Here is a 140548-nt window from a genome sequence, read left to right on the forward strand (position 1 = left end):
TAAAGACAAGCAGAAGTGGATAAGCAGTCTTTCTCAGGGGTGCGTCTTGAAGGAGCTGACCATTGCAGAAGGTGATAAAGCTTGTGCATGGCAATGAAGGCACCACTCCCTGCTGGCTTATCTGTTGGGCCAGGTATGTCACACTAACTGAGAAGAAAGATGAAAAAAAAGAACCTGAGAAATGAGGGATGAAAGTCCATCACTAAGCTAAGGACTTTGAAGAAAAACTCCCAAAGAAACCTTTGATGGAGAATTCCCTGAGGGGAAAAACCTCTTTGAAAGAATCCCCCTATCTCCCCCAGGCCCGCTTGCTGTGAAGCTTCCTGGCTTTCTCCCATCCCCATAAGTGACTGGATGAGAGTTCCTGAGATCAACAGATCTACTATGAACCTCGCTGGACCCACGGTGGTAACTATCTCTCTCTTGCTCTCTACAAAGACTCCATGCTTTTATTTCCTATCTCTTTTCTATCGTCCATCTTCCCTTCCCCACATCCCTAAGTGACTAGCATTTGTAATGAACTGCTAACATTTGAACCATTGTGTCTTAATTTCACCATCAAGTATACATACATTAAAAGGATCTCTTCTCCTTCCTATAAAGTGGAGACACTCCTGAGTCACTGCTAAGATGAGAAAAAGTTACAGCCAGATTCTTGCAAAATGAGAGAAAAACAAAGAGAAAAATTACAGGAAATGAAAGGAAAACCTGTTGGACATGGGAAAAGCAAAGCTTTACATAGTACAGAATAAACAGAATGGAAAGCTGCAGCATCATGAAAGGGATTTCCTTTGCTGCAATCCATTGAGATGATTTGGTAATCTGGCACTGTGCACATCCTACTATACACCCCTGACCCTAGAATTAAAATGCAATTGAGCTTAATGACTCTAAGAGATGAACATAGAAATACAGGCTATCACAATGTCCCTGTCCCACACATTTTCTAGCCTTACTGCCTACCATCAATCTAATCTAATCTCCTTTTTATCATACTATGAGGACAGCCCTGAGTCCCATGCATGCCCAATCTCTCTTATGGAGCTCCAAAACCTAACTCAGCACATCCCTGTTTCACAGAGCTTCTCTTACTCCCATTGCCTCAAGTGCTAGGGAACTGCTAATCACTGCTCTGACTGCAGGAGCTGTGCTAAGCACCAGTCCTCACATAGTTTGTTCACTCGCTGATTAGTAGTTGCAAGATATTTCTCCCAGAGACTTTATGCAAGAAGACAACTTGACAAAGCCCACCCCAGGAGTCAAGTAGCCTGGGCCAGCCTCCCCACCAGCCAGTTCAGTGGCACCTGAAGTGGTGAGGACACCAGAAAGCACCTTCGGCCAAGCAAAAAGAAGACCTCAAGGTATGCACCTACACATAAGACCGTCTGCAAAGCCTAAAAATATATCATCCAGTAAGGATTAAGCATCCTTGTGCTTCACTGAGAGTGTGCTGAGGCAGAAATAGATCAAACACACCCACCTGAAGAGCGGTGTAAGCAAAACTAAAGGAAGAAGGAGAGTGAGTTCGCAAAATTATGGAGAATGGATCGTGAGCAGCTAATGTTCTTCACAAAGTGAAGAATAACACTAAACCTCAGATTCCTCCCTCCTGGTTGTTACTTCATGCCTGCTAAACTACACTGTCTTGTGGAACTCAAGTTTCACACTTATATCTGCCAACCTTTCTTGTTGCCTATTACCAGTGTGGCTCCACCTCTGTGTATTCAAGGCTAACACCAACCAAAGCTTCACAGTGCCAAGAACAGTCTTTCTCTCAGGGACAGGGGACAAGGGCTGACATTTCTTCCCCTTGCAGGAAACAGACCTTTCAAGATCCTCTTTTCCCACATGTCTAAAAGAGATGTAGCAGTCATACCTAGACTGCTGTTCACAGAGAATGCTGGCCATGGTGTCTAGCATGGGTTAGACTTGGGGGGAAGGAGAGAAGTGACACAGTGCACAGGAGAGAGCAACCAGCCAAGGGAGTGGCAGGGTGCTGGCAAACACTCATTCATAGTCTTGCTATGTCACAGCCACAGCACTGAGTGCAGCAGGGCCCTGGGCTCAGAGGAAGCAAGGAATCCTTGTTCCTGTGGCTCTGGGTTCCTACCTACTCAGCATCATGTGCTCAGCTCACTGACATAAGGTCCTTTTGGAAGATGAAATACATGGCCTTTTATGTAGCTCTGTCATTCCTACAGTAACACTGCCCTGCAGGACTCACTGCTCCCTGTCTGCCATTTCAAGAGCAAGACAGCATGTGAGATGATGCCTTTTCCATTTTAAGCACAGCTTAATGCCTAGATTCTTCTTCTGTGCATTTTATGAGAAAGTTTCCCTATTTTTCCCACTGACTCCTCACTGCACAGCCTATTCTGTCCTCCAGCCCACCATGTTTCTGTATTGTGTCATGCAGACTTCACCTATACAGTGAAGCCATTACTGCAAGAACTACTGCAGCTCTCATGTATATATCATCTCACCTTCACTTTTTTGGCACATTTCTTTGGCTGGCATTAACCAGCCTGCACTTCTTTACTGGCTTGTAAAAGCTAAAAAACTGGGAACAGGTGCATTTTTTTCCTCCAAGTATTCTTCAGATTGGAGCTATGCATGAAGACATGATGATAATGTAGCAATACAGGATAAGAGACAGGAATATAAAAGTGATACAAACAATCATGATTAGAGCCCAAGAAAAAGGTTAAGAATGCTAAGGGAACCTATACAAATCAAGAATGCTAGAAGCCTCACAGTACGTAAACAGCAGGCTAAATGCAATGAGAGAAGGATGCTGGCAAAGAGAAAGAGGACTTTGCATGTTTCTTACACTTAGAAGCTCAAGATGTACTCAAATTCTTGGCGAAACAGCTGGGAAATTTTAAAATGCATTTCGTCTCATGATTGACTTAGCTTGCAGCTTCTGCCACATAATGACTATTTCTTTGGGCCAAATGGTCTCCTCTTACAACAGGTCAGAGGACTCCAGTAAGTACCTACAGGAAATAGGGCTGGCAGCATGGGAGAGGGAATCCTGTCATCATGGCACTCCAGGCTGAGGAGAGCAGCCTTAGAACAGTAGAGGCTAGCGTGGTCTCCTCAATGCACAAGAGCTCATGGAGGGGACAGTCCTTCTACTGCTCCCTTCCTTTTCCAAACAGGAGCTAGACCTGACCCATGTGAGTACAATCTGTACGCCAGCATCCAAAACATTTGTAATCTTAATACAACACTCCTTCTATTTCAGTGTTTAGACATTTCACCCAGCCAAGAGGAAAACACCAAATGATCTTTGCAAGTTATTTAAAAATAAGCCATCTGTCAATCAGCTCATCACCATTCAATTCATCATAAAATTCTCCATTGTACATGAACAGGAAGAGCCACTTCCAGCAGCCCAGGCCACCTGTTTGCAGCCTTTGTTTTTTGAGGAGTGGTTGGTTCTGCTTTGTACACCTCATTTAAACCTGGCCTTTCTTGTCTGATGTCAAAATACAAAGGTGCTAGAGGAGGTCTATCATTGAAATGTTATTATAGAAACATTACTGGGAATTATGCCATGGTCAACTTTAACTTCCCCAATACCACTTGGGAAACAAATGCTTCTAATAATAAATTTGGGCCCAGCTAGCCATGGGTATGATAGCTGCCAGATTTCTTCAGCTGACGGTAGTCGCTGAGACAAGACACAGCCTCAACTTATTAAGTAGTGAAGACATTCAAAAAAGCTGGTAGTAAAAAATAGCATGGGCTGAGTACTCAGCAACTGTTTCCATTTACTTTAAACAGAGTAACAAACAGAAGTAGGTTAGTAATGACATCAACTTCAGTAGGGCAAACTTGGTCAAACTAAGGAATTTTAGTAGTGAATTTATCTGGACTGAAGAGCCAAAAGACTTGAAGGTGGAGGGAGCTTAGAAAATACCTAATTAAAGGTATAAAAACTGTCCTGTATATACATATACTGAAAGCAAGAGAAAAAAACCTTGGGAAGCACTCTAGGCCTGAGTTAAGTGGGGAAATAAAACAGCAGAGAAGTTCTTAGGAGTCACAGATTGCAAACAGTGCTGGGCAGCAAAGACAGCTGTGGTGTTGAGGTCAAGGTGTGTAGGATTAAGGCCAGATTTGCCAAAGTCAGTGAGATAGGTTATCAAACAGGCTATTGAAATAAACAATAAGTAAATCTTCAGCCATTTGCAAAAAAAAAAAAAGAGAACGTGCCTCAGAAAAGACACTATTTACTAAAGGTAGAGAAGCCCTGATGTAGTTGTACAAACTTTTGTTGTTTCCTTCGGGACATATATGATTTGGGCTCTCACACTCCAGCTCTGGAAAAGATGCAGAGAAGGGTTACATGGAGAACATCTTGTGAGAGGAGCTAAACAATGCTGGCATGAGAACAAAGCAGTACAGACTGGCTGTGAATGCAATGAATTCCTTGCCATAGCACAAACCTAGAAACTTGTTGATGCCCTTGCTTTGCTTTCTGCCTCTCTGTGGCACATTATCCTTTGTCTTTTTTTCTACAAGCCTCAAGTTTGTTGTAAAGCAATGAAAGAACTGGCACAGTGTGAATTGGTGATGTATAAAGGAAATACTTTATGGACATTTTTGAACAAAATCTCACCAAGCAAACCAGCTTGGCCATGGTTCAGACCTTCTTCTGGGGCAAAATCTCTCTTTCTGCTCTCTGTGTTCATTTTCATAAAGAGCTCCACCTCATTAAGACCCCTTTAGGTCTGGTTGCCATTGCCTTAAGTTTTGCTACAGAAAACACCCCTTGGTTCTTGGGAACATACTCGCGCTCTTCCTTTATGGGAGTTCCCCAAACTAGCCTGTGCTAGAGGCACTGGTGTACCTCTTGCCTTTTTCTGCTTTGTTGGATAAAGCCTACCTAAGCCTGCGAGCCAGGAGTCAGAGCCTAGGGCTAATTTCCTTTCTTGCACCTATCCTAACCCAAACAGTTGCCCTTCTGAGTACCTAAAACATCCACACGTCTGCTACATGTCATTGTCTATGGCTGTGGGATGACCAGATCTGATGACTGGTGATCTTTTCAGCCTGAGAACAATCATTCACATAGAGAGGCTGGAAATTAAAGAAATTCTAAGGACAGTCATAAGCAGGGTTCAGGTGATCCCCCTTGCGGAAGCCTATCTCATTTCCTATTAATTGGCATACCTGTGCTTTTGGTAGAAGGGGTTCAGGACAATTCTCCTTTTCTCTTCGTCTCTGTGGTATTTTTGTCCTTCTTCTCGATCTGTAATACAAGCAGAAAAATGAGGGTGATCCACTTGTGAAGGAAAACAAAGAGTATATATAATTGAGAGGCAATGTCCTCAGCCCAGACTCTCAGTGATGCTTAGGCAAACTGTGCTGTACAAGTACTTCTAGCCAGCCTTTAGCCCAGCTGAGGAGTCTCACTTTTTCAGTCAGCTCTTGCTGCACAAAGGCTGAAAGCACTGCCAGCAGTTTTCAAGCAGATAACACAGTCTCTTCGTCCTATGCTGACCTTAACACAGGCTTGAACTACACTCTACCATAACTAATGACACTGCAGAAATATTTAACCTTGACCCTCAACTAAAAGTGATTTAACCTTGACCCTCAACTAAAAGTGTGCTCTTTCAGCAGTGAAGGTGGACCCAGAACACTCAGAGCTGGATTCCGGTCTCCATGGAGCTGCCATTTGGAAAGCACAATGGGATTAGACCTGAGATCACTGTTGTATCATTAACAGTCATCTTCTTGAACTAACCGAATAAGATGCAGCCTGAAGCTCTCCTCCTCTGCAGCCAACTCTGCTATCAGGTTAGATTACATCTTCCTTAGGAGCTCTCTTGGAACCAGCTTCTCTACTGTATGTTTGGCTCCAGCACAGTGATGCCACTGAAGTTTTACAGTCTTACTGGAAAAATCAGTTGTTTGCTACTAGCTTTTCTTTAACTGGAAAACAGATTTAGAAAGCAGACATGTTTGTCTGGCTCAACATAATATGTAAGTGTACAGGCAAGAAGGTGAAAACTCAGTAGTATGAAACGTTCCCCACATAATGTGCATGATTTAAAGTCCTGTTGGATAAATCTATTTCTTGCCATAAAAGTATAGGTGATCCAAGTTAGAATACCCATAAAAACATTTATTTTTTTTTTAAGCTGGCTGGTTTTTACTGTGACCTAGCAGAAAAAAGGCTGCAAAATCATCTTTTCTTACAGAAGTGTGACCAGATTAAGTTATGTCCTGTTATGATACACTCTCCCTGGCACAGGGAGAGGTCTGCATCTATATTTCAGCTTTTGAGAGAGCCGTTGCTCTTGGTAAGAATACGTAGAAGTGTCTGTTATCCTGGGAGTGCACAAACAACTTTTGTTGAAATCAGTACCACCAAAAGCAGTTCCATCTCATTGCCTGTTTTAATAAATATTTTCTACATTCTTTTTTTCCCCAAGATTCTTTTCTCCCCCCCTTTTTTTTTTTTTTTTCCTTCTTCCCTATTTTAGAAATTGGGAGGCTCAGCTTTCCAAAAGGCCCATTCATAACTTTCTTGTGAACCTGAGCTGATTCTTGCCCTGCAGCTATGTGAAAAGCAGGGGAAAGCTAATTACAAAATTAAATCACCTGAGACAGCCTCATTTATGCCAGGTTAGCCAACTATTCCATAAGCTTGAGCAATTTGTGTAACTCATCTAGAAGTCTCTGTTCAAACCAACTCTTCTACAGATACAGATAACAGTTTTTCAAAATAATTCTATCTAAAGGAATAGTTCTGTTAAGGATTTCCCAATATACCACTTGGAAGGAACTCCTAAGAAGCAGCTCTGTATACTCACAACAAACATAAAGACAGTCTTGCGGGACAGTTGCCTGTAAATTTTGCTTGTAGTAACAAGCTGAATACAGAAGATACTTTATAAAGTGAACAGTTACCTTTAAGTGACAGAAAGGTTGACCTGAAATCAATGTAAGGGTTCATATGCTGTAGGTGGAAATAGAATTCTTTTGCAACTCTTCTGATCTTAAAATGTTGTGAGAAAGTGGAACAAATACAGAACTAGCCCAGTGCTGCTGCTGCTGACAAGCAATCGTGAACAATGTTTTGCAATAGAAAACAACAGATAAACTACAATAGAGAAATTTAAGGGAACAATATGAAACATTGATCCTGCATGCCAAAAGGTCTACTTAGTCAGAAAGAAGGCTCCTGTAATCTTTCCAGAAGAGGCAAACAGCATGAGATGTAAATAGTTGTGGCTACATGCACTCATCTCTTAGGAGAAGAAGAAATGATTCTTAAAGAAGTCACACCAGGAAGTAAAGATATATTTTTTGAAAGAACTCTCAAGACTTTACCTCTCCAGATGCAATTTCTTGCCTTTATTCTATCCAGCATTTCCAGTTTCCAGTTTTGTTTTCTAAGCTGATGTTATTCTTCCAAAAGGGACTGATCTGCTGCTGTGTCTAATTGTGAAGAGTCAGTGTGCATAGCAGGTAACTCAATCTGCCTTCTGAACAGGTTTTCTTCTATATAAAATGCCTGCCAAGGGAATGATTACTAAAACCCTCATACCAAACTATCACGTTAGCAGAATTTAACTGATATTTTTAGGGCTCTCTTAAAACATTTCAAGGCGCCTTTAAATGTTGCTTCAGCCAATGCAGGTAAGTCTTGCAATACACTGCTCTTTAAGGGGAAAGATTTAGCTTCCTAAGAACAACAACAACAAAAATGGACATTCATTTCACTATCCAACACATATGCACAACTGTACCTTGAGGAAAAACACCAAACTGCTGCCACATGGTGACACATATCTTGATTTTTCAGTTCTTTGAGACCAGTTGGCAAAGAAGGTGGTTTTAAAAAAAGAAAAAGTTGAAAAGTTTTCTTGACACTGCACAGGCTTTTTGGTTAAATATTTCTTCAACAGATGTTATTTGTTTCCTATGTTGATGCTATTCATAAGTAAGAATTTGAGCTAGTGCTTCAGTTCAGACACATCATGGTTCAGATCTATTTTCAGTTTTTGGTGTCCGTGGATTCTGTGAACAACTCTCAGATGACTCAGAAAGCCTTTCAGAGCTTAGGAACAGGAAGATCAAGGTACACTGCAGCTACGAAACTGGACCAGAGGATCAGTTTTGTTTTAAGCCAGTGTTCGGCCATCATTATCTAGTCCACCTTTTTGCTTGCTTTTCCTCATCTACAATTACAGTTGTATATTTTCCATCAAAGACAAGAGGCACTTTTCCTTCAGAATTCTATAAGAATTTTTGCTGTTTTACTCATTCCATTCCTCAGAAGTTCAGCAGACAGACTGTGGGGACTGCTTCTAGTATCTTGGCCTCTTCCCAGGAATTTTCTTACTATTTCTAGGAATACAAAGAGTCTTCTAGACATTGGCAGCACTCTTGAGGAGGAGATTCCAGGACTTTTTTTTATTTCTTGCACCACTAGAAATAAGAAAATCACAGATGAACCCCATCTTACCCCTTGAGTATCCCAATACATGGGCAAAAATGAAGCAAACATGCCTCAGGTTCTGTGGCAAACCCAGAAGTTTTTGAAACTGGAAGCCTGCACTTCCTTAGTTTGTTGAAATCAGCAAGCCAACATTTTTCACATTTCTATTCTGTGGAGAGCTTAGCAATTATGTTTTACTGTAGTTCGCAATTTAAACAAAATTGCTGATTTTCAAAGTCCTCTGCAATGTGAATTTACTGTTCTGTCTCCTTGTCTCTGTTTTGAGAAGGTGTCAGAATACCTTAGGAGAGACAGGTGGGTGAATATAGGTCTGAACAACCAGTGATTAATAACTGTCTGCAGATGTTATGGTTCATAGTTTGAAGAAGGAAAACTTATGGCATTCAAAAACATCTTTTAAAATTAAAGTGTAAAAAAAAACCACCACCAACAACAACAAAATGACAACGTATGTGGAGCTTTGCAAAAGTACATCTAGAATGGGATGGAATGGATCATAGAATGCAACTGCTTGGTTTGGAAAGAACTTTTAAGATCATCTAGTTCTAACCCTCTGCTATAGGCAGGGACTCCTGCCTGTAGACCAGGTTGCTCAAAGTCCCATCCAGCCTGACCTTGAATGCTTCCAGGGAGGGGGCATTCACAGTCTCACTTGGCAACCTGTTTCAGTGTCTCACCACTCACATAGTGAAGAATTTCTTCCTAATATTTAGTCTAAACCTGCCCTCTTTCAGTTTAAAACTATTTCCCCTTGTTCTGTCATTACACACCTTTCTAAAAAGTGCCTCCTCAGCTTTCCCGCAGGCTCCCTTCAGGTATTGGAAGGCCACTATAAGGTCCCTGCAGAGCCTTCTCTTCTGGAAGAGAAGCTCCAGCCATCTCTTCTGGAGAGAGCCCCAGCTCTCTCAGCTTGTCCTCATAGGGGAAGTGCTCCAGCACTCTGATCATCTCTGTGGTCCTCTTCTGCTCCAATAACTCCATGCCCTTCTTGTGTTGAGAGCCCCAGAACGGGATGCAGTACTCCAGGTGGGGTCTCATGAGAGCAGAGTAGTGGGGCAGAATCACCTCCCTTGACCTGTTGGTCACACTTCTCTTGATGAAATCCAGGAGACAGTTGGCCTTGTGTGCAGCAAGCACACATTGCTGGTTCATGTTGAATCTTCCATCAACCAACAGTCCTAAATCATTCTCCTCAGACCTGCTCTCAAGCCATTCTCCACCCAACCTGTATCTATGCTTGGGATTGCCCTGACTCAGATGCAGGACCTTGCACTTGGCCTTGTTGAACCCCCTGAGGTTGGCATAAACCCACCTCTCAAGCCTGTCCAGGTCCCTCTGGATGGCATCCCTTCACTCTAGCATGTCAACTGCACCACTCAGTTTCATGTCATCTGCAAACCTGCTGAGCGTGCACTCGATCCCACTTTCCACATCACCTACAAAGGTGTTAAGTAACACTGGTCCCAGCACCAGTCCGAGGAACACCACTCATCACCAGTTTCCACTTGGACATTGAGCCATTGACCACAGCTCTCTTAAGTGTGACCATCCAGCCAAATCCTTATCCAGCGAGTAGTTCATCCATCAGAGCCATTTCTCTCCAGTTTGATCCAGGTAGATGACATCAGTTGCTCTTCCTTTATCTACCGATGCTGTAACTCCATCACAAAAGACCACCAAGTTTGACGAGTAAGACTTGCCCTTGGTGAAGCCATGCTGGTTACCACATATCACCTCATCTTTATTTTCCATGTACCATGTATAGTATGACTACTGTTGTAGCTGGTTTTATCTTACCTCTTTATGACACCATTAGGGACTGATTCATTCAAATTGATGGAGATGTAGTATTTTTGACTGCTGATTAAATGAAGCAAAAGCATTTTCTGGCTCTTCTACCCCACAACTTCTGCCTCCCCAGACAGCAGGGGGAAAAAACCCTTTGAGTAGGAAATAATGGTATCTTTAGTCTCAAAGATAACAAAGAGACAGCCATACTGATTTAAGTGCTGGACAGAGTGCAGATCTGACCTTTCTGATGTTTTGTGGTCCAAAACAATTCTACTCCCACATCCGTGTTTAAATTCTATATTGCAAAATTTAAACAACTATTTTTCTTTTTATCAAAGAAAAAAAAAAGATAAAATGCTCTACAAATAAGTAAACACTCATTTGACTGGTATAATTTGAAGTCATGCCTGCTACAGAAGACCAGAAAATGGAACTGCCAGTAGAAATAGAGAAACAATTATTGGAGTCCAATTCATGGACATTTTTTTTTCTCATAGCTGATCAAGCAATTTTGATAGTTACTGGAGTTATTAATTCTTGCCTTCAGTTAAATGAATTCCTCATTGCAATTTGTAAAATGCAAAAGTTCCAAACATAATTATTAGAAACAATAGTATATTGGTAGAATTAGGAATGTTTTTGTCTTATTCCTCAGTTCCTTACAAACAAATCTTGATACTGTAGATTTCCTAATTTGTAATAACCACTGTAATCTTGTGGAAAAAAATTACAGGTAGATTTGCAGCACCTTGGTTCACAATTGTTTTTTTTTTTTTTTTTTTGTTAGCTTATATGAATGTAATTACTAAAAACAAACAAACAAACAAAAAAGACAAAAAAGAAAGAAAGAAACACAAGGAGGCAAGCTCTGCCTTCGAAGTTTTGCTAAAAAATGGACCTTGACTAATTATAATACTCATATAATACTTATAGGGATAGGTCACTTGGCATGCAGGCACAAGTGTGCATTGGGGTGGAAAGATAGCAAGTAGCAAGAGGGATTTAATCACTAAAACACTGAATCAGGAAATGACATGACTCAGATTTTAAAGAACTGTCACACCTTTGTAGAGATGTGTTCTTGAAGAGTCCTCGTAATTATTTTGTCACTCAGACAAAATCTTGTTCACTACCTGGGAAGGAAAACATCTAAATACGTCATGAATGTAAGTAGCTACAAAATCAGTCAAGATTACATTGTTTGAGTTACTTGGATTGCTTCAGTGTGAAGTTGCAGTACAACCAAAAACGCCTTAAGGAAGTTAAAGCTATCTGTTCTGTGCCACTTAACTCAGTTGGTTTCTGACACCAGTGACGAGAGCCCACCAAGTTTTAAATATAATCTCTACAACATTAGGGACTTTTAGGGTGATTCTTATTAGATGTTCCACAACTCCTCAGGAAAGGAGGAACTGCAATGAAATGAAAAAGCAGTTTTTTTCTAAAGCAGCATTTGTGCCCTGGCTAGCCAGCACAACTTCACAAACCATGTATTTCTGTTTAAACTTGGATATCCTTGTAAGATGCCCAGCAGATGACCAATCAACACTACTAGAGGGCCAACAAAGTTAAAAGTAACCACTTTTGTCCAGGACAAATGGACATTACATATTGAACTCAAGTTTATAGTACTGAGTAGTAACATTCTCACTCTACCCATGGAGTAGAAGCTATGAAGTTTCCACATTATAAGTGGCCATCTTCAAAAACAGTTACAGCTACCCAGAGAAACCCTAAGCTATTAATCTGCCTTACCCACTACCTCATGCACTAACTCTCTGTAATAAAACCACAATACCACAGTACACAATCATGCGACACAGTCAACAATACACACTCAAGGAACACACTATTCCCTCTCTTCCCTTCACAATGGCCATTCTTGATTTTAAATTAGATCTTTTGATTAAGGTGCGTCTGGTCTGCCGCAGATTTATTTATGGTAGAAGACAAAAAACAACAGAGAACACTGGTAGAGTACTTTATGCTAGTATTTCCACAAAGGAAAAGGTATATTCCCTTTCTCTGTGGTGCCAGTTTGTTCCTGTGATGTCTGTATTTACTCATAAATGAGCTTTCACCTACTCCTATCTAGAATTTCCCAGGTTGATATCCATTTGGTAGCCCATATCCATATCTCTCTCATATCCTATCACCGAACTCCCTAATTTCTGTTCTGATATAAGGCATGCCTATTCTCATACCTTCATTTCTTTCCTGAAGCATCTTAACCTTCATTATACTCTTTTATTCTCCCTATGAAAGGAACAACAGGCATCCAACAGGTTTCTCTCCCTCCCCAGTCATCCTTTCATGATCCATGAACCTGATTTCTTTGACTAACTGGAAAGAGATTGCCCTACTTGTCAGATGTAAGAAAGCCCCAAGAAAGGCATACTCTGTATGGAGTTCTCAGTTCTTTATCTGGTGTCTCAATTTGTCCAAAGTTGTTTTTTTTTTTTTTTTGTTTGTTTGTTTTTTTGTTTTTTTTTCTCCAGTCTTGAAATATCTTTGAAGGAAAACAAAAACTTTCAACAAAATTATTTCATTAAATATTTCATTTCATTGAAGGTGCCATCACAGATAAGACCTGTTGTTTCAACAACATTGTAGAACTTGGCCGTTTTCTTCAGTTACTTTCTTCAATGTAGCTGGAAACCATTATGCAGTTTTCCATAAATAGCTGCAACTTCTTCTTTCCTTGACTTTTGAAATTCTTGGTAATGACTCAACCTGTTATCATATTTGAGGACGATGCCAGCAGACACTTTTACACATTAAACAATCTCTGAAAGTCAGATGTGAACTACAAAAGAGGGGAAAAAAATCAACAAGGAAGTTTTGCTTTTGTTATATGGTGTAGAACCTATGAGCCTGATCTAAGCCACTGAAAGCCTCTTAAAATTATGAGCAGGCTAAGTGTTAGGCCATAAGAAGCGGAGCAAAATAAGAAGATACAAGTTGCAAAGCACAAAACCCTCAATACATTCTTAGAGAGTATCTCATCTGGGTTGAAAAATGGGAAGCTAGGGAACAATGAAGACCTGGACATGAATCACTGAAAAGCAATTTCTCTCAATGCAATGTCCTTGATGAATATGCTTTATAATAAAATGAAAACATCAGCATTTAACACAGTGTAATTGGTCATTGAGGGAGGGTATCTATATTAGTATTCTTATTCAGACTGGGAAAGCAGAAGCCACTAAAGCAGTGGCCAGTGCTCATGTCAGCAACCACGTGCAGACCATGAATAAGGATCCACCACAGAGTGCCATGAGGCAGAAATGTGTCTGTCAAATAGTGAAAGGAGTGAAAGGTATGTGGCTAAGGCACACCAATCATCCAGAGAGCAGCAAGGTGCTTTGCTAAATCCCATACAACAGAGAACATGGAGGAGCCCATGGAAGTAGATGCACCAGAAGACGAAGGAGAACTGATGGAAGTGGATCCACTTGCGACAGACAAGACCTGGCACTACCCTCAGCATGCTCTCCGTCACAACATAATGACAGTAGCATTGAAGGAGAACCAGTCCATCCCTATCTGCATCACAGACTCTGACCTCAACATTAACTCGGATACAACAAACAATATGGACTTTCTAAACCGGAATATGTTTTGGATCACTCAGCAATACACATATTGTTGATTATTGATGGCTGTATTAGCCCTTCTTTCTCTTTCCCCAGGCCTGGTGAGGAACTGGCATCTCTTCTTCATGGAGCCCTTGGTTAAGGGGAAGGCTAGTGTTGAGTGTTAGGAAAAGGTTCTTCACCAGAGGATGGTCAAGCCCTGGAACAGGCTCCCCAGGAATCAAGACTGCTGGCGTAAGGAGTATTTGGATAACGCTCTCAGAAATACAGTTTGAATGTTGGGTGTTCCTGTGTGGAGTCAGGAGTTGGACTGGATGATATTTGTGTGTCCATTCCAGTCCAGGATATCCCATGGTTCTATGGTTCTCTGCACAAATACACAAGTGCTACAACTGCAATTCTTAGCAAAGAAGACAAGGCTTCATTGCTAAAAGGACTTGGGGTTCTTCCAATCTTTAATTAAGACTCCAAGAAATAGCAATTCATCTAACTCCCTTTGACCTGAAAGGCAATTTTCACTGACACAGTATTTGAAAGGTTTTCACAAGCAAGGCTTGTACAGACTAACACCTTTGTGAGTCAGTGAGTTCAGCCTTGCGTTACTGGGCTCCTCAGTAAGCACTTCTTGCCAGAAATAAAACCAGACATATTACTATATCATGCTCTAGGTTTTCTTACTGGATAACATTTCTTGTTGACTTTATAACTATCTCTTACCTCTAATTTGTAGGCATTGTTTTAAAAATTTGGGGACGAAATTTTTTGAGCTAATGTTCAATAAAAGGGCAGTATGAAATTATGGCTTTTACTGTTCAAACAATTACCACATGCAAATTTGAGAAATATGATTAAGCATCACATAAGGAAATCTTCTAGAGCTGGACTATCCTTAGCTGCTGTTGTTGTCTCATTGTTGTTGTTTGTTTGTTTTCTGATTATTATCTTGCTGTTAAGTTTCTCATTGTTTTTTATAAAGCTTCATCAAGGTTAGCAGTGGTGGGAAATCTCCAAATGATCCCTTCCAGCTATAGATGTTACTCCTACAGTTTCCTATAACAACACTCAACATTTACAGTGAATGAAACATTGAAAACATGAAAATGAAACATGAAAAATTATATCCACGCAATATCCCCAAAGATACTTTGCCATTATGAAATATTTTGGGATAGCACTAAGACAATCTACATTGAGTAAGTCAGAAAGATTCCCAGCTTCTGGATCAGTGGCTTAAACATATTTCCTTTATCTGTAATATGTGATATCATATGAAAATTACCAAACACAGCATTACTCCTCCAAAAATGAAAGATCTTACCTTTATGAAACAAGCTGATTACAAAGCCAGTGACTGAGAAGGATATTTGTCCCTGCACAATTGTTCCAATCTATTGTTATTCTCACTGGTGTTCTTTCCAATTTGATCAGTATAACTCTCCCCACAACCCGAGTGGAAAAGAATGAATTTTTTTTTAATGCCATGCTCATTTCCTTACCTTCAGAATCTCAGCAAAGATTTTCACACCATGAAAGAGGACAGCTGGCCAGGACTTGGGTCTATTCAAACATTAGACTCTGTCTTGGCTAATTTAGTTAAAATAGCTATGTAGGTTGACAAATTGAAACTGATTTAACAATAGATAACAGACTGTATCAGATTTATCTATTTACAGTATGCTTAGGAAAGAGCACACAGAAGGTATTTGCACTAGTTAAAGTAAATTGAGTCAAAATGATGTGGTAGTCTTATCTTCCTCTTGGATTTTCATTCCTACATTGCTTAAGAGGGCCCATGATGCAGGATTTTAAACAGAAATGCAGATAAAACAATTATCTTCCTCTACTCAGATAACTCTTCTAATTAGAGTGCATGTGGTGGTCATCTGGAAAAGATGATGATGAGGTAGAATGAACAGACATAAAGAGCATAAAACCACTTATGTTCCAAGCTTGACGCTGCTTAGGAAGAGCTGCCTTTGTGTGATTTCATTAATCAAAATTATGTACTTGCTGTATCATGTTAGCCACACTGCAAGTGAAAATATTTAAATACATTTGCTTCAAATCTTGACACTTTCTGTTCTGCCTGGGTCAATAAATACTGAAAAATGGCAGAGATAGAAGGAAAAGGACAACTAAACGAGTTAAAGATGCCTAGGTTAAAGTAGTTTTACCTTTGAGATCTCACAGTATCTTAATGAATACATATGAGACAAAAATAAATGCATGGTCCTATGCAGTTTCTCTATCACACCTTATCACCAAACCATAGAATCATAGAATATCCTGAGTTGGAAGGGACCCACAAGGGTCATTGAGTCCAACACCTGGCTTCCACATAAGATCACTCAAAATTCAAACCCTATGTCTGGGAGCGTTGTTCAAACACTTCTTGAACTCCAACAGCTTGATGCTATGACCACCGCCCTGGGCAGTCTGTTCCAGATTCTGAACACCCTCTTGGGGAAGAACATTTTCCTATGCAGAAGGACACTGTGACAAAAAGTATCAGAAGATTTGCTGACATCCAAAAAGGTCACATCTACCTGTTTCCTTTGGTCAACTGCATGGGTAACCTTATCATAAAAGGAGATGAACTTTGTCAGATAGGACTTTGTCCTCCAGGATCCATATTGGCTGTGATCAATAATAGTATAGTCTTTCTGTAACTCCCAGAAACAATCCTCTCCAGATTTTTTCTAGGCACTGAAGTCAAAGTGACAGGCCTGTATTTACCAGGATCTTCTTTCCCTTCCTGAAAACTTGGGCAAAATTTGCCAGCTTCCAGTTGACTAGGACCTCTCCAGATTCGCAAAAGCACAGAAACATAATTGAGAAAGGTCTCATGATAATATCACCCAGTTCTTGGAGTACCCTAGGATAAATCTGATCAGGCCCCATGAACTTGTATGTATCTGGCAGGAGAAACAAATTCTACACAAGTTCAGAGTTGACTGGGAGTTTATTGTTACCGTAGTCACACTCCTACATCTCTGGGCTCTGGGGGTCCCAACATACATCGTTGGGTTGAAGGCAGAGGTGAAGAAGACATTCACTATTTCAGCTTTGTCTGTGTCTCTATTTGTGAGGTGACCATCCTCACCAATTAATGGATCAACAACATCTCTAATCCTCCTTTTGTTAATATGCTGTTAACATATTTTAAGAAGTCCTTTTTTTTGTCCCCCATGGTACTGTCCAGCTTCAACCGTAACTGAGCTTTGGCCACACAAATTTTCTCCCCACAGTGGAGAACAGTGCCTCTGTAGACCTTTCAGTTCACCCAGCCTTGCTTGCAGTGGCCATACACCATTTTTAATTTCCTAAGCTCTAGAAGAAGATGACCTTTATGTGAGGAAAGTCATCCATCTGCCTTGTATGACTTCTGACAATTTGGAATTGCCTGTTTCTGTACTCTTAAGAGGTGATACTTAAAAGTTATCAGTACCGATGGACTCCAATGACCTCAGAAGCAGTTCTCCTGTTGCTCTATATTGTGGTACAATCATATTTATGCAGCATATACCAACATACTAGGGTTAGTGCACACTAAGTACAAAACTGCTCAGGTAGGAAAGTAGAAAGCACAAAGTGAATTAAAGCAAGCTGAAGGAAAGAAGAAAATGATAGGAAGAGACACAGGAAAGGAAAGGAAGAAAAGGAGATGATAAAAGGAAGGAAGATATACATAAACTGAAGATAAATTAGAAGAATAAGGTAGATTTAAAGAGGAGAAAATGGCAAGGCACTCTAGAATTCCTCTGATTATAATACTCACTTCCCGAGTGGCTAGAAAAACAATAGAAATACTCATACGATTACCAGGAGCCAGAACTCAGTCTAAGTTACATTCTTAAGCAATTCACTTTTCACTTGTGAAAAATCTACCCAGGACACAGGTTGTTTTCTGCTGGCATTAGAAATAACATAGATATCTGTTGCTTTCTCTTCCCTTTGCAGCAGACTATGCAACATGGGCTCAGCAGGACGCTGTGTGACTTCAGGTTGCTTATGTGGTAGAGCATTACGTAGCAATGAAAGGTTCAAGATTAGGATATGTCTAAGAGCATATTTGCTCTGAGGGTCAGATCTGAATTCTGCTTACTAAAAGAGAAAAACTGAGCTCCATGTATCTGAAAACTCACAGACACAACTACAAACTGGTTGTAAAATAGTCACAGTTGAAGAGAAAAGCAGCCTCCTCTGACTCTCTCTCAATTTTTTCCTCTGATTTATACAAACATATGAAACAACTGTGAAAACTGGCCAAGAGATCTTATCCTTTCCTTGCTGGAAGCGATGATGGGACCTCAAGAAAATCATGTCATCCTTATTTAAAATCTTCCTACCCATGAAACTGTAGACTCACCTATCTTCCTAGCTGCCTTTCTAATTACTATTTATTTCTTTTCTTTCTTTTTTTTTTCTTTCTTTCTTTTTTTTTTTTTTTGTCCATAAGAAATTAAAATAATTGACATCTTTTAATGTACTTCTCAAAAAAACCCACCAACACTCAAAGCCCAAAACTAAGGGGTAATCTCAGTTCAGGTTAAGATAACAGTCAGGCAGTGTGAATTGGGCTGGCTGCAGTTTTTAAGCTTGTAGAGAAGACCAGAGTTGAGCAGATGATGTTCCATTCAGAATTGCTCTGTCTGTACTGTTATTTTAGCTGAATGTCAACATAAGCTCATCACCAGCTTTCTGGTATATAAATGTATCTTCAATCCTTTGGGCAACAATGAAAAGTGATAGAAAAGTGATAGATGACACAAATTTCACTTTGGTCAAGAGAAATAAGATATATTTTGCTTTTCACTGCTTAGGAAGATGTTATGCTACTCTGAGGCCACTAAGGAGATTCTGGAACTAATTCACCCAGTAATTACAACATTTTTAATGTCATAAATGTTGCCACTCATACAGAAAGGATGAGACATCAAGATTAGATTTTAAAAAGGATGGACAGGCACTGTGATTCTTTAATATCTTCAGTAAAATTCACTTTCATTCTTACAGTGATATGAGAGTGTCTGAACCATGGTTGGTAATTTGCAAGCCCTGCTTTGACATACATAGAGTACTCCAAAAAAATGTGAGCATTCTGATGATGTAACATCCATTTGCTCAGAATATGCCACCCAAATAAGTTTCTTACCTTTACATGGCTCAAAATGTGATCTCTCTATGGCTAGAAAGAACAGTCATTATCGCTCCTTGAGAATACAGAAATAAAGCTTTTTTTTTCCTTTTTTTTCCTTTTTTTTTTCTTTTTTTTTTTTTTTCCTTAGGAGAAATTATTATAAATTCTTTTCCTGATGCTGAAGAACAACTTAAAAGCACAAAAATGCACCCTGTTGCTAAGTCATGTAATACTGATATTTCTTTCTGAAGGCCAACTCACTCAATCAGATGACTGCACATGACCTTCAACTCCCTTGACAAAAGGAGTCTTTCATCACTGTGATTAAAGATCTAAAGTACAAGAATCTGAATCCCTTGGCAACAAGGCAGCAAATAGAGAGAAGCCTCCAAATTATTACGTATTTTAAACAAATCTTGTGACTCGAGCAGCATCTTCAAATGGGTGGATTGGGCAATGTCGCACCTCCTTATCTTTCATTTTGCTTTGCTGATAATCTCTGTGCCTAAGATAACATTTTACTTAACAAGCAATATCATTTGAAGAGAACTGTGTGAAAAGATGGTACCTTTACAGGACATTTGTGTAATGCATGGCAGTAGGAGGCCTCAGAGGACGCTCAGTTTCACATCCCTTTAATGTTCCACACTGAATAAAAGCAGAGCAGGAAGATAGGCTAATCCCCCAGAAAGCTTACTATCTAATGATCCACGCAGTTTTTGGGTACCCAGCTTGAAACACAACATGCTAGTTTTCTGAAGTCCCAGGGAGCAGTTGCTCTCAGCAAGAAGAACATCCTTCAAGACAAGACTAAGGAAGAAAACAAACTCTGTCTAAGACCTTGGGGCCAGCACCTCTGCTTGGCACTGTTTTTTAAAGGCATATGGTCTGCTATCAGGAAACTAAGCTGTTTTACTAGGGCCTAGCACACCGCAAATCCCCCAGATGTCAAAGATCACAGCATTAGCAAACCTTCTAAAAAATGTTCCTGTTTGTTCTTGTCTACATCAGAATGTAATGTGAAGCAGGGCCTACGTTCTCCAAAGGGTTCATTGTTCATTGCTTAATATTTTACAGTTAGTACAACTTGACTGATACGACTCAAGAAGATTCATTAAAAAAAAAAAAGAGGGATCAATTTCTTCTTAACTAAAGCACACCATTTACTGTAACAGCAGTAAGCAAGGACACAAAAAATACTAAAAAAAGAAAAAGCGGTGAGAATCCTGAAGTGCTTCTTTTAATTCATTTCAGCACTAAGCAGTGCGAGAATGTGCTGAAAGTTTGAGGAGAATGCTCTTTACCAAATTTGCACGACAAGGTGTAAGAATCAGACCATGCCACTCCAAATACACTTCCAAAATGCAACAGATAATTACCAACATTTCCCAGAGGCTAGGAAGTACATCAAATAATTTAAAGTTCTGAAATTCTACACAGTGCTTGGTATGGCTCTATTTTGGCAAAACTCCACCGAACTTGTTGAGGACTTTTGTTCAGTTGACTGCCAAGTTTAACACAAACACATCAGCTATGTTATCCCTCCCTTCTTCCAGTAAGGCTTGCTTCTCATTCGCAAAAGCAGGTTTGGATTTTACTCTCCCTGAGTGCTCCTGTGCTGAGTTTCAAACATACTGAAGACTTTGAATTGATTTATTATATTTATATCCTTTTTTAATTTCTTTTTATTTTTATTTTTTTTATTTTTTTTTTTTCCCCCTCATTTAGGACTCCAAGCTTATCTGAATTTGTGGTTCAAGGCTTGATTTTGATTTTGTTTCATTTTTAACTTGGCTATATGACACAGAAAACAGGCCAGCATTTCTTGTTTAAATATTTTGCTTCTAATTTCACTGAAGCCAACTTCTCAGTGTGCTTGATGGGTCTATTTTAACTTCAGATATCCTATGTACTCAGCCATTTACGCATTTTAATCGCTCACATTACAATGCCAACACCACACCGTTTGCAGCACAGGCCTAAAGATATGAAATGGCCATCCTCTGCTGTCAGCACTCCTTCACAATTGCTTAGCAAATGGGAAATTACAGAAGTGGAATTTATGTGAGGGTCTAAATTTCCAGAAATTCTTTGAAAAGCATTTTTAGCATACGTGCAGAACTTGATTTCATATACTCTAAGATAAGCATCCAAATGCAAAAAATGGTGGCCACAAGTAAAATAACTGCTGTATGTATTTAGCTAATGGGCTGATAATGAGTCATAGGTGTTCTTGAAAGTAACACAGGGGCAGCCCCAGTTTTCTTCTTTCTGCCAAAGCTGCTTCATTGCCACTTCTTATTAACACGATAACTAGTTGCTCTGACCTTTTGTTAAAAGGTCAAGTCGATCTTCAACACAAAATATAATTTCATTAGGCATAAGGTTAACAGGAAGAAATTATCTTATGGTTTCTCTTGATACAAGTAACCAATGTTTTGTAAATAAAATAAAGAAATTTGGAAAGTGGTGCTACTGGGGATTTTTTTTTTTTTTTTTTGAGCAATTTATGAACTTGCTTTTAAGCAACTTAAAATTAATTAAAAACGCCTTCGCACTGGTTAAAAGCCAATGACATCTCCTTAAATACATATCAATTTTCCTCTGAAAAAAAGTATTGGAGGAATTTAACGAGCCTTATACCTCCCAAGTTTATCAGCACACATTTCTGCCTATTTCACAAAAGAGATATGCAGTGAGCACTACTTCTCCGACACATTTGATCTGTCTCTCACTCTCCCTTTAGTTTTGGTATTCTTTCAAATGCTTTCATCTGAAAGGAACTGAGAACAGAATTGCGACAACAAGCTAGATGCTGTCTAATGTTTAGATTCATCAGAACTTGAGTTACAAGTGGAAAATATGTCCTACTTTCTATTTGTAGCTACATTTGTATATGTGGCACAGGATGTGTCTTCTGACAAATGTTTTTTTAACTATCCTAACAAGTTAACTGGCCTTTAGCAGGTAACAGTACAGGCACAGGTTAAGTCCCAGATGGCAGACATAAATGTTCCCCGGACAAAAAGAGGGCAAGAAAGATAAGCATGAAAGCAACTTCCTGCTTTCTACCCCTTCCTGCCACTGCAGTAAGGCTCAACTGCCTCATGTGAAAGAGGGAAGTGTTTTTCAGTCACTCCATTCTTCACAGAAAATAAAAGATGGATTGTTATGTTTGTGACTAAACTTATGACACTTAATGAGTGGAAGGCACCAGCAGAATACAGCACCTACCACAAAGACTTTCTGGCACCAGAATAAAGCGTTGTGGCAATAAAATACTACTGTCAGTTCTGTGTAGCTATATTAGTTTTGTTTGTATCATCACAGCACCAACAGACCCAAAACAGCGTAGATATTGAATAAAACACACACACAAAAAATACAAAGACTGAAGCACAGTACAGTACAGATGGAGTATCAAAATTAAATCTCTAGCTGATCTTAAGGACAGCTCTTCAATAAATCACGAGGAAGAAAAAATAGTGACAAAATTCAAATGAATTCTAAATAAATCCTGGGTATTCGTGTGTGTTGCAGAAGCAACAAGAATACTGCCTAGAAGGGATGAGAATGTCAGACACTCCTACAGATCTTCCCACAGAAAAGCAGTTGTGTGGAACAGAGAGCAGGAAAAGAGAAAAAGAAGAAAAGAATCAATAAATACATATGATGTAAAACAAAAATTTTCCAATGTCAAATTAATTGATTATAATTTGTCTTCTTTTTTAATGGAGTGTTTACACTCACAGAAGTAGCTTTGTGTAACAATTTTATCAGAAATGATTGAAGATTCACTCCCTGAAGACAAGCAGGGCTTGTATCTTGACAAATACAGCAAGTTTTGATTTGCACGCAATCTTCAAAGAAGGTTTGGCACACATATAACAAGGTCTTACAGTTTTCCTTGGAACTCTTGGTATAGCTGATGACTTATTTGATAAGTGTGTAAGTACTTTCACATGGTAACTTCAACAAAAATGTAAGTCCATGATTTCAGGAGTTTGCTGTATCACAGTGAATCAGAAACAACCCCGCCGTGCTCTGTGAGTTCCTCCTGGAACACACAGAGAAAACAGAAGTCAGAATCTGGGGCCCAGGTTCCAGCCTGAGTTGTAAAAGAGACAGATAACTACTACTCTCAATTGCATAAAAGAAAAGCTCAATATACAAACAAAATGGTCACCCTGAATTGTCACTAGAGACTGAACGGCACATATTTTAGCGCTGAAAAATTAAATAGAATGGATTGCCATAAGACCCTTGTGAAAAATTGCCCTCTGAATTTTATTTTATTTTTTTCAGGCCAGTCATCCATATTAATGTCATTTTTCTGCTGCTGAAACACAGAGTGGGGACACTGCTTTTATTGTGAATTTTTTTTTTTTCTGTTTCTGGCAAGCATCCCAGATCTTGTAATTTAATATTCCTGCCAAAAGCACTGGAAACATTTGAGATGATCCTCATGGGATTAAGGACAAACTGTGGATTACATTCTTGGCATTGGACTGCACTGGAAGCCTGCATTTTTCTTACTGTTCCTGAAAATTTGTGAACTAAACAAATCAGGCTGCAGCAGAATGAAGAACAACTAGATGCTGTTTTATTTCTGCTTCTCAGACCATCAGTTCATTATCAGAACATTAAACTACAAACTTAGATCCAAGGATCTAATGTACTCCTGCTCTTAATCTGGAGAATATGCTTAAGTTAAGTGGATGTGTTTACGCTCATTAACATTGTATGTACATTAACAGCATGAAAACATGCTGTGGTGTGGCTAAAGGCATGAATTTTATTTTTTTCCTGTACATTGAGAAATGCATACTTGGGCATGAATCCTACTCCTGTTTCAAAAACGTAGGGGATGAACAACATAAGGGCACCCAAAGTGATATCAAACCTCTAAAAACCTAAGCTGCTTTATCTGACAGTGGCCAATAATGGTACTTTGGGAAAGAGCACAAAAAAGCAGGGCAAGACTGACTCGTTCCCTAATACTCTAGTGAGGTAATTTGCTGTTCAAGGACAGCCATTGCCACAGGCTGGTGTTGCACCTGTGCATTTGAAAGCTTTTCCATTATTTTTTTTTCAGTTCCTTTATGATTCCACTTACACTCCCACCTGCAGTAATGCCCTGAGACACTCAGTCTCTTAGTTTGTTTCCACAGTGATCCATAAAAACAACTTCCTTTTATTTGATTTAAGCCTGCTGCCTGGGAATTTCAACTACAATACTGTGAGAAAATAATCCTTCCCCAACAATCCTCTGTGACATATGCTCAATATCAGGGCATCAGCACTAGAATCACTGTTTGTCCCAGCAGTGAGGCAGAGGCTGATTAAAAGCTACAGAGATACAGAGACAAATTAGATAAATAAGAAGTTTCACCTTTTGCAGATACTATACCCACAAATTGCAAGGAAAACTTTCAGAAAAATCGTACTGAATCTCAATGCTTTCTGAACATACCAAATAATAAAGCACTCTGAGATCCAGTAGATCTCCCTTGCATGATGAGCCCAGCGGTCTGCACTTTAAAAAAACAAACAAAGTTGTTCAAGCAGATAAATGACAGATGTTAGACTTCAGCACTTGCAGAATGGCCTGGAATTATGTAAGCTTGGACATTTTTCTAGATCCAAAATGTCAACCAAAGTTGTCAAATTTCTTGAATGCAAGACATAACTTGCTATCTGAGTTTGTGTAAATTGTCAAAAACTATACATGAAACTGTACAGCAAAACTTAAAACATGTCAAAGCAGAGAAAACTGCCTACCAATTTAAAAGCTGCTTATCTTTTACATAAGTGCAAATGAAATGGCTGAGATAAAGACAGTACATAAAACACTGTCTTCATATTAGCAAGAAACCAATCAATTTTAAAATTATAATAACTTAAGAACCTTGCTTATTTTCTATATTGTAAAATTTCCCCCTCAAGATAGGGATGTTTCCTAACACACCCATACTGTCATGGAGCCCAGGGTTATACAGTATATAATATTGTCATAATCCTCTGTGACCAAACTGCCCTGAAAAGGCAACAAAACTGAGTTAATGTGTTTTTAGGGAAATATCTACAGACTAATAGACTATTTCACTGATATAAATTTTTGGATTATCGAGCAACAATAAAAATAACTCAATTTTTTTTTACATCGGATGGTTCAGTTAATATTTCTTTGGAAATATTTATGGAATCCTATGCAAATTGTAGTATAGGTTAATATTGTTGCCAATTTCTTGTTGTAAATGTAATATCCTTTCTTTTCCTTCTTGTAGCTAAATACAAAATGAGAAATAAATGGATCACAATGAAAGAGGGTCACAATGATACCAGAATGAGGGAACTGAATGAATACTCAAGTAGTGCAATATGTCTATATATTCCACTTTCCCAAGCTCACAGAAGTAACCTTTTACATATTTAAAAACCTGACTGTAAAAATGCTGATGATGGATTGAAGCCCAATTTTTAATCACATTTTGGTAATGCGCAACTGAGCTTCATAACCCAAGTGACAGCCTATCTTTAAAAGCAGCAAAGACAGGTGGGGTCTCTATGCCCCATAATGTTCACATGGCCCCTGCTTTTAAAAATGAAAGCCATCCTCTTAAATCTTCCATTTATAGAAAGATGAAAACATAAGAACTTTTCCAAGGCTTCCTATTAAAAAAAAAAATTAAGGAAGAAATGCTTCTGGTATCTCACATTAATGGAAAATGAGGACAACTGTAAAAGAGCAAACATTTAAAACTTGTGGGAGAGGAAAATTTGTAGGTGTTTTCAACAAGAGTAGAAAACTGCTCTTCTCTGCAAAAGAAAGACTTGGGATAACAATCCTAAGAATTGTGCTTCCACACACACACACAAAAAGGCCCTTGGGGAAAAACAGTGATGAACATGTGATTATCTAGCTCGGGACTTTCAAGGCAGTTTTAAAGAACAGGGGAAGAAAGGCATCTGTGCTCTGGGTTTTATTACATTTAAAAAGGAATGAAACTGAAGAAGTACGCAGAAGGGGAAGATATTGTGGCTCTGAAAACCAGTATTGTCTGGGACATTTTGTTTCACTTAAAAGCTAAAAAAGACAATGAAGTCCCACAGCACTCATGACAAAACACGCTCTGGAAAGAAGACTGAGTTGTATAAATAGGCAAGAAAGGAAGTGTGATGCTGAGACGCTGAGGTGGTGCACCTAAACCTCATCAGAATTTCCAAGATCTTCTCATAAGGGATCATACAGAGTAAGCTGTTGGAAAACACTACTACAGCAAATGGTAATGGATTTCAGCATGCTAGCCTGCTCCACAAATCCACTTCAGTTCATGCAAGCCAAACCATACCTGGCAAAGTTCACCCAGAGTTCAGCCCACTTGGGAAAACTAACTTTTAAAACTTTACTGGTCTCCAAACAAACAGTCACCAGAAACTTCTATTCTGTCCTTTGCTGTCCACTGTCCTGCAAAGTACAACACTTACATTAATCTACAGGGGAGGCTCCTGCACTTCTTCACACTCAGTCCACAAAGTCCCTGCCCATAGACCTGCCTCTACACTCCCCAGCTTCATCTCTGGCTTGAATTTCTTGCTTTTGGTCATAATGCCAAGTCCACAGAGCTAGACTAACAAAAGAGAAAAAATTAAAAAGCTCTAGCAACAAAGGAAGTGAAAGCTGTGATTCAGCAGGTGGTGATTCCTCTTTGGTAAGACTAAAAACAGACACATGTTGATTGGCCTTTTAAGGTGCTCTTTCACAAACCACGCTCAAAAGTACACAAGAACAAAGCATTGTTCGTTCCTCGCCACTCTCTAAGTAAAGAATTTCTCCTTAACACCTAACCTAAATTTACCACCTTTTAGTTTTATGCCATTCCCCTTTTTAAAAGACTGAATGATTGTAGAATTCCCATTGCTTAGATAAAATGGTTTGGATAGTACAAATGTCTGTATGTGTTGGCAACTGGAATAACACAAGGCTCACTGGAATAGAACCAGTAGCACATGGATGTATATGCACGGTTTATTTACAATATCAAAACACAAACAGCAAAACCAATAGTTCAAGATCTTATGACTGCTATGCCTTCTTTAAATGGTTGCAAAGAAGTGTGGTAGGGATTCTTCCCCACACTTAAGTCCCCTGTAAAATCTTTAGTATGCAATTTTTTTTCCAGATGAGTACATTTATTTGTGTCCACTGCACCTTCTCTTCATTGCAGCTGTACGCTCTGAGAGGTACCATTTCCCTTTTGGTGCTTCTATCAGTCCAGCACATCCATAATGGGGTAATTCCAAAATAGGACACCTGATTACAAATGAGGTAGCGTGGCTCATTTGGATCATAGGTCCAGTCAACCCAGCTATTAGAATCAGACCCTGTATTACTGCAGTTTGCTGGGAAAGTTCTTGTGCCAGTGCAGAGGAAGAATGCAACAACAGAAATGAATAAGAAGAAGATGATGATGACTGCTGACTTTTGGATTTGTTACTTTTGCTTTTTCTTCTATTTTGTAATCTTTCTTTGATGAATTTAATGTTTGCATTCACGTAAATTCCAGAGCTGATAATGATTATCCAGTCAAACCTCTAGATAATGAAAATTTTCTTCCAAGCTGGAGATCATTGTTCCTAAATAGGTGACTTTTAGACCAGATGTTCTTCCTTCCTTCGTTTGCACTGTGACTTGCACTGCTAGAGCTGCTGCCATGGTAATTGACCCCAAGTCCTTAAGGTAATGAGCCCAAGCTATACAATCCCAATAGTTGAGAAGAGTTTGTATTGTACGCGATGTATCCAACTGTCTCTTCAATATCTCTGTGATTCCAGTATTGTCTGCTTCAAGTTCCACTCCAAATTTAGCAAATTCCTTGTCAAGTTTTCTCACATGATGGTCTACCAAATCATAAATTTAATTAGCCAGCTGTACTTTTTCATCTGCATCTTCCAAAGCCTTATAATAATTGTTTTTGATTGACATTGTTTGTTCTTTCCTCTATTCGGGTTTGTTTTTCTTTATGTTCATTAAAAAAAATCATTTATCTTCTGTTCAAGCTGATCCATTGCATTCTGCACATGCAGGTTCATCCTGTGCATTTCAGTGAACCTGTCATGAAGATTTATGGGCTGCTGCTTGATCGTGTCCAGATACAGCATGGCAGTGGCTGGGCTTCTCACTAACAGCAGCTCATCCCTTCCAGTATGGAAGGCTCAGACTCAAGGGTGAGCAATGTGTTCCTGGTGTATATTTTGCATGTGGTGACAGTGATCACCATAAAACAATTATCAGACTAGAACTGTCCATCTCCTGGTGAAGAGACACCTGAGGAAGTCCTGATAGCGTGGACAAGAACCTCACTGTGTTTTTAGATATTCAAGAGAGAGGAAACATCAATGATACTAAGAGGAGCTGAATTTTAAAGAAGTTCTACTGACCCTCTGAATTGCTGGGGAGATGATCTTCTAGCCGTAGAAAATGAAGGGACCTTGAATGAGCATTTAGAAGAGAGGTCTGTTAATATCATCAGTAAATGCAAACTGTGAAAGGCTGATGCAAAACCTTGAACACTGCAATAAACTGTACAAAAGGAATGTCAACAATTATTAGAAGTTACCGGTCTGAATATGATTTCGTCCAGTTAATTAGACATGAACTATGACATAGCTTTGACATAGCTTTCATCCTGCCACCATGCCTTGTGTTGGGAAATGTTTTGGACGCACAAGAAGATAACACTTCCGCAATCTTAACCCAAGCTTCTGGTGTTACTGCAGCCACAGAGATCAATTTTAGCATCTGCAACACTCTCCTTCCTCTTGCCTTTTCCTTTTATAATTCATCTCCAGAAATAGGCATCAGGCACTCCTCTTCTGGCAGCCTTTCAGCACACTTATTCTTCCCCATTTTCCAGACTTGGGGGGTAATGTTATTAATCACAGACTCTCCTGTGACTTCAGGAGGGGCAGAAGCTCCTGCTGGCTCTGGCATGTTTTCTCCTTACAGAGACAAACCAGATGGGAACTCCTATGACACTGTCTCTGTTATAGCTCTGTTACATTACTATCTTACTAAAAATACTTCAGCAGATGCAGAGCTAATTCATTCAGCAACCTAAGGTTTTGTTCACACTCTAGCAACTAAATAATAACTGGTAAACTATAAATCTGACAGTATCTTTTTGCTCACTGTTTCTCAGTGTTTTTCAGCCGGTGACCTTATCTGCATTTACCAAATGCACACTGAAAGCACAGATAAAAATGTAAGCTACTTTCCTAGGGTCCTATCACTGCAGTTGTTGAACCTCTTACATATGTGCAATATATACTACCCTTCTCGGTACTCTGTAAAGTGAGGTAAGACAAAATAATGTGATGAGGAACATTAATTCAAATGATGAAAAATAAACAATATTTTCTTTACTGGCCAGTGCAGTTTGGTTGTACATATACAAACAAGGCCATAAATAACCATTCTTGCATCTTTCTCACTTCTGCAGAAGGAAAGCGCATGGGATTTGCTTGAAGTTTCAACCTCAACCTGCTGTTACAGCAAAGGACCTCACAAAGGAGGACCTCACAAAGGAGGACCTCACAAAGGAGGACCTCACAGACTGCTAAGGATGAGAGGATTTGGCAAATAGGGGGAGCGTCCCATTTTCAGTCTGTCACTCCCCCTTACTTTCACCAGAAATTGCAGCCTAATCAAGTTCCAGCAACCAGCCTGAAAAATCCTGCTCAGTAAAAACGTCATGCTTTCAAGGTTCAGCAGCAAGTGAATGCTGACCACAATGTGGTAACAGCAATAGAAATTCTTGCTAGATGTAAGAAAAAAAAATACTCCTCATAATGTCATTGCAGTGCTGGGATAGAAGCCCAGGCACAACAGGAAACTCTCACACAAAAGCAAGAAAGGCTCTGAGCAGTCTCATCCAGATAGGGAGCCATGAGCCCCTGCGGCTGAACTAGAAACATCAAGTGGCCCTGCCCAGCCTGAATTACCGTATGGTATCAAAGTTTGTACTCAACTTCCAATACAAACATCAGTGAAATTCTCATAAGCATGAATGCATTTTATATTTCTTTTATTTTGGCATCAGCATTCTTTTTTTCTTTTTCTTTTTCTTTTTTTTTTTTTTTCTAATATAGTCATGTTTAAGAATCCCACTAAAAGAACAGAGCTTTACCACAGCATGAAGTGGACATTATGCACAATGGTTATCATGAAAATGTTTAAGTAAATCCACTGAAAGTAATTCAAGAAGAAAGTGAGGTATCACAGCCCTCTGTGGATAAAGAATGGTGCAAAGAGCTGCTTAGTGTGTCTGAACTAAGCAATCTTACCACAGCCCATGAGGTCGTAGTGTCCTCCCTCAGCCTCAGATCTCTACTGCAAAGTGCACTTCCTTCACTCCTGCTGCTAGTGATTCATGTCTCCTGGTTCATTCTGGAATCTTGAAAGGATCCTGTCCTCTACAGCTGGTGGCAGAAAAGATTTGAATCCAGAGGTCTCTTTTCCTTCTTACTTGCAGAGCTTCAGCAGCTTCACAGCATCCTCTGCTGCCAAAGAACAGAATCAAATTAAAAATGGCCTAAGCCTTTGAGTGAATGTTATCACTTTACACCCTTATTCAAACCCAAATTCAGACAATGAAGAGAAGCAGATAATGAAGCCCCAATTCATGTTAGGGACATCACAAAGGCAAGGGTGATCTCCTCTTGGATACTACTGGTGTAAAACACTCCTTAAATAACAGTAACTCAGTGTTACCAGGAATTGTCACATGCTATCATACAAATCTTACAGGATCAGGCCTTCAACACAGCTGTTACTTTTCTCAGGATAATTCTGATGTGGGCCCTCTGTCAAGAATATGCATAATTTATAAAATACTAGTAAATCTGCTTCTTGATTTGAAAGAAAACTCTCACAGCTCAGTTCAACACAGTACCCACAGTTGTCACTTACATGTTGGTTTGAGGAGAACTGTGGCTTTACTTGTTTGCTACAGCCTTTGGTCATTGTGGCTGTCCTTCATTGTACTGTCTCATGGTTGACGTAGCTCATTTCAGAGCAGCTGAGAAAAAGAGAAAATCAGTTTAATAGACACAGTGCCGATACTGGCAAAAAAATGAATGAATGAATGAATGAATGAATGAAAATCAAACTTGGAACTGTAAATTGGTGCTACTTATAGCCTTTCCACATCTGGCTCTATGATAACCATACCTCTTATCACTCTTATTATGCGGGACACACTGAAAACAGTATCTCCTATTTATTTCCATGGAAACTACAACAGATACAAGGAGCACAATAACAGTATTTGACAGAGAAAATTCTTGGATAGAAAACAGTGTTTTTCAACACTGGCACTACGATTAGCTGTGCATTTTCACCAGCAGTGAACAAGAATGCAGCATTTGTCAAAGTCTCCACTTGTGGAGGTGACCACTGTTGCTGTCACCAGTGCTGGAACATACTGCCCACTGCCTCACTGTGCTCACATTCATTGTTTTATCTCCAAAAATGTTCATCAAGTATCAGTGATGGTCAGTGAAGGTCAGTGGGGGCTTTTTTTCCAGGTGGAGGAATTCAATTCCACACCCTTGCTTCATCTGCACTCCTATGTCAGATGTCATTCTGTCAGACTGCCCCTCTGCTGCCATCTGTCGCACAGCAAAAACATGTAAGGGAATATTGGTGGGAAGGTTCAACCTCTGCTGCCATACCACCATCTGCCCCTGACAGCATGGGCTGACATAATGAAATAGGAGGCAATACTTTCAGAATGGCTCTTGTAGAAGAAAAAATAATAATAATCAACAAAACTGCACTTCAGCTTCAGTGATTGAAAGGAAAGTGTAAGCACCTATCCTCTGAGATCTCTGGGAAGCATTCTGACTGCTCTAAGCAACTTTTCCACAAGTTGGCCAGGCATTTACAAGACCAGCAGTGAGCATGAAAAGCAGCTATGCAGCACACAGACACATCTTCGCCATGCCTGAACCTGCTCAAGTCTTGACTCACATCACACCACAGATGCTCTGCGGTGACGATCCTACCACAGAGAAATGTTTTACGTGAGAGACAAGTTGGCTCCTGCCTTCATACCATGCCGACTGCCGCACATGACTAGTAACGTAGACATCGCAATTTGACCTCACAGAACTTTGAATCATTAAGGTTGGAAAAGATCTCTCAGATCACCTATTCCAGCTGTCGGCCTATCCCCACCATGCCCACTAACCGAGTCTCTCAGTGCCACATCTACACGGCTCTTGAACACCTCCAGGGACGGGGGGAGGGACTCCACCACCTCCCTGTGCTGTGCCCTGTTAGTCTGCAAAGAAACGTTTCCTCATGTCTTCCCCAACACGAGAGGAATCACCTCTCGTCCTATAAAGAATTCTAACGAGTGAAATAAGACACAGAAGAAACAAGAAAACGGTTGTGCTTTGGGAGTCATATTAAAAAAAAAAAAAGAAAAAAAGAAAAAAAGAGGACGTTATTGAGCTCTATCTGCTCCGCCCCGCCCCGCCCTGCCCTTTCTGCTGGGATCCCGCCCCACCGCGGTCGGTGGCAGAGCGCCGCTGGTGCCCGTCATGGCGGTAGCCGCGCAGCTGCTCCGCGGGGCCACCCGCGCCCCGCCCGCCCTGTGCGCCGCGTCCCGCCGTTGGCTGGGCTCCGCGCCGCCGGGGATCCCCGCGGTCCGAGGCGGGCGGCGCTGGGCTGTGGCGGCGGCGGGGGCGCTGGGCGGGCTGGGGCTAGGGCTGTGGCGGCGGCGGGCCTCCATGGCGGCGGCCGAGGAGGAAGAGGAGGAGGAGGAGGTGCGACGGCGATTCATGGCGCCGCCGGTGAGCGGGCTGCGGGAGCTGCGGCGGCGGCGGCGGGAGCTGGGGAGCCGCATGGAACTGCTCATCATGGAGACTCAGGCCGAGGTGTGCCGCGCTCTGGCGGCGCTGGACCCCGGCGCCTCTTTCGCCGTGGACACCTGGGAGAGGAAGGAAGGTGCGGGGCACGGGGCGGCCGGGGGCGGCGGGGCGCGGGGGGCTCCCGGCCCTCAGTGACCCGGTGCGGCGTTGGCAGGCGGAGGAGGCATCAGCTGCGTGCTACAGGACGGAGAGGTCTTCGAGAAGGCGGGCGTGAACGTGTCGGTGGTGTTCGGACAGCTGTCCGAGGAGGCGGCACGGCAGATGAGGAGCAGGGGGAAGACCCTGAAGGCCACCGAGGATGGTAAGGGGACCGCGAGGGGGGAGGGAGGGAAGAAGGGGTGCTCCGATATATTATTTCAGAGGAGATTCAGGCTGGATGTTAGGAGAAAGGTCTTCTCAGAAAGAGTGGTAAGGCACTGACACAGGTTGCCCATGGAGATGGTGGAGTGACGGTCCCTGGAGGTGTTCAAGAGCCGTATAGATGCGGCCCTGAGAGATGTTTTAGAGGGCACGGGTTGACAGTTGGACTAGATGATGTGAGAGGGCTTTTCCAACGTTAACAATTCTGTAATTATCCCTTTTTTGCGTTTTTAGGACAAATGTAGAAAAAGGCTTTTAATGAGACACGTAAAAAATACGTGGATGAGAAGCAAATTTCACACAGAGTAATTATTATTGTGAAATTCGCTTGTAGCCGAATGACAGCTTGAAAACTAAGGTAGATAGCAATGTTCCTTAAAGGGTAATAAATGAAGTTATTTGAAAAACTCTAGATTTTCTTTCTGTGCATCTTTTTACCTAGGAAAACTACCCTTCTGTGCCATGGGTGTAAGCTCCGTTATTCATCCAAAGAATCCTCATGTTCCATCCATGCACTTCAACTACAGATACTTTGAAATTGAGGAAGCCGACGGTAAGAACTAGAAGTCAGTGCAATACACTTGACGTGTACCGCTCTGTATGAAGGAATTGTGACGACATGGCTAGGCTAAGAGGTTAAGAACCAGAGGACTTTTTTTCCCAGCTGCGGCAAGAGCCTGTTGAGTAGCACCGCTTCCTAGAGTTTAATAGAAGAAAGGAATAATGATTTATTTTGTATTGTACAAATAGTTGTTCTTGATGAAGCACTAGCAATGTATTTCTGTTTGGAAGGTGGGCTTTTTGGTTTGTGTTCCTTTGTTGGTTTTTTTTTTTTTTTTGATGTTGTTGCTTGCCTCTCTCCTATAGGAACTAAACAGTGGTGGTTTGGTGGTGGAACGGACCTCACTCCGACTTACTTGAATGAAGAAGATGCTGTACATTTCCACAAGACTCTGAAAGAAGTTTGTGACAAGCATGATCGGAAGTTGTATCCCAAGTATAAGAAATGGTATGCGAGAGATGTACTCAGATTCCAAATTTTGTGAGAGCAAAAAGCAGCATTAGAAATTGCCAATTAAGTGTATTCTAAGAACAGTAGGTTCTCTTCTGCCTTCTGGTGTCACCAGGCCCTAGTGAAAATCAGCGGATACATACTCTGGGACAAAATGTAGTTTGAAGCAGTCTCTTATTTACAGAAGCCTGAGAGAGCTGAAGCTGAGATCTGTGAACTGAATAAAAAAATAAGCTGACTCTACAGATTTTGTAAGCCACAGACCTCATTAGGCATCTTAAATGTTCTTTTTATCCTCTGGTGTCAAACTAGGATGAGATTTTTGCCTCAGAGGCCTGTGGACTGTGGACTTGCACTTTTTCTGCTTACAGTGAACTCATGGTAAATGTGCATGTCTAAATTCCACTGAAGTTATTCTTCCTTCATCATGTCTTTCATTATCCTTCTTTCTTCCTTTTTTTTTTTTTTTTTTTTTTTTGCAGTGTTGTTAAAGGAGCTTCTCCTTAATGTAGAAGCTTCATGATTTTGGTGCTTAGTTTTGTTCCCAGTGATACGTTCACATAGTGTTCAACAGTGTATTCTCTAAAGATGCGAACTTTGGATGTTCTTCTTGAGCTGAGAGATGTAGTTGACAGGATCCTTCCCTGCTGTTCAGTGGGTGCTTGCTGCTCTGTCTCTGATAATCCTATCTGCTGCAACCTATGGTATCCAGAAAGGACGGTTAGCCTTTTGTCACCTACGAGGTCTTGTCTGAGGACTGGAGATAACGTGGGTGTTGTAGTTTGGGTGTGAACCACTTAGTCCAGGAGCACACCTTAACATTTTAAGATTACAGACTGTCTGATGGATTTTTTGCGTGCTGGTTCAGAATGCCTACCCTAATGGTCATGTTGTTTGCAGGATAAGGAGGCAAGCAACACCAGCAGCTGGAGAACAGAGAGATGGATGTCTGTTCTTACTCTGAGGGGCAGCTCAAAGGAGGACATTTGTCCATTGTGTCCAGTGGACAAAGGCGGTTTTCCCAATCCCAACATGAGCATTTGTTGTAAGCAGCAGCTGTGTAGGGGCATGTTGTTCTCATTGCTGGAGGACTGTGAATCTCCTCTGTGCTTCTACTCATTTGTATTGCCTTTTTTCCATCTTTTCTCAACCAGAAAAGGTCTTGTTACGTTTGCCACTTTGCCTTCCTGATCCAGCTTTAAAGCAGCCTTTTTTTCCAAACTCTTCCTGCTGCTATAAAATAAAAAAGCTGATCATCTCAGTGAGTGAAAAAAAAACAACTTAGGTTATCTATTTCCCTTCCTCTATGGCTGTGCCAATTATACTGCTTGTTAACAGTAACTGTGGATGGACACATGTATGGTGTGCTAGTCCTAAAGGAAGACAGGATTTCCTTCTTGTTGTTGGGTTCTGCTTCCCTTCCATTTCTGCCCCTAGGTGAAGACTTGCAGGACACAGTTGCCTAAGCAAGTTGGATGTGGATACAGTGAATCAGCTGACTTACAGTAATTGCATACCTATACCCTCCCAATGAATACAAAATGGATTAATTTTCTCCTCATTATAGGATAAGCTGCACATATTCATAAACTTGACAGTGAGCTGCAAATAGCCAGTCCTAGAATGACTCCATCTTCCAAACTTAAACTGTTATAAAGTTTTTTTTCAAGGAAGGCTGCCTCACTTTTTTTTTTTCCTTCCCTGTTATTCACAGTGGCCTTTTTATCCTGTCTTGGGTTTGCTGATTTTTTTTTTTTTTTTTTTTTAATTTTTATTTTTTAATTTTGATGCAGGAAGTCAATTTTCTCAAAGTAATAGCAAAAAGAATAAAGAGATTATTTTTAAGCTTACTGGTTTATTTCACATTTGTCTGAAAGTAGTACAAATAGTCTGGGATCTGTATATATTTCAGGGAATGAAATCTAGAAAGATCTGTTAGGGTGAGCTCCTCCTCATAGGTAAAGAATATGGATTAGATGACTGTTAGAGGACTACACATGAAAACGTATCTGTGGTCACTGACTGTTATACGTTCAGTGGCCACAGCTTTGCGATGCCCATTTAATCAGAGCTTTCAGTGATTGCATTCTGCATGGGGCTGTACAGTACTGCTTGTAACAGTCAGTGCAACAGTGAGGCACGTGGCACTGTAAGAACTGACTTCCCATCACTATTTCGCTAGTGCTGTCCTGTGCCAGGTAGCAGATAAGGGTTTTTTTTCGTGGGTCCTATTAATAAATGTCTGCTGCCCCATCTAGGTGTGATGACTACTTCTATATCAAGCACCGTGATGAGCGAAGAGGGATTGGAGGCATATTCTTTGATGACATGGACTCTCCTTCCAAGGAGGAAGTATTCCAGTTTGTACAGAGCTGTGCCAAAGCTGTAGTGCCTTCTTATGTTCCCATTGTAAAGAAGCACTGCCATGACTCCTACACACCAGAGGAGAAACTGTGGCAGCAGCTTCGGAGAGGACGGTGAGTATCAAAGGAGCAAAAGAATACACGGGAGGTGGATGAGACTGGTTAGAATAAAATGAGCTAGTTCTTCATGGTCACAGGGCTTATGAACTGAAGTGCGTTTTAGACCCTGTCATGGCATGGGGTAAGTTCACTTCAGAGTTGCAACATTTCTGTGTACAGAACAATTCTTGGTATTCAATGCTAGCTTGCTGGGGAGATGCTAGAAAAGGTACTAGCACACCCTCGTCTGTACCTCCTGCTCTCCCATGTTGCAACAGCATAAGCAACTCATACAAAATGCTGCTGTTTCTCTCAGATTCCTTTATAAAACAAGAGAAGCCACTGCATTTTTGTAACAAGCAAAGGGGTGCACATGTGCACAGTGTCCTGAATCCCACCTTTGGCAGACCAGTGGTATGCCCTGTCACATGAGGAGCATAAGGGTAAGGGAGTCGTGCTTACTATTCAGTAATGAAGCTAAGCCCCAGGAAGGCACCAAATTACTGTACCCAACAGTACTTTCAGTTACTTACATACATACTTAGTCTGATATTTTTTTTTTTTTCACTGAAATGAGTATGCCATCAACTCTTTGCAAAGGAACAAAAAGGGGTTTTGTTTTTCTGTTGTGGCAGAAAGTCACTGGAACTTAAAAGACTTTTGAGGATGTGCATTACAATGAAGGACCATTAATGCTGCAAAAGCTTAAGTTTATCAGTCAATACTCTTCTCTCTGTCCAGTCTGAGCATATGGAGAAATCATACATGTGCTCTGTGCAGAAATAGGAAGTATTTGCTTGCTGCCTTTTCTCCAAAGAAACCTGTAAACATGGCATGAAGATGGCATAAACATTGAAGTTTCAATCACAGGCTTGCAAAAGTGCCAAATAAGCACATCTGCTTAATTTGGTGGAACTGTTTATTGGGGCATTGGGCTTTCAGGATCCATTCTGTGAATGGAATTTGGCAAACCTGATAAGATTATAAGGGGAAGTAGCTGCTTCAAGCTGCATCCAGAACTAGCTCAGCCTGCTTATTGCGCTGAACCAGTCTGCAGATTATTGGGCTAGTCAAAGCTCTCTATTTCTGCAAATAGTAAGGGTTCCTCTCTTTCCATTTGTCTCTTAGGTACTAATACCTCCATACTGGTTGTTGAGGTAAACCCTGCAGAATTGTCACTGCTCTGTTTGTATGCTGAACAATTGGCTTCAAAGTGGGGTTCATTCTGACACTCAGTATGGTTGAAAACCTGTTTTTGTTTGATGTCTGCTATCTGAAGAAAGCAAAATCCACTTCTGATAATTGTTCTTTTGCTGCATCTTCGCTCCCCATAGATATGTGGAGTTCAACTTGGTTTATGACAGAGGTACAAAATTTGGCCTGTTAACACCAGGATCAAGAATTGAGAGCATTCTTATGTCTCTGCCACTGACTGCAAGGTAAGGGAATAGTTGTATGGAGTTACAGGTAGGCACTCTTCTTACTAAAACACTTCATAGGATTAAATCAATGGTCTGTTTTGGTGTCTAGTCTCTTAACACTGGTTGGTTCATGCCTGATACAAGAAGTGGCTAAATATATGTGGGTCCTTGTCTGTTCTGCTACGCTCACTCATTCACCAGTAATATATGGTTTAGTTACTTTTTTTAATGCTTACTTAGTGCCTCTTGATAGATTTCCCCTGCTTCCTCTCTGGGTGTTTTTGTAGTAGCTCTTTGAAAAGCACGTGAACTTCTGGCACTCTTGACAAGCCTGTGGCAAGGATTTTTACACTTAAATTGTGCGTTGTTTGAAAAAGTGCCTGTTTTCTACTTGCAGCCAATGATTGTTTGACTCCAGATTTTCTTCTTGTTTTCTCTGTAACAGCTCTTATTTCATAGACTTCTGTTGTTACTTATCTACCTTCTGAGCTGATAAGTGCCCTTTTTTAAAGGGCACTTTATATGATAGGTGTTCCACACTTTTCATCACATTTGCTACTTTTCTCTAGCCAGTTTTCTTTGTCCTTTCCGAGCTGGGGATAAGGATCAGACAGCAGAAGCTGTATATCCGAGATGCAGGTGTGCTGCTGGCTCATACAGTGGCATAAGGATGTTTTTGTTCATTATTATTAATCTTAATATGCTGCTTGCTAGTTTTGAGATGGCTTTTTCAGAGAACTGTTAATACACCACAATCTTACCTGGGCAATAAAAGTTAACTCAGTCTCTCAATGTGGGTATTTCTTCTCTGTGTACTATTTTAGAACAATGCCAAATTGCACCTAGCGATGTTTAGTTATTTGGCCTATAGCTTTGCATCCTTAGGAGAGGCAACTGCAGGCAGCAGGGCAGTCTGAATGCGTTTCCCCTTTCTCTGCAGGTGGGAATACATGAACACACCTCCAGAGAGCTCAAAGGAAGCTGAAATTCTAGAGGTTCTCCGCAATCCCAAAGACTGGGTGCACTGATGTGGATTGTGAAGAAGGTGGATTGCTTATACTGAGCCATTACAGAAGAAGAGGAAAGCCTGCAAGCCAGCTCCTCTGAACTGCTGCTGCATGGCGTCTTAGTATAGCTGTTTCTACTCTTACCTGGTGCCTTAATGATGATGCTGTAGTCTTGTTTTAACTTGCAAATATGTGACCTCTTTCTTTAAGAGTGATCAGCTGATGTTGTCATCCTTTGTTAATGTTGCCTTGTGAAGGACTGGTGATACCCTCCCAGGGCTAGTGTGCATGCTTATGAACTTCTTCAACTGATTTGTGTGTGATTGCAAAATGTTAAACCACTGTGAAGCGTTCCCCCAGTGGAATTAAAGCACTATCTGTGCCTAGATGGCACTGCTTACTTGAGAACAATGTTGGGAAATTCTAGAAATATTTTTAAGAATAAAGTGAATATTTGGTATGATTTTAAGTCTTTGAATTCACGTTCATGAACCTGTGAAAAAGACAGCACCATGTTTCATCTGGAGGTGGAGAACAGTGGAAACTGGGTTAGGGTCTCAGTGGTGCCTGCTGGGTGCAAGCGTTGGCTGTGTGCTTTAAAGAGAAGCTCTTGAGTGCTGCTCTCACTAGTTCTCTCTCACCTGCGATCAACCACACCAGCACTTCCTCTCTGCCCATTCCTTATCAGGAAGGACTGGGTTGGGCAGGAAGCTGCTCGGTGTGGCGCTGGGCTTCCTGCACAGACTTCCTGGCTGCTCTGATTGCCCTTTCTGCCTGCAGTGTGAACTTGGACTGAGTGCACCCTCAGTAAATTGCAGATAATGCCAAGTGGGAGGACGTGTCACTGCCTGAGAGGAGGATGGTTCCACTTGGATCAGGATAGGCTGGACAGAGGTGCTGAGGGCAGTTTTATATGCTGTACCAAGACCAAAGGCTAGGTGCTGTGCTTTGCTCACAACTGTGTAGTTGTGGCATTGAGGGATGGCAGTGATGGATTGACAATTGTACAGAGTGACCTTAGTGGTCTTTTTCAACCTTAATGATTCCTTCCGAGAAGGGAAAAGCAAAAAGGGGCTCTGCTGAAGAAAAAAGCCATTCCTACCTCCCCGTCGGGGAATCGAACCCCGGTCTCCCGCGTGACAGGCGGGGATACTCACCACTATACTAACGAGGAGTAGTTAGTGTAAGATTTTCCCTCCGGCACATCCTATGACGTCAGTGCTTCCCAGCCGTGAGTTAGCACAATGGGTTCCGTTGTAGTATTGACGCTAAACCGCCCCAGCTGCTATCCCGGCGCTGCGAGACTGACAGCCATTCTCACTGACAGCCGGAGGGCCGGCCCGGACCCGCTGCTTTTTCTCTCCCTTCTGCAAAGAAACACCTAACGCGGAGAGCACACAAAACTTCTCCGTAGCGGAACGCGTTCACGAGTGTTGCAGCCTTTCCTCAGTAATCAATGAAAACCAACAAAAACATTCTCACCATCAAAACATAGCTGGCCCGTACGGGGATCGAACCCGCGACCTTGGCGTTATTAGCACCACGCTCTAACCAACTGAGCTAACCGGCCGCGCTCTGTTGCAGCTTAATTGCGTCCAGACCTCACCCGTTCTTCCAATGCCACGTCGGAGGTACGCAAAGTACCAAAAAAATCTGATTTTCACCTCTCGCAGCTATGCGCGGCACAGCAGCATAGTCCCTTCACGATTACTCGTGCGGCGCTACAGCGCAGCGCCAAAATGCAGAGCCACCTCCCCGTCGGGGAATCGAACCCCGGTCTCCCGCGTGACAGGCGGGGATACTCACCACTATACTAACGAGGAACTGGGCGCGTACCATGTTGCCCGGTCAGCCCGCCAAAAAAAGCCCGCGAAAGCGCCCCGGTGTGTGAGGAGATTCTGCTAACCTGTGGGTACATAAATTGCCACTTTCTTTGTGCCGGTCTCCACGGGAAACCAGAATCCCTCCCAGCTGGAAAGCCAGATAGACTGCGTGTAAAACCAAAGCTCTACGAAAACAGACAGGAAATAGGTTGTAATCCCTTCCATCCTGTGGAAAAGTAGTTGTGAAGGATGATGCCGCTAAACTCCAGCCCTTAGCTTCATCAGCTGGCAGCATGAGTGGGTCCCTCACCTATCTTCTTTCCAACCAGTATCACTTAACATTAAAAGTGATAATGTAAATAACACAAAATAAAGATAGCAGCTGTACAGAGAAAGCATACAACTGTGTCATGAGAGCACAGCTGCTCGCTCAAAACCGAACAACTGCCATGAGGAATCACAGAATCATAGAATGGTCTGGGTTGAAAAAGACCACAATGATCATCTGGTTTCAACCCCCCTGCTGTGTGCAGGGTCGCCAACCAGCAGCCCAGGCTGCCCAGAGCCACATCCAGCCTGGCCTTGAATGCCTGCAGGGATGGGGCATCCACAGCCTCCTTGGGCAACCTGTTCAGTGCGTCACCACCTCTGTGTGAAAAACTTCCTCCTGATATCTTACCTAAACCTCCCTTGTCTCACTTTAAGACCATTTCCCATTGTCCTATCACTATAGGGCTGGCACAGGGCACTGCGGGCCTGCTGTATGCCCCATAATTTTCATATATATTCTACTTGGGTTAGGACTGAGCTGACATTAGGATCACAGAAAAAAGGGGGTGGGACACGCTGCACAATCCTGACTGGAACACTCAAGACTGGGAGAAGCAGCAGATCTTACATTGGTCTTTCAGTGAGGTTATTAACCCGCAGGTTTTACCAGACAATCAGGGTCACATGGAAGGGTTTTGGCCATGAAATACTGGTCGGGAAAGGCAGCAGGTTCCAGAGTTCCGACAGCTCCAGCAGCCCAGGAAGGCGCACGTCACAATCAGACATCTCACGAGCTGCCAAACGGCAGCTCGGCAACGCAGCTGCCGCACCTCCCGTCTGCGCTTTCACGGCAGCCAGAGAGCACAACAGACGTTCAGCTCCCTCCTCGTTAGTATAGTGGTGAGTATCCCCGCCTGTCACGCGGGAGACCGGGGTTCGATTCCCCGACGGGGAGGCAAAGGATGTATTTTGCTGCCCTTCGGCGCACAGCGCGTCCCGCCAGCGGCGGCGCTGGAGGCAGATGGCAGCATAGCGCCATACGGTGTGCGGCGGTGGCGCCGGGCACAAAGCGGCCGTGATCGTATAGTGGTCAGTACTCTGCGTTGTGGCCGCAGCAACCTCGGTTCGAATCCGAGTCACGGCAGGACAATTTTTTTTTTTTTTTTTTTATTTTATTTTATTTTTTTTTATTTGTAAGTATTTTACTGCCCAGCCAGCGGTAGGAAGAGGTACTGAGATGGCGGGGTCCGTTCGACTAGCTGGACGGGGCGCAGCTGGCGAGCCATAGGCCGGAAGCGCCCAGGGTGGTGATTTCTGGAAGGAAACGCGAGAGCTGGAAGGAAAAAAAAAAAAAAAACAAACGGAAAAGGTAGTGGCCCGTACGGGGATCGAACCCGCGACCTTGGCGTTATTAGCACCACGCTCTAACCAACTGAGCTAACCGGCCCGCCAAACGGCTGCGCCCCGCGCCTCCAAGCGGCGGCCTCGCACGGCGTGTGTGGCCCAGAGGCCGCGCGTTGCGGCGGGTTGCCGACGGCTCGGGGCCTCCTGAGGACTCGGTGGCATCAGAGAAGGGGCGGAGGCTCCGAGGGGTAACGGCGGCACGGCGCGGAGCCGCGCTGCATAGCGGGAGGCCAAAATGGCGCATCGTGCAGTAGTCGTGGCCGAGTGGTTAAGGCGATGGACTAGAAATCCATTGGGGTCCCCCCGCGCAGGTTCGAATCCTGCCGACTACGGAGCCGTTATTTTTCCACCCGGAGGCACCGCTGGGTATTTTTTTTTATTTATTTTTCTTTTCCGCAGCTCTCCTACAAACGTTTTCTCCCCGAAGTGGGAGAGTTCCGGACGGCCCACCCACAGCTCAGAGCAGGAAAAGCTTCTCAGCGCCATACCCCGCTTTTCGTCGCGCCGCTCCCGCGCACCCCTCCCCCACCCCACACTGCGGCCCATTTGGGCGGGGCGCGGCCCCCAGGACCGCAGCCTTCCCGGCGCCGTGGCTTAGCTGGTTAAAGCGCCTGTCTAGTAAACAGGAGATCCTGGGTTCGAATCCCAGCGGTGCCTGTGAGGGGAGCGACTTTTGTCGCCCAAGAGTTGAACGAGTGCAGCGGGGAAAACAGCTCACAGCCATCGCTCGTTGTGCTTCTCGCAGAGCGGCTGAGGTGCCTGCCCTGCCCTCACTGTGGGGGTGTTCCTCAAATCGCACCCTCGCCTTCCATTACCGTTCCAATGTTTTGGCTTCTGTTAATAAAAAAAAAGCTCGGACAGGGTTCCAAAAGCGAAACTGGCCCGTACGGGGATCGAACCCGCGACCTTGGCGTTATTAGCACCACGCTCTAACCAACTGAGCTAACCGGCCCCCTTGCTGCTACTTTACGCCACCTCTGATCCCGCTTCCCTCACCAGGTGCAGGCGTCTCTGCGACCACCGGTGTAGTCTCGCGAGCAGCACTTTGCCCATGACAGGAACAAAAGCGCAGGCATAACGCGTTTCCTCGGCAAAGCCTCCTCCCTGCTCTGCTCGCTATCCGCGCTGCGGAATAGTCGATTCTCTCCGCAGCCCCTCGCCCTTGGCCCCCGGTTTGGCAGTGCCCTCCCTGCCCTCCTCTGCCTTCTGCTCGTCCTCCGTGCCGGCGCGGACTCGAAGCCCCACAACCGAAAGGCCGCAAAGCAAGGAAAAAAAGAAAAAATAAAAAGCGAAAACTATTGTCAGGAGTGGGATTCGAACCCACGCCTCCAGGGGAGACTGCGACCTGAACGCAGCGCCTTAGACCGCTCGGCCATCCTGACATCCTGGTGATGGCCCCCAACCGGCCCACCTCGGCCCCGCGCTGCACCCAGCGCATGGATAATCAATGCAAAGGCAGAATATAGAATGGTTAGGGACAAAGATGGGGGAGATGAAAGCAGGGAAATTTTGCTAGCAATGAAAAGTAGTTGCCTAGAAACATCGCTCAGCAGCATATATTGGTTCTGATGCAAGAGACAGGATTTGAAACTCATCTCCAACTGAATAATAATAATAAAAAAGCATCGCTTAAGAAAGAATAGATCCATGTTAAATAAATCCGTGTTGTGAGAGGTAGCAGGATACATTTTTCACACAGAGGTGGTGACGCACTGAACAGGTTGCCCAAGGAGGCTGTGGATGCCCCATCCCTGGAGGCATTCAAGGCCAGGCTGGATGTGGCTCTGGGCAGCCTGGGCTGCTGGTTGGCGACCCTGCACATAGCAGGGGGGTTGAAACCAGATGATCATTGTGGTCCTTTTCAACCCAGGCCCCTCTATGATTCTATGGTATGAAAGGTTTGCACTGAGAAATCTTGCTTTACTTAGTATTTAGAAGAATGAAATAATCAGAAACTCAGGACACTTTCTGTTTCATAGGAACATAAGAGAAATCTACTCTGCTTGAATCAACATTTTGAGCATAGTAGAGAAACCGCATCTTCACTTAATATAAAAAGTCCTGAGAAGAACAAATGAATAAAGTATTCCTCTGCATCCTTCATTTTGTTACTGACAGATTCTAAAGTTGCTATCATCTTCCCTTACCATTATCCTCAAAAAGACTTTTCTTCCTGATTTCTTCAAGCCAACTCAGCTTGCTTTGTTTCTGATCTTTTCTCCCTTCCACTCATCTCTCTTGTTCTTGTTTCCTTTAGGACTGTGTTCTTCCTGTCTTGAAGAGGAAAGAAAGTTTTCTAACTAAAAAATGTACACAGGAATCCAAGAAATAAGCAAATATTTGCTTTTATTGTTTTCTTAAAAGTGTTTAAAATAGCTTAATTTATAACGATTTTATTAACTTTTGGATACACAATCTCATTTTTGTACTAAATTGCTAATGTTGGTAACCTTTCTTTTTCCTAGAAGTTACAAAATGTAGTTATTTATCTAAAATAAACAACCACCTTAGAACAGCATTCCTGTGTGCTGTTACCTGAAGGTATAACATCACTTTCCACTTCTATTGCAAAGGACAATTAGATGCCAAAGAGAGTTTTGAGGTCAGCCAGAGTGAGCTTTGAGGTTTCCCCTTTGCCTGCCAGCACCTGTTGGGCAAGACCTTTCTTCCTGGTCTGGAGTTGTACGATCTTTTCTTCTACTGTTCCTTCACAGACAAACCTGAAAATCCAAAGCCACATCGCATCAACTGCTAGGAAAAAATTGCTTACAGAATGCTGACAACTTTCTCTGTAAATGTCCAAAAGTTTGTCTCAAATATTAACAGCTTAGTATGTAATTGACAAAATATACCCACCCACAAAAACAACAGTTCTCCCTTACTGTAACTGAGGACTGGTAGGTGCCAGCCCTGATTTGGTCTTACACATAGATGTTACAACATTTCAAATAAAAGTCTGATGTAATTTAAGCCTCAACGTTGGTCATCTGAAGCAACAGTAATTTTATGATAAATTCCCATAATGGTGGTGTGATAACAGATGGCACCTTTTACACTAAAAGCATTATACACAAATCAGTGTCTCAGATTTCAGGTGCTTTCAACTGAATGCGTTTACAATAACTGAGCTATATTTCCCCACCTTAACATTATAGATGTTACAGTTTTTTCTATAGGCCAACCTTGCCACTTGTTAGAAGTGCTCTATATGTTACTTACAATAGACAGGTCCAGGCTTAAGGAGCATGGTGGCTACCTCTAGAATACTAATTTAAAAAAACATCAAGAAGTATCCTCAAATGCTTATTGCCACGAGATTCCCAACCATCCTACAATGCTTAGTTATAAGACTGTATGCTCCAAGACAGATCTGCTTATGGAAGAGCCAATGAGATGTGAGACTATTCCTGCCCCCAATACTGTTTGTTTTTGGTGGGGTGTGTTTGCTTGTTTTTTAAAGTTTAGCACCACAATTACTAAGACCAAAAAGTTTAACATTAAATAGCCAGAAGCAATGTGCACTCTCTCTCAGTGCTCAACTCACAGTCCCACTGAGTTTGTGCCCAGCCTCACATAAAGGAACAAGCCTCAAAGGAAGGTCTTGTTTCACAAGCTAAAGGCAGACATGACAGTACATGACTAACAGCTCCATCTACAGGTGCAGACCTGTGTATCACCACATCCTTCTGCTGCCCCACTCGGTAAATGCGGTCGCAGGCCTGTTCCTCGAGTGCAGGATTCCTGCAAGGAAAGGAACAACTCACATAAGCCCCTAGGCTGTGTTCAGGAATTACTAAAATACAGGTGTCTTTACACTGCTCTTTTTGTCTACCTCCAGAGCCTTCTGTTCTCTTCCTTTATAGAACTACAGCCTCCTCCCACATTACCTCAGCTTTACTAGCTTGATGACCAATATGCACCCAACACTATTTCCTTTGCAGGTGACCCAGTAACCGGGAAGGTTACTTTACTTCCTGGAGAAGTAACCTGCTGCAACTCCACACAAAATCAGCTGTCTGAATTAAACCTGTGTTCCATGCAGCCCCTCACTTCTGACCAACAGTTAACGCTGACAGGAAGCTGAGGAGCTGCTGAACAAAGAGTGAAGCAGGAAGGCAAATTCCTGAAAAAGGCTTTTGCTCAAGAACATTACATAAGAAATGGGTGGCACACAGAGGGAGTCGCTTCCTTATTGTAGAAATCTCCCCTAAATGCTACCCAATAGCTAGATTATGTACCAAAGCATGTTAGCCTGCTTTGGAGATTCCCACTTGCAAAAGGGTAGTTAAACAAACAAACAAAAAGATCAATAAAATGTGGTTCTGAATGATGAAAGACAGCATAAATATCAGGAGTTCATACTGCTTTCATAGCTCTGTAAAACCCAAGGCACGCTAGCTACGCTTACTGACAACGCTCAAGACAACCTTATTTATTTCAATACAAATTCCCTATGGGCTTTACTGTACTTTTATTTATTGCTGCTTGAAATTTAAGCTAGGGATTTTTGCCCAGCAGGACTGTACTTCATGGCTGTGTGCACTGGATAGACAAACCCAAGATAGAGTATTTTGGAGGAAAACTACAGCAAAACACTTTTCTACAACTAATCATTAGCCTTTACACTCAGCTGAACTATTCCTTCCTACTCAGCTGTATCAGAAGTCACAACACACATGGTGTGGAAGAAAGCAGCATGCCCTACATAATTCCTCATAGATGGAAATTTTATTTTTCTTTACCAATGCATGTCAAGGAGAAAGAGGTGGTTTCCTCCAGTCAAGTTCAAGCCAACACCTCCAGCCAGCAAAGAGACCAACATTACCTTCAAAGACCAAAACAGAGATAAGAGAAAATTAATGCTTTATATATGCCACATTAATTTGAAATAAAGACCATACCAAAGGATGTTTATCCTATTTATATGTATGTATTTATTATGTGTCTGGAAGCCTGCCAGATGTTACTTAATGAGACACAGAAAGCTGTAAGAGAAGAGACCAGAAGATAAGACTCTAAGAGAGACCAGCTTAACATTCCACATCTATTACACTGACAAATGTTTAAGGACTAGAGAAAGGACTGCAAAGTTCATCCTCTCTCCATGCCCCACTTAAATGACTGGCCTTTCTGATGACAGCCTGTTGCCAACAATGGCACCAATTAGCACCCGCTATGAATTAAGAATCAGAATTACTTAAAACACAAGCAACTGGACTGAAGTGGCCTGCCACTCATTTCACATTGCTTACACATAACCTAAAGTTTAGAAAAAGATGAGTAGCTGGGAGGAAAGGGAATACAAAAGATGATCAATTGAGAGAAGATTCTTGTACAGCAAAAGAACTGAATATGTTAAGTACAGAGCTATTTGTTATATATATGTATTGCTGAATTTCACAGTATGTTAAAACACTGATCTTGTTCAAGAACTTAGCTATTCATATAGCTTGTAGAAGTCGTCCTCTGTTTAAGTTCAAATCCAGAAGGAGAAAGATTGCTTTCCAGACAGCAGCTTGTTTAAGAAATCCAGAAAAGTAAACAAACTAATGCATCACTTACTCCCTTCCCAGTCATAGATCTGTCCTCAGAAGAGGCAGCCTCTCCTGCCTAAATTACAATGATGTCAGTGTTTAGATCAAAGTGTACCACTATGAATAATGAATTTGGATTCAGACTTCTTCGGATATTTATTTGGCAAGTTTCCTTTCCTTGGCAAAAACAGACTAGGAACTATTTTCATGAAGAGCCCAAACACTGTAGTTCACCAGCATTAAATATATATATATTATATATAGATAGATAGATATATATAGAGAGAGATATATAGAGATATATATATATAGATATATATAATATAAATATTTATTTATTTATTTATTTATATTTGAAAGTGAAAGAAATTACAGTGAGGTCACCTTATTCTGCAATCCCATCCCAATTCCAGTCTCTCTATTCTTGTACTGGGGTGAGATATGTTCTTCTTAATCTGTCTACATTCACAGTTTCAGCTGTTACCCTCTCTTCTCAAAATAGATTACAGCCTGGCACAAGGTACCTGCTGTGCTGCAGAACAGCAAGAAAATCTTACAGGTCCCTTGGCAAGCAGGGGATATAAAGAAAGAGATCTGTTCCAGTGCAGTGACATGAGTTGGAAACAACCAACCTGTCCAGAGTGGAGCTAACTGGCCTCATAGCTTATTCAATGCATCATTTCATTGGAAGATTTGGGCAGCCTTTGTACTAATTTCTAAGTCCTCAGTTCAGAACAGTTAACATCCAAAAGGAACTTTCCACAGCTGCTCCTGGTCATTATAAATTCTACATCTGTTTTTACAGCTACCCCTTTCCCTGTTGATCTTGGTACCTAGATATCCAAACGAAAGCAGTGCCAGCAAGTGAAATCATGAAGTCACCTCTTGTAATTGCTCATAACAATACCAGTAACTGCTTCCCTGCCATGATTTCATACCTGAGGCCCTTTGGGATTGTTATTGAACTCCTCTACCACATCCATTCTCTGTTTAGGATTAACAGAGCCATCCACCATTGAATACTTCAGCCCTAGTCTCTGGAGGTGCACAGCCACAACTTTCAGCATGCTTGTCCACTGAGACACGACAACACTGGAGAAAGAGAACAAGGAGTTTAGAACAGATCCTATGTGTAGTCTGAGAGCTTGGTTATTGCAGTGTCCCACCCAAGAGGACAGTGCACTATTCCCAATTGCAATCTGGGCACAAAGTCCCCTCTCAATTCAGAAACAGATTCACTATTATTAAGTGTAGTGCCACAACCTGCTGCACAGGGCTAATAACCAACATACTTAGTCAAAGTAACTCTATTTTCTCCACTGTTTTTGAATTTTACATTGCCAGCCATCAATCTCAAGTTGCAGCATTTTCCACAAAATGAATTAACAGCAAACACCAAATTCGATTTTCTCAGGGTCTTTCACTCCCCACATTTTTTTGTATTAAACACTTTGGAAGGCAGTCATTGTTCAGTAAGTTTTTTTGTTGGAGAACAAAAGTAACGCTGGTGTTCTCATTCTTTTGGTAGGAATATTCTTTTGAAGAGAGTTCGCACCCCCCAGGCCCTGTACATAACGACACAACTGTAACTACTTTCCAGCCACATATCTCTAAGTACATTCAACATTGTTTACCAAAAACAAGCACAAACCCCTGGAAGTAGGATTGGCGCTGAGGACAAACACTTCTCTGCATGATTAAGTTCTCAATTCTGTTTTAAGTAGAAAAGAGTCTGCTTGGGCCTCAAAGCTCAATATTCCTCACACACTCCCCTGCTACATTTACACTAATTTACTTCTTAACTTGTTCTCTTACGTTTTACTAGATTTTTCTCAATCAGCTTCCATATATTATGAAATGGCTTCACCATTTCACCATTCCTGGAATCTGTATTCAGTTGTTTTAAACTACGAACACTGTCAAAAGACACGCTTCTCTCAATCACTGAGACTTAATACAAGGGCACATTTACTGACCTTTTCTGAGACTCTGGGTGACTCTGAATAGTTTTCAGTTCAGCTAAGAGGTGAGATACCTGCAAGAAAAAAACTAAAATTGCTTGATATCATAACTCAAGTCACGCTTAGCTGTTCTTCGTGAAGCAGAAAGTGATCAAAACAACTCTTTAACTGTATCTTTTACCACGCTCTGACTTTCAAGATACATTCATAATTGTAAGTAAGAAATGGAGTCACACAAACATCTTTTACAAAGTCCAGCATTTCTGTGAGAAGTTATTGCAACCTCTCCTCTTGCTCTGCACAAGCACCATGCTCACATGTAACTATTTTCTAAACTGCTGGGAATCCAGTGCTCAGGATTTTCGCTGTTTCATCAGCATTGTCAGGTTCTCACAGTTTTATTAGAAGTATCCATCAAACTTCTGATTACACCTGAATTGTCAGCTTACCTTGACCTGCAACATGTGACAATTCATTAACAGTTTAAAAGGAAAAGTTCTGAAACCAAGCTTCTCAAGGGAGGCCAGAAGATCAGAATACCTTGGTGCTCTCCTTGGTGATTTCAAAGAGATCTGTATTAAAAGCTGTGCCATTGAGGTAGACTGTTGACTTTGAATCAGGAGTCTGGAGCTCAGACAAGGTCAAGGCACTAAGTTGTTCCTCAATGGAGAGAGAAAGGCCTTCACTGGTCAAATTAACTTGGTCCAGAGCCTGCAAGAAAAATGCAATATAATAAGAGATGTCAGCCAAGCCTGAGATCAAATTCAGTACTGATCTACAGTCTGTGCAATGCCTACTGAAGTCAGTGAGTTGGAAAGAAGCTATGTTAGACAATATGAATACAACACCATAAAGAAACATTACTGGGTCAGACCAACAGTCTCTTTATCCTCATATTCCAGCCTAAGCAGGATTTTGTAGGGCAAGTACATGAACTCAGCCATCTTCTGTGATCTGGTCTCAGAACCATCCCACATCACTCAAGATTTGTAGGATTCAAGATATTAGGGAATAAATCCCTGCTTGTTCTCTTAGTATCTGGATTTACTTTACAGCTTATTTATACTGCAGAGCATCAAACTTTGGAAAGATCAGCCTCCTTAATGCAAGGCAACTTCAGTCAAGGCGCTTACAGAACTCAATCACACACAAGCCACTGACACTTTTCAAGACTTGGTTAAGATCAAGACTTATCCTTTCCTTTGCCATTAAAAGTCTATTTATTTATTTGATGCAAATAAAGCCGTTTCCAGAGCCACAGCCTCCCCTCACAGGTCACGCTGGGGAACTCAGTAAGGTTTATGCACACCCTACTGAATGTGTCCATTCATAAAACCCTAGAGAAGTGAACCAGCAGTGTTAAAAAGTTCGTTAACTTACACAAACATTTGAGTAAACCCCTCCACACCGCCACTATTACAATACAACACAATTACCACTTTCAGTAAGGAGAGATGGCAGCAGCACTGACGGAGCCTCAACAGCATAGACAAGACATGGGCAGTACTTGAGACTTGGGAAGCACTTTGAGAGCTTGCTAGAAATTCCTTCTGACTGTACCCAAAATCTTGTGCAACTGCCAATAAGCAGAGAACAACAGGAGATCTTAGAGGCACTTCCAAGCACTGCCCAGCAAGCATTTTGAATCAGCACACAAACACGCATTTGATTTAACACAGGAACTCAATCTCCCTTAAAAACAAAACTAAAAACAAACAAACAAAAAAAAAAACAGGTGACAACAAATCAAAGCACTGCATTTCTTATACTGGCACCTCTTCTCTGAACAATTACACTTTTGTTTCAGAAGGGGAGCCAGGGAAGTTAAAAAAAATTTCACAGAGCTACAAAAGTAGGAACAGACCTTTGGAATACTGATTCAGTCAGTTTTCAGTCACTACCCATTACTACCAACAGACTTTGATAATTGTTTTGGTTTCCCTTGATTCATACCTTCTTTTATTACCCACAGCAAATGAACAGACTGGCAGATTTCTCAATACCTAAAAAGGACTTCTCTGAAAGCTAAGCAGGACGAGGCTTCATAAGGGCTTCAAACCCCAAACCAAATTCTTCATAAGAGCATGGAAGCAGCTAAGCATTTTTCCAAAGAATGTCTAAACCTTGATGCCCCACAGGGCCAGCTTTGTTCCTCATTAACTGTGCACTTAAGAGTTACTTCTGCAAATATTTGCATGGGAGGGCGTGCTCAAACCTTTCTCAAATGGGTTACTGCCAGCATGCTCTCTGCCTTCATTTTTCTGCTCTTGCCGCTTTAGGTAGGACTGTAGTGTTGACCTGGAAAAATAAGATAGAGACTGTAGAATTCACAGCAAGAAAAAAGGCAAGATGCACTTGAGCTAAACAAGCGAGCTGTCGATGCGTTAAGGAACGTTTCATTAATTATTTACTTTCTCATACTCTATTAATGTACTTTCCTGACGTGCGAGAGAGTTTTGTTTAACAAGATCAAAAAGAAAGATCCATTTTGGAAAGCATAAGGTTAGTAAGCCTGATTATCACAATACCCTGAAATAACAGGAGGCACGGCCCAATAGACAGTGTTCTTCATAAAAATACAAAAGGACATCTTTAAATATATAGTTACAAGGAAAGAAAACTTTACAATAGCACTGGTGAAAGAGACCCTGTGAGAACACAAGGTGCTGCTGGTTTGCTTTACAGCCACCTAGAGAGGCCAGCATAACTTCAGATCATGTAAGTATCACGAGGTACAGAAGACGAATCATCTCCTACACAGGTGCTGGGACATCACCATTTAAAAAGTACTGTCACAGTTCCAAGAGTTCCTCCATGGCAGGAGGGCTGGAATCAGATTTTCTTTTTCAATGAAAACTATTCTGCAATTCTATGCTTGACAAATAGTCAGAAAGGGGGAAAGAATAACCTGAGTTTGTCCAAAAGATTTTCTTATCTAAAATGGATTAACCATTCTAATTTTTCATATCAGTAGGAAACAAAAACACAACATACTTTATTTCTTTTCACGTTCATACCTGGATCTTGCAAAGAGAACATTGTATACAGACTGCTCCTCTGCTGAAAGTTTTAACTGATGCAACTGCATGCTACGCTGTGGCAAAGATACCTGAAGATACACAGCATCAGATATATATAACGCAGAAGATCTTATACAGCATCACAAAAACCAGTATCCCAGTATTTAACATAACATTCAATGTCTCTAATGAAAAAAACAGCTACCTATGAAGTCATTTATTTTAATTAATTATGATACAACACAGATAATTCTGAGTAACCTGGTTAACACTCAGGATGAAAATCTTTATTCCAAGTCATAACAAAAGGCTTGAGAACTAAGAATAGGCTGCTGTATAGCAGGGGGAATTAATTTATTGCACTACAAAAAGTAGTTTCTCAGCTTCCCATTTAGAATCAGACAGTAATCGAAACGATACCTTCTGAGGTTTTACAGACACACTGATAACCTATAACTCAGATTAACAGATTATCTATAAGGAATAATGGAGAAAGCCAATGCCCCAGTACACACCAAACCCATTTCACACTCTGCAGCTTTAACTCAGGGATTTGGCTCAAGAGATCTAGACAGCTCTCCATTACATGGATATCCACTTGCAATTGCTTAACACATTCTCTTCTGCACTTGATTTATAACTAGAAGGTTTCATTTTTCCATATATTTCTGCATTCTGGATAAGCAGACACCGCATCCCACAGGGGTTTATTCCTCTTCCTCAATAGAGTGCAGTAGACAGGAAAACCCACCCATTAGCAAATATGCATGTGAAGGGTTAACTGCTGCTGCAAGGAAAGTGATGAGATGATTGTCTAGGTCTTACCAAGGGCTTTCCAGTGGAATCCAGCTGGTCCTTAGTTCTCCGTAATAAGAGGCTCCTAGTTAAAAGGCTTAGCCTATCTCCTCCCTTCTTAGTGTTGTTATCTACCTGATATTTCCACACTTTGTATTCATCAAAAGGAGAGCAACGTAGGAACCTAAAACAGAAGATAAAGGAACTTCATTCCAAACGAAAAGATGCTCTTCAGTTACTCCTGAGTGACCAAAACAAAATTCCTTGTTATCCAAAGCAAACAATTTCTAATTCAGCAAGGAGCAATAAAACACTTTCAGTTCAATGACATCTATAACTTGTCTGGACCAGAAGAGGCAGAAAACTCCTTCACACACAACAAGGTGAAGAAGAAGGTGTCATTTGCGGATAGCAGAGGCTTTGCTCTGACAGTAGTGAAGGTGTGCTCAGAGTTTGATGATCCTCTAGATATTTCTTTCAACATCACTGAACTGATCGACAACACTGTGAGTCTGAGGACCATCAGTAGCACAGCAAAAGTGACATTCTGACTGCATGCCCATATCATCATCTTAGCCCACTATAACTCAAACAAAGCACGTCAAGAAGCACATCCACTTGCCAAAAAGCATACTCATTTGTTAATTCCAAATTATTATGAACAAGTATCACTGCACAAACATTATCATCATTAACATTGGTTTTGCAGATATTCTCCTTGAAAACGTAGGAAATCTTAAGTAATTTTCCCTTTGAGTTTCATACAAGCAGAATAGTTTCACACAGCAGTACCACACGGTCCGGTTCATTCACTGCCTCTGCCTCACTATCCCTGTTACCTCAGGGATCACTCCAACTATGAAACAACTTCAGCACTTTGTCAGTGAAGAATCACTGGAGCTGAAGTGCTATCCATGTGCCTCTCATGAGGTCACCTCACCTCAGAAGGGAGTACATGTCCAATAAGTTGTTCTGTATTGGTGTCCCAGTGACAGCCCATCTGGCAGTGGCTCTCAGCTTGCACACAGCTATGGAGGTTTGAACCTTTGGATTTTTAATAGTGTGAGCTTCATCCAATATAACTCGAGCCCAAGCTACTCTGAGGAGAGGGGAGCAGTGAGATGATCCACTCTGAAAGAGAAAAAAAACAAACAATTTTTAACACAGAGCAATAAAGCAATAACCTTACTAGAACCTCTAAAGAGCCACAAGCAAACATATTTCCAGCAACAAACGTTTTCTTTTTGATAGCAGTAATCTGAGCTCTGAGAGCCATGCAGATTATTTAAAACAATCATCACCTCTCCGATGCTTCCATGAAATTTTCTAATCTGAAGTATATGTGTTTGCTTACTCATGATGGCTATTTCTAGTATTTTCCTGTTGTTTGTTTGTTTTGTTTTTTAACTTTTTATCTCCCTTCCCAAGAGTGAATATCAGTAACATTTTGCTAGGCTGGGACAAAGGAACACATAACTATTCCACTAGGCATATATAAATAAAAGATTTTAAAACTTACAGGCTTATAAACACAGGATCTCCCCCTAAAGGAGAGCCACCTAAAGGCTTCAGAAAATTCAAAGGCTTGTTTGCTCTAAGACCTACATATGGATCTGCACACAGAGGTTGGAGGCAAAAACATCCAGCAAGGGACTTGCTCTCCACTGCATACCCACATTCAACTGGCATTCAACAATCACTTTATTTTCACAGCCTAGCAAATACACTGCTGTTTCCTCACGAATACGGAATGTAAGTTGCCTCCATGTCAGTTCAAACTGATTCAGAGCCTGAGCATGACAGGCTTCTGGTAGTTTAAAGGAGCACTAGCGCTTCCAACAGCAAATACCAAGCAGCAGATTCAGCATCCTTCATAGACTTGTCTCTAAGAGTACACGATTCATCACTGCACTCTTAAAATTACTCTTTAATATATTTCAGCTGTGCATTCTGTGGCACGACAGAACAGGTTTATTGCATTTTTTTTCACGTCATCTGTCTGCACCTCACAATACTTTCTCTCATGTCTTTGTTTTTATTTTGTAATCACAATAGTGTGCTTATGGAAAAAAGATTCTTGCCTACTGCTCATTGTAGCACTAGGTGTTCCCCGAAACAATAACAGCTTGCATCGCCTCAGAACAAAAAGATTTGGACAATCTTTTATCAACAGCATGGCTTCTCACCTCTACTTCATGGTCCTTAGCAGGGAATTCCCCCTCCTCTTTGCTTGTGGGAACCTCCTTAGATAGAAGGCTGTAGGTTGTGACAACAACATCATGTTCAGAGAGCCTGCATCAAGGAACAGTAAGAATTAGAAGCAAGAACAAACACAGAATTCATTTTGCAAAGCAGACAAAATGCATGCTCAGGGTTTAAGAATAATATGGTTCTACAAGAACTATATGCAATTGTACAGAAGACTGAACTTCACTGCAGGAATGACAAATGGTCTCCATTTTCTGGATATTGAATGCATATACAACAAACTAAACAAGGCAGTAAGAGTCAGATAGAATCCACACCACGTCAGATGAACGTTACTTAGAATGTGGTACACAGAAAAACTGCTCAGAATAGCCTGAAACGGTATAGAAAAGTTGCAGATGTACACATAAGGATGATAATGTAACTATAAAGCACAAGTATGGAAGAAACTGCTACTTACTCTCTGCAAGCAAGAGATGTGCATTAGAAGACACACACAGTTTTTGTTACCAGGAGTAATAATAGCCTACACCAGAACGACTTGGCATGGGTACAGGTCATAAAGGCTTTACTATATAAAATATGAGAGCAGACAGCAGCCTGACCCTCTGAACCCTAAACATTTCCATACTCAGATTCTTCCAACATTTTACTGCCACTGAATTTCAACTGATGAACACAGTCTCTTGTTAAAGGTGTATTTAACTTTTCTTGGTCATGCTTACAGTTTAGCACTTACACTTCTGCATGTTTATCTCGGTTTGGCCCATGGTACAAGTAGACCCTCAGTTTTCCAAAGCCCACACGTCTGTCAATTTCTTTCTTCCAGTGATGGATCAAGGATGCAGGACAAATGATCAAAGTGCTGCATGAAGGGATAACAGTACAATCTGCAGGAAAATATTGCAGGCAGGTTTTAGCATCTTCACATTACTCTACAAAAACAAATTTTTTGGATAGTCATGACAGTTAAGAAAATTGCTTTTTGTGATCAGTTTCTGAAGCAGATATCTCCACATCACGCTCCTGGGGACTGTCAGCTTCGGGAGGAAAAAAAATTCTACTTAGACATCAAAGTGTTCTTGTAACTCATTCAGAGTTCTGCTATAAATCTAGGCATTTGAATAAACAGTGAGATTAGAAGTCAGGAAATAAATCTCTTCTCAGAAAATGGCTTCAAATAAATACTTCTTTCTTGTTCTAAAAGACTGACCTCACCATTTTGAGCCACGTTAAAAAAAAAGAAACAAACAAACACATAAAAAACCCCTCAGTTGTTTGTTTTGACAAAGAAACTTTCAAAACACACACATAAAAAAAGCAGCCTAAGTAATTATATGAATATGGGGACAGTGACAGGTTGCTGACACAGAAACGATAACTCTTTTTAAAAACAAACAGCCAAACAGAAAACCCTCTGTAACTCCTGTATCTCTGTGAACAAAGAAATAATTTTATGAAGGGAAGGAAAAAAGATCAGTCACAGAGAGGTGAGGATTAATTCAAGTCCTTACACTAAGAAAATTATGCAAACATTCAATACTTTTTCAAAACTGATTTTACCTGATTTGGTAAAATAACCAATAAAAATACCTGAAGTATATAAAGTAATGAGCAGGAAAATCCTACACACTCAGCGCCACTGATCAAGAGAAAGGCTTTGCAAGGGAGTAAAGTAAACACTACTCCCAATGGAATGTTCCTACAGAAGGGAAGTAAACACAGATAGAGTTTGTTGGTTTTGTAGTCTTTAACCTATATAAATTACAACCAGAACGCTTTATGCATTTCAAATGGGATTACATCAGAACGTATGTATTGTGTAATACAAACAATTCTATACCATTTCTGGACAGCCACATTTCTTGCTTCTTGCTTTCTTTCTCTGTCTTCACCTGCTTCTGGCTCAGAATTAGAGCAATCATTGTTAGAGTCTTCCCCAGGCCCATGTCATCCGCTGGAAAGAGAGACACGCACATTACGATGACCCACAGAAATGTGTGCCTAACACATCTACACTGAAGTAACTACCAGAGCAGCCAACACCCTGGCAATACTGAAAACAGAAATACACGTCAGTTCCAGGATGTAATACAGTAATGGGTTAATAGCCCCTTTACACATCCACAAAATAACAAGTTGTTGGCCTCAAAGTAAGTTACACGCCAAGTTTTTGCTGTATTACGTCTTTCCCTCAAAAAGGTACTTTCCCATTCTGTTGCTCACCCAGAATTCCTCCACAAGGCCTTTGACTCTCTCTCCAGAGCAGCCATGCAAGTGCTTGTCTCTGGTGCAGCAGCAGTGGAACCTGAGAGGATGAGACAGAATTAGAAGGAAACACCTCGCGAAGTTCAGACACTTGTGCTTCCTGTAGGAAATCACCCAGCTGAGCTGTCCTACGACAATCCATCCTTGTCAACTCACTTTCAAACCAGAGGGATCCTCAGCTACTGTCTGCTCTGTTGGACAGGATTCTAGAGATTTGTGAAGATGATTAATGGCATCACTTGTTGCGCTGTGCACGGCCCTAATTCGGTCTTCTGTCATTCTTCCTCCATACAGATTCTGCACACCAGAGTTCACTGAAAAGATAAAGTATTATACATGAAGTGTTTTTATAAAGCTAACTCTCCCTTGGAGATCTTTCATCTTAGGCATTTATCACAGTAGCTACAAATGCCCAGGGCAAAATATGCAGCTCGTGCTAACAAAAACGTTTCAGTAACTGTTACACATTCACAGTTTGCAGGATTCTGTCAGGCCTAGTCCTTGTCAGCGTTCTTTAATGAATAGGCTTGCAATACTTACTTCCAAAACCACGGCCAAAATATTCACTGGAACCCAAGGCAGCAGCAGAGGGGTGACTGTGTGAGCTTGAAGAGGACCCTGCCTTATGATCCCCAAGAGGCAGTGGTGTTATCAACTTCGTACCACCCGGTCTGCTGAATGAGTTAGGCAAAGGTTCCCCACAACGGCCACTGCTTGCACTGTTCTCCCCTTGAGAAGAAAGGAATTGCAGGGTGAAGAAGTTGAACAATGGACCTCATAGCCTTGCTTTACAGCACAAAGAAGGACCTTCATTTAGCCCAATGGCTTGCAAAAGTTTATTAACTTGCCACAGTCATCTAACAGCAGGGTAGTGGGTTACCACATTGGCTGAGCCACCACAGCTGTTCACATGCATGCTCTTAGCTTGCTCCTGCTTGACAGCCAATGCAGTTCAGCTCAGGCCTCAGTGTATGGTTTATACAGACACAGTGAGCTTTGCAACTGTGATCAGATTAGTACCTACACAAGGTCAGTTGTGCACGATGTTTCTGGTGTTCCACAGTTCCTGTCAGAAGCATCTTTGAAAAACAAATGGCTCAAGAAATCTGATTTGTTCCCTCCTTCCTGGAGAAGAATCTTGCTTAAAATCAGATCTTGCATAAGGCATTGTGATTGCTTGTTGTTTGGAGGAACCAGAAGCTGCTTATCTTGCTTATGTTAACTTTTATGTTCAGACACAGCTGCCAAAACCAATCTCCTGCATAAGCAGCATGGCTCCACACGGCAACAAAGTTGAAGTTAAACCTTAACTGCCAAGTTCTCAGAGAAACAAAACATTCTGCAAAGTTTTTGAGGAAAAGAAAATAAATATCCTTACGTTTTTCTGTAGTATCTGTTGTTGAAATGTTAAGAGCACTGAGTGCAGCTTCCAAATCCTGTACTTGCTTTACTAACCGTTGCCCTTTATCTGGCAGCACCTGGATGTTCACTGTAGCCAAGGTATTCTGCAAAAAAAAAAAAAAAGGGGGAAAAAAACCAACAATCCCAAACCTGAATGTGCTTTACAGAGCTTTCTGCCAAGAAGAAAACCATCAAGGAGTTAGAGGTTCAAAAACATTCATCTTCTACCACAGTAATTCCTACTTGAATGAAGTTCTACAACCTCCAAAAGCATTTACGTGCCATTTGGTGCAATTAAATACTATTCTAGCAGAAGGGAAATTAGCCATTTCTATACTTCAGAAAAGATGGAAGGATGCAGGGCTCCTCCTTGTCTTCCTACGAAACAGGATGGTCGGCTAATCAAGTAGCTCAGATGATCTTAACATCTCACAAAGCATCCAGCATCCAAACTACGTGCACATTTCTATACAGACAGAAGGCATATTTAATCCTAGTGTGAGTTTTCATGGCTACATCACTCTTTCTACACAAGCCTATGAGAAACAAACACATTATTTAAAAAGGCTAAGCTGGCTGCATAGTTACATCTTACACAAACTAAGTATAAGGGACACACAAACTCAGGCAAGTTAAAATTAAGCACACCCAAATGCAGATGGTTACATTGAGGCCACTGTCTCAAGTGGCTTAAAAAACGTGGCATGGGTTCTTAAGTCCCTCCCTACAGCCCACTCTCTCATATGCTCCAAATATTTCAGCAGTTCTACTGTGGGGATACAATATTCTGATCGCTATCAAGAGTGAAAGAAGTCACCCTGAATAGGGAACAAAACAAAACAAAGTAAGGAATAAGAGGTAAAATATGTTACCTTCTTCTGCCTCAGCTGGATTTCAAGATGGTTACGAAGAGCCTCAGGGTCTCGGGGTCCTTCCATGTGAAGTGATGCTGCAGCTCCTAGCAAAGATGTCTCCTGGGTACTCTTCCCTGATGTTTCTGCAGGAACCCCTCTTGGTTGCAAACCCTTAACTGATTTCTCAGGTTCACTTTCATCTGATGAAGAATAAACAAGTACTACTTCATGACTGTCACTGTCAGAAACTTCATCAGCAGGTTGTTCCAGACTTGGCCTGACTTGTGTCTTGGATGGTGCTGTCCCTGCTCCTTGCTTTGGAAGAGTACATTGTGATGCTGCTTGTGGTACTGCTGTGGAAGTCGTGTTTTCTTTTGGTATTGCTTTCATCTCTCCATTCTTTCCACCAATGCATTCTTTCACTCTGGTTTCTCTATCCCCACAGTTTTTTAAGCTTTTATCCGTGAACTTTTCTTTCTCTGGAGACTTGCTATTTGTACTTTGCTTTTCAAAACTGACTGGGAAGATTTCGGATCTGCCACCTGGCTCTTTCTCCACACGTTCAGATTTATTGGATTCCTTGCCACTTCCTCCATACTTCTCTTTATCCTGATGGGTATTTTCTCCTTTCCAAGTCTCAGAAAGACAAAGTTCAGATTCAGATATTGTGTTTCCCTTAAGTTCTGAATCACTCCTACATCCCTTGGATTGTTTTTCAGTTTTCAGCCCTTCTGGATGTTCCTTCTCTGTGGAAGAACCAGAGGTGGACTTCTTTTCTTTATGTGACTCCACCACATTACCCTTTCTCGCTTCAACTCCTTTTGCTTTACTTTCCTCTCCACTGCCTTGCTTAATTTGTTTCCAGGATGATGCTTCACAATTCTTGTCTATCACCTTGAATGGATTTCTTTGGCCACTGGGATTGAAGACAGGTGCCTTCTTGGGCTGCAGTTCTAATTTTTTTGATGGTTTGGTACCTTTTGAATCCTGCAATACACATAAGTAGGTAAGTGCTAATATATCAGTAATAAAACTTGCTAATTATACACACAATCCAATTACTTCAAGCAAGGCTTCCTTGTCTATCAACATCATCTTTCCTACAATTTAGCAAGGGCAGGATAAACATTTTGCAAGGAAAAAAGAAACAACACTGCTGCTTTCCTGCTGCATTCCCATGGTGTCTGGGGATCAAGTCCTAACAGCACCATTCTCAAGAAAGAAGGATGGCTGGAAAGCAAACCCAGGATTTTCCTTTTTTCTGTTTTCAGGTTGTTTTTTTTTTTTGAAGACTGAGGAACATTGATTACTTCCCACAATTCAGAAGTTAGAAGTCTCAAATGGAGGACAACAGACTGATAAGGATATCAACTAGAGAATACAAAGTCTCTCACTATGTGATCTTGGAGGCAATTATAGTAGTTAGAATGAAGTTACGCTGGAATAAGTTGATATTGCAATATAAATAAAACACTCGTACCTGCCATGGCACACTTCCACACCATTTCTTCCCATTCAACTTACTGTTAACACATCGGTAAAACAACCTATCAAAGAATAAAGCAAGATTTGAAGCAAAAGTGTCATTAGAGGAGCTCTAGCCATTCTTTAAAAACTAGTGTGACGCTGAAAACATCACTTGATCTGAGATTAAAATCCAGACTTCTGCATAGCAAAAATCATGAATGATGGTAACAATCCTTGCTACCCAGTTATCATTCCCTGAATATAATTCCTTAGGGCATGGGGGTTTGTTTTGAACCACAGAATGGCTTAGGTTGTAAGGGACCTTAAAGATCATCAAGCTACACCCCCCCTGCCACGGGCAGGTCTGCCACACAGCAGATCGGAGGCCATTCAACCTGGCCTTGAACGCCTCCAGGGACGGGGCATCACAAGTTCCCTGGGCAGCCTTTGCCAGGGCTTCACCACTATGAGTGAAGAATTTCTTCATAATATCTAACCAAAATCTCCCCTCTTTTAATTTAAAGCCATTCCTCTTGTCCTGTCACTATCTACAATGCAAGAAGTCAGTCCCCCTCCTGCATATAAGCTCTCTCCAAGTACTGAAAGGCTGCAATAAAGTCTCCCCTGAGCCACTGGTTCATTTTAAATCTTGAAATGAAAGCTAAAGGCGTGCTACAAATTGCTGAAGTAAAAACACTGTCTTATGTCCAGATGCTCCAAAGTCTCACGATTTTTAGGCGTGAGAAAATGGCTATTCTACCATTATGCCACACAGACTACTTAGACTGCAGGATTGAGTGCACCCTCAACAACTTTGCTGATGATACCTAGCTGAGCAGTGCAGTCAATACAACAGAAGGAAGGGATGCCATCCAGAGGGACCTGGACAGGCTTGAAAACTGGACCCAGGAGAACCTAATGAGGCCAAGAACACAGCGCTGCAATTGCGTTGGGACAATCCCAGATATGACTAGAGACTGGGAGATTAACTCCTTGAGAGCAGCCCTACCTTGCAGCCTGGAAGGCCAATGGTATCCTAGGCTGCATCAAAAGAGGGGTGAACAGTAGAATGAGAGAGGGGATTGCACCTCTCTACTCTGCCCTTGTGAGGCTCCATCTGGAGTACTGTGTCTAGGCCTTGGGTCCCCAGTACAAGAAGGATGCAAAGCTGTTGGAGGGCATCCAGAAGAGGGTCATGAAAATGATCAGAGGGCTGGAGCACCTCTCCTATGATGAAAGGTTGAAGGAATAGAGATTGTTTAGCTTGGAGAAGAGAAAGTTCTGGAGAGACTTCATTGCAATTTTCCAGTACTTGGAAGGAACTTACAAGCAGGACTTCTTACATAGGTCGATGATGATAGGACAAGAGGGAATGGATTTAAACTGAAAAAGGGATGGTTTAGGTTAAATGTTTGGAAGAAATTTTTCACTCAGACGGTAGTGAAGCACAGGCACAAGCTGCCCGGAGAGGTTGTGGATGCCCCATCTCTGGAGGCATCCAAGGTCAGGCTTGATGGGTTCCTGAGCAGTCTGATCTAGTGGCTGGCATGCCTCCACAGAGGGGAGGTTGGAACAAGTGGCTCTGTTAGGTCCCTTTCAATCCATTTTATTATTCTATGACAGACTTAAGAGAGATATTCTTAAAACGGGCAGACAACAAGGTCAGCTGCAAGAACTCGATCTGAATTAATACTGCTGAATTTGATGCAATCAAAACGAAACTCTGATGAACCCAACAACAAAGCTACGTTCAATTCTGTTAAAAAGAAGCGTTAATGAATCACTCAGGTGTATATAATTGAATATCATTACTAACAAAAAATAAAGAACATTTTGAAAAGAGTAAGCCAAGTCCTTAAGTCCAGAGGTTATTTTTTAGCTGTAGAAGAGAAGGTCAGCCATCCCCACACAGTTCCAGTCACCCACATCTGTACAGCCAACCTTGGCTTCTGCTTGGAGGAACTTACTGGTACACATCTCTGTGCTGCTGCTGAACCAGAATTTGCAGCTCCACCATGTACCCCTCATGGACCAAACAGTACGAAGGAGGAACACTGAAACGAGGAAAGGAATAATAAACACAACACGCGCCATCAAAGCCACAGCGACCAAAAGACCGACTCGGGACACGACACTCGGAGCATCTTCTCAAAGACGATTTGGCAAAGAAAATAAAGCCCACAAGTCCTGACACGACGCAGGTTTTCCCTGAGGCCAACATCCAAAGCCCTCGGACTCGCTCAGCCCCGCGGTCCCTCCCGCCCCGAGCCCCTCACGCACTCAGCCGGCAGGACGAAGCCGCACGGCGCCGAGCCCTGAGCCCCGCACACGTAGAAGCTCTTCCCCTTGTTGGGGCCATCGCGGACGCCGGTCTTCAGAAGGCAGAGGGAGCCTGCAGGGCGGAGAAGAGCGGGACGAATTAGGCACGCCGCCGGCAGAGCTCCTCCAGAATATACCCCCTACCCACCGCCCCTCACCGTGTTCCGCGCACACCACCGCCTCCATCGCCGCACAAGCACCCCGCCCCCCTCCCTGCAAAACGACCAATCACACCGAGCGCCTGCGGATGGACCGCCCGATCAGGACGGGACAGCCAATCGCCGCTGCGCTCTGACTTCTCTCCGCCCCCGGTCTGTTTCTCCTTTCGAAAGGGCGGGAGGAGGGGGCACTGCTATTGGCTGGCGCGGACATGGGGCGGGACTACCGGCACCCCAACGGTCGCCTAGGCTGCCTGCTGCTGCCGTCGGTTCCGCCTCAGGCACTCCAACCCTCAAAAAAATCGCCTGCTTTTCGCTTGGGTGCCCACGGTTGCGAGATTTAAAGGAAGGAGACCTCGATTTACTCCTCTCAGCTGAGAAAGCTGTCTTAACGTTAAGCTCGGTGTGCCTCCTGACTTGCCGAGGCCTCTGGGCTCACTGCGGCAGACTTCCTGGGCAGAGACGTGTTCCTCACCACAGGGCTCTGGGTGTAGAACGGGCTGCCCAGGGCAGCAGGCATAGCCCTAAATTCAAGGAGTGTTTAGATTAACAGGAGTGTAAACAAACATCTTGAACCATTAGAAACTTGTTTTTTTCTTCTGTATTTCAGATGGGGGATATAATTTTACAAACTGTGTGCATTACCGCATTAACTTATGACAAGTGAGAAAATGATGCTGGTAGTAACAGAGAAATGGAGAGGCTACAATTTGATTAGCAAAAATATTAACAACATTCATACTAAATAATGGATTAGTGAAATGAACACTGAGAGCCCAATTCAGTACTGGTGTGAACAGCTGCAGCCTTGCTGACTTGCCTGAAGACTGAATTAGGCTCAGAATTATTCTGAAAAACATCCTTTTTATAAAACACACGTGATTTTGTGCGCTCACATGCGATGTGAAAATTTTTGCTCCTAAAAAAAACCTATTAGTTTTGGCCTAGCACTGACTTCACATCACTCACTTTTGCTCTTTCCACATTCACTCAACTTGTTTGGAAGCAGGAACGTGAAAGAAAAGAGATGCAGATAAAACAATTCAAGCCCTCTGAGGGGAAGCACATACCTTAAGGAGCACTGACCACTATAAACAAGTACGACTGAAGTATTAATGACAGCAATAATAACCTCAGTGCAAGGCATTTCCTGGCAAATAGTGGAACTTGGGTTTTGAAGTGCCCCCAAGTGTCAACTAACACACAGGAATAGGGAGCTAGTACACACACACTGCTGCTTAGCACATCAGCTCTCCATCCAATCCACAGCTCAGTTCATTCTGCATTATTCAAAGAGCTATCTTACGGTGTTTATGTGTTCTTTAAGAGCCCATTCTTAATCACCAAACCACATACTGAATTTTAAGCATGCAATTAAATCTTACGTGGGAATGTCATGGATTCAGGCTAGTTCAAAAAGACCAGCTGCTTTATCCACAGACTGATATAAGCTTGTGCTGAAACGTGTTTCTGAGTTAAGAAGATGGACAAACAGGATGTCTAAAATCAGAGATGAGGCTCTGCCTCAAAGCTTATTTTGTTTCTGTACCTTTGAGAAAGTTGCAAGCAGACATAATTTAACAACCATCAACTTAATTTTTTGACCAGATGTAAACAGTCTGTCCCCCAATTTCCAAAGAATCTGCTGCAAAAGCTCAGTTCACTTCTAAGAAAAAGAAAAAAAAAGTAAACACTTAAAATGAGAGACAGTGGAGAACAGACACAGAGTAAATAAATACAGGTCCTCAGTCCATAAGTCCATTTGCTACTGAAACCCAACCTCAAGAAACGGATAGCCTACTGATCCATCTCCTTGAAATAAACATTAAGGCAGGGCAGTAACTTCTATAAAGGAAGAAAAGGTCCAGGCTAGAAAGGCACAGAGAGGTTCCTCATGCTGGGCATTCTCATAAGATCCACTTCATCCCTCTTTTCATAACAAATCTTTCCACCCTCGCAGCTGCTTTCATTTCTGGCTCAACTGTTGCTGCATTCCTCTTCTTTGGCAAGCAAGGCTGATCAGCCCTCTCACACAGGCCTAACAAGGTAAAGTCTGTACAGTGCCTAGAATGTGCAAGGTGCAACGTAAGTGCTAAATGGTCTTATTCTAGAGATTAATGAATTAAAACTCCAAAAAAATATATGCACTGAGGTAACTATTAAGTACTACATTCTCTCATGATTAAAAAATAACCCATGGAATTTCCTTCTATAGAAAAGATGAATCCTGCATATATGATGAAAGTGGTAATACCTTATTCATGTCCTGTCAAGCTTCCTGAAGCTGCAGGGTGATCTTTTAGTCAAAGCAAAAGCAGGGAAGAGACTTGCAGTTCTCAGAGAAACTAAGAACTCTGCAGTGATGTCCTTCTCAAATATTTCTGTGAAACTTCCAACGCTGGTCTGCTTCAACCCATGACATCTGGAGAAGCAGGTGTCTCGTAAAGCAGAAGCAACATGCAATTAGTTTTCATACCTAGCATTCTGACAAATGGCCAGAAATATCTGCTAGCAAGGATAAGAAGAATGATAACATACATGAGCTCTCTTAAAGCTCAATTGTTGTCCTTAGTGTTCCATGCTCTATTATTTGGGAATCTTGACAGTAAGACTGCGTGTAGAAACCAACGTACAAGCCGTCATCAGAACACTCAAGGTATCAAGTATAAATGGATGATCCTAGTGTTCAGAAAAGGATCACTACAATTATTAAACACTGCACATACTTTTCATCTCTGTGTCAGCTTTGGCCGAAAAGAGACAATGTGATTCAATGGCCTAATGATTTGGTTGACAAAAATCAAACTCTGTGTTCCTATGCTCTGCATGACAGGTTTCAGATGTGGCAAAAAGGAGTCCAATAGCACCCTAAACAATAAGTAAATACTGCTGCAAAATGCTGATGCAAGTACCAGAATTCAACCGACATTCATGTGTCACTGAAAACGTCCCAACAAGGTATCCTGCTTCTGTTCAAACAGTAACAGACATGGTAGGTCCCACTTAGTGGTTTCATTCAGTTACTTTCCTCTAGTTCTTCTGTCAAATATTCCCTTCATCGATGCTCTGAAGCTGAAGTCTTTGGCTAGCATGGGGCCTGATGCCACGCCGTGTGTTCACACCGCTTCCTGGCAGAGTCCGCGCAGGAAACAGAGCTCCTGGTAAAGCACCTTCCCCAAACAAGCTGATTTTCACATCAGCTTCAATAGCTCTTGCTAAGCTGGATGCATAACTGTCCAGAGATTTATGAACATCAGCTTTTACGTGAAGAACAGAATTCTTTGCAGTTTCTGAAAGGAAAAAAACAAAAAATGGTAAATAAGAACAAACAGCAGGGCTGTGCAAACGCATCAGTATCGATCCATGTGTAAAGGTATGACCATGCCTTCTGTAAAGTAACTACCCTACACAGTGCATTTACCAAGAATATCCAGTATTTCCAAACCATTCGATGAACGCAAAGCTTCAGCACAAACATAAAATAAGTAGAGAAAAATTCCCTCCAATTCAAGTGGAAAAAAAAAAAAAAGTGATCTGATAAAGCAAAGTGTTTATACATGTATGCTTAATTTCCCATTAAGTGTATGTTGAATGATTTTCTGAACCTGATGAGGGGAAGCAGCTTTAAACTAAAAAGTGGGAGGTTTAGATTACATGTGAGGGGGAAGTTTTTTGCTGAGAGGGTGGTGAGGTGTTGGCACAGGCTGCCCAGAGAAGCTGAGGATGCCACATCCCTGGAGATGTTTGAGGCTGGGTCGGATGGGGCCATGGGCAGCCTGAGCTGGTGGGTGGCAGCCCTGCCCATAGCAGGGGGGTTGGAACTAACTAATACTCGAAGTCCCTTCCAACTCAAGCCATTCTATGATTCTAATCTATGCACGCTCTTATTATTTCATAACTGTAAAACTGAGATAGGTTTTATCATTACTCAGTGCTTTGAGGTATTCTGCTCATTCGTGCACTGACAATTATTTAGTAAATTCAGTCATTCATTACCAAGACTTCTAGTTCACACTCCCACAACAATCAGCCTACCTTAAACTAACCTTGCAACACCTACAGATCACCCCAATAACACTTCAGTAGTGCAGTATCAACATGATCTGGCTGAAAAAAAGTTGTACATGATTCATCTATTTCCAGCTGTATCCACTGAGAAATGTGCCAGTTGATAAAGTTAAAAACAAACAAAAATAAAAACGACACAATTATATTTAGATCAATGAAGTCTGTAAATAGACAGATTTCAAGGCTATGAATGACAAAGTTGAGAGTAGGCAGCAAATGTGAAGCAATGACTTAACAGAATCAAAGTACAAAGGCAGGAAAATATGTTCATTGAGAAACATAAAACAGACTGCAGTAGTAGCTAGACAAATGGAGTTGCAGAGAGGATACTGCTGCTCAGCATAGATGTGGTGCATGAAGGGAACCCCACCTTCTAACTCTTGTCCTTGCCTGCTGCTGCTTCAGAACTGAAAGAAAAACTTGCTCTTACTCTCTGAAGTGCTTGCATTAGGTGTCAGATCTCTCAAAGTGAACAGTTATTAGATATGCTGGAACACCTCTCCTATGAAGAAAGGTTGAGGGAACTGGGCTTCTTTAGCTTGGAGAAGGGAAGGCTCTGGAGAGAATCACTGCAGCCTTCTAATACTTGAAGGGAGCTTATAAACGGGAGGGGGAAAGACTGTTTGCATGGGTTGATAGTGATAGGACAAGGGGGGATGGTTTTAAACTGAGACAGGGGAGGTTTAGGTTAGATATTAGGAGGAAGTTTTTCACACAGAGGTGGTGACGCACTGAACAGGTTGCCCAAGGAGGCTGTGGATGCCCCATCCCTGGAGGCATTCAAGGCCAGGCTGGATGTGGCTCTGGGCAGCCTGGGCTGCTGGTTGGTGACCCTGCACATAGCAGGGGGGTTGAAACCAGATGATCATTGTGGTCCTTTTCAACCCAGGCCATTCTATGATTCTGTGATATGTTCTCAGGCAATTCTAGAGGACACAAGAGGCTTCCTGAGAAGGTAATATATTTTGTTCTGAGTGTTTTCATACTTACCCCTAAGCCCATTTTTAATTTGCTCTACTTCATCTTCAAATGTCACTGAACTCCTTCTTCGAGGAGGACAGACACAATGTGGAAGAGAAGGGCCATCTGAGCTATAGTCTTCAAGAAGCATTGTGTCTGTTCCTGAAACAAAGCAAGTGTTCTCAAAGTGAAAAACAGCAATGCTCAGATACAATAACAAAATTACATGAAGAGAGAAACCAAAATGTTAAGTAGTGGCAAAATCTTTCCAGTCTGCAACTGTTCCTTCTAAAGATGTCTAAATCCAGCCTCGGTGGGCAAATTTTGTTTTAATTAAATACTGCACACAAAACAAATGAGTTCAGAGTTTTCATAGAAAGGATTTGGAATTCTTTTCTCGTTAGCAATATAAAACCCCAAGTGGCTCCAAAACGCTCAGCTGCAGAGATTATAACATCAATAGGACATGATGCAAAGGTGAAACCTTACCTTCTGTTAATAAAGGGTAAAGCCAAGGGCAACTTCTACATCTGATCAAGACAGAAGCTAACGATGGCCACCTGAGAAGCAGACTACAGCTGCCAAATGTCAGGCTTGCAATCAGACCACAATGGAAATCTGAATTGGAGACTTCTCTACAATTTAGTTTTTGACAACCTATTTTGATTTTCTCAAGTGTATTTTAATACAGGGAGTAGTCATTTTCAGTTTATCAGTCATTTCACCTCTCAGTATTTGCTTCGCACCTTTTTGATATAAAACAGTGTTTGAGCACAAGGAAATTCATCTTGACATCTCTGCAGTGCTTTCATGCAAACAGCAAGACTGCAGCTTAGTCCTCCCTTGTGATGCTGGTGTCTTGGCTGTACAAGGGGGAGGCAGAGCAAGCATTCTGGGGAGATGCCAAGAAAACACTGAGCAGCCCTCAGAAAAGCCAGTGTTCCAAGGCACAGCTTCCTTATGTGTGATCTTTACCACTACTTTCATGGCATCCTGTGACATGGCACCAGGCCAGGACAAAGAGTCTTCACAGGTTTCTTAACACCTCCAGGTAGCGACTTCACATCCCTCTTCATTCATTTCAATACTTTTGGTTCCCAGATTTATTCTTTTTTGCAACAAGGAGGTGTTCCAGTGCCAATTTTACAGAAAGTGAGAGAAAGATGTTGCTGGAAATGCAGCTGTAGACAACATACCTCTCCATAGGTCTAGTATTTGTTGACAATTGATCGATAAAAAGTTTGTCAGTTCACTACATAAAGTGAAATTTATGTGTTCTGCCATATTATTCAATTAAGCACACAGTGAGCTGATGTTCTAACGCAGCATAAAACACGTTAGCAGCTTTCTGTGATATTCTGTGGATCAACTGGGCTTTGAACCTGTCTGCTGAAAATAGTTGACTCCTACTGATCTCCAAAGGTACCAGCGTACAACGGAAGGGTGCTACTAGCAAGATCAAAGAAGAAAATATCTTTGAAGCAGAACTTCTAGTGACCTATGGTACAGATTTGGTTTGTTCATCTAAACTGCTCAGTATCATTCCTCAAATGATGGCAACACACAATGATTTCAAACAAAAACAGGTTTCACCTGATGTTACTCTCATTTGTCACACACAGTTGCACAATACTCACAGCAGGCACAAAAATACCAGCGTAAAATTACTACCTAAATAAAACCCAGCTCCATAGATTTCCTTTAGAAATGCAAGAAACAAACCTCTGGTATCAAGCAATTGTTAAAAGATCTCCCTCTGGTGTCTCTAAAGCAGAACTACTCTTTTAAAATAATTACAGATCAGTTAAGAAGTGGTAGCTGAAATAACTGCCAAAAAAATTTAGTTAGTATTGGATAGAAAAATGTCTGGCAGAAATCTTTCTCCCTTCTCCAAACTACCTTCAACTCAGAGATCTTAAGTAGCAACACAATCCCAAGCTGAAACCATCTGATGCAGTTATGTTTAGACTGCAGGGCCGGTGTGATAAGGCCTGTTACAAACTAGGAATCAGAGAAGCATTCTCCACATCACTTTGTTGCTCTGTTTCTTGCAGATACAGGCAAAGTTCAAGAAGAATGACAGAAACTGAAGGAGAAAATCATAAGCAGTATGTCCCATTCCCAGGAAGCACTAGCAAGGGAGGGTCATTACTCCTTGCAAGTAGTTGCACTGAGAGCAAGGAAGGGAAGGGATTGCAGCGGTTTTATTGTGACAGCTGGAACAGATGCTTCACGTTTTCCATCCATCGAGAGACATCCGAGTATGTAAACACCGATTATCCCACAGAGTTCTGCCAAGTTACAAGTGCAAACTCCTGCCCAAGATGAGAGAGCAAGAGCCTTCGTTTACCTGAATCCTGTGAACAGCTGAAACCTGTGTCTCCTGTGCTGCTGCTGTTTCCTAATGTCCGCCCACCTGCCATGAGGGCAGTGAGATGAGGGGATAGTCCCAAATCTGCAAAAGAGTTTCATTCTCATTACTCAGTGGATGGTTAAGTGGTCTATAAGAGTAAGAACTTATAGTAACACTGACTCTACCACCTCATTTACTCTTGTATCTGTAAAACTTACTGTTCTTCCAGAGTGCAGAGCATTTGGACCTTCCATCTTACAAGTAGAAACATCAGGTGAGCTGCTTTCAAGTATCTTTGGAGTCCTTCCATATGACAAGTCTCTCTTCTACCCACGCTATCTCTCTCCCACTCCATTTGCCATTGCATGTTTTATCAGCAAGACAGGCTGAACACTGAGCACGCATACCCAGAGAGATGGGATCACTTGCCAGACACTTGCTAGCCACTGAACAACCTGGTAGCCACCAGCAGGTGGGAGAGTCCAGTAGCATGGCAAGAAATTTACTAGCAATACCAGGGCACTGAGAGAGCTAGCTTCTTTCAAATCCTCAAATATGGAAAGGAGGAGAATCTAGGATTCTTACATAAGTGCTGTCTTTGGATCTTGCATAAAGATTTTTTTTTTTCCTATCACTGTCCAGCTGGTACACCCAATACATCTGAAACTATCATCAGTTTCTTATAACCTGGAAAGATGAAGTTTTCCTATCTTTTCCCTCCCACCAGATCCCAACATATTCATTCACATCATCTCATGGACATAGATTTAGCAAAGGGAGGAGAACTAGAAATCTCTTGCAGCTTGTGATGCGGTGCAGCTGCACAACTCCTTCCTTTATATGGAGTCTCTTCCAGTAACTCCAGGTCACAAAAAGACAACAGATGCCTTGCTATTCTCCTCTTACTTCTATATTTCAGACCTTCCTTCCCAATTAAGTAACTTTAGTTATCACCTCTGCCTGGAATGTCCCAAGGAACCATATGAAAATGTCTTATTTTTTGGAAGATTCTAAGCAGGACCAGAAAAAGGATCAAAAAAAAAAAAAAATTAGAATTTTATTGCATTACTAATTAAAAAGGAAATTCTGAGCAGCTGAAGCTCTCAGACTGCAACTAAGGGACACGCCAAATAGATTTACTACTTTACATAGTTCTACAGTGTTTAGGATCTTCACAACCATAAAATCTGAGTTCACAGAAATACTGTAATATAACAAGAGCTGTATAAGTTCAGTGAATCCAAGAGTTATAGTACAGAACTAGTGTGCAGTATATGTGGCAAAATCATAGAATCCTAAGGTTGGAAAAGATCACTAAGATCATCTAGTCCAATCATTAACCCATCACTACCACGCCAACTGTACCATGCCCCTCAGTGCCACACCTGCATGGCTCTTTAAAATCTTTAGGGAGGGTGATCACAAAACATGCTGTCGGTAGTGCTTAAATCTCAATAAAACAAAACGGTTACAATAGTTACAAGAGGAGTTTGAGAGAGATTAGTTTTATTAACTTAATTACTATGCCTCCTCTGGCAGGGAAAACTTTACTGGCCTAAGAGGACAAGGTTTTCTCCTTTCAAGTGTCTGTGATAAACCAAACAAGATTGCTGAAGCCTCCAGAAACATCTTACTTTGTTTACAGAGCTCTGAAACATGCCAGCTAGACGCAGATATGAAGAATTGCTCTTAGTGGTATATTAAGAATGTCTTACCTGTGATCCTATTGGAAATGCTGAATAACCTTGAGGTCCTATGCCGCTGAACAAACGACTCACGATAATACCGATCCCCAAAGCACATTCCTAGAAGTTCCTTGCGCACTGTTTTGTTCCACAGTCCGTAAATTAATGGGTGGCAAATGGCACTGGAAAAGGACAACCACGTAGCTAATGTCTCCAAGGCAGGAGAAATACTGTTTTTTCCCCAAAGCGCCTCCGATGTTATTACTACCATGTAAGGTCCCCACGTAATAACAAAAGCACCGATGACAACCAAGATGGTTATGAAAGCTTTGCACTGGTTGGCAGAGTAGACAACCCCTTGGAAAGCGTTCCTTCGGCTTCCTGAGGAGGACGTGGAAGTGCTGGAGTTCTTCCTCCCATTCCTCTGGGAGTCCTCCTCCACAATGACAACACTGCCACAGTGGATTTTGCGGGCTTTAATCCTAGCCACACGGAATATGAACCCATAGCAGATCATCATGACCAGGAAAGGCAGCAACGCACACCAGACCTGCCAAAAGGCAGTGTAACCAGCCTCTTTGTGCCACGCTGCTACACACATCCACTTGAACTGGTCAAACTCCAAAGATGACCAGCCAAAGAGGGGAGGGAGGCAGCCGATGAGGGAATGTAGCCACACATACACAAGAGCCACCACTGCTCTGTTGCCTGTAATCTTCATTGGGTATACCATAGGGTAAAGGACAGCATAGTACCTGGTGAACAACAAAAAAAAAGTCAACAGGAGCACAAATCAAGAACAGCAAAAAACATATGTAATGATGTTGATATATGGCTCTTTTCTCTAAACTTCAACATACACTTTTCTATAAACCTCGAGGTGAATTATTTTTAACAGGAAGCCTGTTAAGTGTAATTGAATGTAAGAATACAGAGCTTTGCAGGGAAGACTGTAAAACTGGGCTGAAGGCACACATAACTATTAAATCATAGAATCACAAGGTTGGAAAGGGCCTGCAAGATCATCTAGTCCAACTGTGCTCCCATTACCATTGCTACTACAAACCACTAAGCAATATCTCATAGCTCCTCATCCAAATACCTCTTGCAATCTGCCCCTGGGAGTGAATTTTAAATTGTTGCTTCTTGTTTTACAAGTAACGTATTACTACAGCACTATTTCCTTTAAAAATAGCTAGATGCAAACCAGCTTTTTATATTATCAATGGCAATGTTTTCTTCTGCTCTGTGTCAAAGTTTCTCGTGGGACTGAAGGAAAATGACATTGCAACTGCACGCAGTGTCATCCAAGCAGTGTTTCTCCAGCCTGCACACAGCCAACAAGTCACCCTATGGAATGATTGAGCAATTGGTTACCACTCATCACAAAAAGCCACTTACCGGTCTATGGCTATGAGTCCAAGAGTAAGCATGCTGGCTGAGCTGATAAGCATGTAGAGCAGAGCTGAGAAATTGCACCAAACAACTCCAAAGATCCATTCCCGCCTGATAGAACTGGTGACAACAAAAGGCAGCACCAGGACAGAGAGCAGGAAGTTGGAGAGGGTCAGGCTGAACACAAACTTGTTGCTCAGCGTGAGAAGGTAAGACTTCCGATAGAGAGTGACAACAATGATGAGGTTGCCCAAGCAGATGAAAACACCAATGACGATTATAGCAACGGCTTCAGTGACTCTGACTGCGCCGTCTTCTTGCGTGGTGAGGTTCCTCAGAGCATTCCCATTGCTGAGGGAAGAATTGCTGCTCATGGTCAGAGTGAGCAGAGCTGGAGCGGCCAAGACATGCTGAGCACCTGGAAGCAGAACAACACCGCTTAGAAATTTTCCAGCAACGTTTCCTCACACTCTCTCCAAAGACTGGAAACTCTTCTGTCTGCATCAATTAAACCTTACCTGGAGGATGCAGGAAACCATGTTAGGTAGGAAACCGAAGGGGCAGGAGATTGACAATGGGTACACCGGAGGTCAGACCGGAGGCAGAGCCCAGCCTAGAAAAGGGAAGAAACTATCTGAAAGACAGAAAGAGGCAAGTGGAACAAGAGGAAACAAAGAAAGTTAACACACTTTATTTATAGATTTGCTAAGTTGTTTTTTTTCCTAAGCCATACCAGCCAGCTGTATGTCTAGGCTGGAAGAAAGAAAAATGATGTAACTAAATCTTTGATTACTTGAAGGAAGGTAAGGTTTTTTTTTTGGTTTGTTTGGTTTTTTTTTTTGTTTTTTAAGTTTGGCCAGTTTGACCATCTTCATTCTTACGCTGCATTTCGCATATACAGCATCTGCTGGTGTCTGTGGGTATCTGGCTACTCATACTCATATCTTACTGACTCCTTAACAGTTTCCAGGTCATGTCCAAAGGCTCAGGAAACACTGCACATATTCTCAGTGTGCTCTCTCCAGGTTCATCTTCACAGCTACAAACAGCAATTCTAACGCCAACACCAAAGGCCTGGCATAAAGAAGCCTTCAGTACAAAGGGTACAAAAGACAGCTGGCATTAAGCTGTAGCCCACCCTCCAGCAGTGCCCACAAACCCTTAATCGCGTGAAGTTTCAGCGCTCAGCACCCAGCCTGCTGCCTCACCACCTCCTCTGCTTAAATCTCTACGTTCCCCTCAGCTCTTCAGCCCCTTCTCCTCGCTACCTCCAGCTTGTGCTCCAACCTCCTTCATCCAACCCCACCACCCAACCACCCATCTGCAGCCCAACACACCAGAACAAATAACGTTAAAAGTGCAAATATGAAAACTAAAAAAACAAGAGTTTGGTTTCAACTTCTCAATGCAGAGTTGCTATTCACACCCCCAGGAGACAGAGGGGCTGAAGTTCCCTTGCCGTAACGGTGCCCACCTGCAGTTCCCGGCAGGCCGGGTGCGCACGGGGCACCTCTGTCTCACCGGGAGGCTTTCGCGGCCCCGGGAGCGCCGTCAGGCCACAGAGCCATCTTTTACTCATTTTTCAGCTGTGTTTTTTCCTATGACTCTCACCAAAGGAGTAGCGGAGCCACGCTTTACACCGCACAGCTCAGCTCAGCTCAGCTCTCCTCGGGGCATTCGCCGCCGCGCGTCCCTCCGGGCTGCCCCGTCCCGCTCCACCCCGCCCGAAGCTGGGCGCATCCCAAGGCCGGCGGGCAGCGCGGGCAGGGCCGGGGGATCGCCTCCATTTTGCCCCCGCGCTCCCTCCGGCAGCGAACAAAGGCCGGAGGGAAGAAGCGAAAGGAGCGCTTCCCGTAGGCCACGCCGCGCATCCCTCTCCTCGCCCGGTGCTCGCCCGGTGCTCGCCCGGTGCCCGCCCCGCCCCGTCCCGCACCGCCGCACCGCACGAACTCACCCGCCGACCGCCTCCGCCAGGGCGGGAGGTATCGGGTGTCGGCGGCCGAGCCCCGCCATGCCCCCGCCCCGCGCTCGCCCCTCTCCCCACCCCTCCGCCGCCTCTTTTCTCTTTCTCGCACCGCCCCCGCCGCCGGGTGCGGGCTGTGGCGGGAGGGGTCCGGCCCGCGGGAACGGCGTGGCTCTGCCGCAGGGGCGCACGGCCGCGCTGTCAGCGCACAGCCGCGGGCCGGCTTTACACCGGGAGATGTCGGCGGGCACGGCGAGGGGCAAAACGCGGACAACCGGCCTCCCAGCCCCGAGCGCCGGCACACCGCTTCGCAGTCGGGCAGGGGCTGCTGCTGCTGCCGCCTCCTAGGGAGCGCGGCACGGGTGTGGCCGAAGGCGCGAGGGACAACCATGTGCCCTAGCTCCAACGTTCTCCGCAATCACGCGGAACTTGGCGCTTGCCGCGCTGTCACACCTGGTCACTTTTAAGGACCTCCCTCCGGAGGGCGCCGCCAGGAGCGGGGCAGAGGCGGTGGGATGCGCAGTCACCGCTCGCTCGCCCAGCGCAGCGTTTCGCACCACGCCGCTGCCGCATGACTTCCGGCCTGCGCGTGCAGCGCCGCTCTCCCGGAAGCGGAAGTTCGGTGAGGCGGCGGCTGTGTGGAGGGGCACCGTTGCCGTGAGGGGCGTGCGGCCGTAGCGGAGGGGCCGGGAAGGGCGGGCAAGAGTGAGCCGCCGCCGTTGCCCCTTCCGGCCTTCTCCTCGGTGAAGGTCGCGCCCTCCGCCTTCGCCATGCACCCCGTTTTCCAGAGCAGCCGGCGCGATTTCACCTTCGGACCGTGGAAGCTGAGCGCCGTCTGCACGCACATCATGAAGTCGGCGCAGGCCGAGAGGTGAGGCGGGAGCAGGCGACGTGGGGCCGGGAGCCCGCCTGTGGGAACGGGGTACTCGAGGTACCGCCGCGTCCGGGCGGGGAGATGTCCGAACACAGCGTGCCCAGCACCTCGGGCATCTTATTTTATATTTCTCCCTCCTGAAGAGCATGGGCTAGTTTCGTTTACGGGCGGCTGTCAGAATCTCGTTAACGGTGGTGGAGGTCCGGCCCTCAGCGATCGGGCACTCGCTGAGTGGAAGCGTGATTGTTGTTGATTATCTTTTAAGGCCCGTTAAGATGCTTTTATATGTGGTGCGCACGCTCCTGCAAGCTATTTTATAATAACATAAAGGACTTCATTAAAAATTGATTGTTTGCTTTCTCCTCGCAGCAGTAATTTCCACTGTTGTCGGACCATTGGATGAAACGCTGCTGTGTCAGCATTGAGTGCTTAAATCAGATTTGCTAATGTGGAACTGAACAGTTGAGCTGTTAGAGCCCTAGCTGACCTCGGTGGCAGCTGAGTTTGACAGATAATTCTAGGCTTCAGTTTCCAGAATAAGTATGTGGGGAGCTGTGAAGGAAAACTTCAGTCGTGTTGCCCTCAGTGTTTCTGTTTGTGTGAGGCCACTGTCGTGAAGTTTTACACTTTCTTTTTGCATTATAAGAAGCCAAGTAAACTTTATTTTTTTTCTCTATTATATCAGCATTATGTTTATTTTTTTCAACTGCATATCTGCCTCCAAACGTATGGAATGGTGTTACTAACTCTTGTTTGTATTCTGTGCTCAATACGTACAATAATCTTCACTAAGTGCTTTTCCCTAACGATCCCACAGTTTTTGTAGTTGTAGATAAGAAAACTTAAATTGCATGTTTTACTGATTCGTCTGTAAAGAAGATTCAGCATTCACTTGAGCAATGCCTGTGTTCTGCAGGAGAAGAAGGGCTGTTACTGCAGTACTCCATTTTTTCTGACATGTTTGTGAAGACATTTCACAAAATGCTGTCTCTTAAAAATGAAGACCTTAGGAATCAAGTTCAGGAGAATGTTAACTCTTTTCTTTAAGCAAGAGACAGAGCTGAACTGCTGGTCTAGAAATCAGGCTACCTGCTGTACGCATCTTTTTTTCTGCTCAGTTTCTTTCAGTGTTAGCTATTTTAAATTAAGCAATTTCCTCTATAACATTCAGAAATTATCTTTGTCCTTGTAGATGATTTTCAGGGTTGCTGAGATGATCACAATGTGTTGAAAAAGGTAGAAAAGCAAAGGTACAATGGTTATGGGACAAGCTCTTTAATCCTAATGCATGAAGCACCTAGTGGTAGGGAGGGAATGGTGGAGGTATATAGAGCATATATTTTGCTAAACAATGTCTGTGTGTGCATAGAGCTGTATGTATAAAAATGACATAAATAAAAAGTGAGCTGGAATGGCTTTATATTTTCTGCAGGGATTGTATTTATTCTATTCACAGAGTTCAATTGGTTCCACAGTTTTCATGCTTGGAGGTTATGAATACCAGCATGCGTTTTCTACAAAGCTGGGAAGTCAGTAGAGCAGTAGACTCACAGAATCACAGAATGACCTGGGTTGAAAAGGACCACAATGATCATCTGGTTTCAACCCCCCTGCTATGTGCAGGGTCGCCAACCAGCAGACCAGGCTGCCCAGAGCCACATCCAGCCTGGCCTTGAATGCCTCCAGGGATGGGGCATCCACAGCCTCCTTGGGCAACCTGTTCAGTGCGTCACCACCTCTGTGTGAAAAACTTCCTCCTGATATCTAACCTAAACCTAAAGTACATGTGTATTCTGCACTGTGCTTTTAATATGCTCTGCCATGGTTGTTGTCGGGCTCTGTTTTGTACCAAGGATGGTGGTATGGGCTGCTGTGTAACGAGTTTAAACTTGCTGACAATAAGTACCCTTTCATAAAACTTTCTGACCATCTGCAAAAGTGGTTCTTGGTTCATCCAGAGGTTTGTCTGCAGTAGGCTTAAAGCTGCTACTTAATCCTTATCATTTTAATTTTTTTTTTTAATCCTGCGTGAGGCTTTTTTACTCTACTGATGGAGAAGACAAGCTTTAGAAATAACCTTATGGTGGAAAAGTCACTTAGGATCAGTGATTCTGTAATTCATGTCAAATGATTAACTGGGAAGGTAACAGTGTTTTTAAGACATACTGATGGTGTGTCTTGTCAATTACTGCGGTCTAGAGAATACTTATGAACAGGTTGTTTTCACTCAGCTATGGCTGACCGATGTCTCCTTATTGGACTGCTTTTTTTCTTCGCAGACTGGCTGAAGAATTACAGATGCCTTCCCTGCCAGAGATGATGTTTGGAGACAATATCTTGAGAATACAGCATGAACGTGGTTTTGGAATTGAGTTCAATGCAACCGATGCTTTAAAATGTGTCAATAATTGCCAAGGTATGATCAAAGTGGCTTGCGCAGAGGAGTGGCAAGAGAGCAGGTACAGTATTTTATCACCACTGGGCAAGTATTGGTGCGTTGTATGCAAAACTGTTGTAAAGTAGTTAAAGCAACAGACAACTCCTGAAAACTGTGTTGTATTTAGTTCTGCCATTGATGCAATCAGCGTGTGATGGCAGAAATCATTCTGCTTTTTTTTTTTGCCCTCATCATCCTATCTCAGTTACTCAGTGTCAGCTGCATTTTTCAATTGCTTCCTGGCTTTCTTCAAACTTAGTGCATGTTTAACGTGGTTTAGTTCTGTTTGTGTTTATTCAAATTCATGGGGGCTTACATGTTACAAGAGTGTGTGTACTGGTGTGTAGAAGTGCAGAATGCTGTAGTTCAACTTCTTAGCCTTAGGACCATAGCAGGCAATCATGTGCATGAGAACTTGTTCTGTTTAGTATTTACCAAATGAGTGGCAGAGCTCCTAGGAATAAGTCAGGAAGAGAAATGAAAGCTGTCTTAAAAACTGGTAATATTGTTCATTATTGCTGTGTGTTGTCAGCAGAATAATTTCTGCCTGCTTACTGAAGTGAGTGTGAACTACAGACTTTTCAACAGCTCTTAAAAATCTTCATTTTTGACTCATAAGCCTGAGGCAATCTTAGCAGAGGAATTTGGGTAATGGTTTTCTAATCCCTTATGATAACAGCTGTTGTGGAAGAACCAATACTGTGTGCTTAAGTCTTGACATCATCAGTCCAGTACAGGCAATACTGCTCTTTTTCTCAGATAGTTAGGACGTGAGTGTGGAAATCATAAAACCTTATGTGAGGTTGTAAGTTTTTAATAATTACTACAAAGTGTGCTGTTTTCTTTTTCACTTCTTGAGGAGTGAGACTGAGCACACTAAGGAAGTCGTCAAGCCTTATGATTGGACTTACACAACTGACTACAAAGGAACATTGCTGGGAGACACTGCAACACTAAAGGTGAGTGTTTTTCCCTTGTTGCGTGCTGATTGCGTGTTGTTTCAGTCAAACACAGAGCACTTTTTTGAAGCTGTCAGTGGGATTTTACAAATTCTTCATGGTTCCTCGTTTCTGACTTCAAAGTATATCTTGAGGTTTTTCATGTTTCTCATCATATTCTCTTAATCAAATCATAGCTTATTAAAAAAAACTTCAAGTTTGATGGTTTTTTTTGTTTTGTTTGTTTTTCAACAGTAGATCCTCATATTTAAGGGACAGGCCCTCTCTTGACTTTATTTTAAAATAAAGCTGAAGTTCCCAGCTTCTCGTTGCTGTGTACAGATTGCTTGCTACTAAGCAGATAATCTGTGTTACTTCACAAGGATTGTGTTGGTTACAGATCACTAGAGTTGCTCTGGAATCAAATGTGCAGCATAAAAGTGATCTGTCTTGTTGGCTTCTGGTCTTTAGGCAGCAGAAACGTATGAGCACATGTAGAGCACAAGATGGAAGAGCTCTGGTTACTTGATTTCTGATTTCTTTATTGGAATTCAGGGTTTGCAGTTGGCTAGAAATGCCAATTGCATAGAAAACTGTTTGCAACCCAGAAGGTCTCAAACGCACATTAAGCATGAGGTGTCTGAATACTTCCACATTCAGCATGCTGCTGAAGGCTACAAAACCTGTACTCAGATGACTGTTTATTTAGAACTTTCCATTCTTGGTTCTTGCTTTGCTCAATGTTTTCTCTTGGAAACGTTGGCTTCAATTTTACCTTTGCCTTTTAGAATTTTGGGTGTATTAAGCCTAGTGCTCTGAAAGCTTCTCCCTTTGGAAAGCTAGCAAATGGAGGATTTTAAAGATCAGGACAAACTTTATGCAGTTTGACAGCAAATTAGTGTACTAACTATTCATCTTTTTCTTGAGGTTGTTCCTACGACAGAGCACATAAATACAGAGAAGTTGAAAGCCAGGGAACAAATCATGTTTTTTGAAGAAGTACTTCTGTTTGAAGATGAACTTCATGATCATGGAGTGTCAAGTTTGAGTGTAAAAATAGTGAGTACTGAGAGGTGAATACAAGCGGCTTGGTGACCTGATGTAGCATGATGTAGTTACTCCTTTGCGTTTTATTCCTTTTAGAATTTAAATTTAAAATGAAAATTTCTTTATTCTTGCTCTTAAAAATAGTTATTGAAAACTGTTATATTGAAATCTTTTTGTTGCTTGCTTTGGTGAGCTTGTCAGTTGCTTGTCCATCTTCCTTTCTGCATCCCTAGGCTCCACAGAAACAGCCTGCTCTGCTGCCCAGTGATAGCTGTAGTGTATCACCAACCTGAGTTACGAGTTTTACTACTGAAAGCTCACTCATGTAGTCCTACATTGTACATTTCTGACACAAATAAACACAGAGTAAGACTTTGTAATATGCTGAATAGCACATCTTTATATTTCCAGAGAGTCATGCCTTCCAGCTTTTTTGTGCTGTTGAGGTTTTTCTTGCGAGTTGATGGAGTGCTGATCAGGATGAATGACACAAGGCTTCACCATGAGGTAAGCCCTCATTCACCATTATGACTGCTTTACAGGTGCTCACTTGCAGTATTGCTTTCAGAGAAGAACTGCTGATATTCCTGTACTTCAGTACTGATGCTGTGGGGCATAGAGGTTACCCAAACTGAACTTTCAGATTAATTTTGTTATGGTGGTGCTGAAGTGTAGCAGCTAAGTGGTAGGTGTTATCAGAGCAGAGTAGCCTATAGCTTATGCTAAATAATGATTAAAATATGTGTCAGACACAGAGAGGCAGTACAAGTTAAAAAATAGACAACAGTAAGTGGTGTGATGTTGTTGTTATGGGGTTGGGTGGGTTTTTTTTGGTTTTGGCTTGTCTAGTATTATGACTGCAAGTTTAACCTTGCAGAGAACTACCTATGCTATGCTGAAGTGAAATATCCCATAAATAAGACAGAACATAGCAGGTTTGCTTATTTTGTCCAGCTGATAATGAAGTGATGCGGGAGTTCTGAGAGAAGGCTGACAAACGCATTCAGTCATAGATATTCAAGTTGTTGCATGCAAAAAGGTGACTCTTGGAGAAGACGCCATTCTTTGTCTTTGGGAGTGTGAATGTACGTTTCTGCTGAAGGGCTGTGATCAGTCACATTCAAATGTTTCCTGAATTCAGTGTTTTCACAATGCTGATTTGCACTCTGATAATTTTGTAATGAATTTTTGTAATTCTTTTCCCTTCAGTCTGACAAGGCTTATATGTTGCGAGAATATACATCGAGAGAAAGCAAAATATCGAGTTTAAAGGTATTACATTTTTAATGTTTTCCTGGTCTGCTTTTTAGCATTCTTTTATGGTCCACACAGAAAACAGTCTGTCAGTAATGCTTTGGAAAGGTTGGTAACCTAAGCAGGGGGAAGATCCTTTTGTGTGTGCAGTTTTTATCTTAGGGATTTCAAGGCAGGTTGGTCTTTGTAGACGACTCAGTGGCCACATTTACAGTATATGGGATTGGGTTACTTTTTCTACTTTTCAGTTAACAGCTGTTTTTGTTATTATTTTAGAACTATTCAGTCACAAAATCAGGTAGCGCACTTCCCGTGATGTTGAGTTTCAACACTGGCTGTGTGCTCACGACCTGTACTAGAACTCAGAATCTGTTTGCTGCTGCAGATTCATTTGTTTTTTCTCAGAATAATTTCAACAGCTTACCTTAAAACCCAAGCAGTAGCTCAGAATCGTTTGTGGCACATTTCCAGTTGTAGTGTTGACTTATTATTCTTTACCCAATGTATGATTTTTAGGTACTCTCCCTTTTCTCTTCACCTGTAAAATGTAACTAATGTTATACTAATGTTTTGAGGGAATACTTTTGCACGATTATTTTCTCCTTATCATTTTTCAGCAATATGCAATCCCTAATTAAGGCAGTTAAATCAGGCGTGATCTTTTTGATAGTTTGGTGGCTTCTGAAATACAGGTAGTTGATCTAGGTTTGGTTTTAACCTCGTACTTCATATTGCTTTTGTGTTCCTTAGATCAGCTTCAGTAGGTAAAGGAGAAAAGAATTCTCAAGTCTGAATGAATTGAAGTTGCAGTATAATTCCTTGCATGTTAGGGGTATCTGACAGGTTGTATTTAAATAGCTCTACACTTCTTGCTTACAGGATGTTGTTAGAAAGTAGTGCACTCAGTGTAGGTTGTGGTTGTTTTCTTTTGTCCTGACAAATGTCTGTGTGTAAAGCTACATCATCTGCAGGGAAAGATGTTAATGAACTTAGACCAACTAATTTCTTCAAACGCGAAATTAAAATCCACTCAGTTACTGTGCCATATAAATAGCTAAACACTGTCTGTAGTGGACTTCTTCAAACTAAGACTGATGTTGAGATATCAATATCAATTATCATTTGCTCCAGGGAGTGTGTAGCAATGGCCAGAAGACATTAAACATGAAATCCCTTGTGGCCATCCTGGTCTCATCCAAAATTAGACTCTCAAAGAGACAGTGTGCAGCAGTGAAGTCATGAACATTGTAGATGTTCTGGAACGTCTCTGACTTTTGTGTGAAGATAAAATCTGCTGCTTAGAAATATGAAATACTTTTCCCTAACCTACTGATGGCACTCAAGAAGTAAGAGATCGTATGTGTTATATCTGAAGTAATAATCTAAATTTCTCTGTGCCATGTGACTTCGAGGTGTTCAAATCAGGTAAAGATCAGCTGTCCGTAAGTATTTGTTTTTTGGAATCTTTTTCCTTCCTTTTTGTTCATTTCATCTAAACTTTTTGCTCCTTAGCATGTGCCACCTTCCCTGTTCACGGAACCTAACGAGATCTCTCAGTATCTACCCATAAAGGAGACAATATGTGAAAAACTAGAATTCCCAGGGACGCTGGAATCTAATAATCCAGAGGCATCACTGGAAACCACGTGTGTTAAGTCAAAATAAATGTGACTTTATATGGACTGAATTAGACTGGAGATGGTGTGATCATGTAGGCATTACTGAGGGGGGGCAGTTTCACTACTAGTGGAATAAAGAATTTGGCTATTTTTTCTGTAGCCCTGAAAAAAAACCAGAACTCATTTCAAGAAGGTTTTGCTAATGTTTGTTCTATCTTGTTTTTTTGTTTCTTTTAAACCTGTATCTGGAGTTAATGATAGAGCAGTGGTAAATCAGTCTTCAATGGTACTGGACATGGACTTTCACAGTGGAAGAGTGTGGGTTCTGCTCATTTCACCTGTGAGGCAGGCCTATTGCCTGGGCCCTCCAACGCAAACACTTCCATGAAAGATTCTGTTAGTCTCGGTATCTGAAGCAGCAATATTAGTCATAAAATTGGCATAATTTTATTTCTATGAGGTAATCATCTACAGTAAAAATTGATAAACAAAATTCCTCTGCATATGTTTTAAGCTTTCAGTCGTGAGAGATAGATTTTTGCTTGGCTCCTACTTCAAGCTGATAACCCATCGAGCTACTTCTTGGCTGGGGAAAAAGGACATCGATTGTCTTCAGTCCCTCTAAGATGCTGGTATTTGCAGTTTGAGAAAGAGGAGCTTATGTAGCTCCAAAAGGATGCTAGCATGTATTCCAGATGCATATTTTTGGTTTATTTAAAATCTCTAAGTTCTGGTATCAATAGGAGTGTGATCACATGTGCAGTCACTATTCTAACTTCGCATTTTGTGGATTAAACTTTAAGTAATTCTGTTGCTTTTGGAAACTTTAAATTACATCAAAGGTTTGGTCTAAGACTGGGGGAGTTAAACGGCCTTGTCCAAGTTTGCTGCTTACACTCAGTGAAGGACTGTAGCAAAAAGCAGGCCTTTTGATTTGACAGGGTCTGATAAGAATGTGTACATTCTGATGTCCTGGACTGTTTTAATTAAAAATCTTCATATTCTACACTGCGTGTCTTCAAACAAGTTTTGGGGGTGGGTTGTTTCAATTAATGATGTCTTTTGAGAAACAGTTTTCGTTTAAGACAATGCTGATGTTTTTATTTAAAAAAAAAAAAAAAAAAGGAAAAAAGAAAAAAGTGCTCTACTATTTAAGTGACTGCTCTTGTTTCCTAAAGGCTGTAGTGTCAGGACAAAGCATTTATCTGGCTGTAAATGAATGCAGAGTGGAAGCGATCCGTATTTGTCTGGACACAGAATATTACTGAGGTCCCCTCCAGTGGTAGAGGAATGTGAGCGGAGAATGAAAAGGAAGGGAACAACAGAGTGAAGAGATAGTTTGTTGGTAGGAGCATATCGGGGCACTTTTCCTATAAGGATTTATTATTTTATGTGCCTTACTGGCTTATAAAAGTGCAGTCTAAAGCCAAAGCTGGCAGTGATTGAAAGGAGAGCTGATGTGCCAACACAAAGGAAACTGTATCTGCATTCAGTAATGAAAATTACGGTTTGGGTTTATGCAGTGATGCAATACGAAGCTCCACTGAGCTCAGGTCTAGTTGGGGGGGACCTATGGAACTGACAGCTGATGTTGAGAAGGGTGCTCTGCATGTGTAGTTGATGTGTATTTACCTCCTCCGTCGTATTTACTAATCTGTGACCTATTGATGCAGTTGTCTTGAATGGACTTGAATCCTGAGTATATATCTCTGATAGCCATCTGTTTTGGGTGCTGTGCATTTAAATGGAACACAAACATTGGAGAAATCACAAGGATGCATTTAGAAAGTCGGTTACCACGAAGTAGAACACGGAGCACCACTCCTGCCTCTGTTACACCGCACAGACGATCAAGAAGCAGCGAGGGAAACTCTGGTACAGCTTCACCAGAGGAAGGTACTGCTGTGGATACGTGATGCTGGGAGGAGGCGCGGGGTCATTCTCCAGCCGTTCTGAAGCGAGCCGAACGTACGGCAGTTTATATTCCCACTTGTATGTTAATAAATAAAATATACCTGACGTTTCACGGCTCTGTTCTCGACTGAGCAAAACAAACTGTAGTAACGGCACGCGCTGCTGCGCCCGGTGCAGGAAGGGCACCTGCACGGCGGGAGGCTCCGCCATTTCCCGCCCCGTCCGCGCGGCGCCGCTCGCCGCCCTCAGCGGCTTTCAGAAGCCCAGCGGCGGGGATGGGCCGTCCCGCCCCTCCGACTACGCGCCCCGGCAGGCTCCGCGCCGCCGCGCCTACCTGCGCCCGGCAGGTACGGAAGGGCCAGCGGCCGCGCGGGGCCTGCCGGGGCGTGTAGTTCCCGGGGCAGAAGGGAAGAGCCGCCCGGCCGCGGCATGGACAAGCTGAAGCGGGTGCTGAGCGGCCGGGACGCGGAGGAGCCCGGCGCTCTGACGGAGGTAAAGCCCCGCTGCCGGCACCTGCCGCCCTGCTGGGGCCGCCGCCTCGGGGAAGCCGCCGGGCCGCTCGTCGGCCTCTGCCGCCGGGCCTCTGCTGCCAGCCGGCGTCGCTTCGAGCCGCGGCCCCCGGGAAGCTCAGGCACTCGGGGTTGTGTTGGTAACTAACGGCGGTAACGCGCACATTCTGCACCCTCGTTTCCAGGTTATCGACGCGACTTCGTTGGGTTGGGGCACCCGAGTGAAAGGCTTCATCGCGTGCTTTGCGTTGGGATGCGTGTTCTCCCTGTTGGTAAGCGCTGATTGTTCTGAGCTGGGGAGGGCCTGCGAGGATCTGTACCCTGGCTGAGGTTTCTGGGTCTCTGAGAGCACCACGCTCGGTTCCAGTTAGATACAGCACGCTAATCATTAACAAGAACGCTAACTCACGCGCTTTTCTCTTTCTCTTCTCCTTTTTAGGGCAGTTGTCTGCTCTGGGTACCAAGGAAAGGGCTGATTCTCTTTGCAGCATTTTACACGTTGGGGAACATTGCATCGATTGGAAGGTAATGATCTTTTATGTTAGTTCTCTAATAAAGGTGACAAGCTGGACGAGGTGTGGAAGTAGTAAAAACCAACCTGTTTGCGTGTGCACATTTGTTTATGGAGATGCAGAGAATCACAGAATGGCCTGGGTTGAAAAGGACCACAATAACCATCTGGTTTCAACCCCCTGCTATGTGCAGGGTCGCCAACCAGCAGACCAGGCTGCCCAGAGCCACATCCAGCCTGGCCTTGAATGCCTCCAGGGATGGGGCATCCACAGCCTCCTTGGGCAACCTGTTCAGTGCGTCACCACCTCTGTGAGTGATTGTTCTCTTTTCGCTAAAAAGAACAGCACCTCCCTAATAGCACCGTGAAAGAAAGTACTGTGAAGACATTGTTTACTCATCCATTACAAAAACAACAAAACACAACACCAAAGGCTCAAAGTCATGCATTGAGCATTGCAGTTTTTAGTTTTTGGAGGTGTGTTTTTTACCCCACAGGATAATGATACTTCTTTGCCATTTTGCCTTTGATAACAGCACCGTGTGTTTGTGAGCTCTGTCTTAGCAAACACCTCTGTGTTACAGTGGGACTGTCTGATAATCTTTCCTGCTTGTTGTAAAGGTTCTTTTCTCCCCTTTCTTTTGTTGTGCACTGATTTCTGTAACAACATTGCGTGCTGGTATCCCATGTGACAAGAGAAAAGTTTACAAAATAACCACCCTTCATCACAAATCTGGCTTGGTTTCACTTTTGCCTCTCACACCTTACGTGTTCATCTTGTTTTGTTTTTCTGTTTCACAGCACTCTCTTTCTTATGGGACCAATGAAACAATTGAAAAGGATGTTTGAGCCTACCCGATTGATTGCTACTATTGTTATGTTAGTAAGTATCAAAGGAATCAGTTTTAACTTATAGAATCACCAATGCTGGAAAAGACCTCTAAAATCATGCAGTCCAACCATCCATCTAGCACCAGTATTTCCCCACTAAACCACGTCCCTTAATACAACATCTAAATGTTTCTTGAGCACCTCCAGGGATGGTGACTCACCTCCCTGGGCAGCCCTTTCCAGCACCCAGCTATTGAGCCCTTCCTTGTAGGATGATCTGTGTCTCAGGATGTGTTGTGGGTGGAGTTCTTTCTTCATCTGTACAGTGTGGTGAAAAGGTGTGTGTAGCACCAGCACTTTCTTGTAAGAAATGGCTGAACCAAAGCCCAATTGTAACACCAAATAAGCATTAAGCATCTGTAGCTGCTGTGTGTAATCCTGCACAAACATTCTTAGGGTGCTTGAGGTCATGTCATGGTGTTTTCTTGTTGCTTGAAGATGAAAGGTAGGAAACTAATTTTCTTAAAAGTTGCACAGTGGAAGTTGCTAGATGTGTCTTATCTTGCATTTTGTATTTCTTGTATTTTGTATTTCTTTATACTCCAGATCATTTGCTTTAAAAAAACTGTGTTGGTATTTCCAACCTGCTAAAATATTTGTTTCTGGCAGCAAAGGGAAATGGAATCTCTGTGCTGTGGTGATCTTGGATTAAAAATAATGCCATCCCAGCTGGCTGATAGCTTCAGGTTTTGAAACTCATGTGGCACAACAAAATGACAAATGCAGCATTCAGCTGAAGTCAGCCCTTCCAGTTGTTTTCATCTTCTGAAGATGGCAATTGTGGACAATCTTTTATTGTGGGGAGGCGTTGCTGGTAATTCTCAGAGTTCCTCTTGTTTATCAGGTTTTTTAAGCTCTTGTACTTTCTGTTGGAGAGTCTAAAATCTAGAAGGTGATTTAATTTGCAGGAAACTCCTCCCATTATTCAGTGTGAATGCCTTCAGAATATTTGCTTGATATCTGCATTTTGTGGTTTGTATTTAAAACTCTGTGAGGCTACAGACAGCACAGACAGCTTAGGACACTGACCATGTATGCTGACAGATCAGCAGCAGTCAGGAAACCATTGTGTGGTGTGTTTGTGCAGTTAGGCTTCTTGGAGTCAGGAGCATGCCTGGAATGCACAGTGGAATAGAGAGGTAGTAGATGTATGATGCAGTATGTACACCAACACACAAATAATGGGAAAACTACATTTAATGCTGGTAATCATGGTTGAGGTAGTGTGTGTGATTTCTTTGGCAGTACATATGCTGCTGTCTTGCATATGCACTAGTACATGTCTCTTTTTTTTTTTCACTCACGTGGAAGAACACACGTTACAGTCTGCAGTAGCACAACAGGAGGTGTGCATTGCAAATGTCTTTAACTTTCTGCTGAAGAAAGGTGAAGTATCAGCATCTGCCATAGCTAAACAAACTGCCACGTCTTAATTTGAAAATGAAAACTTGAACTAAAAAGTATCTTCTGTTAAAGCTAATAGTAAAATAGGAGATAATCCCAAATGGATTACCAGTTCCCAAAGACATAATGTAACGATGTGAAAAGAAAACATGGCTGAGTGGTTGTGGTGGGCTCTGTGTTTAAACAGGGACGTTACAAAGCAATACCTGAAAGCACTTTAAAGTGTGTTGTGGCTTTAATTGACAAGAATTTTTAAAAAGAGTGAAAAGGATGATCCAGGGAACTACCAGTGTGCCAGCCTCACCTCTGTGCAGGGGAAGTTCATGGAGCAGATCCTCCTGGCATCTGTGCTAAGGTACATGGAAGTAGGAGGTGATACAGGATAACCAGCATGGCTACAGCGAGGTCAGGACCTTTTTATGTTGGTGTGACTGCATCAGTGGACAGGGAAGAGTCACTGATGTCATCTGTCTGGACTTCAGTAAGGCCTGTGACACAGTACCCCACAGCGTCCTTCTCTCCACATGGGAAAGATATGGATTTGATGGGTGGATTGTTTGATGAATGAGGAACTGGTTGTGAGACCCTTCTCTGAGAGTGGTCGGTGGCTCAATGTCTGGATGGACAAGCTGTGTCCCTCAGGGGTCTGTACTGGGACCAGTGCTTCTTTAACATCTTCATCAATGACATCAACATTGGGTCTGAGTGCACCCTCAGCAAATTTATGGATGACACCAAGCTGTTTGGTGTGGTCAACATGCCCAAGGGGCAAAATGTCATGTAGTGGGACCAGGACTGGCTTGAGCAGTGAGCCCAGGTCAACCCCATGAAGTTCAACAAATTGAAGTGCAAGGTCTTGCACCTGGGTCATGGCAACCCCCACTGTCAGTGTATTCCCCACAACTGGAGGATGTAAGGATGGTACACAGCCCTGCTAGAAAGGACCTGAGGGTACTGGTGGATGGCAAGCTGGACGTGAACAAACGATGTGCCCTCACAGCCTGGAAAGCCAGCTATATCCTCCTCAGCATGGCCAGCAGGTTGAGGGAGGTGATCCTGCCCCTCTGCTCTGTGCTGGTGAGGCCTCACCTGGAGTACTGCACCCAGATGTGGAGTCCTCAGTACAGGAGAGACATAGACCTGTTGGAGTGTGTCCAGAGGAGGGCCACAAAAATGATCCAAGGCATGGAACACCTCCCATATGAGGACAGACTGAGAGAGCTGGGGTTGTTCAGCCTGGAGAAGACCTGAGAGCGGCCTCTTAGTGTTTAAAGGAGGCTGTAAGAAAGAAGACAGACTCTTGGAGGGTCTGTGGTGATAGGACAAGGGGAAATGGTTTCAAACTAAAAGAAGAGAGATTTAGTTTGGGTATAAGGAGAAAGTTTTCATGGTAAGAGTGATGCGGCACTAGAGCAAGTTGGAGGTGGTGGTGTCCTTGGAGACATTCAGGGTCAGGCTGGATGGGGTTCTGAGCAACCTGATGTAGCTGTAGATGTCCCTGTTCATTGCAGGGAAGTTGGATTAGATAACCTTTAAGGGTCCCTTCCAACTCAAAATGATTCTATGATTCTACTAATACCTCTAGTTTCAAGACAGTAATGGCCTTAAGAATGAACAAGTAATGTGACACGTACAGAGGCAGAAGAAAGAGTCTTAACTGGCAAGTCTTATGCTAAAAGCTGAAATGCAGAGAATGCCTGTTCCACTGAGAAGTGTATGAGGAGAAGAAGCAGGAACACACTGGTGTTGCACAAGTGTGGAAGTCTGCTGCTCTTGCTCCTTTGCAGGCATGAATGTGTTGTCTGGAGATATCAGACTGGTGTTTTCTCATTGCTTCAAAAACACAGTAGTACGAGTGTTTTAAATAAAGGGAACTCTCATACCTCGTTGGATAGAACTATGAAATGATGTTATCTGTCTCTGAAGGAACCCATTGCACTGTTAGAATATCTATGAAAACTGGAGAGTTGTTTGTATGTTTAATAGAAATCATTTGTTTTCTTCCAGTTGTGTCTCATATTAACGCTGTGTTCTGCTTTTTGGGTGAGTATTTGAGTCCTGTATGTATATATATATATATACTGGAGTATATTTAAAAAATGAGAATCTTGCATGGTTGTCTTACTGGCTGCTGTGTTTCCTCCCCTTCTTCCTGCCCTTCTCCCTCAGTGGCATAAGGAAGGACTCGCGCTCCTTTTCTGTATCTTGCAGTTTTTTGCCTTGGCATGGTAAGTGATCTCCCTTATGCATGCCCCTCACTTGGCATTAGGTGTAACAGAAAGTAAAGAGGTGGATTTGAGCTTGTATGTATGAAAGGGTAGGAAGATTTTGTACCCTACCATTCCCCTGGATGCAAGATAGTGCACCTATGAACAGGTGACATATGGCTGCTCATTGTTCTCTCCTTCCACTTCTGGAGGTTCCTTTTGAATGTGTTTAATTTCTGTGAGCTTAAGTAAAACTTCTTTTTCTTTTGTCTTTTAATCAATTTGATGCTTACTTCGCTTAGTATTCTGCTTTTAGAGACTCTGTACTTGTTAGGTCAGATGATCCAGATGTGCCAATCAAGTTAAGCATCAGTTTTCTTTAAGTTACCATATTCTCTGTAAAAAGCCATTGAATTAGTACAGGAGCGGGTAGGGATCTTTACCCAGCCCTCAAAAGCAGTCTTATCTCCCTGTAGGTGTTGGAACACCAGGGCTGCTTGGAACACTGTTTCACATGCCTCTGCAGTGTGCCCTCTGATTTTGCCATTTCTCACTGTGGCTGAGCTAAGGTTACTTGCAAGAATGTTCCTTCCTTTTCCTCACAACATCAGGGCTTCACTTTGGTTGTGTATCTTGCAGCCCTCTGTTTAGAGCAACACAGTTATGCTTTTTGTGACTCCAGCATAAGCTGACGAGTAACCTTTACATTGTTCCATCTTAGGTACAGCATTTCCTTCATACCATTTGCAAGGTAAGTTTCTCTGCTCCCATCCCTTTTGTCATCTTGAAGCTTCATGGTACCCAAGATTACTATGTGGGAGCATTGTGATGTGTGGATTTAAGCTTTTCTATGGCAGTGTTTTAGGAGGAGGAAATACTTGTGATTGCTTAAAAATGGGACTAAGCATATTCTCTGGTGGGGAAACACGACTTAAGTGTAACAAAATGAGAGGGCTTCCTGTGAAAATATAGAAGTGTGCAGCCCATATGCTAAATTTAATGTTTGCCTTGAGAATGCCCAAATGCTGGTCCAAAATACTACTGGGCAGATGTATTCTTTTGTGTACTATTTTTTTTTCCTTCCTTCACTGTTCCCCCTGCTGTGAGCACTGTTACAGCATTTGAGCACAGTTTACGCTGCTTTCTCAGCTCTGCTCTTCCTATGGGTGCTATTACCATTGCAGCTGAGTGGGTACGGGGTGAGCAGACCTGCTTGCCTGTAATGCAGTCATGCAAGCCATGTAAGCACAATTAACAATCTCTAAAGGTGTGTTGGTGGTGCTGCACCAGTGTGTAGTGAGTCATCCAGCAGCTAACTGAGGTGACTGTTTTTTTCTTTCTCCTGCCCATAGGGATGCTGTGAAGAAATGTGTGTCTGTCTGCCTGTCCTAAGAGGAAAGCCGGATGCTTCACAAAGTTCTAGGAAGCATAGCAGAACTATGTTAAGATCACTGTGTTTGTACTTTGCTACTTCTGTTCTAAATGAGTGCCTTTTGGCTGGTTGTTAGAGGTTAAGTGCGGTGAATGCAATTGCGTGTTTTTGGTGTCCGTGGGACAGAGCGCTCACGTGACTAAATGGAGGTCAGCCTGGAAGAAGAACTGGGCTGAGACCCAGACTTTGTTTTGATGATTCTCATATGAAATTATTTGTTTCTGCAAAATTAACAAAGTGACACGTGAAGTCTGTAAAATGGAGCCCTTGATTCTGGTGGGACCATGCCAGTCTAGAGGATTCCTTTCTGAAGAAGAAAAAGAAATCTGTTGCTAGCTGATTCCTGACAACTCTTGTAGTAGCCTTACATCACTTAATCTTTGCACTATTTATATCAGATAATGGAATACTGGTGCTCTTTTTCTGCCTCTCTTGCAACATGTTGGGTCTATGATGTTTTCAAAAGGCTTAATTCCAAATGAAAAGGCTGTTTTAGAGTACTTATGGAATGCTTGATTTTGTTTCCTTAAATGAAAAAAAAATCATTTTCAGTTTAGATTGACAGTGTTTTCTTAAAATACATAGAGGGGACATTTTCATCTGCGAAGACTGGTTCCTGTAAGAAAAGCACTTGCAAAATTGGGTTAATCAAGTTCTTTAGTTTCCAGGAATAATGAGTTCTTTGCTAATGACTCCAGCTGAATGCAATACATTCAAGCTAGGAAACCAATTTATCACTTGACATGAGGTGGTTCTCTTCTCCCCAGCTTCAGCACAGGAGCTGTGTGAAGCTGAGGGCACGACAGGTAAGCTGAGACAGAACCTGTGTGTTTCCTTTCCCAAAGGACAAAGTCCCTGTTGATAAGGTGGAAGCAGGCTGGTGTTTAAGCAAGTCCAGGACAGGAAAAAGACATTTTCTTCTGAACCTGTGAATAAGTTAAAACTCCAATGTGTCTTTTTTGTAAGTGAAATCAATTTCATTTTTCCTAAAACTCTCTTCTGCACTCGTGAATTTCTTCTGCTCTGAAGAGGAAGTACAGCTTTCTGTTGCTTTTTTTGTGTGTTTGTGTGTTTGCTTTTTTCACCAAAGGAAGCATTCAACAGTCTTGCTGCCAGCTTCAAACAAACACTGAATGGTCAGTATCCAGACTCCAAGGCCATTGCCCATTCTTCTAATCTTCTGAGCTATGTGTAATCTTGTACTCCCAAACCATTTCAGCGGTCTCTTGTTTAACATCTGAATGCAGGTTCCTGCTTCTACTATGTTGGATACTGTTAACTGTTCTTGCCTTTCCTATTAGCAAGTTGTCTTGCTGGAAATGATGGCTGTGAAGGTCATTATCCAGTGAACTTTAATTGATTTGAATCTTCTTTCCTGATCTACATAGACTTTAGCCATCTAACTGCATTGCATTTGCATAGCAAGTCCTTGACTTGCACCACAAAGACTTTAGGCTAGCAAAAGCCCGGATCTATTCAGCAATGAAGTACAAGCCCACAGTGAAGTAGAATAATTCTGTGTGGTTCTCAGAAAGTTACTAGAAACAGAATTAACTCTACACATTAATTGTCCTTCTGATAATTTATAAAACAGTAACAACCCTCCATGAGTATCCCCTCTAAAACCAAAAAAATATCTTTTGAGGATATGAAAGGGGAACTTCAACAAGCTTTCTCTGTTTTCCAGCTGGATAGAGGTACTCTTACAAAGCCATTTGAACAGAAAAGGCCTTCTTGGAAATGTGCTATGTTGGGATGAATCAGTTCTGTGGGATGACTTCCCCAAGTGCTATTTCCTACTGCTTTTCTTCCTTTCTTTCTTTCCATAGGATTTTGAAGTTAGTGTTGAAATGACTACACTGACTACTACTATTACTTTTTTTTAATAAGGACTTAGTTAAAGGCTCAAGAGAGACTGAGAATTAAAGAACACCTATTTGTTTTCTCTCTGACTCTGGATATCTAAATGGATGTAAGACTTTTTTTTTAATGAGGGAGTATGTTCAAAACCTAATGTACATCTGCCAAAGGGCCCCGTGTCAGGCTTCTGTTAGGGCTTGGAGAATATATACAGAATTCCTTTGTGTAAGACTAGTTGAAATAGAACTCCAATGCCTTTCACATCCCGGTGTTTGCTTAGTTTTAATATCTCTGGGTGTTCCCAGAGAACTCTACAAGTATAGTCTATGGTATTTTTCCTTCCCCCCTCTGGGAAAGTTCTGTTAATTTGTATAATCATTCCAGGCCTATCAGCAGTCAACATAATGGAGTTTTACTTCTGTTTCATTTGTGTTTTTTTTTTTTAATAGTTCAGATTAGGAAGAGAAAAAGGCTTTTGCTTACTCCTTGACTAGCTTTTGCAGGGCTGTAGTACCATGACTCTCTAGCATTTTCCTTGTAAAAACACTAGATTTGCTGCATACTGCTTTCTCAATTTGTATACTATAGCTAAGTGGGACCTTTTAGTGTTGTGAGCACAGTCACTTGGAAGTAGGAAATTTAGACTCTGGAACTGCTTCTTTCACTACCAAGAAATGGTAAACTTGAATGGATTCACACACACTATTTTAAAGCTGTAATTCCAGTTCCACAGCCACGTTTGATACAACAATAAAAAAGAACAAAGGTTTATTTGACTGTGTAGCACACGAGGCTTTAGCAATAATGCCCATAAGGGAAGGGAATTCAAAAGGAGATGGCAAAGACATGGGTGATCGCCATAGTGCCACTAGGATTCATGTTCCTTCTGGTGTTGTGTTCTGTTCTTGTGAAGGTCAGATGGCACAGAGATTCATTTCCTTGCCAATATGTGAAAGCTACTCAGGGTTTGTCACTTCATCTACAAGCAGTTTTGATTTAAAGGTAATTCCTCTCTGTCAGAGCAAAACACTGTGGATTCTTACTCACATATTTGGTTATAGTTACACACAGGCTATTGCCAGGGTTAGCAGTAGAAGATTCTTCTATCTTGTTCAGATAATTTCTGTGATGGAGAGGTAAACTAATATGAGTGTGCCCTCTTGACCGGTTTCAATCTGAATTAGGTTATACCATTTTTGTGATTAAGACTTCTATATGTTTGGAGTTGATTTCATCAGCTTTGGTTATCTGCTTACCAGGAAGCATGGTGGACTTTTTTAAAGCCCTCTAGCTTTCTGTCGTAATGTCCTTCAAGGCAGGAATGTTTGTCGTGTGCACTCTGCTGCAAAGAGATAATTGTGTTTTAAATCATAAGGCTCCTTCCTTAATAAACTTACACACTTGCCTACAGCACTTAATTCAAGACTGACTTTCGAAAGAAAGTTGGATGCCCATCTCAGTAGAGTTTGGTGCTCTACCAGAAAGTGTTTCTTGAAAGCCTCACTGTTGATCAACTTCCCCATTGAATTTTGGGTTGTTTTGGTTTGTTTGGTTTTGTTTGTTTGTTTGTTTGTTGTTTTGGTTATTTTTAAGTACTGATCACTGTAAGCAAGCAGTCTTAGCATGAAATCTGCATATCTGGGATCAGCCCACTTTGCAGATACAGTAGAAATGGAAATGGGTGACAAGGGGTATTTGTTCCCATAGCACTGAGATTCAGAACATGAGAATGTGAGATTTTTTCATCACTCCAGGGTTTTGCTCTGGTTGGTGTGATTGCGAATGCTGATGCTATCTGAGATGGTTCTACTGTGCTGATGTGAACAACTTGATCTTGCTTAGTATTTGCTGTAGTAAGACTGCCCATGAGCTGCTCCAAAACCCAAGGAAGAAATCTCTGAACTGATTTAAAAGGATTTTAAGAAATCACATGGAGAAAAAATTAGAATTCATAAGGCTTTGTTTAAATACTTAGTATGCAATGCTGGGAGAGAGAGGAGTTGTTGCTATGGGATGGCTTCCAGCAAGGTTGCAGAAGGACGGGTCTGGATTGGTTGCAACTTGTGGGTAGGTGACAGCTGTGCCTGTAACGCACTTAGGGGCTTAGAGTGCTGCTGCTTACATGCAGTCTGAGGCTCGTGTTCAGGAAAATCCATTGTGGAAAAACACGGATCCTTGAAGGTTGTATGCTTCTGCTGTGTACTGAGATTGAAAGAGATTTGTTGAGTTCGTGAAACTGGTTCTTACTCTGTTTTGGTACTTAATCATGTTGATGAAGACAAGATGACCGTTGCTGTTGTGGACTTCAAAACCGAGGAGGAGGATGACATATAAACACACATCTGTCTTAACTATTGATGTTTACAGCCATAGCAAGTCCTGACCATGTAGGACAGAAAGCACAAAAACGGTATATTTTCTTAAAAGTGTGTGCCTCACAGTCTTTTGACAACACAACATTTTTTTAACAGCTGTGGGAATTGTTTTGTAAAATAAAAACTGAACTCTCAGAATTTGACCACAACATTTTGTATTGTTACTGATTCTATTTGTTGCTCTTTTTCTGTGTATTTGCACTGTTTGATTTCTACTTTGATAAATATCTTTTTCCATATCTTTTTCTGTAAGGAATCCCTCACTTTCGAGTGTTGTTTTTTTTTCTTCAATAAAGTTGTAATTGCATTAAACAAATTGCTTTTGCAGTTAATTTGGACGTTTTAATGATGACTCCAGACGATGCTCAAATTGCTGATGAGGTGGGGGTGATACGATTATTTTTTTTTAACCTCAAGTGTCAACATAATTTTGCCAACAAATTATTGATTTAGTCTGTGCTACAGAGCAAATTACTCCTCATTCCATTCTGTCAGCAAAAATTATTAGTCATGTCTCTTTCTTTGTGAAATACGTGCATTCTGAATACTGCAAGTAAAAAAAACAAATCAGTGATTTAAAAATGCACATGTCAGAAGTAGGGCTAGAGGCAGTGACTCAGAAAGCATATCTGTTTCAGTTGGCGTGTCACATGCATCCAAAAACTGGCTGTGATTTTAATTTTCCTTACCTATGTGGTGGGCACCAGCCTGCTTCCAGTGTCTTAATTTTTTCCTCTGAGTGGTAGGGCAAACCCAAATGGCTGCCATTTATTTATCTTAATTGCAAGGGTGGTTGCAACCCTTGAGCGTTTTGAGAGATGTTGTGTTTTCAGTTTTGGTCTTCTAAGAAAACCGTCTCAAAGCTGAATGCACTGAAATTTCTTCACGGGAAGGTCCAATTTTTTTATTTTTATTTTTAATAGAAGAGACCTGTCTTACTGTAACACAGGAACATGGTGGTTCGTATTTTATCTTTTTGAAAAGAGCTCAGGAACCCGGGGAGTTTCATATAACTTTCATACTCATTGCTGTCTTGATAAGAATCTAAACCTACAAATGCAATAGATTCTTTCTATAAATGTTCAGTCCTTTGTTTTCTCTGCTTCGTTCAAGCTGCATAATGTGGAGCTGTTGGAGCTGGTCCAGAGGAGGGCCGTGAAGATGATCAGAAGGCTGGAGGACCTCCACTATGGGTATAGGCTGGGAGAGTTTCAGCCTGGAAAAGAGAAGGCCCCAGGGGGGACCTTGTATCCACCTTCCAGTATCTGAAGGGAGCCTACAGGAAAGCTGGGGAGGACTTGTTATAAGAGCATGTAGTAACAGGATAAGAGGAAATTGTTTTAAACTGGAAGAGGGCAGATTTAGACTAGGTATCAGGAAGAAATTCTTTACTGTGAGGGTGGTGAAACAGTGAAACAGGTTGCCCAGAGAGGCTGTGGATGCCCCCACCCTGGGAGCAAATCCATGCAAATCCATGGTGGATTTGTATTTAGTAATGGGACTATGGAAGGCTGCTACATACCTGATGTCTACCCTTTCCCCTTCTCCCTCCACAAGGTCTGATTTATGAGAGAGAGTATTTTATGGATGCATGTAGCTGGAATTTTTTCCCTTTGTTCACTTGCTTATTTCACATTGAGCTCAGGCTTGATTGCAGTATCCACAGGGTAAAGGATTGTAAATGTCCATCCATACTGAACTGTGGAAACTCCTGAAGGGAACAAAAACCTGTTTTCTCTTTTTTTCTGAAGACATCTTCAGATGATTAGAGAGATGGAATAGAATATCTAAGCTGCCAATCTTTGGGATTGCTATTTTAAGTTAGCCTATTTGAAACCCTTTTAAGTTTTTCTCAGGTTCCCATGTGGCATCTCTAGAAGCGGTTATTCCTGAGAGTTTGTGATGCACAATCTGCAGAAATGAGGAGTAACACTGATGTAGCTAAATAATGGTCTGTTAGAAGTATAGGCTGGCCAACACGATTTCAGAGCAGCTCTGAATGGATAGCACTTCCAAATATGTGGAGTGAAAACAAATTATTTTGTCATGAGTATTTGCTCTTGTGTTTTCTATTTGTGTGTAATAGGATGTAGAAGTCTTGTTTCTTTTGAGAGAAGCAAGTATTTCAGCCATGTATGATTATTATTAGAATCACAGAACATCCCGAGCTGGAAGGGACCCATGAGGATCATTAATTCCAGCTCCTGGCCCCACACAGCACCACCCAAACTCCAAGCCTTATGTCTGGGAGCGGTGTCCCAACACACCTTGAACTCTCACAGCTCAGTGCCGTGCCCACAGCCCTGGGCAGGCTGTTCCATGCCCACCGCCCCCAGTGCAGACCCTATCCCTCACCCCCAGCTGCCTTTCCCCTGACACAGCTCCATGCTGTTCCCTCAGGCCCTGTTGCTGTCACATCTCCCAGATCCTTCACCGTCCTCATAGTCTCCCTTTGCACTCTTTCTAATGGTTCTATGTCCTTCTTATCTTGTGGTGCCCAAAACTGCACGCGTTACTTTTTTTTGTAATACATTTATGTTTATCACCAGCCTGACTAGATCAGGGATTTTTTTTTTTTAAGAAACAAGAAAAATTGCTCTGAAAAGCTTCCCATGCTTTCTGAGCTGATGTTGGTTGTAACAGCAGGCAGGGAGGTGCTACTTGAGCAGGGTGACTGAATAACTGCTAAAAACATACCTGGCTGAAGTTATTGAAACTGTCCTCTCCACCACCCCGGCAGTAATGAAAAGGCTAATCTTCTCTAAGTCTCTTATAACCCATCAATCTCTTAAGGGTCTGGATCTGTGATTAAAAACAGAGGGAAAGCAGCTGTCTTTTTATCCTCTCGTAATTATTCCTTGGTCGTCAATAGGTGTTGATTTCCTGGGAGTGTCATGGTGATAGAGGTTACGTTTCCCTGTGTTGTTGGGACTCAATGTTCAGGGGTGTTGGTTGTTTGAGTGCTCCACTGAGAGCCCTGGGGATGGAAAGCGTGAGTCTTGTTCTCTGTGATTTCACTGCATCGTGAAGGTTTGGCTTATTTTGGAAACGTGCACCTAAAGGCCAAAAAACAGCTATCCAGTGTCAAGGCAAGGAGGGGCCTCTTTAATTACCTTTTCTCTATTTTTTTTCTTCTGCTGTATCTCACCAGCTGGTGGTAGGAATGGGTTTTAAAATGATTTTAATTAGAAAGTCAAAACCAGCAACTTGCTTTTCACCGCTGAAACTTGGTGAATAAATTTCAGTAAGCGTTTCAGGTTTGTTCTGTCATTGCTGTTTCCAGACCTTGTTGCTGCAGTTAAAAGTACGAGTAGCTAAATTCTTATTGGTAAATCCTGGACACGACTAGAGATGTCTCTAAGTGTTGTACTTGCACTTTTGACTAGAAGGGGTTAGTTCTGGGAGGCTGTGAGCCACAAGGTGGCTGCTTCCTGGTCAGTAGCACCTTGCTCTCTCCATGGGGCTCCAGAGGAAGTTTTTGATGTCTTCCTACTTCCTGAGACATCCATACCCATCTACTTGTTTAATTGCACAGCTACAGATGTCAAGTGCAAGAGGACAAATTCACGCTGTGTCCTACTTTCAGTGGCAATGACTATCAGTCACCTTGTTACTTTATTACTTGGTAAGTGCAGTTACTTTTTCCTTCAAATATGAAGTACGGGAAGACTTTCAGCTAAGAAAGAACCCATCTGATACCTGAGAATGGGTTATTTTTAGTGTCCCAGGAGTACCCAGTGATGTTAATCCATTTGTGTCTCATTTTCAGCATCTGCAGACTTGGAAAAATTTGTCTCTCGAGAAGGGAGGAGGGAGAAGGAATGTTTAGGAAGTATTCAAGTTTATTATTTAGGTGAACAAAGGAGGCGTTTAAAATGAAAAGGATGTCCCCGAAAACAGGCCAGTTATTTGTAATAAAGAATTCCACCCTTAGTATTTTCTAGAAATGAAAAGTCAACAATAAGCAATTAAGTCTATGAATCTATTGCTTTGGTTTCTCTCCTGTAGCCCCTCCTCATGGCAACTGCCTGTATGTAAGGCAGACCAGTGTATGATGTGATGAAGACCAATGTGTGAGGTGGGATTCATATGGATCTGGATGTGTATTTTTGAGTAAAATCTGTGCCATGGTTATATTAAGCTGATGACTTTTCTTGCATGCATGCAAATTTGTTATTTCTTTGGCTAATTCTGGGCTGTAAATATACATCAGTGGTGAGATGCGCCTTGTGAATATACTGCTACATGCATCACCAATTGCTCTTAGAGCCCGAACTCTTAAAGCTGAAATACCCTTCCCCATGCTCAAAACCAGCAATTGACCTATGTCATGAGCCAACCACAGGTAACTTCTCTTTGGAAAATACTGAGGTTGCACGTATCTTGAGCTACGGTAACAAAGTTATAAATTTAAAATTAAAACTGTGTGAAAATGAAGTATTTTAAGAGAGATTTTTCTTTCTTTCTGTGAGAAAATTTGTGATGACCAAGCATCGTAAGTGGTAAGTGCACTTCCTAGTGTACAATATTTCATGTAGCTCTGATTCCCGCCTTTATTAACATTTTGTAATGTCATGAAAGCAACACAACTATTTCATGGTCTCTTAAGTGTTTGCTATGCCATTTGATCTCGTGTGGCATGTGCAGGGAAAAATGATAGAGCTTCTCTCTCCTTTTTGAGCATCTGAAAAAGAAAGCCCAAGCACTAATCAGTGTTTGTAATTCAGTGTTACGCCATGTTACCTGATAAGCAATTATTTTTCCAGATGCCAAGTGGCACACTTCAAAGTACCTAAATATCCTGTAGATTTTAATGTACATTCTTCATTTGCTCAGCAGTGAAAGGAGGCTGGTTAGTAACTAGGAGTTGCTATTTGCTTAGGCCTGGTACAGACAGACACCTTTCACAAGGTGAGTTGACTGATAATCTAGTTAAAATGTTATGAGCTGACTATTCAAACAAGGTATGTAAAGACTGGGAAAATGAAAGAAGGAAGATGTGTCAGAGTGCAAAGTTCCCAGTTGGGATGATTGGGATTATAGATGCAAAAAATGCGTCACAGCTGCATGACTTTCCCTTCCTATGGTGTTGAGATTCTGGGCAGTGAGTGCTCACCTGAAGTCTCCTTTGTTCTGCACAACATCGTGTTGCTGCACACGTGCAGCTGTGCTGTTTTGAGGACTTGGAATCAGTATCCTCACTCTGGCTCAATGTTGAGGGATTAGTAGGACTACTTTCCAAAAAAGGTGCTGTATGACACAGATAGTACCTACAAACTCTGGCTGTTGCTGGTGAGGGAGATGATACTTCGTGGGTTTTTGCGCTGCGAGATAAGTTGAACCTTGTTAAAGGATGGATTTAATTTAAATCATGTTTTATAGTTTGTCTGACACTTTCTTGTCTGTATAAATGTCATCAGTGGTGCACTGTAGAGCCCCAAACCAAATCATTTCATTGCTTAGAAAGCTGGAAGCACAGAAATTCAACAAGGGCTCTTGAGTTAAACAAACACAAAGTTCTAAGTAAGTAGGTAGAAAATATATTTCTCTAAAAAGAAATGCCCAAAGTTTATTTTCATAGCCAAGTCCCTGACTATGTCATGTCTAACAGACCAGAAATTTCCCAGATGCTATTGGAGCTAAATGCATCCGGAGGAATTAGGCACTCAAGTGCCTTATGTGCTAAAGTCCAATGTTTATGGATCAGTGGTATTCACATAACTCTGTAGCACAGGACTGGACCCAGTTTTCTCAGATCCCTGTCTCACTGCTGAAGTTGATGGATTTCTTGGTATAATAGTGGCTTCTTTTACAACTGTCCTTTGTGGAAAGTATACGCAGTTCAAAGAGACTTGCCAGATAAGGCCTCAGGCTGAGAGGAGAGGGAATGCCGGTTTTAGGAATGATGAGGGAGCTTTTGGATGAAGCAGACCTTGAGTAGGTCAGCAGTGCCAGGCCTCAAGACAGTTATGTCTATACCCAGCCTCAGAAGTGTGGGATCTGTCCCTAGAGATGCATCCAGAAGGGAGTTAAAATACGTTAAGGTGCCACAGACATTCTGTGAATGAAACTGGGGTCCAAGGGATGGACAGAGCAGGAATCAACAGTGGAGTGTAAGGATGCTACTTTTTCCTTTTGCAATCTAACATGTTAATTTAGGAACTTGGAGATTGTTGAGTAATGAAGTTAATGCGTTTATTCAACATGCTGGGTGAAAATAAGGCTATCCTCTTCTATCTTTAAGACTGTCTTCTCTGTTTAACTGTCTTGACTGTTACTAGCTCCTTCAGCTAGAGTCCGCATCAGCGAGAATGCAATTTCCATGCATTGTTTCAGTCTGGAAATGAAATAATTTTCATTAATGGAAACCTGGTTCTCAAGCAGAACAATTAGACCCACTTCAGGTTGAAAAAAGATAAAAGCATGCTAATTTGGATGGAGGACTCTTCTTTCAAGGCAGCCAATTGAGTCATCAGCCTGCCACCCACCTGACCGTCTGACAGGTAATTAGGAGATAGTCCTTTTTTTTGTGTGGAGTGTGTGCATAAACCTGCACACGCTGGTGTCACTGCCCATTGGGACTTCCAGAGGAACGAGCTAGTCAGTGGCAAAAGAGTGAGGAGGGCACGTTTCTCAGGCTGTGCCCAACGATCTGACTTGCTTTTTGATTTAGCTTCCTATTTCTGTCTTTTAACAGCCACCACAAGTTTCTGGCAGTAAAGTCATTATGGCAGACCTGGGTTGCAAAAAGCCCACTGACTGCACCATCTCCAGGCTGCTCAGCGTCGTGGAGAGTGAACTCCGGGCAGGGAGAGACAAAGGTGACCCCACTGAGAAGCAGCTTCAGGTTGTCTTAGAGGATGCTACCCTCTGGCAGAGATTCAGAGAAGTCACCAACGAGATGATTGTGACCAAGAATGGCAGGTGAGTGATCTGCATAGCACTGTGTGCTAAGGGTGGGTGACAGCCGGGGGGTGTGAAGAGGTGTAATAGAAAGTAGCGTGTGCATTGGCTAGAGAGAACTGCAGTGAGCATGTAGCAGTGTGGTCCCCTAAAAGCAGGGTAGGGACAGAATTGGGGTGTCCCCGCTCCTTTCTGTGAAGCCATTCCTGCCACACTTTATTCCTGCTTGTGAAACATGCTGGAGAAATGTATTGACAAAAAGGGAACTTTCACCGAGGAGTGGACACTATCTCTCAAAATCTTCTGGATTGCTTCTTGTGCTACCAGTCATTAATGTTTATTACCACATTCCTACCTGTAGATCTCAAAGGACTGTTCAGAAGCAGATCAGTGCTGTTATCTCCCCGTTGCTGGTCTTGTTTCTCAGGCTTTGGAGGTTAACAGTCTGCACATACAATCTGTACTAGAAAAGGGTACAATCCAGCTGTGCTCTGTGGCTTGTATGTGCGGTCCAGATCTGTGTGGTCCCACAACTGTGCCTCACAATTCTGTAGTTGTTGCTGGTGTACTTAGTAAGCACCGTAGAATACTGGCTGACATACAGAGCTTTAGAAAGATAACAAATTGTGATATAAGGGGATCACATATCTTTCTGTTTGCTGAGTGCAAAACCCGGAGAAAAGAATGTTAATTCTGAATTGGATACTGGCTCTCCAGATAGGCTCTGCACTGATCTGGGAAGGCAACAGAGTCCAGGTAATGACTAGAGGAAAGTTTTCCTGTACAGCAGTACTAAGGTTTACAGTAGTACTTACTCTACCCTTGCCACCTCTGCCATCTTCTCCCACCCCTCCCTCCATGCATGTTTCTTTCACAAGGAATATCTGCATGGGAGAGCAAGATTAAGAGATGAGAGAAAAGCTTTATGCTCATGGTGTGAGTTCCATCAGTTTTGCAGAGATTTTGGTTGAACAGAACTTGTGGAAAAGATTACTATTGCCTGCAGCCTGTCAGGGAAAGAAATTAGGAGGGGAAAAATCTTGTCTGCTAGCTCAGCAAGGTTCTTCTACTAAGAGAACAGTTCTACTTCCAAAATATCACTGCTTATCACTACTCTGATTCTTAGGAATCTATAAGGATAGATGTTGTCTTCTTCTTCTTTACACCAAGAAGCTGCTTTTGTTTAATTTGAATGTTTATAGTTGGGCTAAAGCAAACTTCTGAGTGGATTTTCACTTAATGTAAGGTAGATTTAAACATTCCTTGTCAGCATAAGTAACCAAGATGAGAATAAATTTGCACCAAATTAATTAAATGGATACAAAGGATTGTGCCTTACCAGCAGGTTGTGGGTTATTATTTTTTTTTTTTTCATTTTCTTTCCTCAGTGCTAACGTATGTTGTGATTGCAGGTGATACTCTTTCTCTCTAAAATGTCTAGGTGAGTGCATGTACATAATCTTTTTATGCTGCTGCTGGGATGAAAATCCATCATTACTTGAATATCCAATGTTACATTTTAATCATGGAAGCTTATTTATTTTTCTTCATTCTTACTTAGCACTGACCTTATCAGCTGGCTCTTATTTTACCTAAAGCTAGCCACTGGGGGCAGGTACGCGTTCTTTCTATCTGATCAAACTATAGCAGTCTCAGACTAAATTTGTTTAAGAGTATTTTAGCAATCTGCATGAATCCTAATAATGAAGATTCTGTAGCATTAATGACCACCAAAAAAAAAAAAAAAAAGAAAAAGAAGAAAAAAGGCTCTCTTTCATTTCTGAAAGTATTTTCCCTTAACAAACCAACCAGCACAGTGAGAAAATGGAACAGACAGTGGCTGCTGCAAAACCCTCTGAACAACTCCATGCTTTTCAAAAGGAGACAAACTTGGGACAGTTCCCTGTAAATCCTGAGCTTTTTTCCAGGCTCAGAACTCTTCAGTGGCAGCCTCTAAAGGGATTCTCAAAAGAAAAAACATTGATCTAATTCTGCTGCTGCTTACAGTGATAGAACCAACTCAGACATTCTTCTTGAAGGATATGTGAGCACTTTTGAGAACTGTTTTCTAAGATTAACAGGAAAAGCCAGCCTGAGCTTGGGTGTTTGAAAATGAAGGGCAATTTGTGTGGAAATATCGTTAGCAAAATTCAGAAATTAAACTGAAACTTGATGCAGGAACGTACTGGAGAATGAAAGGCTGTCTGATACGATTCTCAGATGTGAATTTCTAGCATGCACAGTTCTATCTGCTGTGATTGAGTCATCTCTAATTGGTACTGAGAGTCCCAAAATGTTCTGAACCACCTTCACTGTTAATATGTAGATACTTCTCCATAGCTGCACTGTGCTTCATTATATGAATCGCCTGCCACAGCAAAACACCTAGGGACACAGGGAAGATGGATGTGTTTTTAATAGGACAGATACAGTGAAATTAAACTGCATGCTGTATCACAAGATGTATCTCAAAGGATGCAGCAAAGGGTGCTGGAATCAGTCTCCTATTTTACTCAGATTTATGGTATTGGCATTTCAACATTTAAACAACCCATTTGCTGACTGAGCAAGTTTTCTTACAACGTTGATACCATCCCAGAGGTATTCTGAAACATCCACATTACTGTGCAGAGGCAAGAAAGAGCCTCTATTCCCCTTTATATGCGGGGAGAATCAGTACTGGGTCAGTGCAGGCAAACATGGAAGGGGATGTGGGGAAAGGCTTAGATGTTAAAGCAACTTTACTCTTTACTACACATTCAGATTTGATACCAAACATCTTCCCACTCAAGCTTCGTACCATGGAGTAATTGTAGCAGATCTTCTCTAAATAAATGGAAGAGATGGAAATACTCAGCTATTGCAGTAACAGAGGTCACATGTGCACCTACCTGACCACTTCTGACTGAAACAAATTTGTGGAAATTTTCATTTGCCAAGCTACAGCATGCGATTTGAACAGTAAAGCCGTTTATCTGCTCAGCAAGTGAGGTGGTAGGTCTTCCATCATTAAGGCCTGTACAATCAAACATGCTGATCCAAATGAGTTGGGGATTAATTGTGTGTGTGGCAAAGATTAATACAGGAAAGCGCTGTAACTTATGTGGTACAGGAGGTTAGAGTTGATGCTGATCTGCTTCTTCTGGGGATAAACTCAAGCCTCTCAAGTAGAAAGGCAGAGAATTTTGCTTTGTGTGCAGAAGAACTAACAAATAGTTCTGAGAAATCTAGCAAAATTAAATTTTTTCAGGATGAATTTTCCCCTCTGTTTCAATTTCAGCTAAATATGTAAGCCTGTTACTTTGAAGATGGGCTGCAGGTGACGTGGCTGTGCAGGATGCAGTGCATCCACAATTTTAGTCATGTTCCTATTTGAAAGAAGGGGGCATCTGGTCAGAAAGACGTGTTAAATGTAGTGAATAAATTCTTGGCTAAACTTCTACTTAGAAAGATCATGGTTCAGCATATCTTTCTCAGTGTTGCATTGGCACTGAGTCACCAAGTACTCATACTAAATGAAAAAGCTCCCTCAAATCAGAGAGAGTGGGCAGGAGGTGCTGAATGTATGTCTAGAAAGGTAAGGAGTAGGATGTTGTAAGAGGCAAAGGAGATGGTCAGCGGTCTGCAGGTGAATCCTGCTGAAGAGTATGAGTGCAGGGGCCTTTTGGTGTCAGTGGAGAGAATGGATTTTGGACATTTTGGACATTTTGGACATTTTGCCCTACTACCTAACAAAGCCTAGAGAGCTACCATGACCATGGACCTCAAACAGTGGCTGAGGTGCAACTAATCTCTGTATCTCTAGAGAAAAGAAGCTTGAAGTCTTACTGTCCTATGCATAAAGACGTGGCAAACTGTTGGTTTCCAGGAGGAGTCAGTGTGGATGTTTCTGGGGCCAGGAGACCTCATGTTTATATAAGCATAGTAGGAGGTGATATATAGTAACTACAATAATTCTCCATGTAATGATGTGTATGATGCCACAACCTAAGAAACATAATGAGTAAGGTATCTTTGATGGGAGATGTCTGTTCTGCTACTTTTCCCAGTTCCTGAAACTGTGAGAGCCCTACTAATTCCATTGCTGTAGACTTGTCCAGGCACTGAGATGCCAATTCAAAGCTGTAATCACAAGTATTGGAACAGAAAGAAAACTGATGAAAGTCTACCTCTGTGTACTGCTGCAAATCTCCTTTACAAAGGAAGGCATAATAAATAAATGGGAGTTAAGAAAAGGGGCCATTGGAATCAAGGACAAAGATGCTTCAAAGTGTTTTCCCAAAACTAAATGAGGACAGTATTTTAATTTTATATGCACAAGATGGTGGGAATTCTGGATGATACATGTTTAGAGCCCTTAGTAATGGACAGCATTGCATCTACGGTAGAACTGTAAGTGTAAGAATGTGATCAAACTGATGAGGATGAAGAATATGGAAGGAAGGGAGCAGATGACTGAAAGAATGGCCAAGTGCAGGTTGGTCAGCAAGGGCCAGACTTCTCAAACTGGAAATGAAGGTACTGATGGTGGAACAGTATGAGAATACTTCTTTTTAAAAAAGGGGAAAAACTACAGTTAACTGTTTCAGCTAACTGATTTTTAATATACCCATAATATAGCCTTTAATATACACTTTAGTAAGACTTCAGAATGTATTTTCAAGGAAAAGGTAATGAAATATATGGAAGATGAGATAAAAGGCATTTTACTAAATGTTAAGTCATGCCTGACTAATCATGAAGTAAATAATCAGGAAATAAATAATTTTACACAAGGTAAGTGCAGCCAAATTATTAGTGCACTTGAGTACTACTACCTGGAAACTGTTACTTAAGTGACAGATACTGGAGTTTAGTAGATGAACCACAGGAAATGAGTCAGAGGAAAGTGAATCATTTAGCTCACAGAGACCATGGAACCATCCCTTTCAAAGAAGGAAGAAAAATCTTTGTATATTGTTTGTGGTGGTTATCTGCCTGGGATTATGTCCTAAGGGCTGGAAATGGCAAGATGATTTTAGAGGATATATACAGAGCGAGACAAAGTAGAACTTGGCCACTGGACAATGTTCTGCAGGAAAATAAAAGCACCAAAAAGCAATTTATTGCAGGATTCCATAATTAATGCAGTTAATCTGTGGTTTGGCTTCACCTTCTTGATCATGTTTGAGTCTGTTCAATCCTGTTCACGCCCTCTTGTCTCAGACCTAAGGATGGTACTTAGCGTGTCCATATCCAATAGATGCTGCTGACACTATACACAGTTCATAAACAGAACACATTCACAAATCTAGATCAAGACCTGAGTACCTACTTCAGCAATTACATATTTTTCCAAAATTTTAAAAATAAAAAGAAGGATTAAACTTTAGGAGACTTTAGCTATACAGAGAGAAATGGGGAGGGAGGATGTTCCTTGACCTAATCTGCGGGTTGCCGGCCACAAACTCACTAAGACAAGCCTTTCAAAATCGGTTTCTAATGGTATCTCCCCTTTTTGTTTCTTGAACAGGCGCATGTTCCCTGTTTTGAAGATCAGCGTATCAGGCTTGGACCCCAACGCCATGTATTCTTTCCTGTTAGACTTTGCCCCGACTGATGGCCACCGCTGGAAGTACGTCAATGGAGAATGGGTGCCAGCTGGGAAACCGGAGCCACGAAACCACAGCTGTGTCTACATCCACCCAGATTCTCCCAACTTTGGGGCCCACTGGATGAAAGCTGCCATCTCCTTCAGCAAGGTCAAACTTACCAACAAGCTCAATGGGAGTGGGCAGGTATGGGTATGGCCTGATGTTTCCCCATACACCTCTTGGCTTCGATTGCAAGCACCTACCAATCAAGAAATATCAAGGGTGCATTTATGTAATTATAGAGGCCCTTACAGTCCTCTTCACCCACAGATGCCAATTATTCTCTGGAGGCCACATGTAAACAGGAATAAACAGGCCTTAATTGGCGCTTTCAAATTTTAATGGACTTCTTGATGTTAAGAGAAACAGAGTGCTGTGGTTTACTTAATCATCAGGGGGCTTTTGAGAGTTGGTCTTGTGTGCTGGTTTTTTTTTATTTTTTTTTCTTTTACATAGGACTTCAGAGAAGGGGGAAAGAATGGTCACGGGTATTAGGTTTTTGTTGTGTTCCCCCATGTTGTTTGGTGTAAGTGGAATGTTGGCAGGAGTCAGATAGCAGAATAAAAGGCTGCTCCTAAATGAAATAATTACTATGTCTGCTTCTGCATCATGATAATTATCAATATTCTATTGAATCAGCTTTGGCCTTTGGAAAGAAACCACATGTACCAGAAATAAGTGACTTTCTCTTTGAACCCCTTAAAAATGCAAACAGGAAAATTAGTTTTGCTTCATATTTTGTTTTTGATGATGCATCTAAAGATCAAATATTGCACAAGACCTTTTGTTTGCTTGTTTTTGTACAAAACTCCTACGTTGGATGATACTTGTCAGCCCAGAATTTTTTTTTTTCTGTGTAAATTTTGTGTGTTCTCTACCCATTATTTCCATTTGGTTTGTGAGGTACCTTCATAAGCCTAGTGCCTTAATTAGGTAGGAAATTATCTCAATTTTTAGAGACTGAAGAACAGAAAGATGACCTGACTTTTTATAAAGTAACACATAGAGTTGGCACACAGGACTTACTGTGTAACATAAAATAGGATTGAATTTGCAAATTCTAATCCTGCATCCAGGACCTTAGAAAAGTTAAAAGTCTAAATGTATGCACTGTAGAAAGAGAGGGACAGGAACAACGAAAAGACAGTTTGGAAGGTCAAAGAAACCTTGATGGGAAAGACAGGAACAAGATCTTATATATGGGCAAGGGAAGAAGGAGAAAGTAGAAAGGAAAGGTGGAAAACCTAAAGGAGAAACAATCCAAAGAAAAGTCAACTAAATGGCAAACAATTGTTTTAAGTTTTGGCAGCAGTGTTAAGGTAAACCACATCTCTACTGTGTTTCAGCTTCCCCTTTTGTGGTGTTATTAGAAAGTATTAGCAGAAAGCACTGTTAGTCAGCTATTGGCCCCTATTCCATCTATATATATGCACATAGCACTTTCCAAAATACATTTTTTTTTCCTTAATTTTAAATATGTTTTGTTGCATTAGAGATAATTAAGTAATGAAACAGGCTTCCTGAGGAAGGTATTCTGTAGAATAACCATTATACACAGCTTTAAATGCTAGAGTAGAGACATTTGCCAAGGCTTGTTTAGGTAAATCTTGCCCAGAAAGATGAGAGGTGACTACCTCAGCTCTATCCTGGCCTTGTTTTCTGTGATGATAATTCTGACTCTTTCAGATAGCAGAAGCAGAATAGAGATTGCTCTTTAACTGACTGAACAACCTCTAGTGCAGTGGAAGCCCGGTGGTGTGAAGGCTGTGGCTACTAACACATATGCTGCTGTATCAAAATCTTTAAATCCAAGCCCACTCTGTTCAATGCAGTTTGCCAGGAATTAGGAAGGCACCTGCCCTTCTGCTTTCAATAACAATAAACTGGAGGGGTTTAATCTGGTCTATTATAGAGCAAGAATGAAAAAACAGCTGCGGGATGGATACCGGAGTGTCACTGAGGTCTTTCTGTTTTGTTTTCTGCAGATAATGTTGAACTCCCTGCATAAATACGAGCCTCAAGTACATATAGTTCGTGTAGGAGGCCCCCACCGGATGGTGATGAACTGTTCCTTCCCTGAGACTCAGTTCATAGCTGTGACTGCCTATCAAAATGAAGAGGTAGGCAGACGCCATGCTGTACTCTTGGGTATCATTGATGAGATATATGTTAGAAGCCTATTAACTACAAGATCAGCGTGTATAAACTGGTCCTTTCCCCATTTCACTACTAGTCCCATGCAGTTTAATGCTCCACCCAGTCTAATACTGTCTGCTTTCTGCAGTTGAAAACTATTCAGTCCAAGGTCTGGCTGCAGTACTAAGCCAGATTTAGCTTAATATTCTGCCACTGCTATTCCAGATTGGTCCATCTATCCTGGCATCCCAATCTCTTACTGTAAAAAACCTACAGTCAGTTCACATATCTTTCTATAGTAATGACCAACAGTTTTAATGATAATCGTAGTTCTTCCCTCTCCTTAAAATGCATACAGTTATGGAAAGACATATCATTCTAAAGGAAAATTTCTACTCTAAAATTGGAATTGAGGAATAATTTGGATTGTGACAATTGTTCACTCATCTGCCATATCTCTTGGCTGCTGATTTGATTTGTATTTGTTTTTCTTCTCAGTTCTCTCAAAAGGCTTCACAATCCCACAGGAATTACCAGACTAGACCACACAATTAAGTTGCCCCTTTTGGTGTGCTGCCTGTGGCACTGATCAGTACACAGCACTAAGCAAAGAGCAAATCTCCCTCCAACCACTCCTGGAAAACAATACGTGGGGATATATTTTGTTTGTCTAACCATGGCAGTTCCACTTAGTTTTCTCTGGAAGATGTTGTTTCAACTCTCTATTCCAAGTTGCCTTCACTAACATGCCTTGTTTTCTGTAAACTCAAGATAACAGCTCTCAAAATCAAGTATAATCCCTTTGCCAAAGCCTTCCTGGATGCAAAAGAAAGGTGAGTTGATCTTTTTCAGCTCCAGTAGTATTTGGTTGCTGATATGGTTTAAAACTGTGATGTCACCATGGAAAAAATAAATTATACATAACTTAATCTTGTTTCTATTGTCTTAAGTCTAGAGTCACCCCACTGAAACTAGTGGGGAGACTATATAATAGTCACCATGAGATGTCCTAATGTGGGTGAGTAGTCTCTTCAAGACAGAAGGACACATGAAATGAGATGGGTATGAGTTTTCCCAGTGATGTTGTACACCTCATATGTTCACTACATTGTACTTAGACTCCAGTGAATACCATAATTCAGTAGGTCAGGGAAAAAAAATGCTGCATACTTCAAAAAGCATATAGTTAAAGTGAAATTGTGCTTTACTGGTAACATAGACACACTGCTATTGCTGAACCTGTGTGATACTCTATGATGTGTTTATTAAAAGTAACCTGTAGATGCTCACTATGGTAGAGATGCTTCTGCCACCAGAAACAGACCGTGGCTTAATTATTTCATGAAGATTCACTTCATCTGTACTAACACATTGAGGCATCCAAATGATCAATTCCCATCCATCATTGCTAATAAATTTTGTCCAGGTCTGCTGTGTCTTCTAAAATGACGTCTCCCATATGCCTGCAGGAGAATCACTATTTCTTTCCTTTCCACTCTTGGAGCTGCTGTGTCTTAATTCTCAGTTGCAGAGGGCAAATGCTGCCTTTGTCTCATGGCCCTAAGCAGGAGGCAGAGCCTTGCTTTAGACTGAGTGGGATGCAGGAAGTCCCAGGTGTCCCGCAGTTAGACCTAGCTTTTCAGGCTCGGGATGCTGTGTAACATAATTGTTTCCTTTATGACAGAGTGCAGAAAAGTCTTTTTTTGTGTGTGCATGACTAGTTTTGAGTTTTTAAAATTTCTTTACTAATTTTGCAATAAGAAGTTTTACTGCTAGATGTTTTCCCTTTCAGAAACCATCCCAAGGATGCACCAGAAGCAGTCTCTGAAGGTCAACATATGACGTACTCTCACTGTAAGGCTTTTGTTCATGTGAGCTGGAGATTTAGCGTAGATAGATGCTGGGAAGCTGGGATCTGCTTAACTGGATCAGAGCAGCAGTTCACTGAGCCTTGAACTGCCTTTGCAGAAAAGGGCTGTCTAAACTAAATAACGATTGAAATAACTTCAGTAGGAAATCAGTTTCTGCAGAAGGGTCATTTTTCATATGATCCAATTTTTGATGTAAATGGAATCCAGGAAAAAAAATTATAAATGGAATTTTAAGGGCTTTCTCTCCACTTGTTTTGTATTTATAACTGTATTTTTGTCCCCCATGAAACTTTCATCATTAAGCAGCACAAAAATTTAAATGAGGGAGAAGATGTTGTGTTCATTCCAATGATGATCAGCTTTTCTTTCATTTGTTCTTTGACATTAGTGACGGTTTCTCTTAGTGTGTTTTCAGGTCTTGTTTTTAGTGGTGGGATTTTTTGGTGGGCTTTTTTCTTTTGGTGGGTTGTTTTCTGCTTGTCAGTTGCTCCATGAAGCAGTGTTTTGGCATGGGTTTGATATTTCTGAGGCTCAACTGGTGTGCAAGAAGCCTGGCTACTTTATTGAACTGCAATGTTTCAGTGCAATAATATTCTTGTCTTTCCCTTCAAAGTGGGTGGCTGGTTGATTTCCAACCCAGATACAATGTGCGCATCAGGAAGCTCTAATTACCAGTATACTGCACCTTTACCTTTGCCAGCTCCACACGCTCCCCATAGCTGTGAGCGATATTCAGCACTGCGAGGGCATCGGGCTGCTCCATACCCACCTTCCTACATGCAAAGAAATCATTCACCTACAGGTACAACTGCTTTGCTTCCAGGAAACATTCACCCTGACAGACCCTTGCTTTGGTAACCCTAAGCAGTAAAACAATTGAAAGCTGAAACTGGGGAAGAGCAGTGTGAGTGTCTGTGACAATCTGCACTGAACACTGAATGCAGAGGGTACGGTTAAGGCAACAGAAGAAGTGGAACAGAATTGTTCGGTGCACTGTAACTGCTAATTGTAAATAAGAGTGAATGATCTTGCTCAAAGTCCTTCTCTCAGTTATATAAAAGTATCAAACCATTACAAGCCCTCTTTTTAGTGATGTGCCACAAAACAGTTGCTCTCTCAAGTCAGAGCAGTCCTTAGGAATGTGGCAGATGTTGATTCGAGGTGATGGCTTTTTGGTATTGCCAGGAGATCTTTCATGTCCCACCTGCTCTCTAGATCTGGGGGTGGAGATACAGAAACTGGATCTACTTTGATCATATGAAATTGACCAGAAACAGGAGTAAGGATAAAGTAATCTGTTTGCTAGCTATAATTTAGCAAAGCATCCTACTTAACTGAAAACTCAACCTATAAAGAAATGTGTACCAAAACATTGCCAGTAATATAGCAGTCATCATTAATCAAAAGATCCTTGGAAAAACGCATGTCATGAGGATTTGTTGTTTTTTTTTTTTCCCCTTCAAAGTGAATATTTTGGAGAGCTCCAGCAATAATCTTCAGGTATTCTCAGGACATGACAGCTGGACTTTACCATCCTCTCCACATGCTAATTTGCTCTCCGTGCCACACACCAAGGGAGCTGCCAGCCCAGGGCCCAGGTAAGGTTACAGGAAAGCTGCTGGTATTAGGAGCACTGAGGCTAGTGGGACTGCCATAAGGTTCCATTCATGCCTGATTTCTTAACCAATTCCCACCTCCTCTACATACACGGTCTTCCTTAGGTGAATCACAACCTCAATTTTCCATGTGTAAAGTGGAGATACTGTTTAACTGAAGGACCTATCTGACAGCAAAGTTTGCCCATGCTACATGAGTGTGAAATACTGCAGAAGCAGCACTTACTAGTAGGTGTGCACACTTGCTAAGTCTCTCCAGTATTTTATCTAATAAACAATATGCCAGATAAACATGTATTCCAGAGGTTTCAAAAAATAAATTGTACAGATGTCAGCTTGCCTCTGTAATTTTAGCCTTTTTTTTTTTTTTTTAAAATCATGGAGCTCTTTATATTCAATTTACAACGCATGGAATGTTTAATCATAACTGGGCTCTATAGAATTGATTGGGTTTGTTAATGACTTGAAGAATAAAAAGGGTGTTGTTTTTTTTTTTGTTGTTGTTTACTACTAAAAGATCTAGTAAAGAAAATCTTAGGAAGAAATACAAGTGAGATTCAGTATAGGAATGAGAATTAGGATGTCTAACCTAGCCATACTACCCTAACTCTTACAACCCTCCACTAAATCATGTCCTGAGCACCACATCCAAATGGTTTTTAAACACATTCAGGGATGGTGACTCAACCACCTCCCTGGGGAGCCTATTGCAGTGCTTAACAACTCTTTCTGTAAAGAAGTTATTCCTGATATCCAAGCTAAACCTCCCCCGGCACAACTTGAGACCATTTCCCCTCATCCTGTCACCTGTTACCAGTGAGAAGAGACCAACCCAACTCTTGTTGTAAGCACCTTTCAGGTATTTGAAGAGAGCAATATGGCCAGTGTTTCACCCAGCAGATCATATGCCCATCCAAACCATGGGCAGCCAGCTTTTCCCTATGAGGATGTTGTGGGGGACAGTGTCAAAGGCTTTAAAGGCTTTTCATTCCACCATGGCTCACCATGGTCTCCAGCTTCTCTGCTTTCTCTTATGCTTCAGAGTACAGAAAGTGGCTGATATTCCTGGTGTGATGCGATTGTTTCTCCTTAACTTTTCAATCCTGTTCAGCGTATGCTGAAACAACAGTGGTGTTGCCACACTGCAAAGATAAGAAGCTTCCCATGATCTGCCACTCCATGCTTCATGTCTGCTCACGTCAAATAATCCAAATGAAAAACAATCTTTCACAGGCTGATGTGGATGAGTGGGAGAAATCTCTGCACCTGTTCACATTAGGACTGTACCTGCCCTGGTAATTCACACTTTATTTCATGCTTCAATCAGCATCCAGATTTTAAAACATGTCCCAGGTACCCAACTTAAGATTCCCAGACAGATCCTTTTGACAAGCTGATTACCTTCTGCCCAGATAAAATCAATGGGAGCTTTATTTTTCCCTAGCACTTTTGAAAGCCAGAATCTTGAAACTCAGGTGTCTGCTGTCAGTGAGAGTTTTCAAGCCAAACTGTCTTTCTCTCCATGCTGCTCAGTATTCTCTTGCATGAAATGAGGATCTTACTCCACTGCAGGGATATAACAAAGGCTAATTCATGGTGCATTATAGAAGTATTGGTAATAGGGCAGTAATCAGTTCTAGGATTGACTAGAACTTATTAGGCATATAAAACCAATTAAGTATTTTCCCCTCCTTTCCCCAAATAAATGCATGAATTTCCTTATTTTAAATGCCTGGAAAATCAGGTGAAATTATTTAAAATATAAGCATTCATTAAGAAAAAAAAAAACAACAGACACACTTAAATCCTAAAGCATCACATGTATTTGCATGTTTCTCTCCATGCCTATCTTCAGCGTCACCAAGTATAATGGCTGTTTGTGTTTTTCACATAAGATCTGCAAAGCTGATCTAGTTCAGCAACTTGATTGGGATACCAGCTTTTGAGCAGATAATGCACTTGACCATAGAAGTAAGTCCTATGCAGGTTTTGAAAAAGTCATTCAGTTTGTACTGCTTTTTTTTTCTTTTTTTCCAGCCATTACCCTTGCCTGTGGTCAGTGAGCAGCAGTGCTGTAAGTGTCACCAACCCAGGAAGTGAGGTGAACAGCAACACTTCAAGCATGTTTTTAAGGGGTAATGTACCCTTACCAACTGCATCTTCATCCGTCCAAATCCCTCTGCAGGCAACTGCGTCTGGCAGCATGGAAACACAAGGGGAAGCCCCTCTAGTCAGACTTGTCGACTCTGCGTGGACGTCCTCACACTCCTTTTAATGGACAGGCAGCTCAAAAGGAAAGCTCAGCCAAACAAGAGAGAAACAAATGGCAAATGATCCCCAGGAACTGAGCTCAGAACAGGGATGTGTACGCAGAATACTCCCCATCAAGCATCACTTTCCATAATGTATCTCTTGTGTGCCAGAGAAACCAAAATGCATAATGCAGAGGAGGGAAATCGTAGGGGAACTGGCTTATTACTGTAACCTTCCTGCATTATTGAAAATGATATCCAGAAAGAATCTTTATAGTTGGCTTTGCTCCTTCCTCACATCAAAATGATCAGAGATATGGGACTGACCGAAGCAGACATGGCAGCTGGATATTTGCACGTCGTTTTAGAAGGGCCCTTTCTGAAACTGAAAGCCAAGTCCATGAAAACTGTGGACAAATGTGCAACCATTGATTTGAAGTGACAGGGTTGCTTTAAAGGCTTTCTGAATTTGTCACATGAAGGTTTCCTGAAACTAAGCTTTTTAGAGGGGTTGAGATTAGTCTGACACCCTAATTCAGCTTGCATATGGTATTCTCTGTCCCTTTCCTTTCTTCAGCTCTTGTGTGCTCTTTCTGTGTTACAGGGATAAAGGACAATGCTCAAGCTGAGAAAGCAGCTGCATTGTAGCAGCAGGTGAAGGGCGTCTGGTTTAGCATTTATAGTCTAATGTTAAATGAAAAGTTCTGATGTTTTCTGCATGTGTTATTTTTGAGAGGACGGAGGGAAAGTAATTCTAGAAAAAAAAAATCAGCTTACATTTCCACTTCGCTTCAGGCAGAGTACTAATAAAATATGAATCAATGGTGTATTATGGTTTCAGTGCATTTCCAAGGTGTAAATGTGCAAACCAATCATTTTTACTTACTAACCTCTGAGAGAATTTAAATTAGCTCCACCAGAAGCACGTTGTCAGGAGTCTTCTGTTGCTCTGCCAATTACTAGCCATATGATCTTAAGCATGGCATTTCATATTTTTGTACCTGTTTTCCCTTTCACTTTCTGTTTGTTCTTTTGTTTGTTTGATGAAGAGCTTCCTTTTTCAGGTTGTTGCTTTTCCTTTCCCATGAGAGAGTACAACATCTATCACAGTAGAAGTCTGATCCTGTCAGCGATATCCAACTACTAATAGTATAAGGCAAATAATAACTTACTCACTCAGATATTCCTTCTTTACTTCCTCAGTCAATCCCCATTCACTGCTTTCATCCACAGAGGACTTGCTATGCACTAAGAAAGGAAGTGAGCAGCAGTAAAACATGTTAATGTGAATTATAAGCCACGCTTCTGCCTTGTACTCCATGCTGATGTACATTTTCCTTTCTGAGTCTCTGTCAACTGCAGAAACCCCATGCAATGTCAGACAGCATGTGTGAAGGTGGTGGGTTTTTTCAAGTTCTTAGGCCTGAATCATACCCTCAAGGCGCTTTCAGTGCTATGCAGTTTCATGACATCCCCATTTGGCTTTTTAGATTTACTGCAGGCAAGGCACTACACCAGAACGCACTTAAGATGCTATTAGTTTTAGTAATGTGTGCTGTTCTTAGCTGAAAGCAAAGCCATGAAGTTGTTTCAGACATGCATTTCTGTTGAAAGAGGCATTGCTCAAACAGGAGCTAACAGCAGAAGGTGAAAAGCTCTGTAGCCTGCTATTAATCTAATTGTTGACAGTTCTAACTTAAATCTTCCTTGCCAAATTCTATCAAATTTCTCAGTATTGCCTTTCTCTACCTTGCAGCCAGAAATGTCAGTAGATGTTTCTCTTGCAAATAGCTCTGCTTTACCACCAGATGAAGCTGATTAATTAACGTATACTACCCTCTTCTGGCTGCTTGGATCCCCACAGCAGGTGCTGAGTCTACATTAAAATGTCTATAGATGCTAAAAAAAGGCAAGTGACGACTTTTCTGTGTGCCACAACTTGCTACGCTTCCTTCACGGTTAATGGGTTGGATAATTGCTTAGCTTTCCCTCGAACTGCATTACAGTAACAGATAAATGATCGTAAGAAGTTAGTTATGCAAACGGGAATTTTATTTCACAAATAAACAACCTGGGAGAAAATCCAATTAGCTTTCCTGATAGCCCTGCAGGAGGACTGAGAGGGCTGATAAAGGATCAGAACGATCAGGCAGAAGAATCAATTTCCTTATTGCTGTAAAAGCAGCCATGATTTGTGTCACAGAAAGTTCTGACGTCTGAGGAGCAAACTAAGTTTTTGTCGTTGCAGAGTCTGGTTTAGCCTGAGGAAAGGCACAGCAAAATAAAACCAGCCCAATGCCTCGAAACACTGTTGCTTTGATAAATGCTTTTAGAACTGGGCTCTGGCAAGGGATGGTTTGCTTCTAAGAAGCAGTAGTCGCACTGGGGATAGCTTTTACCACCGGTCAACAAGGAAGAAACGCCACTGTAAATTTGCAGGTCTCATTTCCACAGCGCAGTGCCTTGCCCTGCGTGCAGCCGCCAGCTGGGGTGCACACAGCACTCTCCTCCCTGGGGAAGAAGGCCCTTCAAATGTAAACCATCCCCCTCATGGCACACCGCCATTTTGGGTCGGACAGACCTCTGCTTCTATCAGAAATAGCCAAGCATTTCTGACTGGTACCTTTCTCTTTCTGCTCTACCTGATGACTGAAAATGCAGAAAGAGAAGGAAGAGCTCCCTGTTTTCATATATTCTGACAGACACTTCTCTGCAAGTCTCCAGTGAGCACGCACCTGTGGCACTGAGGCAGGCCACGCCCTTCCTCCTGCTGGGGTGCCGCCATTTTAGGCAGTCGATACTACAGATGAGTGTGGCTGCAGCTCCTCAAGTAACCTGCATTTTAAGCCTGTGAGGAAAGCTGGTTCTTTGTGATGCAGGTGAGCTGGCAGCCTATGTGGCCTCAACCTAAAAAGCCACAAGTGGGGCCCCTCCTGTGCCTCACCCTCTGCTTGCCAATTCTCCATCCTTCTCTCTCATCCAGTAGGAATCCCCTGGGTGCCACCTTATGCTCCTGCCCATACCCCAACAGAAGGGCAATGCAGCTTCCAATTTTCCAGTCCACTACTGTGGAGTTTTTAGGGAATGTCCTTTTGCTCACTGACAGGTAGAGGACCAGACATCATGCATGTACCAGCAACTGAAGTCTCCAGCTCAAATGCTTCTTGGTGAGGTGCTTCCAGCCCTGGGCTCCCATCCATCAGGGGAGACCAAGCAGCAGTAACTTCCTCAGAAGGAGTTTTCATGCCTCACATCCTCACTGTACCCTGTTCCCCCTTCAGTGGGCTGCAAAACCTTCCCTCCACAGGAACCCATGCCACTCCGAGGTCAGCTGGTCTGCCCAACTTTGTCCTTCTGTGACTGAGGTATTTTCAGCTTCTCTTTTGTTTAGAAAGTGTCATAGCCTGTTATTTTTCTCCCGCCCCCCCACCCACTCTCCCCCCTTTTCTCTGCAGTTTTACTGACACAGTATTAGGAACATTCTTGCTTATGTGCTGAGTTACAGGCACCAGGAATTGAGTTATGTAAATGAAGACTGGGGAGGGCAGTCATGAGAGAAGAAGCTGGCATCATAATTCAGCATGTGCTTTTTAAGGCCCTTAAGAGGAGTGCAAATGATCAGGGATCATCAAGAGCTCAGGTTCACAAACTTTCAGGCATTTGGGAGATTGTTCAGCCAGGATGTTATGCCTGCTGCAGAGATGCTTTAGGATGACTGTTCATTTTTTCCAGGCGCATAGCGCTGTAATAACAAAACAGGCTTTTTGAGAAGGCTTGGGTGTTTGACTAGGCATGTGGCAAACAAGCAGGGAAAAAGCCCTCTGCTACTGGGCACAGATCAGCCAGATTCGTAGTGAACAGCACAAATGAAAACGACACAAACTGGCTCCCAAAACTCTTTCCAGTCAAGGGCGCATCTGTAGACTGCTTTTGCAAATGCAAAGCTCAGAAGTGCCTTCTGCACTCTTCTGGGTCATTGTCTCAGAACCTGAGGCAGAGGGGTGCTATGTGCTGAAATCTCCTGCATGACTTCCATCCATCCATGCCTTTTCTGTCAAAAAGAGGTTCACAAAATATATGCTGTATGCCACACTCTGCCTCAGTTCTTGCCTTGATTTTTTTTCTTCTTCAAGGTGTTTTTTTAGTCATATTGTGCATGCTTTCTTCCTGGAGAACAGTTGTAAATTGCAAGTTAAGTATACCTTGCTTCATTAATGTCTGTTTTCTTCTTTCTTTCCTCTTCCTCTTCCAGTGTGGGCTCTCACAATACTGTAATGGTCCCTGCGATCTGGACTTGATGTTTCAGCATCCTGCATTTCTGAAGTATCCAAAGCTTTGTGTTCAAAACAAACTTGAACTGCTTTTGCAAATGTGAATCATTGCTTGAGTCTGAAACACAATGATTTTGCAGAGCTTACCCTGCAAATTACTTCTGCTTTAGGATGTGTGGCAGAAATGCTAGGTCACAGCTTGAAACAATGATTAAACACCTGGTAGGAAGGCAGGGCTAACCCAGGGGAACTCAGGTGCAAGCAGTGCACTTGATTGTCTGGATGGGGTGGAGTCAGGATCCACCCCTTTCTAGACCTCATATAAGGATTGGCAGTGGAGATAAGGGTATCTTGTTGGAGCTCCCTGTGTACCTGAGATCCTCTAAGGGTAAGCGGCTTCTTTCCTTTGTTTTTGTGTCTACAGCTGCTGCATTTGAGTATGTTCTTACTTGTTGTAGCTTAGGACTCTGCAACTATGCTGCTGTTGCTGTGCTTTTCATTTTGTTACAGGATTTGATCTATAACTGGAAGAATTGCAAATTTTCTTTGGATATAGCAGTTCTCTGAGTACCAGGTCAATTGCCACTGTCCTACTAGTATAAAAAAAGCATTGTCACTTCCTCTGAATCTGAGAAGGTGACTTGGTAGCATCCAGAAGGCTAGGCTTAGCTGCCAGTATTTCTGTTATCACCTGTTTTTTGGATCTGTTCTGTCAAGAGATATCAATTCTCTGTGCCTTTGTTGGCTGCAATGTAGCAAATGCAAAAATGGGGAAAGAAAAGTTGATGATAAAGCTGGATGTACTTTAAAAACTCAGAAGAACAAAAAAAAAAAAGGTATTTTGTAACATAGCAAAACATTTCCATTAGTTTAAACTTAAGCTCTACTATTCATCAATGTTGAGGGTGGGTTCTGGGCTTTTGGTTCAGCTGTGGTTTTGTCCTGAAGCCAAATCTGAATACTCATCCTTGGGTAAATCATGCAGCACTTTGGGTTCTGTGTTTCAGTTTGTCTGCTGTTAACATAAGTACTAACAACTGAGTGAATGTAACTGTATTTGTATTTTAGCCACATAGTATGTAGCACAAAGCCACGTCCCCTATACAGGAGAGTTAGTTGAGGATATTTGGAGGCATGTTTATCAGTAGAAGTATTTTGAAGGAAGTCAGAAATACAGGTAGAAAGGATCCTTATGTAAGTCTCTCTCCTTCAGTAGTTAAATACATGCATTAAAATTAATCCTGCTAAATAAAACACTCTGGTTTCACCTATGGTGAATAACACCACTGTTTTCTCCTATGGTGTGTCGCAGTCTGCTAAGCCTGAAGCAACAATAAATAATCCCTACCACAGAGATGTCAGCGCTTACTGAATGATTTGAAAATCTCTTACTGGGGATGTTACTGAAGCATGAAGTATGAGTGCTTTTATGCTGAGTTGAAGGGGATGCTCAGTTTTTAAATGAGGAATTGGCAGAGAAATAGTAATATATGCTAGGATATGAATTATCTGAATGAAATTCCTTGAGTTTTCATAGACGTTCTGTAGAACTTCACATGAATGACTTGCAGGCTCATAGGTCAAGTGCCTGTGTGTTCTGTTTTTTGTCTTGAGGGCCATGATGTTGGCATTAGACATCTCCTGTAAGTGGACATTTTGTCTTTCTCCTAAATATCTGTAGCAGATCTAAAGAGATCTGAGGCAGAAATTCCTCCTCCTACTGTGTGTATGTACAGCACCAGCAAAATGAAGTTCTGTCCCAATGGGGTCTTTTGGCATGCTATTATTCATAACAGTTACAGAGCTTTGAGTATTAGTGCATTTTTCTCCAGTTGTAGTACTATGTTCTCGTGTTCACAGACCTTCAGAGCCAAACTCTGAATAAGACATTACTGATATTCCTAAAACACAAAACATCTCCAAGATGGAAGTAGTCCTTTTAAGTAATCTATAGTGCTGGATGATGCTACAGAAAATCTTTAAAAGTGCTTCAGAAATCTGAAGGAGCCAAAATGCACCTTTGCAACGACATAGATGTAAAGATTTCTTTCCAGGTTGCTTTGTGAAAAATCAAGGAGAACTCCCATACAGTTCATCTTACGGTTACTTTAGTTGTAAATTTGAAACTTGGGCCATGTTCAGAGCTGCTGAGAGGGCTGGGCTGGGTTTGGGGGCTTTGCAGATTGCACAAAATCAATTGCGCAGGAGCCCCAAATACTAGAAGCACAGTCAGTGACTCATGTCACAGCTGTTCCCATTCTTAGCAAAAGAATGAGGGATTGAACCTTCCAGGTGCTTGCTGGCTGCTTTAATTATATCCTGTACTTTTATTCCAGCATCTCTGTTGCTTTTCAGAGACACAAAGTCTACAAAATATAAAAAAGTAACTTTCCGATGATGACATATTAACAAAAGCCCTTATTTAAACCAAGATTGTGTGCTGTCACCCTTGGTTTTGTCAGATTTGTATTAATAAGCCTTAATGATCGATCTTATTGAGTTCTCCACCCACATCCTTGCCCTCAGGCCCAAGGGATGCATTTAAGGTCGGCCTGGATGTTCAGCCTGTGTTTGGATTATATTGAGGAGTGCAGCTGCCCCAGCTCTATTCCTGAATTGTTTGGCTTTCCTGGAGCTGGGTTATCTTATGGCGTGGTGCTGACTGGGCTGGTGCTGGGACCTGTTGGCATCACAGCCCTGCACACCCTAGAAAGCAGCGCCAGACCTGCAGCCTCTGAAGTTTATAGCAATCTAATCTCCACAGCTGTTTACCTGCTCCTTTCTGAAGAAGGGGAGATTCTGCAATGCAGCCTTGGTACTGTACTAAATGGCTTCAAATGTGCGTGGTTTTATCTCAGTTACAGGTACTGCACTTGAATGCTCAGAATGATGACACTAAACACAGCTCTGATGGCAGGGCATTGGTTGAAGTTCATGTTTGTGCTGTATGTCTAGTTAAAACTTTGGCGAGAGAGAGGGTCATCCTTAGGAAAAAGCTATTTTACTGTCCTTCTCTGCACTCTGGAGAGGTTATTCCTCACAACAGTGGCAGCTGTTGAGCATTGCTGGGTGTCTGGGGGACCCAGGAGAAGAGAGGATAAGTCCATCTAATGTTTCACCTCTGCTGAAACATGTCTTGTTTGCCCTGTCTGCTCGTGTTGTGAACTCTTCTGACTCAGAGCAGTCTCTCCCTGTGCTTTTGCTGCAGTTCTTAATTGCATTTTGGGGAAAACAGGGCTTTTAGTCACAAATGCAATGATGAATAGCTGTTTTGGCTTAAAACTGCATATGCTGATAATATGATAAATTAGCTGTGCATGCGTGGAAAGAGGCAAGGGTTCTTATGCCCAGTGTTCGTTGTTGCTGCTATTATAAAATGTCAGGGCTTTTTGCTTGTCTGTTTTTTAATTTTTTCAGGGAAGGCTCATCTTCACTCATATTTTTAAATATTTTTGGAGCGGCCCAAGCATTGCTTGAATGAGATGTTTGGAATGATGTCTGCATGCCAGTAATTCAGCTTACTCTGAATTTCAAAATAGAAGGCTTAAAAAGAAATAAAATTGATTTTAAGGGTTCTGAACTTCTAAAATTGAGATGTCTACTGTCATTTCCAGCCAGACTTGTAACTTGCTTTCTGTCTTAATTTTGAATTTTCTAGATAATCTTTTTTTAGTAGAGGGTATGGGAAAGGAAAGACACCTAACCTAAACAAGTATTAGGTCTGTTAGAAATTCACAATTGTTTCCTTTTTCCTTCCAGCAAAGTTGGTAAGAATAGTTTAAAACTTACTGCAAAATTCACTTAGTAAATCATTTTCTATAATTTTGATGTACACAGATACATACATTTATCATATGATGTATGTGTATATTTAAAAGAAAAAAAACACTTCTGAAAAAGCTGCTTCTGTTTCTATGTGCCCAGGCATGACATCTATGACTTTAGTTTTTAGATGTTGTATCTCTGAATTTCTTTTGCTCTGTCCTCTTCAGCTTATGCTTGGGAGGAGGATATTCGTTGATTAAGACATAATCAGTGCAGAACTGTGGCAGTTCAAACAAAGTGGGAAGAGTGAGAGCAGATGTAACATAAGCATACGGGTGAATGGTGAGACTGAGGTAAGGTCCTGAAGGCAGCTGTTTTGTATTTTGCTGTTGTGATGCCAGGCCCCTTCTCTTGGGCCAGGTGACTTCATAATGGCTGATAGCATAGCTCAGTGTGCTGGTAGCACAGCTTGGACAAAAGCACGGCACCCTTGGCCTTCCCTTGCACTTACTGTGCTGGCACTCTTCCTGGAGGCTTGGTGCAGTCAGGGCTGCAAGTCCCACATGCTGGTGGTTGTGGCAGAGGTGGTGCTTGCTGCACGAGCCAAGCAGACTGCAAGCAGGTCCAGGAGCAAGACTGCAAGACAGTGTTGCATGGTCATAGGGTCAGACTTTTCCTTCTCTTTCCATCATGCTTAAATACATGGGAAACAGCTTGTTCACTAGCACAGAAGTGCACGAAAGTAGTTATTCTGCTCTTGGGCAGATTCTGACTGCTGGCATTCAGGCACCAGGAAACTGAGTTCTCTCAGGGCAGGTTTTCAGTGACTGTGAAATTCCAGCATGCCAGTGGGATGTGTTTTACCAGCTGAGTGTTTTCCTTTAAAACCCTGCAGTGTCTCCAGGCCGATCAATTTCATCCCTGGGATAAGCCGTGTGTGTGTCTGTGGGTAATCAGTGTTTGTAACCCTTCCTGTGACAGCAGCTCACAGTCAGGAAGCTGGCCATATTCTGTGTCTGAATGTCCTCGGGTCCTTGCTGTCCCTGCTATAACAGATCCTCTCTGCACAATAAATAACCAGACACAAAAAAAAAAAAAATCAATTTCTGTAACATATGTTGGTCAATTGAGCCAATTTTGCTCTGAAAAGTCAAATCTTCAGAAGGGACGTGTTGCTTTTGATATATTCTGTCAGCATGCAATAAAATGCTTTGTCCAGATTCATTTAAATCTTTGGCTGGAATTGCCTAGAGCAGGGCTTTTTTGACTTTGCTTTTATAGCAGGAAGTCTACTTTCTGGAGCCCTTTAAATGCTTTCAATTTTTCTGTTAAAAGGGTTGACAAAAACAAGAAGTGTAGGAGTGGAAGGAACCTCCAGGTGCATGTTCTGCCCACTGACGCTGGAAAGAAAACTTCATGCATTTCATAAATGTATTTTATTGGCATATTAATTGAGGCTTCGTCTCTAGTAGCCCAGTGAGAAGGCTAAAGTTTATTTCTTGCCCAAATGCATTTATAGTCAATTTATAACGATGTGTTGTTGGGCTAGCATTTCCCCTTAGCTGAAGTGGCTCATCTCTTCTTTTGTTATTTGCTGCTTCTAGGAGGTTTTTTTGTGCTTTTTTTTTTTTTTTCCAGCTGCAGTGCTTAGCAGTACTTCATAAATTGCCATCTTAAGACAGCGTTACTCTGCTGCTGCTGAAGGAGGAGATGCTGCTTTGCTGCTTCCTTTGTCGGCCCCAGCAGTGCTGCAGGAGCAGCACGAGCTGTGTCAGCTCCCCACTGCTCAGCCGAAGTGAGGCGCTAGGAACATGCGGTGGGTGGGATGGCCCCTCTGGTGGCAAGACGCAGTGTTCTATCTGGAGCAGATAAGAGCACCGAATCTGCAGCTCTAGCCTCAGTTCTGCTAGCTAACTAAGCAAAGGTTTGGCTTTGTTTCCACCCCTTTCATGTAGCAGGTTTTCTGTGATGCATGCCTAGAGCTCTTTTCTTTGCTGACTGTGTTGAAATTCACCCATCCTGAACTTTGTGAGCAGAGCTGTATGCAGTATTTCTGAGGCAGTCTTACCCGTGTTTTGTACAATGCCTCAAAACCTGCCTTCTCTCTCTCTCTCCCGGGAATACATCAACAAATTCCTCCTATTACCACACTTGCATCTGTAGCAGAAGGTGAACTTCTACCTTAGGCAGCACTGATGCATAAGGCATGACCTTTATTTTCCCCTTACTGCTATGGAGATCCTCTGATTCAGACACCTTGTGGTTTTTACAGCATAATCTCAACCAATCTGGTTAGTGCTGTGCGATTTGCTTTGTGTGATGTGAGGTGCTTCCAGAAAGCCTACAGCTTAGGGTATTCAAATGAGGGGAGAGATGCATTGTTAGTTATGCAGTGTGCAATCCAGGCACTGCTGTCAGTGACTTGACAGAATAGGGATTCAATAAAGACAACTTGTCCTTCAGCACCACATCTAGCTGACTCAGGACCTCACAAAAAAAAATCTGATGTCTAATAACTGTGGAACATGTGATTAATCCCTAATTTCAGTATGAAAATAGGAAAACAGTGGGGAGATTAAAAAAAAAAAAAGTAGGAAGTAGAAAACTCCAAACATCCGGAATGTTTATACCTGACTTAATTTCAGCCAAGCTTATGTTTTACCTTGGTGAAAGAAAAAGCTTGGCCACTCGGTCCAGTGATATAAGGAGCTAGGAGATGTGTGAAATAAATTTGACCTGAAGACGCAAGAAAGGGGGTGTGGTCTACTGCCATAAATAAGTAATTAAAAGCTATTGTCTTGCATTCAACGGCAGTGGCAGCTGCTCAATTAGATGCTAAAAATATCCCAGCCCATCTCTGTGAAGTACATGTGCGCATGATGGAGAGATAACTGCTGCTTTAGCCTTTGTACAGGATGTAAGAAATGAAGGACTAATGTCTGAGCTAAGTATTGGCTGCTTCCTTGCTGCAGAGGCTCTGCATCCCCAGCCTCTGACTCATGCTGAGGCACTGCATTTTCGGCAGAGTGCAGTCCCTTCCGACTCGTTCTCTGTCAAAATTACACTCTGACTTTGCGGAAGGCTTGCTTTCAGGGTAGCTTCTTTTTTTCTGATGTTATTTTCTTTTTATTTAATCAGGAAGGGGTGAAGCAGGACTACAGATCAATGGCTGTATTGAAGCATAATTGCATGGTACTGCCCTCTGTACAATTTGAACAAAATCTAGAGCAGAGGACTTTGTCTTGGGTTGCTGCCATTAATAGGAAACCGCAGCCAAGATTTGCCTTTCAAAAAGGAGAGAAAACAAAAACAAGGTAGGAGGTGGGTTGCAATGGGGACCTCAGTTGAAGCCAATACATAGGCACCTTAATGGTTTAATGGTTCCCCCTGGCAGCGTGTTGCTGGTGTAATATTTTTCAGCACAATCCAGCAGATGGTGTTAGATGGCTATTTAATGACTAGCATGGGACTGAAAGATCTTGGAGTTAGAGCTGAAAGGATGTGGGAGAAAATACATTTTTGCAGAGGTGTTCAGTGAATTTGAAAACTGGGGTAAGCTTCTGCTTTAAGAATCTGCATGTATGATTTCAGCTTACTACTTGTGGGGGGAAGGGGAGGTTCATAGCTGTAGTACTCTACCAAAAGTGAAATGTGTGACATCTATCCTTATTCCACCAGGGACTTAAGTGTGTTTTACTCCAGAGCAGCAATGTGAAAATAACCCTAGCTCTTACTGGATACACTGGATCTGAGTGATTTCTAAGTTATTTTTCTTTTTTTTTTTTTTTTCTCTGTTATTTTATTATGCTTATTCCTTGCTTGCCCACGAAGAGGGAGAGGTAGAAATTCTCTGCAGTGCACTGCTGTAGCAGAAGAAATTCCAAACACTCACTGTGCATACAAATGCAAGAAGTGTGGTGGAATGAATAAAATATAAGCTCAGCAGGTTATACACAGTCCAGTCAGGCTAAAAGATCATATAATTACAGAATGGCTTGGATTGTAGAAATCTCAAAGATCAACCAGTTCCAACCACCTTCTGCAGGCAGGATTGCCAACCACTAAATCAGGCACCAGATCATACTGCTCATGGCCCAATCCAACCTTGAGCTTTATCTTCTGTGGGGATGAGGCAGCCACAACTTCTCTGGGCTGCCTTTTTCAGCACCTCAACATCCTCTGAGTGGAAAGAAAAAAAAAAAAATTATCCCTGACATCTAATATACATTTCTCCTCTTTTAGTTTGAAACAGTTTCCCCCTGTCCTATCATTACTGTATAATCATAGAATGGCTTGGGTTGGAAGGCACCTCAAGGATCATCAAGTCCCAACTACCCTCCACCACAGGCAGGGTTACCAGCTGCTAGATCAACTACTGGGTGAGACTGCCCAGGGCGCCATCCGACTTGGCCTTAAACACCTCCAGGGGTGGGGTATCCACAACCCCTGTGGCTAACTTGTTCCAGCACCTCACATCTCAGTAAAGAACTTCCCCTGATATTTAATCGAAATCTCCATTATCCTATCACTATCTACCCATGTAAAAAGTTGATTTTTCTCCACGTTTATAACTCCCTTCAATATTAGAAGGCCTCAATGAGGTCTCCCCACAGCCTTCTTTTTCCAGGCTGAACAAGCCCAGTTCCTTCAGCCTATCTTCATAAAAGAAGATTCAGCCCTTGGATCATCTTTGTGGCCCTCCTCTGGATGCTGTCCAAGAGCTCTACATCTTTCCTGTATTTGGAGCCTCAGACTTGGATGCAGCATTCCAGATGGGCCTCATGAGGGCAGAATAGAGGGGGATGATCACCTCCCTTGATGTGCTGGCTATACCTCCTCCCCCCCCCCCGAGAGAGCCCAGGTACCATTGGCCTTCCAGGCTGCAAGTACACACTGCTGGCTCCTGTTAAGTTTTTCATCAACCAGAACCCCTAAGTCTTTCTCAGCAGGGTCACTCTCGAGTTCTTCTCCAGTTTGTAGACATATCTGGGATTACCTTGACCCAGCTGCAAAATCTTGCACTTTGCTTTGTTGAAGCTCATTAGGTTCACAAGGGCCCACCTTTTGAGTTTATCATGGTTCCTCTGGGTGGCATCCCTTCCTTCTACTACATCAACTGCACCACTCAACTTGGTGTCATCAGCAAACTTGCTGAGGGTGGCCTTCTCCAAGCTGAACAAGCTCAGCTCCCTCAGTCTGTCTTCCTAGGAGAGGTGCTCCAGCCCTTTGATAATCTTAGTTGTCCTCCTCTGGACCTGTTCCGAAAGCTCTACAACTTTCTTCAGCGGGGAGCCCTAGACCTGGACACAGTACACCAGATGGGGCCTCACAAGGGCAGAGTGGAGGGTGCCAATGACCTCCCTCTCCCTGCTGGCCACCTTCCTTTTGATGCAGCCCAGGATACTGTTGGCCTTCTGAGCTAGCTGCAGAGCATGCACTTGCAAGATGGAATCAGTCTGACTGCTTTTCATTAGCAGGTGGGATGAGTGTTTTGGTCATGCTTCTAGACAACAACTTTTTGTCTACCTTGCTGGCCTGAGACATAAGGGATGATAATATTGCTGGTGGAAATTGGCAAGTGTGGGGCAATTAGGGGCTCTGGCTATGAAAAAAATCAGATAAACATACAGATATGTGCAAGCTATCGTTTATTATTCTGTAGGAAAGATCGTGGGGTCATTGTGGGCATTTCGTAAACTGTCTAGTTAGTGCACAGGTGCTAGAAAGTAAGTAAATGTAGGAAAAGATAGACCCTAAAACCCGTTCTGTTACCATGTTGTCACCAACCTCCTTAATACTGTAATCAGTTCTAGTAACTCTTCCTCATAAAATTTATGGAAGAAATAGAGAAAATATTGAAATAGAGTGGAGTCCTTGCCTTTGGCTGTTCTTGTTCTCTGTGAGAAGAAGGCTTAGGTTTGGCTTCACCCTGGTAGTGGTGACTGGAGTGGGATATGGGGGGAGAACTTTGATATGTTAAGGCTGTTTACAATTTCTTATTACACATCTGGAGGCAGTGCCTCCAAAAACTTTAAAAAAAAAAAACAAAAAAAACCTGCTGTTTGGTGAATGGAAATATGTTTCCCTGTAGCACACAATGAAATTGTGGAGCTCATTGTCACCTGTTTTTCCTAATTTGTTTTTTCTGTAAAAATCAGAAAATAAATGAATCCAAAATAGGACAAATTCAGAACAGAAGACCTGTTGTTGGTTGCAAAGCATGCTGTAAAAATGCAGGCTCTGCTAATATGGCACAAGAAGGGGCAACCTCCACGTTCCCTTTTCAGTCCTTTGCCAATCTCAGCTTTCGTTGTCTGCTGCTGGTAGGTCAGCTACAGGTCTGTCCAGTGGCTGTTAAGAACAGAATTAGAGGCCTGGAAAGGTCTTCCTTTCCTGTGAGATGATGACACATTTATGCAGTGGATTTAAGCACTTTATAGGTGCACTGCTGTAAATCTACTGTATACTGTCATTCATGGAGCTGCTTATAAAACTCAATATAAATATCCTTCTGCTTTAAGTAGTCTTCATTCTAGGTGGCAAGGCTCAGTTCAAGTAAGTTGTCCAGATTCATCTTAACGTGAAAGAGTTAAAGAATGACATGGAAAATCATCAGCAGAGCAGCCCTGACATGCCAGTCAAGGGAATAATTTATGCAATGATGGGATAATGTGTTCTACTTGGTAGACTTGTTCCTGAGCAGTCACTAAGAATAGCAAGCATTGAAGTATACAGATGTTCTGGGTAGGGGTGCAGAAATTAAGACAAATATAGAGCAGCGTGTCTTATCTGCTAACAGATTGCAGGACTGGTGTTTCTTGGGAAGGTTTTTTGTTTCTGGACAGAGGGCTGGTCCTGTAGTCCATGAGAGGCACTGCACAAGTTCACATGTGTTACTGGCTGCTAGCAACAAAGGGGACTTTACTGATATCTGTTTAGGGACATTGAGCCAACTGTAAGTGTGACCAAACCTTGGATAGGAAGCTAGCTGGGAACTGGCTGTGCTGGGATGCTTGTGTCAGGAAGAGGGTGAACTTCCAGGTTTTATTTGAACCTCTTATTCTTCCTTTGGTTGTTGAAGACAGAGGAAGTATCTGGACATGTAGTGTTCATTCTGGACCGCTTAAAAAATAATAATAATAATAATAATGCTATGGAAAGTCCCATTTTTGGGTTTGGCTGGCCAGCTCCTAGAAGGAGTACTGTCTTGAGCAGTCAGAGGGGATTTGAATTTCCTAAGAGGAGCCACACTCTTCTTCTTTCTTGCTTTGCTCAAGAGATTGGTTAGAAGAATATTTCCAGCTTGTACATCTCAAAGTCCTTGCTGGTTTCAAGTGGGGCCTGGTGGAAAGGAGTACCACTGGATACATGTATGGCATGTGCAATTCTGCATTGCAGATCTGATGTAGGTGAACTGGCTGTGTGTGTGATATACTGTGCTTGAGCATTTAATCTGCCTCCTTTGGCTTGCTTAGCTCTCAGTTTCTGTTTAAAATGACTTTGCTGCTTTCATCTCCTCTGGCTCATGTCTTTATATGCACCCATAAGTAGAAATGGATTCATCCTCACATTTGCTAAATACTGAATCTTTTTTCCCTTTCAATTCTGTTATTATCTATTTAGTTGTTTGGTCTTGAAAGTGGCTGTATGTACCCCCATCCTACACAGACCGTGAAGTGCAGACGCTTTCAGGATGGTCCTTGGCAGCCAGGCAGGTGCAAGCTTCTGTTGCTGCGGTAACAAATCAGCTCTGTCCCTGGACTGGGTTTTCACTGGTAGATGCTAACGTTTGACATGATTAACCTGGACTGCGAGCCGTGTTGGCTGCAAGATGGAATTAAGCACTTGAGATGCATTGAGCAAAAGTATCCCATACTTGCCTAGGTGGTGCTGAAGACTGGTGAAGGGATAGTAGTCTTCCATTTTTCAGCTCTTCAGTGGTCCAAACAGAAAGTGGAGGTATGTTAGCACAGTAGCAGATGAAGTTTACAGGCTTTCCTTTGCCTTCTTATTGTCAGTCTTAACAAAAACTCCCAGAACCAATTTAAGAAATGGACACAGTCTAAATGCATTCAAAATCCTCCTCTCCTTGCTAATAGGAATCTTTGCTGTTACTGTTCATACTGAGGTAGAGCTTTCAGAATCTTCAGGGCAGTTTTCACTAGCATTAAATTTAAACCAAAAGATTGTGAATGAAAGTATTGGATGGGAAGCTAAATATCTTCCCCCTGTAATGCTTTTATAAAAATTTTGCTCTGTACTTAGAGGCAGTCTCATAAGACTAAAAGCATTATTTCGTGTACAAATATTTCCCATGGAATGAAAGAACATCATACATTATTCAGATGACCTGTATGTTCTTGTTATCATGTTTTGCTGTTCATTCTTCAGAGAAATCTGAGTGTAACAACACTGTACTTAGGCTCACTTTCACTCTCTGGTGCTTGTGTACTAATGCTCTGCCCTTGTGTCATCTTCCTGGGACAAGGAAATGTTTATTTCACCTAAATTTTCCCAGTCTTTTTTCTCTTAGCATTAAGAAATGTCTGTTCATGGAGGAACTTTGGAGCTTGAGAGATCTTCTAAAATATTTCCTATTTTCAAAGTGAAATAACTGTGTATTTTTCCTTGTCATATCTATTCATGGTGTGTGTTTGTGGTAGCTGTGAATTTTTCGTGCTGTAAAGATGGATTAAACTTAATAACCTTAATAACCTCCTTCCACTGCTCCTCCATCCTTTCTTTGCTGACATGAAGTATTTTTTGTTACCATAAATCATGATTCTTTCTTCTGGAATTCTTGATTATGTTTTAAGATAGATATTCCTCTTGCACTGTGCATGCAGTGTCACATAATACACCTTAAGTGACCTGGGGGCTTGGGACAAGGCTTTCAGAAGTTCCAGATAAGGCAATTGCCATATGATATTGGATGCTATTCTATTTTTATGCACCGTTGATCTTCTGTGAACTTCTTGTAGCAGTGGCTTTTGCTTAAAGAACTGTACTTTGCTTTCTGTATTTCTTTGTGATACTTGTTTCAAATGTGACTTAAACACTGCTTCTCTTTTCTCCCTCTTTTTTGTTCTTTTGGAGGAATTATTTTCCATGATAAATCAATGTTCTTATCCATTTCAGGTGCTGAAAGAAAGTGCTTGACATCCAAATGTATATCTGTATATCAGATAAATGTATATCTGTAACATCTCATTAGCTGCCTGGTGGTTTGGGAACTGACTACTGGTGGCCATTGTTTGCAAGCACCAGCAGTGGAAACCTGCATAATTCCCGTGCATGCTGCTACATGCCTTCTGAAGAAGGGGACGTGAGTTGGGAAGTGGTCTCTCTCCACTGAAGAGTTGTTCAGCTCCATATTTGAGGCAAATTCAATAGATCGAATGAGTGGAGTTTACTTTTCCTGCAAGTCTGTTCCACAAATCATTCTGAATTTTGACCAGGTCAGGGAAATTCTTGTGATAATTTGCTCGTAGACACCTTCAAAGGTAAGCATTAGCTGATGGATTTTCACTCTGTGCTCAACAGGATGATGCAAAGGAATTAATAACATTTTTAATCTATAGTACAGGAAGTTGGAGTGTTTTTTCCTCTTTCCTTCATCTATGCCAAATGATGCAGCATCATTTTGGAGATGGACAAGGAACTTAATGTGTTAAGGAAAATTCACTAGTGACATCATATCCCTGTGGCAAGGATGCAGGAGGTTCCTTCTGAGACTTTAGATTTGGAGCCTTCTTCCAATTCACTCCTGAGGCCTGGAGTTATTTAACAACATGCTAGACAACTTAAAGCATGAAATGAAATTTGGGTGAGTGGTGAAATGCCTGATGAGTTCAGGAAGGGAGCTAATATTCACTTTGTCCTTCCCCCCCGTCTCTTGTCAACAGCATTTATTTGTAATGACTGAAGATTGTTTCAGTGTAAGTGTCAAGTCCCATACTCCTCTTTCTTCTCTCTCCTCCCCTCATGATGGAACAGAACATTGCTGAACAAACTGAATTTTCAGATGGCTGGATACCTGTCTTCTACTCTTCCACCATGGAAACCAGAGGGCATAAGAATTACTGTTTCTTACAGAGAACACTTCCCAGAGGGACTTGGGTAAAGAGCTTCCTTTTCATTTACTTGGGTTTTTTTTTTCCGCTCAAGTAGACTGAAACAAAGGAAGCTCAGACTAGGTATAAGGAAAAACCTTTTCCCTGTGAGAAAATCAGGCCGTGGAGCAGGTTGCTCAGCAGGGTGTACAAGCTCAGTCTTTGCAGGTTTTGATGAACCTTTGAATCTGATTGGATTCGAGCCATTGGCATCCTGCTCAGACCTCACAGCAGACCATGGATTAAGCAGCAAGCCATAGAAGGAGTCTCCCACAAGGTTTCATCCGGCCTGTGTTACCCTGTGAACGTGAACTTCCCCCTAAGCCCCCAGGCAGTGCAACCATGTTTGGTGGAGGTCTGCATGGACAAACAAGATCCCACATTTTCAGCATTACTCACCTATGTAAATTTAGTGAAGGCTTTGGATAATCTACTCCTGATATGTATTCTTAATATTGTTAAGTAATAAAGGTAGTACTGGATGTATTTTTTAAATTCTATGGGAACATCTGGAGTGCATCAGCATGCACTCGGTATAGGATGAAGTATTCTCATGTGTTTTCCTGATCCTCACCAGTAACTTTATTGCCTCTGACAGAAGTTTGGTTTCTGTCTGCTTTCTAGCAGAACATTAGCACTTAAATTACAGTGTTAAAATTATACTGATTTTACTGTAATTCTCTGTAGGTATTCCAGGTGATGTAAATAACATCAGAAAAATGTGCAAGTAATGAAAGGTGTTTGTTTGTATGCGCAAGGGGCTAACACTTAACAATAATAAAAACATACTAATGTCATCCTGGCAAATTATCTTTTGCAAAGAAGCCTGTTGACTGCCATCCTCTTGAGTTCGATCTAGAAGGGCTCATTAGGCTTAAGCTGTATACAGTTAGCAAAATAGTCCAGCACCTTTGTATGGTACCCAAGAGCCCAGAAACTTGTGTAATCTCTTCAAAAGTATATGCCAAAGTGCTACACAAAGCCAATCAGGTTGTCTTACACTTTGCAGGTCTTCCTCAGTCACTTCTGCTTCCTTCTTGCTATGACTCCTTTGGGTCACTGAAGAGTCTGCTGCCATTCCCATGCTCTGCTCTAGTTGTGGGATCTTCAGCTTTTTCTGTATCACAGCCCCTTCTTTGCATGTGCCATCTGCTCTTTGCTGACAGGATCTTTAGAAAGATGTTTTTTCTTTTTTTCCACCCTAATGCTTTCTCTATTCTGTCTATGGGGCAGGCAGCTACAGTAAAGCTTAGGCCATGGCTTTTTCGCGAAAATAACCACTTACCTGCTCTTCAGCAGACTATTTATTAAATCATATAATGGGTTGAAAAGGACCACAATGATCATCTGGTTTCAACCCCCTGCTATATGCAGGGTCGCCAACCAGCAGCCCAGGCTGCCCAGAGCCACATCCAGCCTGGCCTTGAATGCCTCCAGGGATGGGGCATCCACAGCCTCCTTGGGCAACCTGTTCAGTGCGTCACCACCTCTGTGTGAAAAGCTTTCTCCTGGTATCTAACCTAAACCTCCCCTGTCTCAGTTTAAAACCGTTCCCCCTTGTCCTATCACTATGCAACCTTGTAAACAGTCTTTCCCACTCCTGTTTATATGTTCCCTTCAAGTACTGGAAGGAAATGAAATGAAATGCTACCATGAATATTGACTAGAGAAGGAAGCATCAGGTTGGCTTTGAGTGTTACTGAGCTTGAGTACAGGATGGATAGGAATGCTTTTCTGGAAATTTTTGTGGTGGAAATCCTGAGATTTTTATCCTTCCTATAGTTCCCTCAAATAAATGCAAGGGAGGAAAAAAAGAAAAAACAAGAAACAGTTTGCACTGAATCATTCCGCAAATTGTGCTTACATCTTTGCTCGAAGATGAAGAGCAGTCTAGGAGGTAAAGTACATGACATAATGCTGTTTCTTACTGAAAAGGTGAGTGTGTCTACTGGATTACTTTAAAAACAAACAAAACAATTAAAATAACTTTTATGTCTTTACTCCAAGTTGCCATTAGAGCACTGTTGTGCTCTAAGCTAGCCCGTTGTGCCAGTGCTTAAGTTTCTCTTCCAGAGGGTTGACTTGTACTTGGGTACAAGGTGACTGTTCTTCCTTCAGGTAGTGGATTTGGAAGAAAAGCTGGTATACAAGTCATCTGTAAACCATTCAGGCCTTTATATGCCTACATTGCTTCTTGAACCCCACTAGGGAAACTGAGTCAAGCAGAAGCGCTGTTAGTTCACCATACTATGGATCTCTGTTCAGTCCATGATTGGCCCCAAATAGGAATACTTCCAGTGCAATAAAAACTCTAGCCCATATAAATGGATAACTGAAAAGGGAGCCGTATGAGAGGCTGAAGGACTTATGTTCCTGGTTCAAGCGCCTGGTATTTGAGCACGCACACAGTTTGGGATCAGCACTGTTTTCCCTCTTAATTCGTAGTCTCCTCTCTCCCTGCACCACAAGCGCTGCCCTCACTGACTTCTTTTTCTGCTGCATTGGGAGGATTGCGTTATCTGTAGCTTTCACATTCCTGTAGCTAATCTCAGGCAGAGTGGATGTCTGTGCCATTCATTTCCCTGATCTAGTGAGGTCAGGCTCCTACCCAGCAGCCATTTTAAGCTGCCTGCAGGGGATGTTCACTCATGGCATAAAAAGGAGGAGGTGAAAACAAGGGATATCTTCACTAAAAATATTGAGTAGAATTTGTGATAGCAACAGAGGAGATGGGTACTTGGGCTTCCTTGTCTCATCTGACATCCATCTGCATTTACCTCAGAGGGGGGGTGGGAGAGCGTTAACTTCAATAGGTGTTGTTTTAGGTCCTAAGTATTGCTAAGCAACAACATTTCATCTCTTTTCAGCCATATCTTTGCACTTGAAAAGTGGCGAATAGGATTTTTTCCAAGATGAAATGACTTGCCTGGGCTCATTCTGCCTGTCAGCACAGGAGATAAGAACAGGGACTGGGAACCCCAGTTCCATGGTCAGCTGTGTGGCTGTGCCCTGGAAAATGGTGGTCTAAATGCCTGCTTCAGAGCATGACTTAGGTTATGGAGCAACTGACATAGATGTTGAATGTCTTATGTAGATTTCTGGAACGAGACTTTATGTTTTATTTATAGTTATTACTTAGCAGTAATGGTAGTAGGTTCTTTGTCAACCACGCCTGTCACAGATACGATATGCAGGTTGAATAAAACAGTGTTTTCTCTCTCCTCCTTTGCCCCAACTATTCCTGTTTCTTTAAGGCCTGAGACGAGCCCATTCAAAATGCAAATGCTCCTTGATAAGAGTTTTGTGACTTTGTTGCATTATCTGTGCAGCTCCTGCTTTCCGGAGACCTTCATACAGACAAAATTGATCAGCAGCGGGAGGAAGAAAATAGCTGTTGCCAGGGTAACCGGGGATGACTCATCCTGGAGAGCAAGCAGCAAAAGCTGTGAGGCTGCAGTAATTTTCCAGATGCTTAATCGAGCTCTGGCTCCTTTATTTCTCTTGCTGACAGGCAGCAATCCTCCTCTGCCTTTCTTTGCTCGGAGGCTCCCGCAGCCGTACGTGATGCAGAGTAGACCGTGGTGGTGCTAAACCAGAGCGGT

At 42.1% G+C, this 140548-nt stretch overlaps 6 protein-coding genes, 10 non-coding genes and 1 pseudogene across 19 annotated transcripts; 8 read left to right on the forward strand and 9 right to left on the reverse strand.

Annotated features, from left to right (window-relative positions):
- Window positions 1-27148: 27148 nt before the first annotated feature.
- On the reverse strand, window positions 27149-32163 carry LOC122177446 (annotated as a pseudogene).
- A 454-nt stretch (window positions 32164-32617) lies between these two features.
- CPOX (coproporphyrinogen oxidase) lies at window positions 32618-39672 on the forward strand. The gene is made up of 7 exons (XM_042868264.1): window positions 32618-33023; window positions 33102-33248; window positions 33750-33860; window positions 34175-34316; window positions 36578-36796; window positions 38116-38220; window positions 39143-39672. The coding sequence occupies exons 1-7, from the start codon at window positions 32618-32620 to the stop codon at window positions 39228-39230; spliced, it is 1218 nt and encodes a 405-aa protein (XP_042724198.1). The 3' UTR covers window positions 39231-39672.
- Window positions 39673-40311: 639 nt separating this feature from the next.
- TRNAD-GUC lies at window positions 40312-40383 on the reverse strand. Its single transcript has one exon. It is a non-coding gene; the product is annotated as a tRNA-Asp (tRNA).
- A 322-nt stretch (window positions 40384-40705) lies between these two features.
- On the reverse strand, window positions 40706-40779 carry TRNAI-AAU. The gene has a single exon. It is a non-coding gene; the product is annotated as a tRNA-Ile (tRNA).
- A 181-nt stretch (window positions 40780-40960) lies between these two features.
- Window positions 40961-41032, reverse strand: TRNAD-GUC. The gene has a single exon. It is a non-coding gene; the product is annotated as a tRNA-Asp (tRNA).
- A 1153-nt stretch (window positions 41033-42185) lies between these two features.
- Window positions 42186-42257, forward strand: TRNAD-GUC. The gene has a single exon. It is a non-coding gene; the product is annotated as a tRNA-Asp (tRNA).
- A 117-nt stretch (window positions 42258-42374) lies between these two features.
- TRNAH-GUG lies at window positions 42375-42446 on the forward strand. Its single transcript has one exon. It is a non-coding gene; the product is annotated as a tRNA-His (tRNA).
- Window positions 42447-42675: 229 nt separating this feature from the next.
- On the reverse strand, window positions 42676-42749 carry TRNAI-AAU. The gene has a single exon. It is a non-coding gene; the product is annotated as a tRNA-Ile (tRNA).
- A 207-nt stretch (window positions 42750-42956) lies between these two features.
- TRNAS-AGA lies at window positions 42957-43038 on the forward strand. The gene has a single exon. It is a non-coding gene; the product is annotated as a tRNA-Ser (tRNA).
- A 251-nt stretch (window positions 43039-43289) lies between these two features.
- TRNAT-AGU lies at window positions 43290-43363 on the forward strand. The gene has a single exon. It is a non-coding gene; the product is annotated as a tRNA-Thr (tRNA).
- A 221-nt stretch (window positions 43364-43584) lies between these two features.
- Window positions 43585-43658, reverse strand: TRNAI-AAU. The gene has a single exon. It is a non-coding gene; the product is annotated as a tRNA-Ile (tRNA).
- Window positions 43659-44005: 347 nt separating this feature from the next.
- TRNAL-CAG lies at window positions 44006-44088 on the reverse strand. The gene has a single exon. It is a non-coding gene; the product is annotated as a tRNA-Leu (tRNA).
- A 947-nt stretch (window positions 44089-45035) lies between these two features.
- Window positions 45036-64719, reverse strand: TTF2 (transcription termination factor 2). The gene is made up of 23 exons (XM_042866831.1): window positions 64692-64719; window positions 64495-64606; window positions 64182-64268; window positions 62228-62294; window positions 60766-61734; window positions 59871-59997; window positions 59033-59221; window positions 58649-58806; window positions 58451-58532; window positions 58068-58181; window positions 56964-57114; window positions 56203-56308; window positions 54957-55147; window positions 54047-54200; window positions 53219-53310; window positions 52417-52499; window positions 51638-51777; window positions 50742-50912; window positions 50217-50275; window positions 49179-49332; window positions 47449-47531; window positions 46373-46447; window positions 45036-45426 (listed from the first exon to the last, which is right to left on the reverse strand). Exons 1-23 carry the CDS (start codon window positions 64717-64719, stop codon window positions 45285-45287), a joined length of 3534 nt encoding a protein of 1177 aa, XP_042722765.1. The 3' UTR covers window positions 45036-45284.
- Window positions 64720-66789: 2070 nt separating this feature from the next.
- Window positions 66790-77170, reverse strand: GPR161 (G protein-coupled receptor 161). Of its 3 annotated transcripts, none has more exons than XM_042867152.1 (7): window positions 77107-77170; window positions 75671-75786; window positions 75159-75570; window positions 73788-74512; window positions 72070-72174; window positions 69750-69881; window positions 66790-67981 (listed from the first exon to the last, which is right to left on the reverse strand). In XM_042867152.1, exons 3-7 carry the CDS (start codon window positions 75524-75526, stop codon window positions 67734-67736), a joined length of 1578 nt encoding a protein of 525 aa, XP_042723086.1. In that variant the 5' UTR covers window positions 75527-75570; window positions 75671-75786; window positions 77107-77170; the 3' UTR covers window positions 66790-67733. The 3 variants fall into 3 exon arrangements, with proteins under 3 accessions (XP_042723086.1, XP_042723088.1, XP_042723087.1); XM_042867154.1 differs by having other exon boundaries at window positions 75671-75765; window positions 77107-77154; XM_042867153.1 differs by lacking the exon at window positions 77107-77170 and adding an exon at window positions 76552-76836 and having other exon boundaries at window positions 75671-75765.
- Window positions 77171-77742: 572 nt separating this feature from the next.
- TIPRL (TOR signaling pathway regulator) lies at window positions 77743-87310 on the forward strand. Of its 2 annotated transcripts, XM_042868253.1 has the most exons (7): window positions 77749-77986; window positions 80269-80448; window positions 81286-81385; window positions 82292-82423; window positions 82823-82918; window positions 83621-83683; window positions 85178-87310. In XM_042868253.1, the coding sequence occupies exons 1-7, from the start codon at window positions 77886-77888 to the stop codon at window positions 85328-85330; spliced, it is 825 nt and encodes a 274-aa protein (XP_042724187.1). In that variant the 5' UTR covers window positions 77749-77885; the 3' UTR covers window positions 85331-87310. The 2 variants fall into 2 exon arrangements, 1 of the variants encoding a protein (XP_042724187.1); XR_006178252.1 differs by lacking the exon at window positions 85178-87310 and having other exon boundaries at window positions 77743-77986; window positions 82292-82437.
- A 243-nt stretch (window positions 87311-87553) lies between these two features.
- Window positions 87554-98719, forward strand: SFT2D2 (SFT2 domain containing 2). The gene is made up of 8 exons (XM_042868214.1): window positions 87554-87690; window positions 87893-87979; window positions 88147-88232; window positions 89020-89101; window positions 92521-92556; window positions 92683-92741; window positions 93442-93471; window positions 94073-98719. Exons 1-8 carry the CDS (start codon window positions 87628-87630, stop codon window positions 94110-94112), a joined length of 483 nt encoding a protein of 160 aa, XP_042724148.1. The 5' UTR covers window positions 87554-87627; the 3' UTR covers window positions 94113-98719.
- Window positions 98720-105114: 6395 nt separating this feature from the next.
- On the forward strand, window positions 105115-118868 carry TBX19 (T-box transcription factor 19). Its single transcript, XM_042868020.1, has 8 exons — window positions 105115-105311; window positions 110803-111067; window positions 112909-113043; window positions 113831-113892; window positions 114852-114913; window positions 115631-115732; window positions 116396-116528; window positions 118584-118868. The coding sequence occupies exons 1-8, from the start codon at window positions 105115-105117 to the stop codon at window positions 118819-118821; spliced, it is 1194 nt and encodes a 397-aa protein (XP_042723954.1). The 3' UTR covers window positions 118822-118868.
- The last annotated feature ends 21680 nt before the right edge of the window (window positions 118869-140548 follow it).

Source organism: Lagopus leucura, unplaced genomic scaffold (assembly GCF_019238085.1).
Source record: "Lagopus leucura isolate 7727_CA_CO unplaced genomic scaffold, USGS_WTPT01 Super-Scaffold_100001, whole genome shotgun sequence".
NCBI lineage: Eukaryota > Metazoa > Chordata > Aves > Galliformes > Phasianidae > Lagopus > Lagopus leucura.

What these genes read in the sequence shown, in the direction of transcription:
- CPOX (XM_042868264.1), top strand. Translation starts at nt 32,618, where the DNA reads ATGGCGGTAGCCGCGCAGCTGCTCCGCGGGGCCACCCGCGCCCCGCCC. An exon ending in CAGCAGCTTCGGAGAGGACG is followed by an intron (nt 36,797 to 38,115) that starts GTGAGTATCAAA and finishes CGCTCCCCATAG; the next exon opens with ATATGTGGAGTTCAACTTGG. An exon ending in TCTCTGCCACTGACTGCAAG is followed by an intron (nt 38,221 to 39,142) that starts GTAAGGGAATAG and finishes CTTTCTCTGCAG; the next exon opens with GTGGGAATACATGAACACAC.
- TTF2 (XM_042866831.1), bottom strand. Translation starts at nt 64,719, where the DNA reads ATGGAGGCGGTGGTGTGCGCGGAACACG. An exon ending in TTTTGGCCGTGGTTTTGGAA is followed by an intron (nt 58,807 to 59,032) that starts GTAAGTATTGCA and finishes TTATCTTTTCAG; the next exon opens with TGAACTCTGGTGTGCAGAAT. An exon ending in AATGTGGCTGTCCAGAAATG is followed by an intron (nt 57,115 to 58,067) that starts GTATAGAATTGT and finishes ATTTTCCTGCAG; the next exon opens with ATTGTACTGTTATCCCTTCA.
- GPR161 (XM_042867152.1), bottom strand. Translation starts at nt 75,526, where the DNA reads ATGAGCAGCAATTCTTCCCTCAGCAATGGGAATGCTCTGAGGAACCTC. An exon ending in CAGCTGTTCACAGGATTCAG is followed by an intron (nt 69,882 to 72,069) that starts GTAAACGAAGGC and finishes GCTTTGTTTCAG; the next exon opens with GAACAGACACAATGCTTCTT. An exon ending in AATTAAAAATGGGCTTAGGG is followed by an intron (nt 67,982 to 69,749) that starts GTAAGTATGAAA and finishes TTTTCCTTTCAG; the next exon opens with AAACTGCAAAGAATTCTGTT.
- TIPRL (XM_042868253.1), top strand. Translation starts at nt 77,886, where the DNA reads ATGCACCCCGTTTTCCAGAGCAGCCGGCGCGATTTCACCTTCGGACCG. An exon ending in CAAGTTTGAGTGTAAAAATA is followed by an intron (nt 82,424 to 82,822) that starts GTGAGTACTGAG and finishes TTATATTTCCAG; the next exon opens with AGAGTCATGCCTTCCAGCTT. An exon ending in GCAAAATATCGAGTTTAAAG is followed by an intron (nt 83,684 to 85,177) that starts GTATTACATTTT and finishes TTTGCTCCTTAG; the next exon opens with CATGTGCCACCTTCCCTGTT.
- SFT2D2 (XM_042868214.1), top strand. Translation starts at nt 87,628, where the DNA reads ATGGACAAGCTGAAGCGGGTGCTGAGCGGCCGGGACGCGGAGGAGCCC. An exon ending in AACATTGCATCGATTGGAAG is followed by an intron (nt 88,233 to 89,019) that starts GTAATGATCTTT and finishes TCTGTTTCACAG; the next exon opens with CACTCTCTTTCTTATGGGAC. An exon ending in TCCTTCATACCATTTGCAAG is followed by an intron (nt 93,472 to 94,072) that starts GTAAGTTTCTCT and finishes TCCTGCCCATAG; the next exon opens with GGATGCTGTGAAGAAATGTG.
- TBX19 (XM_042868020.1), top strand. Translation starts at nt 105,115, where the DNA reads ATGGCAGACCTGGGTTGCAAAAAGCCCACTGACTGCACCATCTCCAGG. An exon ending in TTCCTGGATGCAAAAGAAAG is followed by an intron (nt 113,893 to 114,851) that starts GTGAGTTGATCT and finishes TTTCCCTTTCAG; the next exon opens with AAACCATCCCAAGGATGCAC. An exon ending in AAGAAATCATTCACCTACAG is followed by an intron (nt 115,733 to 116,395) that starts GTACAACTGCTT and finishes TCCCCTTCAAAG; the next exon opens with TGAATATTTTGGAGAGCTCC.